The following is a 135,974-nucleotide window of genomic DNA, read 5'->3' on the forward strand; positions in this document are numbered from 1 at the left end:
ACACACACACACACACACACACACACACACACACACACACACACACACACTATGATCTAACCACCAGATACCTCCCGAGCCACAGAGTCCGCACACCCCTCACAGAAATAAAGTCAATATTCACATCTCCACTTTAAAAAAACTGCACACTAAGAGAAACAGCTGTGACCATGATATCACCGTGATTCAAGGTTATTAGCGGTTATTAAGTCACATTTCATTTCCAGAAGTGTGTGAATTTTTGAGGATGTGAGTTTATACAAAATGTTGCACACATTACACCACATCCCCCACCCCCAAAAAAACCCCCAGAGACTTTCATTGTTCTGGTTGGAAAGAAAGAATTGTTCCTCTTTTCACGTCGCTTTCCTTCTGTTTTCATGCGAAGAACAAGGATGATGAGAAGAGTGCGCTGAAAATAAATGCAGGAATACATGAGGGGGGCGAGGGGCGTGTGGGGGGGGATGGATCTTAGCGCTTCTGTGTGAAAAACAGGACGGGGAGGAGAGATGGACAAACATGAACTTCTTGTTTCACTTCTGTAAACCTGCCTCCCTATCTGGAAATGAGCTAATACCTAGTGACCGTAACCAAGAGCCCTGGGACAAATAAACCTGTTCCTAAAATACTGCGAGGTGTCCGCAGGCTCCGGCTGAAATTCGCGGTTAATGAACAACTGACTTCGGGTCCCTGAGCAAATAAACTCTCTTCAAGTATTTTCAGAGCGAGCATGAGGGCTCGGCCAACTCCCTGGTACGACCTCCTGAGAGGGAGCTCCCTGTGAAGAGGAGTTAATTTCCCACCGGACAAAAAAACACAAATTCGTCAAGATGCCTTATGAAGAAGATGAGTGAAAAGGGAAAATTCTTTCGGTGACATCCGAACCCTCTCACTGTGGCAAGTGAAATTAAAAAATGTTTCTGTGAGGTTGACGGATAAACGCAGGAGAAAAGCATCTTTCTCTCTCCCACACACTTACAGACCAGTAATTATGACGTCAGCTCCCTGTCAGATAATAACAGGAAATTGAATGATGTGACTACAAAGCTGTTGCGAGGTACTGAAGTATTTCGTATGTTTGAGTTATTAAGACTGAACGTGAGACTAGAGATTAGAACGGTCATCATTTCTAAGACAATTAGATATTTGTGTACTTCGGCCTACCTCACTTACTTGTGACCTCTAAACCTGGAACTGGATTAATTATTCATCCACTTTTGACCGGTAATTAGTTTCCCCCCCAGGATGAGCTACTTCCTTGTTGTCTCAGATGCACCATAAGGAGGTAGAGGACGTGAACTCTCGTAGCCGAGGCTGTTACCGGTTGTTTTCATTCTGGAACGAGGTCACGTGATACGAGCCTGACGACTTAAACGAAGGCTACATCAGGACTGAAAAGATCCAATCAGCAAGCGGTTGTGCGAGTCTCCGTCATCGTTTTTAAAAACATCTCAGCTTCTCCCGGTCCAGACTGAAACGTAGTTTTCAAAGTAAAACGGCACCAGCAGAGTTTCTACACTTCCCTATTGTAGCGGCTCTAAAACTCGTAGCAGTGTGGACGCCAGGCGTATCTTCAGCAAAGTTGACTAAGGCAAACGTAGAAGTGTGGATGTAGCGTTGGACTTCAGACTTTTTATCATAAAATGAATGACTTGAGTCTTAAATTGAACTTGACCTCAGTGAGAACCCCAGACTCACACAAAAGAGAACATGGGTCCAGGGTTCGATGGCCGTTCATCTCATTTCTAGGCCTTTGCATTGTGAGGAATTGGCCTCAGCGACGTGTTAAACCGCTGCCATGTTGATTTAGAATAACATGGCAGCGGAACAACACAACATTTCGGAGAACTGAAAGATTTGCAGCGGACTTTCAGTTTGCTTACAAATACGTGTGACTTTACTTGCACTCAGCAACTTAGAACTTGGCTTCAGACCTTCTTTCACAAGATCTGGAGCCGGACTTTCACTTCTCCCCGAAAGACGAAACAACAGCTCGAGTTTAAGTGTTGAAGTTAGTTGTCATAGGTGCAGTTAGGGGATTGTTAACATATGATATCAGGAGACTCCCTGTTGTCCAGTCCTCTGAAGTAAAGCCAGAATGTGGCGTCTTGTTGTTTCGGTGTTTGTGAGTAGGATTTGCAAATGAGTGTTCGGCGTGATGTGCACATGGGCCGTGCATGTGTGTGTCCTGAGACAGAGGGTGGACTGAGGACAAAGTGTGGGAGGACGAGACAAGGCTGCACATGGAGCCACAACACCCCCACAGCAAACAAGAGGGAGACCAAACCAGCAGCCCAGCCCATACAAACACACTCTCAGCACATGACAACACTATTGTGGTGGAGGGAGACTGCGTGTGTGTGTGTGTGTGTGTGTGTGTGTGTGTGTGTGTGTGTGTGTGTGTGTGTGTGTGTGTGTGTGTGTGTGTGTGTGTGTGTGTGTGTGTGTGTGTGTTGGCGGTGGGGTGGGGTGGTCCGCTGGGTTTCCTCCAGAGAGTCAAACAAATGGACGAAGGGAGATTCACTTCCCCAATGAGACAGACAGATAATATTGACATAGTCTGTCACAATAAGAGTCAGACTGAGCCTCACCCCCCACGATAAAGAGTTTACTGAGAGTTTGTCTGTCGATTGAATTAAAATCTCACTTTTCAATCACAAAAAGAAAGTTATTGATGTTTTTAATCTCTTTTTTTTTTATTTGCATCAAACATTTCAAGTGAGGTTCACAGTCAAATTAAAGAACCAGGCTTGTGATGTGATCTCACTCTTACACAGATTCATATCAGCAGTGTTACTGTTGTATGCAGATGATTCTCAGTTATTCTTCCACAAAGAAACCTGGAGACTGTGAGGCTGTTTCTATAAGTCTAAAAAACTTCAACACAAATAACACAAATTCTTCTGTCGGTGCCTCAGAGTCGTCTGTCGTGCAAAATCACAAAATCTCAGTTCGACAGTGAGCAGAGGCGAAAGTTTGTTTTATTATCAATTTTACACTCTGAGCTTTAACTTCTAAAGAATGTTTTGGCCCTTCGCTAAATTGCGTTGCATATTTTTTAAGTTACCAAAAATTATTAAGAATTAAGTAGGTTCAAAAGGGGCTCACAGCTATCATTCTAGATAAGCACTTGTGTTGTGTTAGTATTCGAAAATATGTGGGAAACCTTTTTGATGTAATGTCCCAAGGGGGATTTATTCATGGTTTTGATGAATCAAGCATATTTAGCAGACTGATATCTGTGAGTGTGTAATTTGGTGCAGTTTGGTTGAATGTAAGAGCTCCACTGAGAACCAGTCTGGTCTTGTTTTATCTTAAATTTTTTATTCAGCTTGTTGTTCTACTGATTTTGAGATATTTAAATAAATGGAGCAATTAATATGAGACTTGCGTGTGTGTTTGTGTGTGTGTGTGTTTGTGTGTGTGTGTGTTTGTGCAGTGAGTCCATGATCACCTCCAGTCGGCTCCCCGTGAGTCATTTTCTGGGGAATCGTGTCATGTCTCCCCTCAGGTGAAAGGGATAAGATCCCACACATACCTCAGCACAAACACACACACACAGCGGTGAGTCAGGAAGGTGTGTCTGTGTGTGCGTGTGTGTGTGTGTGTGTGTGTCTGTGTGTGCGTGTGTGCGTAACTCGTCTGCATATATGCATGTAAACATCTGTGCGAGTGTTTATCTGCAAAAACTGTGCCCCAACCGCCGTGACCCCACCTCAAGTGTGTGTGTGCATCTTGTCAGGTGTGCGTCAAACGTGGGCGGGCCGACCGCACTGTTGTCACACGGCGCCTCGGTGTGACCTCGGAGGTTGCCGGTGGCCGTGATTGGCCGCCAGCTAGCAGCTCATTAAGCCACTCACACGGGGACACGGTGCCAGGAGACACACTCTCCATTTGTTTCACGACACACGGGCAAAGTCACGCACACTCGTCAGCGGGACACTGCAGGTATGGCAGGAGGCCACGGGTACACGCCGCCTCATGCATGTGCACGGAGTCTGTCTGGCCCCTGTGACCCGGCTGAACTTTGGCTCACCCTCATTGGTTCACTGCACCACACAACCTCACACCTAGATGCCTGCTGGCTGCTGGACCAGACCGTGGGTTCATGACCGAGAGGAGGAGGAGAGGACAGGAGGGGAGGGGAGGAGGAGAGGAGAGAGAGGGAGAGAGAGGAGAGGAGAGGAGGGGAGAGGAGAGGGAGAGAGAGAGAGGAGAGGAGGGGAGGAGGGAGAGGAGAGGAGGGGAGGGGGAGAGGAGAGGAGAGGAGAGAGGGAGGGAGGAGGAGGAGAGGAGAGGAGGGAGGAGGAGGGAGGGGAGGAGGGGAGAGGAGGGGAGGAGGAGAGGAGGAGGAGAGGAGAGGAGAGGAGGAGGAGGAGGGGGAGAGGAGAGGAGGAGAGGAGAGGAGAGGAGAGGAGGAGAGGAGGGAGGGAGGGGAGGAGAGGAGGGGAGGGAGGGAGGGAGGGGAGAGGAGAGGAGAGGAGAGGAGGGGGAGGGAGGGAAGGGAGGGAGGGGGAGAGGAGAGAGAGGAGAGGAGAGAGAGAGAGAGGAGAGGAGAGGAGGGGAGAGAGAGGAGAGAGAGGGAGAGGAGGAGGAGAGGAGAGGAGAGGAGGAGGAGGAGGGGAGAGAGAGGAGAGGAGGAGAGGAGGAGGAGGGGAGAGGGAGAGGAGAGGAGAGGAGGAGAGGAGAGGAGAGGAGAGGAGGAGAGGAGACGAGACGAGAGGAGAGGGAGAGGAGAGTTTTTACTTTTGTTTGGTGGAAACCTTTAAAACAACGTCATCTTTACAGAAACTCAGAAAACTCCCAGATTCGATCTTGACGACGTTGTGTTTTTCACAGAATCCACCGGCTGTTGAAAAAGTTTGCTCAGCAAAACTGGCAAGACAATTTGTCTCTGAGCGTCTCAGGACGGGAGGAGGAACAGACAGTTACTTGTTTTATCCCAAATCCTCATCTGTTGATCCAAATCACTAAGGTCTGAATCCAGGTTCCTTGTTTTATCCAATTATTTCTGTACCATTTATCCTTTGAAGGTTGCATAACCAACCGAAGAAGTGGGGAACCTGCCTCACACAGAAAGTGCCGCAGGTTCGAACCCAGAACCTTCTCACTGGTAAGCGACAGGGATAACCACTGCACCACCGTGCCACCACTTCCTCAAGTAGTTTGAGGAACAAACACACACCATATCGCTTTTTGTGAATCTTTGCTGCTTTTAAAAAACAGCATCGGATATAAATCATCGTTTTTCTATTATTTCTTCCTCCTTCTTATTAATAGCTGCCACTTTCGAGCAGCTTGTGGCTTCTTGGTGTTTTCATTTCACAATCAAGATTTGTCTGGTGCCATATTTCATCGTGACTCACAATGACATCCTCTGCTGTGATTGGCCTGCTTGGTGTTTAATTTATTTATTTCAGAAAGCTTAAAGGGTCTTCGGCATCACTGTCACCTCGCGTTTTAAAGTCTTGGAAACATTGTTATCATTGCTGTGAAATGGTTAAAGTACTATAACAGAATTTAAAACTGTCCCCTTCAGACGACATATCCTGAATATATCCTGCAAAAAAATCATAGTTTTGAGTTTTTCACGTGACTTGAATTTACAGTCATGTTCTGCCATATTCCCACAGTCTTATTAGAGTGTGTGTGTGTGTGTGTGTGTGTTTGTGTGTTAATTTGTGTTTATGTACCTCGAGGCCTGGTAACGCTGACTCATCGTTCTGGAAGAAGAGAATGTGCTGACCACGTTAGGTCTGCAGGGGAAACCCCGTCGCTCAACAGAATGACATTTACACTGACTCTCTCTCTCTCTCTTTTTGACAAGTGTTCGTCTTTCTCTCGCTGCTTCTACGTTTTCTCCCTCATATATTTTTTTCTGCCACATTTCTTTTATTCTGTCCCTGTTGCCTTTTTCTCCTTTTCACTTTCCCCTGATGTTTCAACTCACTTGAACCCCTGACTGGGCCTTCTCCCTCTCTCCCTCTTTCTCCCTCTCTCCCTCACCCACTCTGTCGTTCATCTTCCGACCATTCCTGAGACTGACACCCCTCTCCCCCGTCCCCCCCCGCTCCCTCATCTCTCTTTCACCATACGATACTTGTCTGTTGACGTGTCCGTCGGCAAGTTGCTATACCAACTGGATGTTTCTGCTGACCCCTCGCTTGCTTCGTGTGACAGAGCTGCAGGACGTGCAGCTATAGGGCAGAGATTAGCAGATGGGTCTACTGTACAAGTGCACGTATACACACACACACACACACACACACACTCTTAATGCATGCACTTGTACTCATATGCATACATTCATTTAACATGAATCACATGCAAATACTAGAATGGCCCTCAGGAGAGTACATATCTCTGCAAAGGTGTAAATCAAGCTGCACCAAATTTCACACATTAATAGATATCAGCCCCCTAATAAATATAATTTAATCATCAAGAGCCATGATTTTATTCCATGGGATATCTCCATTGGTTTTCTTTCATCTCAACACTCTGGTATTTACACTCACTGGGTTTTAAAGGTCCCAGCAGAGCCCTAATGTTTCCTGACAGTTGACTCCAGTGAGATAGAAGTGAACTGGGGACCTCTCGATCTGCAGTCAAATGCTCTCCCACTGAGCCACACCCCCTGATACTGAGGAGGGTACATCCAGTCAAAACCAGGTTCCCCCTTATGAAATCACATTTAAATTTAATATACCTGAATTGCACAAACTCATAAATATCAGTCCCCTAAACATGCTTCATTCTTTCATTAAGATCTTTGAATTATTCTCTGGTATATCGATGAAAAACATCAACAAATGGAATGTTAAAAAGATTCCTCGTCTGTCCCCTTGAACCAGTTCTGCACCAAAATGTGAAACCAGAGAACATCCCCGATTAGTTCAGCTAATCGTCCATCGTCTGACAATGAATTAGCTTCTTGGGGCAACGACCAATATTTTAGCACTTCTGTTCGCCGTACACGATTTATAGTCCGACTAATTTCTTTTATCACAAAAAGTCAAACGTTTCTCCAAACGAAACACCAAAAGTAATTCTATCTTTATATGGATACAGATGAATTTAAAAGACGATAGCCGATGCGTTTCTGTCTCACAGACGCAGCCTGCTCGAATGTGAAATTAAAATTAAAAGGCTTCCGAACCCCCCAAATCTTGCCCCTCCCCCTTCAGGTCCTGCAGATTCACATGAGGAACTACAGCAAACCAACAGGAACAAGGGTGAAAACATAACCTCCTGGGCAGAGATATAAAAAAAACATGTGAAACAAAAGCAGAGCCGACGTTAAATTAACTGTATATTTGTTGAACATTTTTATTTTATATTAAAAATAACATTCATAACAGTAACAGTTGTACAACCAATAATTATAATCTGAAACATGTCTGCAACAATAATTACACTTTTTTTTTAAATAAGTTAAGAAATAAAGTTTGTCTCTCTTCCCCCTGGATATCGTTTTCTAAAAGCATTTATACAGTGTTGGCTATAACAGCGATCTCTAACAGCCAGGTCTTTAAGACTTGCTTTAACGTGGATATTCATAACATGTTATCTAGGCAGGCATTTGTTTGTTATTCTGGTTGGATCCGGCAGTAGTACAAAAAGAGCAGGTTATTGATATTTTCCAGTACATGAAGCTACAGTACACGGCGGAGTACTTCTCTAAGGTCAGTGTAATGATCAGTGTACGGCTACTCCAGTGTTAGATACAGTTAGACATTGTAAGATAACAGTAATGTTTGGCATCGAGGCCTCAGCTGCATTTCCAGTTATTGTCCCAGTGTAGAAATCCAGTTCTCCACGTCTCCACTCTCAGCCCGTGCTGCACATTTAGCCCCAGATAGTGACGTCTTAGTCCGAGTCACTAATCGGAAGTCGAGCTGGATGTCAAAGGAGCCAATCAATGGCTGCCGACTGCAAGGGCGCACCAGCTTAGCTTTGGGCATCTGACAAGCTTCCATCCATCCCACGTTAACGGGATGTTATTTAGATCCAGTGTTCAGGGTGACCAATAACTTCCAGTCCAACGAGTTCATAAGATTGCACTTTTTTAAAAATTTTCTTCTCAAATCCACGAAGCCGGACGCTCTGCGGCAGCTCTGGAGCAGGAAAGGTAACTTTGTCTGGAGCCGTCCAATCGAAAAGCAGCAGCAGTGTCCGTCCCCTCCGTCCAGAGAGTCGACCGGCGGCACATTCAAGAATCCCACATTCTTCATCTCTCCGCTTGGAGCAACGTGTCGGGTCAAAAGCTTTTGGATTAGCTTCAGCGTTTCCTGTTAGGAAATAATAATGTTTTTCGTCATTTTCTAATTTTATTTCCCACTTTTATACTTTTGCTAAACTTCTTTAAAGTTTCTTGGTATCACAGAGTTTGACAACAAGAGGAAACATCTAAATCTCATTATTCGAATTATTCAGTTTATTCATCATTGTATTGCTTTGGTAAATATCAACTGTATCATGATTCAGAGGTAATTGGAGATTTTTACCATGTTTCTCTCACTCATTAATTGGATATAGTCAAATATCAAGATCAGGTTTCAAGCCCGGCTACAGAACAACATCCCTGCAGCCGAGTCACTGCATCAAAAATACCCTTTAAAGATTTTAAAGTACATAACGTCGCCCTACAGCGTCACGTAAAACCAAAAAAGACCATCCTCTCACCTGCAGCTCTACATGATCATGGCTCTGAGGGCGGCTTTGCTGATGCGTTTGCGGTGTTTCCTCCTGCGGCGAGGGGAAGCCGGACGGAACGGGGCCTGACGCGCAGCGGGGGACATGGGGGCCACAGTAGACACGACTGGGAGAGATAAAAAAAACAAAGACAATAAGGTAAATACGAGAGTAAACAACAAACAAAGCAGTAAACAATTATTCCATAACCAAGTAGTTTGATTGGCTGAACCTGTATTTGAAAACAGGTAAATGTTGATGTGAGTGTCCTTCGACCAAATTAACAAAATACAGACTTAATACTGAGAGAAAAACACAAAACAAAATGTAATATCATATGAATATTTGTTTATTGTGATGTTTCGGTTTTTTGTGTATTTGTGGTATTTTTATAGATTTTATTTTTGATAGCATAGTGTTGTTCTTTTGTTGATTTGTTTTATTGCGTCGCTGGAAACGATCAGGCTTTTCTACAATTTACTGCCTTTGCACTTATATTTATACGGTTTATTTTTTCAAATTTAGTGTATTATTATTATTATTATTATTATTATTATGTATTCGGTTGACCAATCACAGCAGACTTGGCTTTATCAGGAGCGGGAGGGGCGGCCTTAAAGAGACAGGAGCTGAATCCAAGTGTTTGAGACAGAGGCTGAACAGAGGAGCTGCAGCAGTGGAGCGTTTGAGTTTGTGTTTTCTGAACATTAGAGCATGTAAATCTTTTTCGAGTAATAACACAAATTTAAATCAGGAGCAGGAGCAGGATATGTCTCCTTAAACAGTCTCATGTCGGTGTGAACAGCATCACAGAGCAGCAGTGGAGAACAGCCAGCGGGCGTGGAGCTCCCGTCGTGGCTCTGGCTGCACTCTGAAGGGCACCTGATAACCTTGACGCCTGCATAACAAAGCCTGCAGGTTTCAGTGGAACGCGGAGCGGTGGGAAGTGCAGCTGTCTGAGCGCGCAGCTCTCAGGGGGTTGAGGAAGAATAGCAGGACACACGTGGTCGTGGTGTTTACGGTCATACGTGTACGGGGGCTGCTTCCGGCTCTGGGAAACTCTCACACCGATTCTCTCACACGTGAACCGCTCGTATTACAACACACGCAGAGGCAACACACGCATGACCACTGGAATACGACAGTCATAACAGTTGTCAGCCCCCCATAAATCTGTCCTCGACGACAACTAACAAGGGCAGCGGTTGTACAAACAAGTTCTCCGGCGTGTATCGTTGTGTCCTGCGTCTTCCAGATTGTTCCAAACTATTGTTTTTGGCCTGGAGCAACACTGGGGAACCGCGCCAAGAGGTGTGTCGGGTAATATTTGTACTGAATACACAAAGGCCCGGTTTTTATTGTTGACATTTGAATTACAACTATACTTATAAATCAGAAGTATGCGTAATAAGAGGTTGATTTAAAGAGGAAAAGAAAGCGTTACATCGGCCAAGAAGGTAATAATTTCCTTCCTGGTCGTTAATTTGTTGGTTTGCAAAATTTTTATTTTGGTGCTAAACCAAACCAGTGTCAAGAATGTTTTATATTTGATGTTTTCACTGTTCTCCCAGAGAACAATTAAGATTAAAAAAAACTAATTATGTGTGTGACCTGTGCTCATTCGGTATTTTGGTATTAATTTACTTTTTGCATTTACCACATGTCCCACATATAAAAATGTGCGACGTGTATCATATGTAAGACTTCAGTTCAGTTTCGAGCTTTTTAAAGGAAGTAGTTCTTGTCTGTGAAGATTCTCAGTAATTGTTGTGTGAGGCCTCTTCCTAGATTTATTTATTTATGTTCCTTTTCAGTTATGACTGAGAAACTAGGAGTTCTATGTTAATCACATTTGTTTTTCACAGGGTTTGATCTGAGCCAGACAACAATAGTATCTATCATCACTTCCATACGGGGTGAGTAGCTGTTAAAATGCATTGAATACAGTGAGTTGTTGAATTTGTTTAAATGCACTGGTATCAGACCAGTACTCCAGGTGTTAGAATCAGTATCGGGAAGGGGAGTTGGTATTGGAACATCTCTATTTATAATGTTTTCAACCACACCATCACTTGTACTTCTACGTTATGAACCATCCAGACCCTCCAGGTCGTCTGGGACACGTCTGTGTTTCTGTGTCGAGACTAAACATCGAGAAGCAGAGTTTACTTTCTTTTGTGGAAGCAGCTCCCGGAGAATCTTTTCACATCGATGCTGAAGACTTTGCCACCGGCTTTCATTAAATCAGATAATATCTCCTTTCTTACACTGCACTGTCACAGTCTTATTTCTTACTTTATTTAAATCTTTTAAATTCTTATTAAATGCCTTTTTTTTGCATCGTCTTCTTTTGTTTTTACATCTTATACCTTTTATATTTCATGTAAAGGACTTTAAATCGCCTGGTTGTTGAAATGTGCAACTCAATCAGGATGTAATCAGGATGTAATCAGGATGTAATCAGGATTCTATGAGCATCCACACTGACACACACACTCTCACACAGCTGAGCAGCACCTGTTATAAACGTGGTCGGCTTTGGTCTTTGCTGAGGAGGATGAGGATGAAGATGAGTCTGTTTATCCGGTTCGCTCTGTACCATCTCTAGAAGTTTGTGCCTCCTCTCCTCCTCCTCTGTTAAATGACCGTCTTCTGTGGTCAGCTTAGAGTCTCTCTCCCTCGCCTGATTGGCCGGCTCAGCACCGGCCGAGTCCCCGCTATTGGCCGAGCCACTCTCCTCCCTCTCGCTCCCTTGACTGACTGTTTCAGTCTCAGTCTGTTTTGTGACCTGTGTAATTATTTGGCTGGTCACTGAGTCTCTCTGATTGGTGGTTAGAGGAAGGGTGGGGTTTTGCTCCGATGCGGGTGGGAGTGTCGGGCTGACGGGGGGCGAGGCGCTGTCGGACTGAGGAGCGTTGAGTCGATGCTGCGTCCTCAGCTCGGGGTCCTCGGCCCCTCCGTGGTTGTACGGCTGTGGATAATGTGGCTGACGATGATGCAGATATGGCTGCTGATGCTGTTGTCTCTGCTGATGCTGTAACACCTGCTGCTGCCTCTGGGCGTGATCGGGATGATGCCCTTCAGTGTTCGATGCCACGCTGCCCTCCTCCCTGCTCCCCTCAAACCCACTCCCGTGCCCGACCTGCTGCGTACTTCCCATGACGCTATGCTCCGCCCTCGCCTCCGACGGCCAGCTGCTGACGGATCCCAGCACCCCGGCGATCGGCTGGTGCGCGGGCCCCTGGTGCACCCTGGGCTGTGTCCAGTGCACCAGCTGGGTGTAGCTGCCCTGCTGCCACTGCCTGGCCACCGGCTCGCGCTCCTCGGAATGGTAGCGCTGCTGGTTGTGCTTCAGGACGTCGTGGCGATGGAGGTCAGCCTTGGAGGCGTGACTCTTGGGCGGAGCAGGGTGGACAGATCGCGGAAGGGGCAGGGGAAGGTGGGAGGAGGAGGCAGGCTGCTGTGGTGGAGGCGGAGGGGGGTTGGGGCTGCTCTGAACGGGGGAGTTAGCGACGGGAAGGGACGAGGAGGACGAAGAGGACGAAGAGGATGAAGAGGATGAAGAGGACGAAGAGGACGAAGAGGATGAAGAGGACGAGGAAGATGTGGCAGGTTGGCATCTGCAGCTGACGTGGTCCTCCACTGATATCATGGCGTAGGTGTAGTGAGGTTGACCCTTGATGACCTGGATCTTTAGCACCTGGAGAAGAGAAAGGAAACATTAGAGAAATAAAAATTCAACAGAATAAACCATTAGTGTGAGTCCAGACACGAGAGGGAAATCTAACTTAGAAACAAAGCTCTAGAAAACCAGTCTGACTTTTTTGTTTTACATAACAGAACAAAATGTAGCTGCATGTGCGATATAACATATTATGAAAACATGCAGCAACGACATCTGATTGGTCGTTTCCCAACAAGCTAATAATTCAATTCAATCAACTGTGGCAGTGGCGAGTGAAAGAGAAATGTCAATTTACCTTTTCTCAAAGTTATATCACGAGTGTAATCTGATTCTGCATTTGAACTTGTAATGTTTACACATACCTTCAGGTATCTGCTGGAGGTGACGGTGGGGATGCACTGCAGGTGCCTCGCGTTGCAGCAGCCCGAACATCTCTGCACCTCCACGCACGGCGGCCACAGGATGAAGTCGGCGTTGCGGCGGTCGAGCATGGACCTGGTCACCTCCATCACCTCTGTCCGAACTTTACAGTTCGCCAGCTGCGCCTGCTGCGCCTCCACTGTGGGTCAGAGAGGGAGAAACATTAGAGTATAAAACCGGCAGGACGGGCATAAGACTGATGAGAGACGGACGGAAGAAAGAGAAGGATTCAAAAAGACATATAAACAGGAAGGGACACAAATAGATGTGGAAACCTACCAAGACTTCTAGAGTATCTGCCGTGGGTGTGGTTTGTGAGAAAGTCGTGCTCATCCTCTTCCTCTTCTGCAGAAAAAGACGAGGGAGGGCGGGAGAGGAGAATGAGACAAAAACACAATTAGCGAGTTGATAAAATCAACTTAGGATTTTCCAACGTCTGCGTAAAGCACTTTCACGAGTGACGTTAGAAGTCTTTCAGCCATGTGAGGTCTTTCCAGCAGCTTCCAGCCGAGCTCATTGTTCACTGCGCACAGGAAGACATTTTTTTTCTGCCCCTGCTAAAACAATTAGGCTATTTTCTGCCACAATTTGTCTCGCTGCCGTCAAGAATACTGTTGAGGAGAGATAGGAGTTGTTAAATATAACTCATGTGTGGTTCTGTAAATGTGTGTGTGTGTGTGTTTGAACATGCCGTCATTTCATACTGTTGCCCCCCGGTGCTAATTATAACCCCGGTGTGGATTGCCTTTGGTCACTGTGCGTGCATGTGCGTTCTGGAGTGTGTCTGTGTGTGTGTGTGTGTGTGTGTGTGTGTGTGTGTGTGTGTGTGTGTGTGTGTGTTGTGTGCGTGTGTAGGTGGTATTTGGTTGCCTGTTAGCCCTAATTAACTGCCCGCTGCAGAAAGAGAACAGTTTGTTATTGTTCTCAGGAACAGCTTCTTTTTCAGATCCGTGCTCGCAGATTATAAGGTCGTGTTTTTATTTGCACTGCTAACGTCTGCAGGCTAATATACCAATGCTGAGCAGGTTTAACTGTATTCTTAGTGTTCAGCAGCTTGATTTAGCGCGTTGTCATGCTCACTGTTGCTAATTACAACAAAACACAGCAGAGTCGGATGTTAACGTCATTAGCTCGAGTTTTTTTTCCCCTCTGGGCTCCATGAATATGTTTAACAAATATCAATCAATCCCATATTAGTGTTTTGAAAAAGTGTTGGACTGAATGAAGCTACTACGGCTAAACCAACCGTGACGTCTCCCATTGATTTGAGAACTGATGGTTTGAAATCCAGTTTGGCATTTTGTCCAGCGCCATCGCGTTGTTCTGAAACCAGAAGTAACCATATTCGGGAGCGGGGGGGTGGGCTTTACACGCCCACTTACACCTGCGACCTGCGCCCATTGGACACTACTAGCTGTGACCTCTGCTGGTCATTGGAGAGAATGCAGGTTTCAGGCATTTATCCGCATCGGCTTCACTTTCTACGTCCAGTTTTTATATACAGTCAATGCTAAAAAACACACAATTCAACATGACGAGCGACACATCTGGAACCGCAACAGAAGGGGAAGGAAAGAACGAGAACTTTGAAAGTGAAACGTTCTAGTTTTGCCGAAACTTCAGGCTTCGGTTTCAAAATGATCCCAGATACAAACAGTTGGAGTCATTTCCCCGTGCCTCCCTCCCTCTGTTGGTTCCTCTCCACGGTGGCTGTTATGTCACCGTGTTATTTATGCATTAAAGGAATGATCAAACGACAATCCATTAATATATGTATGTGTGACTTGGTTTCTCAGAGGGATAAGTTTATAATGAATCTTTTAATCAGCTGCGTGGGCATGTGTCTGACTGTGTGCACAAGTTTGTTTGGACTCTGTTTGGGGTCGGAGATGTAGGGCGGGTGTGTGTGTGTGTGTGTGTGTGTGTGTGTGTGTGTGTGTGTGTGTGTGTGTGTGTGTGTGTGTGTGTGTGTGTGTGTGTGTGTGTCTGTCACACAGACACATCTATATTTCAGGACTGAGAGAGGAATCCAGAGCAGGAGAACAATGCAGTGACCTTGTGCTGTGAAGTTTCTCTCCGTCTCTCTGTCTCAGTTTGTCTGACGCTCACCAAGGTCACAGCCTCTCTCTCTCTCTCTCTCTAACACACACAAACACACACAGACACACAAACACACACACATCGAGCTGGTTCATCAGTCTTGCTGCTGTCTCGGGTAAATATTGCTTTAACATGGTGCTTGGCATGATACTCTCTTACTGCATTCCTATGTCTTCAGGCCTCACACAGATTCACCTCCTCCACGTCTGTGTAATTAGTGTGTCTGTGTGTGTGTGTATGTATGTGTGTGTGTGTGTGTGTGTAGTACCTATTGCATTGGCCTCCTGCAGCAGCAGCACTTTCAGCTCGTCTACAGAGGAGATGGGAGAATTCCTCACCAGGTCGACCAGCGACGGAGGGAGAGGATCGCCCTGTGGAGACAGACACTGTTTTAATATGACGTTACTTTTACAAACACCAACGACACATTGAACCTGGTGAATATGCAGCTACGTCCCAAAAGCTGAATAAAAACATGCATTTCACCAAATAATTCATAATGAGGCAACAAGACCTGTCCAGCGTCAACTTTCCCCCGACACTAGATAAGATAACCAGTGAGGTTGAAGCCCTCGATATCTCATAGTTCTCGTGCACAGTCATCAGTTGCAGAATGAAGCAATCAAGTGATTCCAGTCGACTTGTAACGCCCAAAAAATACAACCTATTGAATGATATGTTGCAGGTTTATGAATTCAGATGAAGCCGCTGAGAAAAAGGAAGATGCACAATCATAAAATACACAAAATAAAAAAAACTACATGGTGGCGACGACTACGTCCTTCAGAGGGTCCCGCCCCTGAACTCTGACATTAATATCTGTTATTATTTCCCACAGAGGCTGGGAGGGGGATTCTTCCTCTGAGGATTTTTCAAAGTGTGTTTTTTTGTTATTTATTTTGATCCTGGGTCCGAAACATTAAGAGGATTGAAATGAACTGAGAGAGAGAGAGAGAGAGGGAGAGGGGGAGGGGCCATCTCAGACCTCCATCTCAACTCCTGCTCCACTTTTGTTTCCTCCTGCAGAGGAAATGATGCTTGTGACAGTGTGTTGCTGCTGTTGTCACTCTCTCCTCGTCTGTTTACCCTCAAACGTAAGACAGGAAACTCGCCTCTCTCACCCCGTCTCTCTCTCTCTCTCTCACACACTTTCTCCATGTATCTCGTCCATTTCTGTTCCGTCACTAAGCGTCAAGATGAACTTTCTGTGTTAGATTCCACTTTTGTCAACTTTATTCTTGAAGTAGAAAACATCTGCACGTTATACAACACACGACTTGTGTAAAAAAAAAAAGTGCTCTTATTCAACCGAGTTATGCAAGTTGTGTATTTTCAAACGGGGCAAAGATAAGGGGCCGTGATACTTAATGAACTTTTAATGAATGCCACTGCAGGAATTCATTACGGATTCAGTCCGGCTGTTTCTTAAGGAGGCTCCTGCGGTTTCTGCGTGGAGATCAAAAGCAGTATACTCAGTGTTCTGTGTCACATTCTGCTTTGGTTGGCCGTAAGTCGATCTTATCTCGGAGCAGTTGCAACAGGACTCGATACAGTCACATGCCAAAAAGATGCCAAAACAAATTAAGGAGTGTGAAGAGTATGAGGAGCAAAGAGAAGAGAAGAGAAAAGTAAAAAGACTCTCGTCCTCCCGCATGATACAAAATGTATGACTCAAGATATTAAGTGTTTATAGCTAATAAGTAAACATGTTTAATGATGAAGGCAGAACTCAGACATGAGGATTAAAAGGTCTGAACCTCAGTAAGTCGGAGGGTTTATCCATGAAAGTGCAGGATCATTTTAATGCTGTTTAATCAAAGTTAAAACATAAATGAGTTATTATATTATTTGATGTTTTATTTATGAATGAAAATGTCCTTATACTGTGTTTGCTCCTGTTAATTTTAATGGGAGACATTTTACAGATAAAGTCAAATGTGTGGACTTAAAATTAAAATGTTGGCGACGTGATTTTCCACTAAAATGATCCGGATCATGATGAGTCTTTCACTTCCTGCCTTCGTTAAAGCTTTGGTTAAACAAATCAAAACTTTATGTTTGTGTTCAACCTCCTTCAACAGAATGAACTTTAGAATGAACCCAAACAAAACTATAACTTTAATCCAACTCTGGGGTTAGATTCTGGGTTTTTATTTCATTTATATTGTGAGACAGGACATTTTCAAACCTTCTCCTTGATTTCCCAGCGAATTATTACTTGATTTGAAAAAAATCTGACATGTTTAAGGGACTGATATTTATGATTGTGTGCAATTTGATGCAGATCCAAATGTAAATCTGGTTCTAGTTGATCTAAATGTGGTTTCACAAGGTTTAATCACAGTTTTGTTTGGGTATTTCATCTCAGTATCAGGGGGCGGAGCTCAGCGGTGGAGCATTTGACTGCAGATCAAGAGGTCCTCAGTTCAAATCTGGGCGCCCCCTGCGGTTACCTTTCACTTTGAGCACAAAAAATGAATGTGAACCATTTTTGGGGAATTTATAATTCATGAATGTGGATGAAAAGAATTCCTCTCTCTCTCTCTCTCTCTCTCTCACATCTCTCTCTCTCTCTCTTGGGGCGGCGGCTCAGGACACCTGGACGACTTTCACGAGCCACTGGCTGACCTAGTTAAGAAAACACACACACACACACACACACAATCACTCACCCCATCTTTTCCACTTCTCATACGGATGCTTAACCACTTAACTGTCCACCCAGTTTGTCCAGACACACACACACACACACACACACACACACACACACACACACACAGAAACACAGACACACACACACACACACCCAGACACACAGGCACACACACACACACACATGCAGGGGCAGTTTTCACTCTGCATCAAACCATCATCACAGCCCCAGTGTTGATTGCAAACACACAACACACACATACAAATTGGAGAGTGGTACACACAGTTCCTCACAAGGACAAACAACAAACTGCTGGTTAAAAAAAGAGCAGCGTTTGGATAACATGCTAATAATAGTGGTTTGAGCAGAAGAGCTAAATTAGCCACAATGACTCTGACACTTGGTTCCTTGTTTTCCATGTAACACACACATGTACACACACATGTACACACACAGGGAAACAGGCCTGCGGATGTTTGTGGTGAGTGAGAAGCCTGTGGACTCGACGTTTCTCATATCGCGCACTGCGTGAGTGTGTGTCGCCGAACTGTCGGGTGGAGAAGGCTGTCTGCTAACATGACATGATCTACAAGCAGGTCGCACACACACACACCCACACACACACAGACACACTCATGAAAACACACACTGCATGGGGCCTCGGAGGAAGCCTGGAAGGCAAAGAGATTGTATGGAATGTTTGAGGAGAAAGGTGAAGTGTAATGGAATGTAATTATGGGGCCAGCTGACTGCTCTCACACACACACACACACACACACACACACACACACACACACACACACACACACACACACACACACACACACACACACACACACACACACACACACACAGTGGTATAGTCAGAGGCAACGTGATAAAAAGTAAACACACAAAAACACAGAATCCAAGTGTGTGATGAGTGACTCAGAATCACACCACGCTGTCACAACACTGGTGTTTTTTTATCAGAGGCGTGGCAGATGGCCAACGAACTGTCGCATAAACTTGATACTCACACACACACACACACACACACACACACACACACACACACACACACACACACACACACACACACACACACACACACACACACACACACACACACACACACACACACACACACACACACACACACACACACACACACACACACACGTGGGTGCACACAAACCAGCAGAACAGATAAACGAGATAAACATCTCCCCTTCAACAGCAGAAGAGATGATGGATGGAAGGATGAGCGAGGAAGAGGAGGATGGAGTAAATGAAACTAGGGAAAGAGGAGAGGGAGGAGGAACGCTTGTCTTTGAGTGAAGGCAGTGAACTCCTCTAGCTGCTCAGGCCTGTGCCTCAGAATCATCGACTGTTTATAAAGATGGACGACTTGAGAGCCGCCCGAGAGTGACGCCAAATCGTCCATTACACAAACAGCCAAAACAGGTAAATGAACACCAGCCATTTTGAGTTAATAGTTAGCTTTACACACTAGCTGACAACTTTGGCTTCAAGGTAAAGGCCCTCAGGTGCAGGAAGTCAGACTGGAAGCAATGAGGCGTCACTGGGGGGCTTTTATTGTGGAGCAGCCACAGGCACATAACACTGAGGTGTCAGAGTTTGCTTCGAGTGCTGTCACAGAACCTTCATTAAACTTTATAGACTAAATTTAGTTCTTTAAGTCGTATAGAACAGAATCTGCTGTTAGGGAAAGTTGACAGTAAGTTGGAAGTTATATTGAATCCAAACTAATAATCTCCGTCTGTGTGTGTGTGTGTCACATTTCTCAGGAACCGTTAATCTTATCGGCGTCGCACTTGTCATGTGTATCGTCAAGGGCCCGAGGGAAGTGCGGTTTGGAATTTGCTGCAATCAAAATAAAGTCGCAGCGGCAACTTTTCAACGTGAGTGACGTTCACGACAACGGGAACGACAACAGATTCCCCAGTTGAGGGAGTCGAGCTTCACTCGTCTTCCATCATTAAAGATCCTAATAAAAATGTCGCAACTGTTCCCGCAAATCTACACTTTAAACTTTTTTATTCACTACTTTTATTCCTCTTTGTAAAGAAAGTATAGAAAAGACTCTCCTCTAATGCTGCACCACACGGGGCTTACAAACAAATACTCTTATGTGCCACTGCGCTTTTCTATCTGACACACATGCACGCACACGGAGGCATAACCCCCGTTCGCACACACACACACACACACACACACACACAAAAACACAAGCACATATGTCCACTAACACATGACACAGCTACACTCGGCCAGGCACCCAGATGTGCACACACACACAAATACACACACAGCTACACAGCACACAAAGTCCGTGAAATCCCCGGCAGATTAGTTGCTGTTCTTATGTAAAATGGATCAAGCCAGGCAGCAGCAAATCATCCCGGCTCGCTCGCAGAGACAACCGTCTGACAGCAACCTGTTCAAAACCCACCAATCAGTGTGTGGGTGTGTGTGTGGTGTGTGTGTCCTTGTGAGTGTGTGTCGAAGCAGCAGTTGTGATTCGAACGACAGATGATGAACATTTTGAGGTCTGAGCGGGTGAGTGAGGGCTGTTGTGTGTTTGACTCCACTTCTGTTTAATGGATTTAAAATGAACCGTAACAGCTCTCAATGTGTGTGTGTGTGTGTGTCTGTGTCTGTGTGTGTCTGTGTGTTAAAGAGCATATTGTATAAGCAACACACTTTGACTGGATTACTCACTGACACAGCAGCTGCACAGTGAATAGAAAATGATCTTTCAGTTGTAAATTCTGATGATTTCTGTGTGTGTCTGTGTGTGTGTGTTTGTGTGTTTGTGTCCTGGCTTGCGTGCATGTGTATTTCTTTTCCACAGTATTTTCCAAAGACATCTCCATTTGTTCCATCACAGGACTAAACATTGTGACCAGATGAGGATTAAAGAGTCACACACACACCCACACACACACACCCACACACACACACAGAGAGTTCAGAATCTGTGACTCACACATTGACCTCTCTCAGGTCACATGTCAGGTCAGTGTTGGTTTGAATATAAAAAGTTGTCAGATCTTCGCGGTGTTACCTTAAGCTGCAGCTGATCTCCTCACGCACACAAGTCATCGGAGGTGCTAATAGTTTCCGTGATTATCCTGCAGACCACAGGACGACCGGTCAAGTCCAATAACAGCCATTTTCACACCCGGCCGCCTAATGCCCCTTGTGCAAGGCACTGAGCCTCTCTGGCAGCAGCTCAGAGGGAAATGTGAACTGTGGACTGTGTGAATTGTAATTTTCTGAAAGTCAAGAATTGCTGCTGTTGTACAAAAATGTAACTGAAATATCTTGGATGAACTTGCAGCCATCTTGCACTTCTGACGTTATTTGAAGTCAGATTCTGCGCAAGTCAGTCTCAGCTGTCAATCAAGATGTATAATCAATTAATTAACTAAAACCAAACTTATCAGAAACATGAACACTTTTAACATCTGTGCGATACGAACTATCTAAGAAGACAAGAAACCGTCTGAGAAAAATGCATTAAAGTTTATTTAGTTTGTTCCATGTCCCACCTGCTAACTTGGAGGAGGCGGGGTTCGTGGCCTATACTGCAGCCAGCCACCAGGGGGCGAGAATCCTACATAAGTGATAAGAAACACACGTATGACAACTTTCTCCACATCTACACGACCTGAAAGAAGCAACAGAGCTAAGAACATACACGTCTCTGGCTCGTACTAACCAGGGTGGATGCTGCAGACTGTCTGTACCTGCAGATGTTCAAACGTGCGGTGAAACTCCAGAGACCAGGCTTCATGTCCTGTCCCCTCACAACAGCGGATATTTGTTTCTTTTCAACAAACAATAAGACGTTTTCCAAATCATAACAAAGTAGCTTTAGTAGCCGAAACTTTACGAGACCGAAGAGGTGACACATCAAAAATTGCTCACGTGGGCAGTTGATTGCAAGTCATCACTGGCTTCACAGAGGTCACCTGACAGGGCACATGACCTATTAGTGTTCTTCTACGTCCTGTCCTGAGAAATAACTTGAGGGGCACTCGGAGAGAGCATATCTCCGCCAAGGCTAAAAAAGATCCCAGTCGTCAAGATCGATGAATAATTCTCTGAGAAAAAAACGCAATCTCACAATATTGAAGTAAGTAATAGAAACATTCCTGGATCTGCACCAGATTTGAACGGGTTCCTCTCTGACTTACACCGCAGCCAGCCTCCAAGTTTCGCAGTAATACATCCAGTAGTTTTTGCGTAATCTTGCAAAACAACAGACAAACGAACGTAGATGAAAACCTCCCCGGTGAGTTAATAATGAAGATGAGTAATAATCACTGGCACAGAGAAAAACTAATGGATGAACACTTTCAATCCATTCATGTACTTTGTTAAATGTTTGAGGAGCAATATCTCCCGTCGACATATAAAAATCCAGCTGGTGTGAATGTGCAGAGAAACGTGTGTCTGCTGAACACATGAGGCTTAATAAGACACAGTCACTGCACTAAAATAACTGAGAGAGAAATGATTTCATCCACAGAGTGACAGCAAGGACCTTGATGCTCTGGTGCGACAGTGAAAACAGCAGCTGGGCTGATGGGTAGATTTTAGCCCCTGCTGCTGTCGGCCCAAAGCCAAGGCCCTGCCCCCCCCCTCTCTCTCTCTCTCTCTCTCTCTCTCTCTCTCTCTCTCTGACACTGACTCTTCCTTGCAACACTCAGGGAGAATCACGACCACGCAACATAAAAAAGGAACCATGGAGAGAAACGGGCGCAGCACACGATGGAAAAGGTTCAGAGGCTCAGAAAGGTGCAGATCAACTGTAGAAAACATCCCCTGCACAGGTGGTAGCATCAGCTCAGGGGATTGTGGATGTCAGATTATCTTTGTGCATCAGAGGAGATATCACGACCTCTCCTGACTGACACTGTCTGTGTGACACACGGTAACTGAGTCACAACCTTTCCCCCCCCCTGTTCTCTTCATCTTTACCGAGATTCCTCAGGACGACTGAGTATTTACAGGCTGGTTAGAGATCAGAGAGAGAAACTGGTCACAGGGAAGGAAACGTCTTTCAACAGCATTCAGCCCATCCAGGGGATTTAGTTGGTAAAGGGCCCAAAATAAAGTCTAAGGGACACAGGTGGAGCAGTGGAGGTAAACCCAACCTGTCCAATCAAATCAAATAGACGTGTGTTACCTTTGAGGATAAAGTTTTTCTGATATCTAACTATTCCTGGTGGTGGTTGGTTCCCTAATAGCAGTGGCTCTCAAATGGGGGAAGTTGTGAAAAGTTTCCAGGTTCGTGAGTTAAAATCATCATGATATTATTCTGACATGTTGAAAATATGTTTAACTCATGTCCAATATCTTTATCTATCAGACATTTCTCTTAGTGTTCTTTCATATGAGTAAGTAGAACAACTACACCATTGACGGCTCCACCTTTAAATCCATTGTTCATTGACAGGTCAACACATTTGAATCCACGGTTCTTCCCACCGGTCACGCATCTACCGGCAGCTCGCGGTCTTACCTCAGCGCTGCCGAGCCTCAGACGCGCCGCTGACAGCGCACTCAGCAGCAGCAGCAGGACCCAGGACCTCATGTCGCCGGCATTTAGCACGTCGGCGTCCAATCCCCCGGCTGCACCGAGCCTCGTCCCGGTGCCGTGCGCTGGCCGCTCGTGCCTGTGCGAGACGCGCACCGTTTAAATATCCCCAGCGCAATGTGCCACTGCCTTTAAGCGCAAAACCAAATGTTTGCTCACGGTGAGTCACACGCAGGCGAGACGTCTGACTGTGTCCATACCCAAAAAACTCACAAGCGGAGACGTCGCGGGAGCTGCGGGACAGGTGCGTGAATGCGAGCCGTTGTGATTGAGGGAATCTACAGCGACGCAGCTCCAGTTATATCAGTGCAGTGTGATGAGGAGTCCGCGTTATGATCCCCAAAGAAAAAATGTCTCCAAATGTGGGATTTCTAGAAACCCGTGCGCTAGAACGCGTAAAGGTGCCAGATGCGTCCACGTCAAAGTCAAAACTCCACATAAACGTGTCAGGCTCCCGTTTCAAAATCGCACTTCAGTGTAAAAATAAAAATAAATAATGTAGCATGAGTAAAAAAAAACACAACTCCAGAGGTCCGTGCGTAAAAGTTGGAGCAGCGCGTCGTGCGTAATTCTCTGGACGCTCCGCGGCAAAAAAAGAGTCAGATTCTTCTCATCCCGGGATTCACTTGGCTGCTCGCTGCATCTGCTCTGATCTAAATGTCTCTCTCGTCGTTATCAGCCTCCTGCATTTCTCACACTTCGCCTCCGCCCCCCCCGTGGCTGTGCTGCCTCTCCCGCTGCGGCTGCGCTCTGCGGCTCCGCTGGATCAGGTTGTTCTCGCCTCTTGCGCGTCTCCTCTCTGGTCGCTGTTCAGGCGGCGGAGCAGCTTTTCCAGATAGAAGCAAGTTTTCACCATCAAGTCACACAGAGAAACTCAGCAGCACACCGGAAACCCAGACGATTTGGCTTTCAAAATAAGAGGATCGTTTGGGATTGCGTGGGAATTTAATGATTTCAAACCAAACATCCAGCAAAAATAATGAATACGGAAAATAAAGGATAAATAATCATGAAAATAACAAATATTTACATACCATGGAGTATTGCAAAGTAAATTGCAAATTCATATAAAACAGATCGCACATAAAATGTACATATTACAATTAGAAGCATTTACAAGAAGTAAAAATTATAGGTGTTAAAAGTAACTCCAATATTTAAATGTATTCCTCCTCGGATCTATTTATAATTAATGGTGTTCGTGTAGTATTTGTCTTTCTGTTATAGTACTGACTGACAGGCGATAGAAGGTTTTATTTTGAAAGTATCTCACTGGAAGTAGGAGTCCTCAGGTGCCAAACTTGACCGTGGTCCTCAACTCTGCACCAGGGGCCTCGCTCCTCTCCTCTGGAGGGCAGGACTTACCACCTCCTTATTAGGAGCAGGGAGACCTGGGGCCCATGGGTGCTCTTAAAGGGGAAGTTAGGAAACAGGATATCAGGGCATTGATTCCTATCCTATCCTATTCCTGCAATATGATAACTTTGATGTTGTGATGCATATTTTGTTTCTACTAAATTAATTAAAGTGAATATAATAAAAATAAAAGACAGAAAGTGATGAAATAAACAACCGCTTTAAATGATCAGGAAATGTGAATTATTTCAGTTTTATTATGTTTTATAATTTATGAATCATTTATTTAACCAGGAAGTTCCCACTGAGCGTCTCTTCTGCCAGGGAGTCCAGGTCAAGTTGGGTGGCAGTGAAATAAAAAATGTTGAAACACAACAAACAACAAAACAGACTCAAACACAGCTACCTTTGACCTTTGACCTTTGACCCCCAAATTATAATCAGTTCATCTTTGAGAGCAAATTTGAAAAAATTATCTCCAGGCGTTCTTGAGATATTGTGACTGACAACCCGAAAACATAATCTGATGGTATTGTTCCATGAAAACTGATTTAAACTTTTCCAAACATGCCAAGAGAGAGTTTACGTTTGTCTGCATGTGTAAAGGGATTCACACCAATAGCAGAAGCCTCATTTTTGTTTACATTTTAATCCAGATTGCATCATAAAATTCACAGGAACATTTTGAACTTCTGTAATATATCTGGTCTGTTTCTCTTCCTCTGATGTAAAACACCAACTCTGCATTACGTCATCTGCAGATTCTGCTTGGTTCATGACGTCGTGAGTGAGATCCGGGGCAAATGTTTGTTATTGTTCTTTTTTTTATCAGAAAAACTCTCCTTGCATTTGTTGTAATCCTCTGGGATTATTGTGTGGATTGAAGGCACGTGGATGTCAAACAAAACAAAGAGGAACAGAAAGTTTGGACTGCTTGGGGGGGATAATTCTTTAGTACAACATTTTATTCATAATATCTGGTAGACATGTTTAGCATTTCTCATAAATTAGCAAAGAAAAGTGAAAACAGCTCTCTGATAAACATGGGATCTCTGGAGAAACGTTTTTTACATCTTTTTGTATCTCTTCTGCTCTGTACGGGTTCGTCCTGAGTGTGTTTTGTCCGTGTCGCGCTGAGAAGATCGTTGACCAGGGGACAGATCTGAGGGGAGACGGGCTCTGTTTTCCAGGAAGCTGTGAGTTTCATTTTGGGGTCACGGCTGGATGGATCGCTGTGGAAGTCAGGGGTCCCGCTGGATTCTTCCTCCCTGCAGGGGGAAGACAGAGGAAACAGGCGTCCCAGGACAGCTATTCCTGGACCACACACACACACACACACACACACACACACACACACACACACACACGTATATATATGTAATGATAAATACTGACCTTTTACCTTTGTGCACTGTGCACAGGGTGATTGACAGACTGTGGGGACACGCTGCTCCTGCACACTGACGACTCATCTCAATTATGACCGCAGTGACCGCAGTGTAAATGTACAGTGTGTGTGTGTGTGTGTGTGTGTGTGTGTGTGTGACGATTTGGATGTGTATCAGGTTTACAGTGGTGCATGCTCTCAGTTCACAGTGTTGATGGAATTCCCAGTATGTCAGAGAGGAAGGAGATGTAGTCCTATACTGTGTGTGTGTGTGTGTGTGTGTGTGTGTGTGTAGGTGTGTGTGTGTGTGTGTGTGCGTGTGTGTGTGTGTGTGTGTGTGTGTCTGTGTGTCTGTGTGTGTGTGTTTGAGCAGGTGAAATAATGCAGAACATGTCCGCAGCTTGCACAGGTGTCACTGGGAGCCAATTCAAAAGTGGAAATGTGAAAATTATCAGCTGTTCTGATATAATAATATGATAATTTTCCTTAAAAGGTTTAAAGGGGACATAGCATGCCCATTTTACCACAAGTTGATATGGTTCCTTGGGGTCTTAATGAAATGTCTGTAACATACTTTGGTCAAAATACCACAAGGATCATTTAAAACAGCACCCTTTTTACCCTGTATAAAACAGCCCTCCACAGAGTGACCTGTTTTGAGTGCCTGTTCCTTTAAATGCTAATGAGCCAGCTCCCCCTCCCCTCTCCCCCATGATTTTAAACGATATAAATTACATATTTTATATGATATAAATTATCAAATATGCATCCCATACTTTGTATTCCCTTGTTGTCCTGGAGTTTTAATTTTCCCAATCACATAATTAAATGTCCCCCTCTGCCCCCCACTACAAGCACACAAGCAGACAGACAGAGAGAAAGAGAGGTGGGGGCTATGAAGACCATCATTTACCCCCGAACCCCGACATTCAACGGGTACAACAACAAGCGGAGAAAGCAGAATCGCGGGCTGACCTTATATGTACAGTCTATGGGGCTGACCAGCGGAGAAATGCTCGTCCCGTGTGAACAGCCAGGCGGCTGCGCGCTTGAGAACGGCGCTGCGCTGCCTCGCAGCGGCGCTTCCGCGTCCGGTGTACCCCGGCGTAACTACTGTAACCCGGCGGAACTACTGTAACCCGGCGTACAGTAGAGCTGAACACTGCGGAAGTCTTCCACACAGCTGGCAGTGTGGAAGACCGCTGCGAGGCAGCGCAGCGCCGTTCTCAGCGCGCAGCCGCTGCGTGCTTGGGAACGGCACTGCGCTGCTCGCAGCTCGCTGCCTCCGGTGTAAACCCGAAGTAACGAGTGGAGGGGACGGGGGTGGGCCAAGACCATGTAGGAGACTTCCAGTTCCTTGTTACGACACAATACCCAGGAAGCGCAATCGAGTCGCTCAAGCATGACGTTTCTGACTTAGAGGAACTATAACAAACGCGCGAGTGTTTTTTCCCCAGAGTTTTTGGGTTGGTAGACATGCCAGATACCCACATTAACCTGTAGAAGCACTAACAAAGTGGAATTTGCATGCTATGTCCCCTTTAAATGTTATGCAGACTTTATTTTTTAGCTTTTAATTTTTTTCTCATGAGAAAATGTTATTTACTTGTCTACTGAAGTTTCGCTCAAGTGGCCACACAATGACAAATCTTAAGCTTTTGTAATTCAAGTCAAGGTAATTTATAAAACCTTACTACTTGACATTGATTGATTTGTCGACATCGGTTTGCCTCTTGAAAACTTCTGCTCTGACGCACGATCAAAGGAAGGATTCATGAAACGTGACGGAACTCTGAAGTCTCGCTGGTGGGAAGAGAAAACTCTTCATTCATCTGTGACCGAAACGTTTCCCCTGAATGAAAAAGGGTGGATGAATAAACGAGCAGGTCTGTTGGACGTGTTTGTGTGACTGTGTCTAACGTGTGTGTGTGTGTGTGTGTGTGTGTGTGTGTGTGTGTGTGTGTGTGTGTGTGTGTGTGTGTGTGTGTGTGTGTGTGTGTGTGTGTGTGTGTGTGTGTGTGTGTGTGTGTGTGTCCAGACACATTTAATGACTCGTTAAGATGGAGCAAAGATAAAGATTCTACTGGGATCCAGACTCTGAGTTCAGACAAACTGTTTCCCTCTGACTAGACTGAAGCAATTCAATCATCAGACGGTGAGAGTTGGTCAAAAGACGAGTTGAGTGAGTTAAAGTCGGACCATCTGTCTGTCAGATCCTCTGAAGGCCGCGTCTTTCCACTCGTATTAATTCCACGTGTTTGATATCTGATGTCTGCTCTGCTCCCACATCCCTGCTTCCCTTTTAACAACCTCACAGAGCGTGTGCTTCCGTGTGAGAGTGTTAATTAACTTCCTGTCAAATATCCCGACCTAATTAATGACTTTTCTCCCCCCCCTCTCCTGTCCTGTTGCCAACTTCCTGTGTCACCGCAGCCTGTTGCAGGATGAGGCGAGCAGCCGCCGCTCTGCCAGCAGAGTTCAAACACGGGTCACACACCCAGCGACGCACAACCTCCACACAACTGTTTGTCTGAATCCTAGCTGCATCTTCTCTGTGAGATAAATCCCAGATAAATCCCTCAGGATCAATGAGGTTATCTCTTCATTGCTGTTTGTCTGTTTGTCAAAGACTACTCAACCGATTTCCATGAAGTGTTTGTGGAGGTGTGGGATGTAGCAATGTCTAAATATAATAAATAAACAGGAATATGGGGAACCTGTGTCATACTGCATGTGATGTATGACACAAGCAATCTTTAAAAATGCAAAAAGTTGTTTTTCCAATTGATTTAAACAAAGCAAAACATCAGGAACACTTCATTTTAGAATTGCTCATAATCTCTACGATCAAATTGAATCTTAAACCCATCTATTATTTCTATAAAAGAAATTCCACAGTTCATGAACGTTTACAAAAAATTTCAGTAAACAATGCAGGATGAAAAATATTCAAAAATCACCTCAATGATAAACGTACAACATTCTGAAGAGATAAAACTTTTCTTTTTTTACATGCACGTTTTATTGTGGTTTGTAGGGACATTTTTATTCTGTCTCTTTGTTTTAAATTACACGTGACCATACAAATCCATTCACATTTTAAATTTGCATTGTTTAAGTTTAAAACGTTTCATGTGATGTAGTTTCTTTCGACCAATAAGACGTTTGAAGTCTGTCTCTGCTGCCGTCACAGAGACAGTCACAAGTAATGGATTGAACCTTTTTTGTATTTGTCTCATTCGTGTCTGGAATCTGAAACAGAATTCAGACGAGCACAGACGCAACTTTTTTTTTTTTTACTGAAACCCAGACTAATGACATTCTTTGACGATTACAGATGCAACATGCAGACACACACTGAACAGTGTCTGGGAGACAGTTGACCTTTACAGTGGAAGGGTAATAAATTCACCAAGAAGAATTGTATGGTCGCTGGAAGAGGAAATTTCATTCTGCAGCTGATTCAAGGAAGAATAATGTCATCATCATCAACAATTACATATAAATCTATTCATAATGTCCTCCACAAATTAATGGAAGAAAGTTGTGAAAGTGAAGTTTTCCCTCAACTACGTCACTGTAAGATTCAAAGTTACAGATGTTTATTGTCAAACCAGTTATATGTTAGTATACATGAAAAAACAGGGTGAAAACTTAACATAGTCATAGTTTACACTCATTTCAATGGATTGACAACTCTATTGTTTTTACACTCACTGGAAGTTAAGGGTCACGTCTACGACTTTAAATAATGCAAAGTGTTGGCCCACATGAATCATAGCCACAGGGGGCACCCAGATTTGAACTGAGGACCTCTTGATCTGCAGTCAAATGCTCTACCACTGAGCTATACCCCCTGTTTGTGAAACACATCTCTGTAACACATCAGCATAGCTCAGTTTTTCTTACATCTTGGTAACAACAGACAACAATTTCACATAATTGTTGAGTTTGAACTGAGGTGGATAACCACAGTAACATTGTTTCTGGTCCCCATGACACTTTCTTCTGTTGTGTGCCTCTGACACGTTGGTTTCCGGCACAGTCCCAACAGTAACACAACATGAGTGGCAACGGGAAAACAGTGAATTCCCTCATTTTTGCAGGTTTACCAGTATTTGAAATTATCATGTATTTCTGCAAATGTTGATGTAATAGAGATGTAAAGCAAATAATATAGAGGGGGCACCCAGAGTTGAACTGAGGACCTCTTGATCTGCAGTCAAATGCTCTACCACTGAGCTATACCCCCTTGTGTGGAAACTACTTCAGAATAATTCCTTGGCATTTGTGACCACTTCTCACATAGGTCTAATAAATATTGTGAATCTTATTGTTTGAGTGTCGGACGCTGTGTGTAGAGTCAAGCTAGAAAACTTGGGGTTCATCCTACCTGGTTCGATGGATAAAAAGCTGAGTGTGTTGATGAACCAGATTCTTCTCTGTTTCATTGTCTGAATTTTTCATAACTTTAAACTGAATCTGTACACATTTATTCAGCAACTATAGAGTCCTTGATAATTTGTAGGAGGCACCCAGATTTGAGCTGAGGACCTCTTGATCTGCAGTCAAATGCTCTACCACTGAGCTATACCCCCTCGTGTTGGAGAAGCTGGTCTGTGCTGACATCTGAGTCAAAGATTATCATTGTTTTCATGGCTGTTATTTCATTTTATTTGTTTGTCTGTGTCTTTGCAGGATTACACAAAATCTACTCAGCCAATCTTCTTTAAACATGGTGGAAGGATGGAATAAAAACAAGGAAAATCTCTACCGGAGCATAATATACTCTGATTATTATTTCACATAAAGTACTTCAGAATTATTCCTTGGCATTTGTGACCACTTCTCACATAGATCTAATAAATACTCTAAATCTTAATGTTTAAGTGTCGGACGCTGTGTGTAGAGTCAAGCTAGCAAACTTGGGGTTCATCCTACCTGGTTCGATGGATAAAACAAACTGAGTGTGTCAATGATGAACCAGAATCTTTTTTGTCGGTGTTTTTGAGAAAGTTACACAGATGCTGTTCACATTCAATGAGCATCTTTGTAGGGGGCACCCAGAATTGAACTGAGGACCTCTTGATCTGCAGTCAAATGCTCTACCACTGAGCTATACCCCCTTACAGCTATCAATTCTATCATTCACTTTTCTACAGGAACGCTGTAGTAGCAAAAGTAAATCAATTAAATAAGTAATAAAAGACAGAAGAATAAAAACAATAATGTATATACAGAATAGAATGAAATGTGTATTTATAGAGTAATTTAACTAGAATGATACTCTGAACAGCCCATATCTCCACCAAGCTCCAACAGTCTCAATCAAGCTGCACCGAATTTCAATGTTATGAAAAGTTTAAAGAAAATGTCCTTTCTCACAATACACAAAAGGTAATCGTAAAAAAAAACATATCTTACAACATTACAGAAACTGAGTTTGATGGAAATCCATTCAGTAGTTTATGGCTCTCAGATGAGCTCTAAGTTGTAGGGGGCACCCAGATTTGAACTGAGAACCTCTTGATCTGCAGTCAAATGCTCTACCACTGAGCTATACCCCCTGTTTGTGAAACACATCTCTGTAACACATCAGCATAGCTCAGTATTTCTTACATCTTGGTAACAACAGGCAACAATTATGTTTTTTCTTTGTAATGAGCACATCATTGTTAAATTTGAAGGGAGGTAGATAACCACAGCGACATTGTTTCTGGTCCCCATGACACTTTCTTCTGTTGTGTGTTTGTAATTCCTGCTTCTGACACGTTGGTTTCCGGCACAGTCCCAACAGTAACACAACATGAGTGGCAACGGGAAAAGAGTGAATTACCCAATTTTTGCAGGTTTACCAGTATTTGAAATTATCACGTATTTCTGCAAATGTTGATGTAATAGAGATGTAAAGCAAATAATATAGAGGGGGCACCCAGAGTTGAACTGAGGACCTCTTGATCTGCAGTCAAATGCTCTACCACTGAGCTATACCCCCTTGTGTGGAAACTACTTCAGAATAATTCCTTGGCATTTGTGACCACTTCTCACATAAGGTCTAATAAATACTGTGAATCTTATTGTTTGAGTGTCGGACGCTGTGTGTAGAGTCAAGCTAGAAAACTTGGGGGTCATCCTACCTGGTTCGATGGATAAAAAGCTGAGTGTATTGATGATGAACCAGATTCTTCTCTGTTTCATTGCTTTTGTTGTCTGAGTTTTTCATAACTTTAAACTGAATCTGTTCATTTTATTCAGCATCTTCAGAGTCCTTGATAATTTTTAGGGGGCACCCAGATTTGAACTGAGGACCTCTTGATCTGCAGTCAAATGCTCTACCACTGAGCTATACCCCCTATGTCTGTAGCTCTCTCACTAATAGATCATGATAAAGTACTCTCTTTTCATGAGTCATAAAAACATCATATTATTCTCAATAGCCTCAATAACCCTCATCATAAAGACAAACTGAGCTCTGTACCTGCAAATAAAGTAAACATACATGTACATACTGCACAGTCTTTGTGTGTCTGTATGTTGTACAGACTGTGAGATCCAACAGTTAATGTGATCCTTGGGAAAATTAGTTTAACAGCTCCCTGAAGTACACAATGGAATAATCACAGTGGAACCATGAATACTTAAGTACAAGTAAAAAATATGCTGCCAACTTATGAGTATGACTAATATCTGCTGGTGTTTCCCTCCCAGGTCTCGATTTAGACGCTACAGGCTCAGATTCCATTTTCAGCCTCATATTGTATTTGAACTGGGGTCAATCAAAAATGTAATAGTGACCCGGAAAACAACGGCCGCCCATTGGCATTGTTTGTGGCTCTGTGAATCACCTCCGAGTTTCTTTCTCAACGAACGCTTTGAAGAGACGGCGAGCAAACGAGCGGGGAGCACCGAGTCGAGGGGAGGCGTGAGGGAGGAAAAGGGGGGGAGGATGCTGAGAGGGCGGAATGGCGGTGATGCTGTTTTGTGCTTTCCCAGCGTCAACAGCGGAGGAAGTGGAAGAGAGCAGCTAAATATACAAACAGCACAATGAGGCGGCGAGCGCGGAGCAGCTGTGGAACCCGGCTGTCACCAGGCTCCGTCAGCGTGAAGCACTGAGCACCACCGCTCATTTAAACAGGAAGAGATGAGTGAGAGCACACGCTGGTTTTCTGATACACCTCCACATCCAGCCTGTAAGCACACGACGCAAAGTCACACCTCAGCCACAGTCAGGAAGACGTCAATTTAAACAAGAAATACAGCACAGCTCATTTACAACTACAGGGAGCACCCAGGTTTGAACTGAGGACCTCTTGATCTGCAGTCAAATGCTCTACCACTGAGCTACACCCCCTGACGCTGAAGCCAGTAAACCCAATGAAAACCTCCCATCAGGCCCAACAATCCCTTCAAATTAAAACAGGCCTTACATCTAAGGCCACATTACATTTATAAGCTACATATCAGTGGTATAGTTACACATTTCAGGTATTTGCTAACATACAGTCCAATAAAACCACATTTGAAATCCACTATAACCAGAGTTTTGCTTTGGATCCACACAAAATTCCGCACACTCATTGATACCATCTCCCTAAATACGTCTGATTTGTTTTAATTCTCTGTGAAATCAATGAAAATGTCGAAATATCCCGTATCTGACATTGTTAAAGGAAAAGCAAAAGAATTCCTGGATTGAAAACAAAAATAAACAAGTTATTTCCTGACGCATGTAGCATCGCACCACCAAGTTTTGTGGGAATCCACTCAGTTGTTTTTGTGTAATCATGCTCACAATCAAACCACAGAGTTACTTTAAATGAGGCAAAGTGTTGGCCCAGATGAATCATAGCCAGAGGGGGCACCCAGATTTGAACTGAGGACCTCTTGATCTGCAGTCAAATGCTCTACCACTGAGCTATACCCCCTCATGGGGGAAGTTATATCAATAATAGATAATCAAAATTTGATCAGGGTTCCGAAGACTGAATGAAACATGGGTATGTGCTGGCATCTGATTCAAGGGAGCATGGGGAAGGAGTCAACTGCCTATTTTTGCAGGTATATCCACATTTAAAAACATACGTACGTAATTGTTGAGTTCGAACTGAGGTGGATAACCATAGTAACATAGTTTCTGGTCCCATGACACTTTCTTCAGTTGTGTGCCTGAAGTTGGTTTCAGCACGGTCATAACACACCAGGGTGGCACGGAAACCAGTCAATTACCTAATTTATGCAGATTTACCAGTATTTTAAATGCTCATGTCTATCTACAAATGTTGATGTAATAGAGATGTAAAGCAAAGGGGCACCCAGATTTGAACTGAGGACCTCTTGATCTGCAGTCAAATGCTCTACCACTGAGCTATACCCCTATTCTGTAGCTCTGTCTCTAATAGATCACATCATGCATGATAAGATAAGTATTTAGTAGCTGTACTCTTTTCACAAAAACTATAATAATCCTCTTTATATCATTGGTATTGAGGACTTAGTTGTAGGGGCACCCAGATTTGAACTGAGGACCCTTGATCTGCAGTCAAATGCTCTACCACTGAGCTATACCCTCATGGCTGAAGATATATCAATAATAGATCATCAAATTTGATCAGGGTTCAAGACTGATTGAAATGTTACGTGCTGGCATCTGATTCAGGGAGCATGGGGAAGGAGTCAGCTGCCTATTTTGCAGGTATATTCACATTTAAAAACATGTATACGCCTACGGGTGATATACAAATGAAATGGCAAGCAGGGGACCCAGATTTGAACTGGGACCTCTTGATCTGCAGTCAAATTCCCATAACCTTCTGTGTGTACTCGATATGAGGACCTCTTGATCTGCAGTCAAATGCTCTACCACTGAGCTATACCCCCTCATGGGGAAAGTTATATCAATAATAGATAATCAAAATTTGATCAGGGTTCCGAAGACTGAATGAAACATGGGTATGTGCTGGCATCTGATTCAAGGGAGCATGGGGAAGGAGTCAACTGCCTATTTTTGCAGGTATATCCACATTTAAAAACATGTATACGCCTACGGGTGACATACAAATGAAATGGCAAGCAGGGGGCACCCAGATTTGAACTGAGGACCTCTTGATCTGCAGTCAAATGCTCTACCACTGAGCTATACCCCCTGTTCATGCACAAGCTTTCTGTAACACATCAGCATAGCTCAGTATTTCTTACATCTTGGTAACAAATATAATTTTCTTTGTAATGAGTACGTAATTGTTGAGTTCGAACTGAGGTGGATAACCACAGTAACATAGTTTCTGGTCCCCATGACACTTTCTTCAGTTGTGTGCCTCTGATACGTTGGTTTCCAGCACGGTAATAACACACCAGGAGTGGCAACGGGAAACCAGTCAATTACCTAATTTATGCAGATTTACCAGTATTTTAAATTCTTATGTCTATCTGCAAATGTTGATGTAATAGAGATGTAAAGCAAAGGGGGCACCCAGATTTGAACTGGGGACCTCTTGATCTGCAGTCAAATGCTCTACCACTGAGCTATACCCCCTATGGCTGTAGGTCAATCTCTAATAGATCACATCTTATGGCATGATAAAGTGATAAGTCAATTTTAGTAGCTGTACTCTTTTCACAAAAACATCATAATAATCCTCTTTATAAAAACAAACTCAACTCTGTGCCTGCAGACAAACAAACCAACCCTCCGGATTGAAAACAAAATGTCCTTTAGAAGGTAAAGGCCCACGTGGGGGTGAACATTACTATCATTGCTATTGAGGACCTCTTAGTTGTAGGGGGCACCCAGATTTGAACTGAGGACCTCTTGATCTGCAGTCAAATGCTCTACCACTGAGCTATACCCCCTCATGGCTGAAGTTATATCAATAATAGATAATCAAAATTTGATCAGGGTTCTACATCTGACATCTGATTCAAGGAGCATGGGGAAGGAGTCAGCTGCCTATTTTTGCAGGTATATCCACATTTAAAAACATGTATACGCCTACGGGTGATATACAAATGAAATGGCAAGCAGGGGGCACCCAGATTTGAACTGAGGACCTCTTGATCTGCAGTCAAATGCTCTACCACTGAGCTATACCCCCTATGTCTGTAGCTCTGTCACTAATAGATCACATCTTATGGCATGATAAGTGATCAGTCAATTTTAGTAGCTGTGCTTTTTCATAAAAGCATCATATTAATCCTCTTTATAAAGAGAAACTCAACTCTGTACCTGCAGACAAACAAACCAACCCTCCGATTGAAAACAAAATGTCCTTTAGTGTAAAGGCCCAGGGGGTGAACATTACTATCATTTGTATTGAGGCCTCTTAGTTGTAGGGGCACCCAGATTTGAACTGAGGACCTCTTGATCTGCAGTCAAATGCTCTACCACTGAGCTATACCCTCATGGGGAAGATATATCAAATAGATAATCAAAATTTGATTGAGTGCCAAAGACTGATTGAAATCTTGGTACGTGCTGATAATTGAGTCAAGGGAGCATGCAGAAGGAGTCAACTGCCAATTTTTCCAGGTATATAAAAAAACACGTATACGCCTACGGGCATATAAATGGCAAGAAGGGGCACCCAGATTTGAACTGAGGACCTCTAGATCTGCAGTCAAATGCTCTACCACTGAGCTATACCCCTATAGATAACATTCTCACTAATAGATCACATCTAATTGCTTTTACACCTGGGAACATTGTAACAGCCTTTTCTTTTCTGTACAATGCAACATGAAGCACAGGCAAGAAAGGAAAACCTCCGTTGCCGTTAGTTGAAAAAGAAAACAAAAAAAGCTCCTCTAATGGCATAGTCAATTGACTTTCATAGTGGGATTACCACTGTGGACTACACCACTCATATGGAGTGAACTTACCTTACAAGTTGTAGGGGGCACCCAGATTTGAACTGAGGACCTCTTGATCTGCAGTCAAATGCTCTACCACTGAGCTATACCCCCTCATGGCTGAAGATATATCAATAATAGATAATCAAAATTTGATCAGGGTTCCGAAGACTGATTGAAATATGGGTACGTGCTGGCATCTGATTCCAGGGAGCATGGGGAAGGAGTCAACTGCCTATTTTTGAAGGTATATTCACATTTAAAAACATGTATACGCCTACGGGTGATATACAAATGAAATGGCAAGCAGGGGGCACCCAGATTTGAACTGAGGACCTCTTGATCTGCAGTCAAATGCTCTACCACTGAGCTATACCCCTTTCATGCACAAGCTTTCTGTAACACATCAGCATAGCTCAGATTCTTACATCTTGGTAACAAATATAATTTTCTTTGTAATGAGCACGTAATTGTTGAGTTCGAACTGAGGTGGATAACCACAGTAACACAGTTTCTGGTCCCATGACACTTTCTTCAGTTGTGTGCCTCTGATCGTTGGTTTCCAGCACGGTCACACACATCAGGAGTGGCAACGGGAAACCAGTCAACTTTAATTTATGCAGATTTACCAGTATTTTAAATTCTTATGTCTATCTGCAAATGTTGATGTAATAGAGATGTAAAGCAGGGGCACCCAGATTTGAACTGAGGACCTCTTGATCTGCAGTCAAATGCTCTACCACTGAGCTATACCCCTCTGTGGTCATCTAATAGATAATCTTATGGCATGATAAAGTGCTCAATGAATTTAGTAGCTGTACTCTTTTCATAAAAACATCATATTATCCTCTTTATAAAGACAACTCAACTCTCTGGCAGACAAACAAACCAACCTCTGGATTGAAAACAAAATGTCCTTTAGAAGGTAAAGGCCCACGTGGGGGTGAACATTACTATCATTTGTATTGAGGACCTCTTAGTTGTAGGGGGCACCCAGATTTGAACTGAGGACCTCTTGATCTGCAGTCAAATGCTCTACCACTGAGCTATAACCCCCCTGTAGCTCTGTCACTAATAGATCACATCTTATGGCATGATAAAGTGATGAGTCAATTTTAGTAGCTGTGCTCTTTTCATAAAAACATCATAATTATCCTCTTTATGAAGACAAACTCAACTCTGTACCTGCAGACAAACAAACCAACCATCCGGATTGAAAACAAAATGTCCTTTGAAGTAAAGGCCCACGTGGGGGTGAACATTACTGTCATTTGTATTGAGGACCTCTTAGTTGTAGGGGCACCCAGATTTGAACTGAGGACCTCTTGATCTGCAGTCAAATGCTCTACCACTGAGCTATACCCCTCATGGGGAAGATATATCAATAATAGATAATCAAAATTTGATTGAGTGCCAAAGACTGATTGAAATCTTGGTACGTGCTGATAATTGAGTCAAGGGAGCATAGGAAGGAGTCAACTGCCAATTTGTCCAGGTATATAAAAAAACACGTATACGCCTACGGGCATATAAATGGCAAGAAGGGGGCACCCAGATTTGAACTGAGGACCTCTAGATCTGCAGTCAAATGCTCTACCACTGAGCTATACCCCCTATACGTCTAACATTCTCACTAATAGATCACATCTAATTGCTTCTTACACCTGGGGAACATTGTGCAACAGCCTTTTCTTTCTCTGTACAATGCAACATGCAGCACAGGCAAGAAAGTGAAAACCTTCCGGTTGCCGTTGAGTTTGAAAAAAGGAAAAACAAAAAGGAAAGCTCCTCTAATGGCATAGGGTCAATTGACTTTCATAGTGGGATTACCCACTGTGGACATACACTACTTGTGTAACATATGGAGTGTAACTGTACAATCGTTAAAGTTTGATCTCTAAGTTGTAGGGGCACCCAGATTTGAACTGAGGACCTCTTGATCTGCAGTCAAATGCTCTACCACTGAGCTATACCCCTCATGAGGAAGATATATCAATAATAGATAATCAAAATTTGATTCAGTGCCAGATTGATTGAAATCTTAGTATGTTCTGATAATTGAGTCGTGGGAGCAAATGAAGGAGCCACCTGCCAATTTTTCCAGTATATAAAAACATATATAAGCCTACGGGTGACATTCAAATGAAATGGCAAGCAAAGTCACCCAGATTTGAACTGAGGACCTCTTGATCTGCAGTCAAATGCTCTACCACTGAGCTATACCCCCTATGTCTGTAGGTCTATCTCTAATAGATCACATCTTATGGCATGATAAAGTGCTCAGTGAATTTTAGTAGCTGTACTCTTTTCATAAAAACATAATTATCCTCTTTATGAAGACAAACTCAACTCTGACCTGCAGACAAACAAACCAACCCTCCGGATTGAAAACAAAATATCCTTTAGAAGGTAAAGGCCCACGTGGGGGTGAACATTACTATCATTTGTATTGAGGACCTCTTAGTTGTAGGGGGCACCCAGATTTGAACTGAGGACCTCTTGATCTGCAGTCAAATGCTCTACCACTGAGCTATACCCCCTCCTGACAGAAGTTATATCAATAATAGATCATCAAAATTTGATCGGGATCCAAAGACTGATTGAAATATGGGTACGTGCTGACAACTGAGTCAAGAGAGCATAGTGAAGGAGTCAGCTGCCTATTTTTGCAGGTATATCCACATTAAAAAACATGTATACGCCTACGGGTGATATACAAATGAAATGGCAAGCAGGGGCACCCAGATTTGAACTGAGGACCTCTTGATCTGCAGTCAAATGCTCTACCACTGAGCTATACCCCTATAGATCTAACATTCTCACTAATAGATCACATCTATTGCTTTACCCTGGGAACATTGTGCAACAGCCTTTTCTTCTCTGTACAATGCAACATAACACAGCAAGAAGTGAAAACCTTGCTGAGTTTGAAAAAGGAAAAAAAAAAATCTCTAATGCATAGGTCATTGACTTCATAGTTGATTACTGGACAAAACTTGTGTAACATATGATAACTGTACAATCGTTAAGTTTGGAACTTGTTGTGGGCACCCAGTTTGAACTGAGGACCTCTTGATCTGCAGTCAAATGCTCTACCACTGAGCTATACCCTCTGTCGGCAATCGCTAATAGATCACATCTTATGGCATGATAAAGTGATCAGTGAATTTTAGTAGCTGTACTCTTTTCATAAAAACATAATTATCCTCTTTATAAAGACAAACTCAACTCTGTACCTGCAGACAAACAAACCAACCCTCCGGATTGAAAACAAAATGTCCTTTAGAAGGTAAAGGCCCACGTGGGGGTGAACATTACTATCATTTGTATTGTGGACCTCTTAGTTGTAGGGGGCACCCAGATTTGAACTGAGGACCTCTTGATCTGCAGTCAAATGCTCTACCACTGAGTTATACCCCCTGTTCATGCACAAGCTTTCTGTAACACATCAGCATAGCTCAGTATTTCTTACATCTTGGTAACAAATATAATTTTCTTTGCATGAGTACGTAATTGTTGAGTTCGAACTGAGGTGGATAACCACAGTAACATAGTTTCTGGTCCCCATGACACTTTCTTCAGTTGTGTGCCTCTGATACGTTGGTTTCCAGCACGGTCATAACACATCAGGAGTGGCGAAGGAAACCAGTCAATTACCTAATTTATGCAGATTTACCAGTATTTTAAATTCTTATGTCTATCTGCAAATGTTGATGTAATAGAGATGTAAAGCAAAGGGGCACCCAGATTTGAACTGAGGACCTCTTGATCTGCAGTCAAATGCTCCACCACTGAGTTATACCCCCTATGTCTGTAACTCTGTCTCTAATAGATCACATCTTATGGCATGATAAAGTGCTGAGTGAATTTTAGTAGCTGTACTCTTTTCATAAAAACATCATATTAATCCTCTTTATAAAGACAAACTCAACTCTGTACCTGCAGACAAACAAACCAACCATCTGGATTGAAAACAAAACGTCCTTTAGAAGGTAAAGGCCGTTGGGCCTCCATATTACTATGATTTGCATTGTAAGTTCTAGGGGCACCCAGATTTGAACTGAGGACCTCTTGATCTGCAGTCAAATGCTCTACCACTGAGCTATACCCCCTATGTCTGTAGGTCAATCGCTAATAGATCACATCTTATGGCATGATAACGTGCTCAGTGAATTTTAGTAGCTGTACTCTTTTCATAAAAACATCTTAATATCCTCTTTATAAAGACAAACTCAACTCTGTACCTGCAGACAAACAAACCAACCATCCGGATTGAAAACAAAATCCTTTAGAAGGTAAAGGCCCACGTGGGGGTGAACATTACTATCATTTGAAATCAGGACCTCTTAGTTGTAGGGGGCACCCAGATTTGAACTGAGGACCTCTTGATCTGCAGTCAAATGCTCTACCACTGAGCTATACCCCCTCATGGGGAAGATATATCAATAATAGATAATCAAAATTTGATTGAGTGCCAAAGATTGATTGAAATCTTGGTATGTGCTGATAATTGAGTCAAGGGAGCATGGGGAAGGAGTCAACTGCCAATTTTTCCAGGTATATATAAAAACATGTATACGCCCAGGGCATAATAAAAGTAGGCACCCAGTTGAGTTAACCAATACCATACATCTAAATTCCAAATGATCCCTCTAATTGCCGACCGACCTCAATAGGGGCACCCAGATTTGAACTGAGGACCTCTTGATCTGCAGTCAAATGCTCTACCACTGAGTTATACCCCCTATGTCTGTAGGTCAATCGCTAATAGATCACATCTTATGGCATGATAAAGTGCTCAGTGAATTTTAGTAGCTGTACACTTTTCATAAAAACATAATTATCCTCTTTATAAAGACAAACTCAACTCTGTACCTGCAGACAAACAAACCAACCCTCCTGATTGAAAACAAAATGTCCTTTAGAAGGTAAAGGCCCACGTGGGGGTGAACATTACTATCATTTGTATTCAGGACCTCTTAGTTGTAGGGGGCACCCAGATTTGAACTGAGGACCTCTTGATCTGCAGTCAAATGCTCTACCACTGAGCTATACCCCCTCCTGACAGAAGTTATATCAATAATAGATCATCAAAATTTGATCGGGATCCAAAGACTGATTGAAATATGGGTACGTGCTGACAACTGAGTCAAGAGAGCATAGGGAAGGAGTCAGCTGCCTATTTTTGCAGGTATATCCACATTAAAAAACATGTATACGCCTACGGGTGATATACAAATGAAATGGCAAGCAGGGGGCACCCAGATTTGAACTGAGGACCTCTTGATCTGCAGTCAAATGCTCTACCACTGAGCTATACCCCCTATACATCTAACATTCTCACTAATAGATCACATCTAATTGCTTCTTACACCTGGGGAACATTGTGCAACAGCCTTTTCTTTCTCTGTACAATGCAACATGCAGCACAGGCAAGAAAGTGAAAACCTTCCGGTTGCCGTTGAGTTTGAAAAAAGGAAAAACAAAAAGGAAAGCTCCTCTAATGGCATAGGGTCAATTGACTTTCATAGTGGGATTACCCACTGTGGACAAACACTACGTGTGGAACATATGGAGTGTAACTGTACAATCGTTAAAAGTTTGGAACTCTAAGTTGTAGGGGGCACCCAGATTTGAACTGAGGACCTCTTGATCTGCAGTCAAATGCTCTACCACTGAGCTATACCCCCTATGTCTGTAGCTCTGTCACTAATAGATCACATCTTATGGCATGATAAAGTGATGAGTGAATTTTAGTAGCTGTACTCTTTTCATAAAAGCATCATTTTAATCGTCTTTATAAAGAGAAACTCAACTCTGTGCCTGCAGACAAACAAACCAACCATCTGGATTGAAAACAAAATGTCCTTTAGAAGGTAAAGGCCCACGTGGGGGTGAACATTACTATCATTTGAAATCAGGACCTCTTAGTTGTAGGGGGCACCCAGATTTGAACTGAGGACCTCTTGATCTCACAAATGGGGCACAGATTTGAACTGAGGACCTCTTGATCTGCAGTCAAATGCTCTACCACTGAGCTATACCCCCTGTTCATGCACAAGCTTTCTGTAACACATCAGCATAGCTCAGTATTTCTTACATCTTGGTAACAAATATAATTTTCTTTGTAATGAGTACGTAATTGTTGAGTTCGAACTGAGGTGGATAACCACAGTAACATAGTTTCTGGTCCCCATGACACTTTCTTCAGTTGTGTGCCTCTGATACGTTGGTTTCCAGCACGGTCATAACACACCAGGAGTGGCAACGGGAAACCAGTCAATTACCTAATTTATGCAGATTTACCAGTATTTTAAATTCTTATGTCTATCTGCAAATGTTGATGTAATAGAGATGTAAGGAGCACCCAGATTTGAAGTGAGGACCTCTTGATCTGCAGTCAAATGCTCTACCACTGAGCTATACCCCCTATGTCTGTAGCTCTGTCACTAATAGATCACATCTTATGGCATGATAAAGTGATGAGTGAATTTTAGCAGCTGTACTCTTTTCATAAAAACATCATAATAATCCTCTTTATAAAGACAAACTCAACTCTGTACCTGCAGACAAACAAACCAACCATCTGGATTGAAAACAAAATATCCTTTAGAAGGTAAAGGCCCACGTGGGGGTGAACATTACTATCATTTGTATTGAGGACCTCTTAGTTGTAGGGGGCACCCAGATTTGAACTGAGGACCTCTTGATCTGCAGTCAAATGCTCTACCACTGAGCTATACCCCCTCATTGCAGAAGATATATCAATAATAGATAATCAAAATTTGATCAGGGTTCCGAAGACTGATTGAAATATGGGTACGTGCTGGCATCTGATTCCAGGGAGCATGGGGAAGGAGTCAACTGCCTATTTTTGCAGGTATATTCACATTTAAAAACATGTATACGCCTACGGGTGATATACAAATGAAATGGCAAGCAGGGGGCACCCAGATTTGAACTGAGGACCTCTTGATCTGCAGTCAAATGCTCTACCACTGAGCTATACCCCCTATACGTCTAACATTCTCACTAATAGATCACATCTAATTGCTTCTTACACCTGGGGAACATTGTGCAACAGCCTTTTCTTTCTCTGTACAATGCAACATGCAGCACAGGCAAGAAAGTGAAAAACTTCCGGTTGCCGTTGAGTTTGAAAAAAGGAAAAACAAAAAGGAAAGCTCCTCTAATGGCATAGGGTCAATTGACTTTCATAGTGGGATTACCCACTGTGGACATACACTACTTGTGTAACATATGGAGTGTAACTGTACAATCGTTAAAAGTTTGGATCTCTAAGTTGTAGGGGGCACCCAGATTTGAACTGAGGACCTCTTGATCTGCAGTCAAATGCTCTACCACTGAGCTATACCCCCTGTTCATGCACAAGCTTTCTGTAACACATCAGCATAGCTCAGTATTTCTTACATCTTGGTACCAAATATAATTTTCTTTGTAATGAGCACGTAATTGTTGAGTTCGAACTGAGGTGGATAACTACAGTAACATAGTTTCTGGTCCCCATGACACTTTCTTCAGTTGTGTGCCTCTGATACGTTGGTTTCCAGCACGGTCATAACACACCAGGAGTGGCAACGGGAAACCAGTCAATTACCTAATTTATGCAGATTTACCAGTATTTTAAATTCTTATGTCTATCTGCAAATGTTGATGTAATAGAGATGTAAAGCAAATAATAGAGAGGGGGCACCCAGATTTGAACTGAGGACCTCTTGATCTGCAGTCAAATGCTCTACCACTGAACTATACCCCCTATGTCTGTAGGTCAATCGCTAATAGATCACATCTTATGGCATGATAAAGTGCTCAGTGAATTTTAGTAGCTGTACTCTTTTCATAAAAGCATCATATTAATCCTCTTTATAAAGAGAAACTCAACTCTGTACCTGCAGACAAACAAACCAACCATCTGGATTGAAAACAAAATGTCCTTTAGAAGGTAAAGGCCCACGTGGGGGTGAACATTACTATCATTTGCATTAAGGACCTCTTAGTTGTAGGGGGCACCCAGATTTGAACTGAGGACCTCTTGATCTGCAGTCAAATGCTCTACCACTGAGCTATACCCCCTATACATCTAACATTCTCACTAATAGATCACATCTAATTGCTCCTTACACCTGGGGAGCATTGTGCAACAGCCTTTTCTTTCTCTGTACAATGCAACATGCAGCACAGGCAAGAAAGTGAAAACCTTCCGGTTGCCGTTGAGTTTGAAAAAAAAAGGAAAGCTCCTCTAATGGCATAGGGTCAATTGACTTTCATAGTGGGATTACCCACTGTGGACAATACACTACTTGTGGAACATATGGAGTGTAACTGTACAATCGTTAAAAGTTTTGAACTCTAAGTTGTAGGGGGCACCCAGATTTGAACTGAGGACCTCTTGATCTGCAGTCAAATGCTCTACCACTGAGCTATACCCCCTATGTCTGGGCTCTGTCACTAATAGATGACATCTTATGGCATGATAAGTGATGAGTGAATTTTAGTAGCTGTACTCTTTTCATAAAAGCATCATATTAATCCTCTTTATAAAGAGAAACTCAACTCTGTACCTGCAGACAAACAAACCAACCATCTGGATTGAAAACAAAATATCCTTTAGAAGGTAAAGGCCCACGTGGGGGTGAACATTACTATCATTTGAAATCAGGACCATTTAGTTGTAGGGGGCACCCAGATTTGAACTGAGGACCTCTTGATCTGCAGTCAAATGCTCTACCACTGAGCTATACCCCCTCATGGGGGAAGTTATATCAATAATAGATAATCAAAATTTGATTGAGTGCCAAAGACTGATTGAAATCTTTGTATGTGCTGATAATTGAGTCAAGGGAGCATGGGGAAGGAGTCAACTGCCAATTTTTGCAGGTATATCCACATTTAAAAAAACATGTATACGCCTACGGGTGACATTCAAATGAAATGGCAAGCAGGGGGCAACCAGATTTGAACTGAGGACCTCTTGATCTGCAGTCAAATGCTCTACCACTGAGCTATACCCCCTGTTCATATAAAACCTTTCTGCAACAGATCAGACAGGCTCAGTATTTCTTACATCTTGGTAACAACAGGCAACAATGACTCTTTACTTTGTAATGAGCACGTAATTGTTGAGTTCGAACTGAGGTGGATAACCACAGTAACATTTCTGGTCCTCATGACACTTTCTTCTGCTGTGTGCTTCTGATACGTTGATTTCCGGGACGGTCATAACACATCAGGAGTGGCAACGGGAAACCAGTCAATTACCTCATTTTTGCAGGTTTACCAGCTTTTGAAATGCTCATGTCTATCTGCAAATGTTGATGTAATAGAGATGTAAAGCAAACAATATAGAGGGGGCACCCAGATTTGAACTGGGGACCTCTTGATCTGCAGTCAAATGCTCTACCACTGAGCTATACCCCCTCTTGGCTGAAGATATATCAATAATAGATCATCAAAATTTGATTGGGTTCCAAAGACTGATTGAAATCTGGGTCCGTGCTGACTACTGAGTCAAGGGAGCATGGGGAAGGAGTTAACTGCAAATTTTGGCAGGTAAACTCACATAAAAAAAAAACATGTGTACGCCTACAGGTGACATACAAAAGAAATATCAAGCAGGGGGCACCCAGATTTGAACTGAGGACCTCTTGATCTGCAGTCAAATGCTCTACCACTGAGCTATACCCCCTTACAACAAGCAGTTTCATCATTCCCTTTAAATATTTCTGCTCATTTTTATGAGCTATAACAACTCTGTAAGTATTGGGAATGAAAGAGAACAATTAAAATTTACGATGTAAAAAAAACATTAAAAACTAAATATGATAGTAAGAATGTAATGGTTGTTTTTTTATTTCTCAGTACCAATACTGTGTGTGTGTGTGTGGGTGTGTCTGTGTGCATATGTGTGTGTGTTTGACTTTTCACCGCATTAAGTTTCTCGTAAAATGTGTTGTGAAAGAGTTAAAGGAGCTGACACACATCGGTGGCTGAGTAACTACGACTCACAAACCAGAACACCACTATCATCACTCTGTTGTTGTTGTTGGTGTTCGTGTGCCACGAATCAATAACGACTGAGTTTACCGAAACTGATCCGGTGCCAGTCATCATGTCACAACTCTACACACACTGAGATAAACAGAGCGGCAGGAGGAGCTGCAGGGGAAACGTGCAGCTCCTCCTGCTGCTCTGTTTCCATGTGGGAGTCACAGTGTGGTGTTAATGACCCTGAGTCTGGTTAATGAGGGGAAGCTTCACTGGTGGCTGGCTCGCTTCCTCCGTGTTAGCAGATGGGACATGGAACGAACTAAAAAGTCAAAATACAAGTCAGATGGTTTCTGTCAGTGTAAATGTTTCTGACTTTGGGGTTTTGTTTCAATTACCTTCACCAAAGAAGTAATGTTTTTACTTTCCGTTTACTTGTTGGTTGGTTTGTTGGATTGTGAACAAGATTACACAAAAACAACTAAACAGAATTCTGTGAAACTTGGTGGAAGGAGTTTGAGTCAGTGAGGACGCCATTAAATATGGTGTGGATCCGGATAAGGGAGCAGATCCAGGAATTTATTTTCAACATTGTGACTGACAGCTGAGACTGACTTGTGATTGGTGCATGAGCCCAAATCTGAGACGTTATGGGAGGAAGACGTGTCATCCATCTTTATTTTATATGACACAAAGTGATATAATGTCATATGTGATGCAATTACTTGAATATAAATACATTGTAATTCAGGGTTGATGCAATGTGGTCCAAAAACAACAACAAAAACATGCAATAACACAACTGTACATTTTTTTGTGCGTAACATCACAGTCAAGAGAAGTGTAAAATGTGTTAAAACTAAATAACAAATGTGTTTTTCCCGACTATTTCAATTTGACAAAAACGTCATCAAGGCTTAGAGAGATATTAGTGGATCAATATTATTTATGCCAATAATCGTGATTTCAGATTTTGTCAAGTTTTCCTCATGGTAACTCCAGCCAAGATTAAAAATATATACAAACAAAGAAAATAACAATAAAAGTGTAGGCAAGAGCATACAATTAAAAGTCAGTACAATAATATGTTCATTATAATACAATATATAAAAATAAGCCAAATATAAATCTGTAAACCAAAGAGAATATAATATGATACAAATAGCTAGAATATTTAGTGTGGTACAATATGTCATGATATAGTACAACACACATTCAATAAGATGTTTAATATAAACATAAAAACATGATGAAACATACCATGAATTTACAGTAAAGCTCAATTTAAAACACAAAACTATCAAACTGTTCGACTCTGAATTCAGAACTAGAGCCGGTTGCAACATGTTTAATATTAACATGAACATAAACAGTGTTTGAGTTCACAGTGTCATATTTTCAAATCCTCCCGATGCATATTGAGGTGTTCACAGGTGTAGCACTGTCCTCACACACACACACACACACACACACACACACACACACACACACACACACACACACACACACACACACACACACACACACACACACACACAAACACCCACACACGCTTTGATCTGAGCGGTGGTTTGTCAAATTAGTGGGAATTTCCACTTGTATCGCTGTTGGAGGTTTGCCTTCCTCCACCTTCCAAAAAAGAAAAAGTCCTCTGAAGCTTCGTGAGGTTTGCCCTCTGGGGTTGGAAGCCTCGCACACTCCTCCTCTTCCTCACTCCCTTTTTTCTTCCTCTTCCTCCCCCTCTCTCTCCCAGCCACGCTCAATCCTCACATTGTTCATCGCCCTGTGATCCTTTCACATCCAGGCCACCGAGTCTTTTCCATAGGTCTTCTATAAGGTCTCGGTGTCACACATCAAAAAGCCCCTTCATGCACTTTCCTAACACGTTCACTGTGTTGCTGACATGAGCCTACAGCAGGGGGCGGAGCACGGCACCGTTTGATTCATAAATACAAAAAGCAACTCAGAAATACTAAAAAACAGACTAACAAAGCTTCCTGTATTCCTGTCAGTTCAGTGAACGCAACATAAACATATTAGGAGTGTTGGGTACAGAGTGTTGAGGATTGAGGATTAAAAAAATTCTGCGATTTGAAAATAATGTTTAAATATTACAAGAATAAAGTCGTAATATTCTAAATAGATTTGCTTATTTGTTATGTAGTTAATACTGAGTAGTTTGTCAATAAATACATTAGTTACTAAGTAGAAAATAGTTTTCTGTGGCTACTTGGGGAAGGTGGGGAGCTCATGTTGTGTCTCAGCCCTGCATGACACCGCTGAAGGACGGATTTGTCTTGTTTGACCAAGTTGTTTTGGCTAAAAAACAGATTCTGATTAGCATCATCATCACCACCATCTGACGTCAGCCACCTCACCCCCTCGTGTTCAATGCACAGAAATGTGAGAAAGACTCATTTTGTTGGTTTTTCACCACAAGGTTTGGTGGAATATCAGGTTAAAATCGCTGCTTTAAGTTTGGTGGTTAACGAATGTTGTTTATGTCGATAACTATCAATATATCTTTTCATATATATACAAACGAATGATTGTAATAATGAACTCTCACACATTTATTTAACTTTGATTGATTTGACTTTTTACCAAAATAACATTATTGAAATTCACAATGTGCTAAATTGATTGAACAAGTTTATACTTGATTATGCAATTCCATGTCAAGTGACTGAATTGAATGAAATAGAGATTACGGAGAATTAATTAACCTCGGTTTGACTTGATAAAAGTGGAAACAAGGCATAAGAGTATAAATGTATAATAATTGAACGTGGCCTGCAAAGGATGTTCAAGCAACCAATTAAGAGTTAAAAAGACGAGAAACAAACAGAAATGAATGAGACTTTCTTTTCAGTGCGGAGCAGCGTTGATCTAAGTTGTTTGAAAATTCGAGCTGTGAAACTTTGACAGGATTTTCCGTTGTAAAAACAAATGACGGCCTTGAGACGGGGAAGCACCTCCTTCACCGTGTCCCTCCACCGCTCTGCCGCCCTCGGGGGCAAATTCCCTGCTCTGGTTTGAAACTTTCCTTGAATCAGAATATGGCAAGGATGATGCACGAAGATATTATCTTTAATAAATTGACAGACTTCAGCTGCGACAGTTCCTCCTTTTCAAGTGTAGTAGTGACGCTAAGTAGAGAGCAAACCTCGGCCAAGGCCCAACAGTTCCCCTTAAATTCAACCAGTCATAGAAATCAGTTCCCTAAATATGACTTTTCTTCTCGATCTATGAATCATTGGATCTTCCATCTCGAAAAAAATTCTTCCTGATCTTGATCCGCATTAAATTTGTATGGCTTCTTCCCTGACCCACGATGCATCTTTCCACCAAGTTTCATACTAATCCATCCTGTAGTTATTACACCATCCTGCAAACAAACCAACAAAAACTGATGCAAATATGTGGAGGTCATAATTATACAATTAGAAAACCAGTTTTAAAACCACACATTTGATGTATAACCTCACATTAAATTTGGTGCTAAACTCATGGAACAAAGACGGCACTTGTGCTAAGGTGCATTGCAGTAATTCATATTTAGATTATATCTGTGCCCCGTAGAACATCTCAACCAAAAAGCAAGAGTCAATGTTATTTTAAGGATGTGGTGAAAGAGAGTGTGGTGTAAGTAAAATCTCTGCAGCAGCAGTGAAGAGACGACAGTCCAGAGGAATCCTGCAGCAATCAGCTTTCTGCCTCCGTCTTATTCTCCTGCAGCTTCAAGGCTGCAGAGTGAAAAATCTGAATTTACTGAGAAACCTCCCTGCACCTGTGTTTCCCATCTCCTATTCCGAGATGAACGACTTCCAGTGAAGCTTCCAGTGACCGCAGCTCTTTCCAGTCGAGGTTATTTCCCCAGCATGGGGGCAAACAGACTAAAAACCCACGAGGACCCGAGCTCTTAATTTTGGAACAAAGCTTCATCAATGTCACAGAAAAAGCACAAGCTGGTGTGAGCGTGCGTGTGCACACAGCCGAGGCTCAGACGGCACGTACGCCAGACGCAAATGCACATATCACACACGCTCGATGGAGAGCCACTTCCCTAAATGTACCATGTGGGGAAGTTCTGGTGGTTTTTCTGTGTAAATTTGCCCAGTTGTGGTTTTTACCGAGCAGCTAAGAAAAGTCCGTACGGATATGTGGAGAAGAGGAAATGCGTCAGCGCAGGAGGAATATGAACTTCAGGACACATTCATCCATTCACACACAGTCGGCTCCACACTGGGTGTGTATGGCCCCACATAGTCAGGGTCCTTGTCCTGGATGCAGCTCAGACTGGGTAAACACTAGAATTTTGCAAAGCGGCTGAAGTAGGTTGTCTATGCTTTTACACTGGAAATCATTTCTGTGTGTGAACAGACGCAGGAGTTGAGAGAAGAGCTGTTTGCTGCCCGGACTTTGTTTTCATTATCCAGAACAAATAGGGTTTGGAGATTTGCTTCAAGTAAAAAAAAAATGTGAATCCTATTTGTTTGTCTTTATTTTTACTGCATATGAACCGAGGAAGAAACCATTACATTTTTCATTTTCTTTATCATTGTGAGATCGGACGTTCTTCAATATTTCTCTTGATTTCTCAGAGAATCATTTATGGATCTTGATGAAATAAATCTCGAGGACTGATATCGTTGGACATTAAATCAAAACCATGTAGCCTGCAGAATTTGTTTTGCTCTGGTAGCCCATTGTAAAACTGCAGATGAATAAAACATAATAAAACAGCAAAAAACTAAACGTTTTAAATAATTTGGGAGCTGAGGGGAGAAAATCGTTTTGTTCTCAAGTGAATTCAATACGCTTCCGTGAACCTGCACATTGGTTTGTTGATGAAGAGCTGTAACCTGATCTGGATTCAACCTACAGGACTTGACTCATAGACTCTGGGTGTGTCTGGAATGATTTAACGTTCGACCCCAGACTGAGGTGAGTCACTTCGGTCTCATGCAACACAACAGTGGATCACAGCTTCAAACACCTTTTTCATTTCGGGATTATTATGAGATTACTGTCTATTAATATCAAGAAACCTTCCTCTTATATCATAAAGAGGAATCCCATGAGTTTCTAAAGAGTTTTACAAACTAAATGCATGAAATTGGAAATGTTCTGACGCTCTGGGCAGCGTGACAGTATCAGACGTCTCACTATTCCCAGAAAAAGAGGGGAGGATAAAAAAATGGGTCAGAACTAGAAGGCAGGTGAGGGGGTTAATGAAAGATGTAAGAGGAAAGAGAGAGAGAGAGAGAGAGAGAGAGAGAGAGAGAGAGAGAGAGAGAGTGCAGGAGAAAATGACTGTGAGCTCAAACTATTTCTGGAATGCACCTTCTCTTAAAGTCTAACCAGGCAACACGCACACACAGCGACAAGCCAACCTGTTCCTACAGCTTGTGATAAGGTAATAAGGGCATCGGGTTTCCACTCTGCCTCCACAAACACTATCTGATTTACGGGACTTCCTGCGCACTCATTACATTCTTTGATATTAATACTCCCGTGTGCCTGCTGCTTCTCGTGTGTGTGTGTGTGTGTGTGTGTGTGTGTTTGTGTGTACTCCTGCCAAAAACTATATACAAACTTATAAATGTCAATCCTGAAGAAGAGGATGGGCGTGTCAGTGTGTGTGTGTTTGCATTTCTACATAATTAGTTTATGCACATGTTTGTTACCGAGGAGGTTGTTTGTTTGTTAGTTTGCAGAATTACGCAAAAACGAGTCAAACGATTTCCCATAATTTGATTTATTTGAATATCTCTGTTTCACCACACATATATACAGTACATTGTAAAGGTATCTGTCTCTCTCCCTCCCTGCAGGAGGATTTCTTGTTGTAATTTTGGTGTTTGATATATTTTGCAGACGTGTGTATATACTGTGCCTACATGGTGTGGGACAAATGACTGGAAGGACCATCGACTGTAAATAAAGATGAATGAAGCGTCTCTACTTCCTCGTACTGTCCAGAAATGAAGCTAAACTAAGGAACTAAGTAACTATGGCAGCTTGGTGCTGATGTGATCGTCATAACGACAACAACCAACCACAGTTTCCTGGTAACACAGGTTATGAAAATGAAACATTACCTCCTGTGTTTTGATCTTACATTAAATTTCTTTACAGTAAAAGATAAGATATCTATTAATGTGACTGTGTTTTCTGTCTGTGCTCAACGTTGGATTCTCTCTCATTGTCCACGTTTCTGTCACATCCACTGTTTCCTGTTTACATTCGTCTGTACGTTGGAGAGACTTCACACCAACAGATGAACCCAAGAACCATATGAGGGAATAAAGTATCAGTTTCCTCTGCTGCTTTGTCCTTCATGAAGGAAGTGATCAGTGGGAGCAGAGTAATAACAGGAAGCTGGAAGTTAAAGAGGTTCAAATGGCCAAAGTTCCTTTCATCTCGCTGCCTTTCAAGATGGTTTAGTGTGTGATGCACATTAATACACACATTTAAACACACACATACACACACACACACACACACACACACACACACACACACACACACACACACACACCAATCTGAGAGCTCTCTAATGTGTTGCCATGCAGGTGTGTGCTAATCTTCTGAATCCGATAATAATGGCAATTCTGATCTTCATACGAGCCCACGTAGATCAAGAAGCTGTATAGGATGTGTGTGTGTGTGTGTGTGTGTGTGTGTGTGTGTGTGTGTGTTGTGTCATTATCAGATTGGTACACACAAACATACACAAACACACATAAAATAATACATTTACTGTTTTTAAATCCAGTAGAAATTTTGGGCTGTTTATGCCTCTTCATTATATTTTCAAGAACGCCTGAAGGGAATTTCTTCAAATGTGGTTAAAATGTTCAGTTGGACTCAAAGATGAACTGATTCGATTTTGGTGGTGAAAGGTCAAAGTTCAAGGTCACGGTGACCTCATATGAGTCTGTAAAATCAATTTGTTGGCTAAAACTGATGATGATGTTGATGCTCCACTTGAACTTTGTGTGTGTGTGTGTGTGTGTGTGTGTGTGTGTGTGTGTGTGTGTGTGTGTGTGTGTGTGTGAGAGAGAGAGAGAGAGAGAGAGAGAGAGAGAGATGCTCCGACCTGCAGAGAAATAGAAACTCTGACTTTCGGACTTTTTGCTTCTTCGTTCTGTATCTTGTTAAGATGCTAAAATTTAGCATTTTTACATTAATCTGCTTTTATTTATTTAGAGCCTGACCAACAGTCGACCTCAAAAATGTCCCTTGTTGACTCACTGGTCCCTTTTTGTTGAGTGTTTAATGACTACTGTTGAACATACACACACCCACACACACACACACACACACACACACACACACACACACACACACACACACACACACACACACACTTCTATTGTAGTTCACATTATGGGAAAGACAATTCCAACATCACACATACAGATCGAGGGGATTTACAGCACTGAGACAATGGAAGAAACAGAGAGAATCAAGTGCACTGACATCACCACCTAATCCCCGGAGAAGTTAATGAACGAGTAGAAAAGAGAGGGATAGAGGAACGCTGGAAAAACAGATGGAGAAAAAGAATGACATCATGGGTCTAGCTGCTTAAATTAGATTATAGAGGTTAGGAAACATGGCTGGTTTGGGGATTGTCGATGGAGGGAGGAGGGAGATGGAAGAACGGAGGAGAAGATCAGAGAAGGTGAGAGGAAGGATTGAGTGAAAAAGACAGAAGGAGATAAGGGAAGGAAAAGAGGAAGGAGGGAAGATCCAGGAATGAGGGAGGTGTAGATACAGAGATTGAGGGCTGGAAAAGAACCCAAAGTTTATATTGGAGGATGAAAGGAGGACAAAAGAAAGAGGGAGCGGGGAAAAGAACGAAGAAAGGGAAAAGAGAAAGGTGAGGGAAGGGAAGGAAACAGGGCACAAAGAAGGGAATGAGAGACAAGAAAAGGGGACAAGGAGAGAGGGAGGGAGAGAAAAAGGGAAAATCCAAGAAACCCATTAAACCACAGTTGAAAAAGTGACACCGCGGCTCTTTCATCACCGGTCGTGTTCCTCGGTGTAACGTTGTGCAGCTGCACGCCTGATGTGACGTGTGTGTGTGTCTGCTCGCAGCCCGAGGGCTCGACTCAGTGAGTGACTAATTGTGCTGTCTGCTAAAAACACACACACACTCAACCACACACACGCACACACACACACCGAGATTACGCAACTATCAGGATAATCGCCTTCTCTTTTTTTTTGTTCCTCCAGGGGATGAATATCGACACGTCTGGAAATCCTTCACTTTGCCTAATCCCTGACTTCTGCCGACATCAGTCCGTCCACGCAGCTCATGATCCTTCATCACAGTAATAAATAATCCGTTTTAAATTAGAGCGAAAACTGTATTTAGAAAAGGATGTCGTCATCTTTTCACCAAACACTCATTCTGCTGTAAATGAGCTTGATCTATTACTCTATGAAGTGGTTTACTTTGACTTTTTATTTTGGTCATTTCCTCCATCTTATTGCAAGTATTTATATCATGTATTATTATTGATATTGTGACCATTGTTATTGTATACAGTATTTACATTTTCATTTTGTTATATTGTTTATTTTATTTATTCTGGATACTGTTCCTATTCTAGTTTTAATTTTAACTACATTTACTCTTGCACTACTTCTTCTATCTAATATTATCATAAATAATTTCATAATTTAAACCACTATTTCCCAGTTTTATCATGTTTTTTTAAGCCATAATAATGAACGACCATAAGACTCGAAGGAGGTGCATAGTTATAGACAGGGAGGCATAAGAAAGAAAGAATCAAAGAAAGATTATTTTATGTAAATATGTGAATGTACTTTGATGTCGCTTGTTTCTGTTGCTGCAGCCTAATGTTCAGAGTAATTTTCATTATGTCATTAAAGTGTCATCTTACCTCTCATGTTGTGAATAAAGGCTTTAATAGAAGTTGATGTCATTTACTGTGGTGGACAAAGTCGCTGCTGTTTGATGCAGAGTGAGACTCTTTTATCGTGTGTGTGTGTGTGTGTGTGTGCGTGTGTGTGTGTGCGTGTGTGCGTGCGTGTGTGCGCGTGTGTGTGTGTGCATCGCCGGATGAACACCGAGTGTGAGCCACAGTTCAGGTAGCGCTGAAAACACAGAGCAACAAGTGAAAATCAAAACACAGACAGCTGCTCCAACACCAGCTCACTGTGGAAGACTGAGCGCAGACAAACACAGAATGAAGGGGAAACCAGATGAGGCAGATATGAGGAGGTGACGGACGGGCCAGGAGAGCAGGAGAGGAGGAGAGGAGGAGAGGGGGAGAGGAGGAGAGGAGGAGAGGAGGAGAAGAGGAGGAAAACCATTCAGAGCCACTGTTATCCTCAAGTATTTCCACCGATCACAGTGGCTGAGGTAGAGAAAGAGTAAATGAACAGGTTGTAATGAGCATTAGTGAGATAAACAACGACATGTTTAATTTCTATTCACAGAAAATATCCACAACTAGATCTGTGTTCTTTGGGTCAATTTGATCTGACTCCTACGACTTCAAAATTAGATTTGTAGTATCCAGAGTAGTAGATCTGTCTTGTCGTGCATGTTTCTGTCAGTAAGTAAAGGATCAGTAGTTGGTGGAACAACCTTTTTAATCAAGTTGTGTGTTAATGTTCACTTACTATTGTCATATTTACTTTAAAATATGACTTTTGAAATGTAAGGAAATTGAGGGTCACAGGAGGACTGGAGTTGATCCCAGGTGACTCTGGGCGGAGTACAACCAGGACACAGTAATTCGGTCACCGATTAACCTAAACCACATATCTTTGGACTGTGGGAGAGGAATTCAATATGTCGTAAATAAGTTATCATTTCCTTATTTCCGTATCATTACATATTGATGAAATCGTTAAGGGAAGTGACATTTACTTGCCCTCAACCAAAATGTATTTGTTTCCTGAACCCGCCCACAGACTGGACCAGCTGTAATTAATGGATCACTTCTTTCATTCAGTAAATACATGTTCCAGACATTTTTTACATTTCCTACAAAATAAACGTGTTGTTGCAGCTTTGTTGTACAGAAACTTTACTTATAGGAGACAGAGTTTTGTTTGGTTCATCAGTTCTTGAAATTGCACATAAATTGGTGTAATTTGAGACTTTTCTTCACTGATTGCAGATTTGACTCTTGTGCATTTTCAATTTATGAATAACAATTAAAGCTCTATCAACAGTTTTTGGAACTTCTTCTCATCCTGTCTGCATCTGCACACAGCGAGTTTTCTGTTTGTTTCAGTGGGTCAATGCAAACCAATACATGGAGAACATGAACATTTACAGTTGCATTGAGCGACTTGAATGAATGAATGACACGGACAGGCTGAAAGGCAAAAGACAGGTTGTGCAGAGGGGAAGTCGAATGTCTGCAGGTCGTGATCTGGGCAAACATGGATGTCTGAAGTTGGCTTCACACTCTACATCTGGCGGATTTGCTCTCGTAAATCTCTGCCCCCTCGAACGCTCAGACACACACTCACTCCAACACACTCAGACACTCGTGCTCTCTCACACACTCGCTCCACCCGTCCTGGCCTTTCATGTATCAATGGCTCCATTGATAAGACCTGCGTGAGGCTCTCTGGGTGGATCCTGGTTTTAGGCTTCAGCCCGACATCAGACATTCTGACCCAAAGTTTCCACACACTCACACAAGCATATGTTCAATCAATGAACCAACAACAAATTGCATTAGCCCAATATAGCTGTTTCACAAGTTGTAGTAAAGTCACCTTATCGGGACGTAGCGAACGATGCAGAGATTCTATTAAGTGAAGAGATTTTTGATTTAATGGAATATTTAAACCTGGAGTCAGTCCGACCAGCTGCGAGGTGAATTGTGACCATAAAACATTTGATTCAGAGCAAAAAAAAACTAGACATCCCATAAACCATTGCAAGTGAGCATTGAGCAAGTTGTCTCATCATCCATCTTTACATACAAACTCTTCGCCAGTTATTCTTAAATAAACGCGGAGCCAGGGTTAAAGGAAAATTCTCCCTCCGGGCTAAATGCTCACAAGCTAAAAGCTAATGAATATTAAATAGTGGTTTTATCGAGGAGATGCTGCTGCCGTGTAGAGTCGAGCAAGAAACAACAAAGAGTGTTGCCGGGCTGATCGGGTTCAGACAGGCTGCGGGCAGAGCTCCAGACGTTCGCTCAGAGGGAGACTCCCCGAGGAGGTGAGGAGGAGAAGGTGTGTGGTGTCTGCAGCTCCCACCAGGTGAGGATGCTTGGTTTTGTAAATCTGTGAACGCTCCGATGCTCAGACTCACACCCACGGTTTTACATGCACACACTTGAGAAACCCACACATGCAAAGGAAAGGTGTTGGAAAGTTTGAGGGAGGAACACGTCACCGGGAAGGTTGACGGTTTGCATCTCATGTAAGGCTTAGAAGAGGAAGCCGGAGTCTTTCCTGAGAGAAGCTGCCGTTAAGCAAGGCACCAAATCCTGCTGCAGCTCCAGTGGTGCCCGTTGGCCGGCGGCAGAAACTGCGGTTTTATCAGACAAGGCTGAGGTGTGAGGAATCGTTCATTACTGTGAAAAGATCGTTTGTCTCTTAGTCAGATTGTCTGATTGAATGAAATACACAGAAGATAACATGTCATGTTTTCCCTTCGTGTTGTCGAAACATTTACGACCCACTGTTCTCCGTCATGTGTCTGTGTGTACGTCTCTTGATGTGGTCGTATCCATCACTACACACTGTACAGCCCTCGCACTATTTATAGACTCAAACAGTCTTGTTGTGGTGCGTCTGCGGTGATTCACGGTTTTTACACTCAGAGAAATTATAAGATTTTTTTACGACTTTCAGAGGAACTGTCTAAAAGCACAGAGACAGTTCTCACTCATACCGTTTGTTGTATAAATGTGTATTTGAACTAAATTATACACAACAACCACTAAAGACACACATTGTGTGACAGTTTTCTTAAAACAAAGCCAAACTTGCGCAACAAACATGAAAGCCAAAGTGCACGTTAACTTTCTTTTTCCAAATTACGTCAAGAGCACAAATTGTGTTGGATAATTTGCTAGGACACCAGGAAGTGGAGACTTGTCATCCATCTTTATTTACAGCCTTTGGGGTTCACACCTCAATTTAAGACAAGAAAAATAAAAAGATTGTCTCTCAGAAATTGAAAAAGGTTCATCCTGTCAAACCAAACTGACTCATAAAACCTCTTCTCCACCGAAGTGATGTACAGAGGTTTGTCCCATGTTTGCCCTTCTGGTTTTTTTCCCCCTGTTGAGTCATGTTCGATGTCACAAATGCATCAGAAACACAACACGCAGCAGAAGACAGCACGACAGAGACCAGTGACAAGGTTGCATCTTTCTACTTCAGTCGCTCTTTCAAGCGCAACGCTGAAGAAGAAGTTCAAAGCACGTCATAGCATCGCACCGGAAAAGGTGCGGCGTCAGCGTCTAGACGGTCAAAATGAAGAAGAAGACATTAGCACATACGCCCGGGTGTCATGATTCCATCGCCGCTGATCAGAGCTGGAGTCGATAAAACCCAGTGTCTACTGCAGCATCGTTTGACCCGAGTTGCCCAGACAACAGCCAGTTACTATTTGTATGTTTGACTTTATCAGCTGCAAAGAGATTTCCTGTGACAATGCTGCTGTGTTTATTTAGGATTCAAGCTTTATCCGAACTTTCAGTGGATTGTGAAAGAAAGTTGAAAAACAGCCTTTTCTCCCACTCACTCAGTAAAAATATAACTCTGAGGAGGTTCATTCTTCTCCCTGAGGTGACTCCGGTGCCGGTCGACTCATCCACAGGACAATCTGAGGAAGTGATGAGATGATGTTTAACGACTGAAACCAACAAAACAACACGGTTTGTCCTTTTAAGGAACCTTTACTCCGTCCCTCTCTCTCTCTCTGTCCACTACCTGTGATGTCACTGATAAAGAATTCCCCGCCGGCGAGACTGCAGGAAGGCTTCGGGTTAATAAGTGACAATATGTGACAGCGACTTACCCTCTGCCATACACACACACACACACACACACACACAACACACACACACACACACACACACACACACATACACATACACACATTTCACGCTTGTCTTTTCCTTCTGTCCGTCTCACACAAAAACAAATTTTTATACTGACACATTTTCCCCTCAACCAAAAACTAACCACTGACCACTAACTTTAAAACTTAGTTTAAGATCTTTGAAGGTGTGGGAGAAAGGTCAAACACTCAAGACACACACACACACACACACACACAAAGCACACACACAAAGCACGAGAGGAAACTTTAAACATAAGACAACACATCACTTCCCCAAAGGAGCGTGTGTATTTCTATCTATATTCTATATTTTTAGCACAAACAAGTATCATCCAGCCGTGTGGCCGTTGTGATCACATCCATTCAGAAGCGCTCGACTGTTTTTCGCACGTGACCTTTTGAAAATGAAAAGAGGCCCACGTCCTTATCTCAGACTCCATCTGCAAAGTGGTGCACGGACCAGTTAAGTCAAGAGAGTGAAAACTTGCACTCGCAAAGACATTCAAATCCAGGGAAACAATCGGAAACAGACTCAAGGATAAGTGTATTTTGTCCCTGTCCAATCAGGCGTCTTCAAAGACGACCTCTGACCCCGTGTGCTGCGACCCTGATGATTATCGCACAGAGCCGGTGGGGTTTCCCTGATTGGCCAAATAAACAGAGTGGCTGATAAGTTCCATAGTAGCAGCTGCTTTCTTCTTTTTTTAGTATTTTTCCAAGGAACGCCCCTGAATGACTTTCATGGGAAAGCCGAGGGGCATTTCCACCTTCAGATCTGTTTTCCTGCAGGAAAGATGACAGAGTGCGACCTGTGTCGTTTTTGGAATGTGCTGGATGGAATAAACAGGATGGATATTCCGTCCATAACAAGCATTTTCCGCATCATGTTGTTCTCGAAGGGAAGAACTCAACGTTTTATTTAATCACCTTCATTATTCTTCTGAAGAACAGTCATTAAAAGTGTTGACTCATGGGGAAAAAATTTCTGGAAAGTTTGTGCTATTATTTCTTTTTCTTAAACTTCCTTGTGCACAACAAACTCACTCAGGCAAATCAAATCAATTCTATTAAGTTCCACAAGGGGGCTTAACATTGTGTACTCGTGTATCAGCTGGAGTCTATAGTTGTGTGTGTTGTGTTATTATGAAACAGACTGGACCAAATGTATATAAAAGTTGAGGCCCCCATGAAAATTAAACAACAGAAATATGTGAGCATACGACACAAAGTCAGAAAGTAAACTTAAACATAATATCGGAGCGGCTAAAATACGGAAATTTGATCAACCACCAGGCGAAGCGAGAGACGCACCTTAATAAGGAGAGATCTCCAAAAGTGACACAAGGGTATAAACTTTATCGAACGTCACATATTGTCTATGGAGGCTCAGATTTTATGTAACTATAACATTAAATATCACAGATGTATATTAGACTCTGTTATATTATTGCTGTATAATTGGCATTGTTACTAGGGTCGGGTATCGTTTGGGTTTTTCAGATACCAGAGGAGTTAAATTAATACTTTTTTCTAAATGGCACCGGTGCCTAAACAATGCCGGAGGCGATAAAAAAAAAGAAGAAAAAAGAACAGCTTTTTTATTGCTAAGGCAAATTGGAAGTTGAAATTCAACTGTTTACCGTTACTGAACTTAAATATACAAATGTAAATGAGCGTAAAAGTCTGTCCATAACCCCACTGCAACAGTTTAAGGGATTAAAACAGTAAAATACTCCAAACTCCAAACAGAGGACGACTGTGGAGCGAAGCAAGACTGATGATACCTCATATAGGTCATGTGCAGGGCTAAACTTCATGACATCACCAGCGGCGTGGCACACATTCTAATCTGCTGAGCCACACGGAGCGGACCCGCGTGGTCAAGCTTAAGCCGCCCTGAGACCGGTGTGACAGCAGCGCACCGCAGCTTTAATCCACTCTGCCCTGTCCGCCGTGCAGGACGCTGACCTCACTGCAGCGATGTCATCAAGGTGAGTCACAGACTGATGTGAGAGGTGTCACGGTTAAGAGACGTGCACCTGTGGCATGTCGCAACGCCACAGAGTGAGTACTACCATAAACTGTGTCTCCTCGGATATTAGCGAAGGGGACATTGGCAGAGTAAAAAGTCAAAATACACATAAATATTGGCATTTTACGTAGCTCTTATCACACTGATGTATATCTTGTTTTTTTATTTTTGGTACGTTTTGGTTTTAAATGGATGTTTGATGCTATAAAAACTTAATATGTGAGAATACAGCGAGAACATTCACAGCGAGCGAGTGGACGTGTGGATGACCTTTCTAATACACTAACTAATACTAACAAACATCTGAGGATGACAAAGAGGAGCCGTACACGTACATGATGTCAACTTGAAAAGACGCTGAGATTCGAGCCCTTGTGTTGGTGGGAACTCGCTTCCTCTGCCCTGCGATCGCCATCAGTGCTCGGCTTCATCTCTGGATAGTGGGAGGAAGTGGAAACTTTTTAAACAACAGATGTTGTTTGTTTTTAATATTTTCTTTTGTTATCTTTCTTATTTTTGTTTCTTTCTGTGTTTCTTTTGTTCCCATGTATGTTGTAAAGCACTTTGCAACCTTGTTCAGATAAGCTTTATGATGATTGTTATCAGACGGGAAAAGAAGGTGGTGCCTTTCTGAGCTAATGATTAAAGCAACAGTACATGTCTTTTGATTTTAGTGTCTTTTAGCTGATGGATTTAAAACCTAATTTAGCTATTTAAAAGATCAAAATAAGATGCTCCTTATTCAGCACCCTGGGGAACACAGAGTTCGAAAACAAGCTGGTGAACATAGTGGAGCATTTATTAGATATTTCCCTCAGGAGTTGGTGGAGACTGTTGCTGAATATCGAACTTGAATTCATCACGTGACCGTAAACAGATGAATGGAAACGCTGTTCTGTGTCCGGTGGACTCGTGAACAGGCGACTGTGGAACTCCTCACAAACAACTTCATGTGTTTTGCATCTTGTTGGATCTTTGTGTCTTCACTTTAAAAAAACGCTGCACTCTGAATAATACTTGGTTAAAATAAGGAATAAATAAATAAGCCAATAAAACAATTCAATAAAGGGAAGGTTTGGCATTTAGCTGTGATGGATAATCACAGCTTTGTAAACAATAAAAGTATTGATAACACTGATGAAACTCTGAGGTTTAAACCAATCAGAAATCTCCTTAATCGTCTTCACATGTTGGTCTTGGGATACGTCAGCCGGGGTTGGCTGCAGCTCGCCCTGCGACCCTAGCGCTAAAGCTAATGGTTGGAAATGGATGGAATCCCCAGGATGACTCAGTTTCATGTACCGATTTCCCTCAAGGTGGCACAGGTCGGCTGATAGATGCCTGGATCCCGTCCCAGATTTAACCGTCTAAATTTGAGCTCTTCACCAGACTTGGGCCATGAAATATTTAGTGAATGTGACCTAGAATAAATGGAGCGGAGGGAAACAGTGCAGCACACGACACGCTCACACTGTGGCTGCCACATATACATCCATGATCAGGCTTTTTATGTAACCTGTCAATGAGCCGTCAACTTTTCCACTGGATGGATATTTACTGGTATACAGCCGCTGCTCAAACCACCGATGGGCTGTGTCATTAAAACATGTGTTTGTTCCAATTCCTCTGTCCAGCCTGAATGCATCACTGCCCATCTGTGAGGTCAGGGTTCCCCTGTCTCTGCACAGGGGAGGGGCTTTATAACATCTGGCCACAACACATTTGTTAGAGACCAAGAATATGTGTGTTTTAATTCAATGCGCAATTCTTTTGTCAGTTGCTCCCGACATTTTTTCCGAAACCTCTCCTGCCCATGTGAGAATAGAGCAGGAGAATGTTCGGAAAATCCACAGCGACGTTTCTAATATGTGACGGTTGCTTAACTGGAAGAATAAAAATATCTCAGAGGGAACCAGACACGAAGATGACGTCAACTTGGAAAAACAAAGAGATTCAAGAGCTTCAAAGTTGTGTCGATGTGTCGTAAAACAAAAACTTTGTGCTTTCAGCAGCAGAGCTTATACGTGATGTCCGGCCTCCTACAAACTTCCCCCCCTCACCTGATTGTACACTGGTGGCGTGGGGCCTCCCTCCTTTGATTAGGGGTGTTACCTTCTTCAAATATACAGTATATCAAAGTCATGATGTAGAGACGTCTCAAACGGTGGACTCTATGTAAACATTGACCCTGCAAGGTCTGAGACCAGTTGAAACACTGGAATGAGCCGTATCAAACCCATTAATGTGGATTGTTGATACATTTGGTAATAAATGGGATTTTACTCATATAATTCACTTATATAATTTGTCTTCCAGCTCAAACTACATATTGCAGTATATACAGTTTCTCTATAAACGCACTGTATTCACGCAGCCTATGAGGCGGCTCAGTGACCCGTCATGTTCATCCAGGAACAAAACAAACAGGTCTGGCTCTGTTCAGATTTGCAGAGCAAATAAAAGTGTATCATGTGTAAATACAATGTACACAGCTGCAGTACAGTGTGTACATTCAGTGTGTGACTGGTGGATTTACTATGTGCTGCCTCCTACCCCTCGATAACAGATCGCTGGTGATGACTCATACAGTCAATGTGTGTGTCTATGTGTCTTCTGTAAGTGAGTGTGTGTGTACGTGTGATTAGATATTTTACTATCTCTTACCCTCCACATCGCTCACTGTGTGTGTCCCCCTGCATGTCACACTCTCTGTCACATACAAACACTCTAACTGTTTTGATCACATTCCAACCCAGTGACTTCAGACCAGAAACGGGAAAGCTTAGAGTAGGTGAGTGTGTGTGTGTGTGTGTGTGTGTGTGTGTGTGTGTGTGTGTGTGTGTGTGTGTGTGTGTGTGTGTGTGTGTGTGTGTGTGTGTGTGTGTGTGTGTGTGTGTGTGTGTGTGTGTGTGTGTGTGTCATACTGTGTGTCATTAAATTTTTAGGGAAGACATGTTTTAAGGTGAGGTCAAGGTTTAGGTTATCGTTAGGGTTAGGTTTAATAGTTAGTGTTGGGCAAGTAGGAACTGTGGTTAATGTTAGAGTAAGTCTCCATGAAATTCATGTAAGTCACTGTATTGTCCTATTGTCCTATAGTATAGTCATGGAGACACGACTGTGTGTGTGTACGTGTGTGTGTGTGTGTGTGTGTGTGTGTGTGTGTGTGTGTGTGTGTGCGCCCATGATGTCAGCTGTTTGTTTATGTAATGTGGTTGTGTCTGGGGCACCAGCTTGGTAGATAAGCAGGGTGGGAGTCTGCCTGTGTGTGTGTGTGTGTGTGTGTGTGTGTGTGTGTGTGTGTGTGTGTGTGTGTGTGTGTGTGTGTGTGTGTGTGTGTGTGTGTGTTGAGGAGTGGAGGGACATGCCCGACATGAAAGCTCATAAAAAGTGTTGTGATGAAAGTCGTCCTCGGGGGTGATGAGCTTGTCGACACTTTAACTCTTCATTGTTGAGCAACTGATAATTGAGTGTATTCCCGTCTCTCTCTCTCTCTCCCCCCTCTCTGTCTCTGTCCCTCACCCCAGCCGGAGGAAACTGCTGCATAATGATAACAGACCCTGAGACAATGGGTTCAACAGGCGTAAATACACACGCACAAAACCACATGTTCATGCACAATGCACACACACACACACACACACACATATTGTGTTGGTGCAGCTCGGGGGTCAGGGGCCCTGCCTGTGCTGCCGACAGTCTTCTTCTGAAATTATTTATCAAATACAGAACAATCCGGACATACCAGCCGCATTTCTGAGCGGCTCACCCCCTAAAAATGACCTGTGGAGTAAGTAACTCTCCCTCCTCCTCCACCCTCCCTCTGTTTGGACCTCGTCTGCCCAGTGATAAGGTCAGATTGGGTTTATTTTGAGCTACTTGAAACACTGCAAAGAGAACCCAAGCCCCCAGGGTTTCCCTTAAAAGCATTTTGTTCTGCTTTTCGGGCGGTTTCAGTCTCTGGTGTGTGACGAACACACCGAAAGGAACAATTTCACAAAACCTGCCCCGAGGTTTTCACCTTGACCGGTTGCATCACCTGCCACTGGTGTTGTCGCATTTTTAAACTCAAGAGAATCAAAATACATTAAAAGGTTTTATAAACAGGGGATTTTTTTTGGAGAAACAGTTAATCAGCACATTGCTTAACTGTCTCTGTAAAACTGATGAAGAGTAATACAGCTGCAATAAATCCTGTTAGTTCAACTGTAGTTGCTGCAGTTTGTGGCGCTTTTAAACTGCTTTATATCCCAGAATACACACAGAGGTCGTCCTACTGTTAAGCCTCGATGGTGCAAAGGCAAACAGATAATAAAACACATATCAGGTAGAATTCAGGGTAAAATAAAAACATATATAATGATATAAAGCTATGAGAGAAGCCACAGGCGTTATCTTATAGCAGGTGAATAATATTACATTGATGCAGGGAGGAACATGAACAGTTATTTGGCTCCACTGTGTGTCAGAAGCTCTAAATGCAGCCAAACAGAGGCCACACACTGCATACCACCACCAGGGGGCGCGCTTATGTTTCATTCCTGTCAGATCCTGTGTCTGTGGCACCTTTAGGACGAGACCGGAAACAGTTTCAGTGTGAGTGTACAACATCATTTCTATGGACGTGGACCAAAAACAATATACAGAAATAAAAAATAAAGGAAATGAAGATATAAAAGTATTTTTCTAGTCTTGATAAATAATCTTTATAAACTGGCTCCATGCAAATGTGATTTAAAAATTAAGAATAATTAGAAATATATTTATGTAGTTTAAAAAAAATTCTAAAATGTCTTACGACAAATAAATGTTATCAATATTTTACAGTTTGACCATAAACTTTGTTATTAATAACCATGGATAAAAAATTAACACAAATACAACCTATTTATATAGAACATGGACATTTACATATTTACCTTAAAGTCTCCAGATGTACTTTCAATTGAGAAAGATTAGACATAATTTGACAGAAATGTGAATATATATAAAACAATCATTATACTTACAATAATATCAATAATATACATTTATGGAACAACAGTAGGAAATAAAAAAATGTAGTACACTCAATGATGACATTGTATTTTTCAGATTAAAATACAACATGACATAGATTAAAATACACACAAAAGCCCAAAAGAGGAACATATATGAATAAATATGAATCCCTAACTTAGATATAAGGTTTATAATAACTTATTGAACAACTATACCCGGAAATCCACTTTAAATGACACCGTTGTGTTTTTTTACCTCGAGAACTAGGACGTGAGAAGCCTTTTATTTTGTAAACCAGAACCGGAAACTGTCTCTCTTCCTGCTGCCAGCATCAGTAGCGGTTGAACCGTCGGCGCTGTCACAACAACTGTCCGTGCGTTCGAGTCCCCTGGACCCGCTGTCACGCGACCCGGCTCCCCGCTGTGACCGGTTCGGACCCCTAACCCAGCTGTTTCCGTCGGGACGTGGTCGGACATGTTTGTGTGAAGGACTCCCGCTGGATTTCTTTACAGTTTCTGAACTCGTGTTGTTTTCTGAGCAGCGACAGGACGAGGTGAGTTTCACACTCTGAGACCAGGTCCCGGTTCAAAATGGACTCTGGGCTGGTTTTCATCTTCTTTAAACTTCTGGAAACATCTGAAAACATCTGGAAACATCTGAAAAGCAGAGTTTTGGTCCAGTTGCTGTTTCTTCTCGGTCACTTCAGGAGGATGCTCCTGCTGCTGCGGCTGCGTTCACGGACCAATCAGCATCGTTCAATGTTGTATTGCGTCGAATCATCTCAAAGACCCTTTATATTTTACATTAAACATAAACTTTATTATGAATAATATATATAGTAACCAAACACAAGTATAACCAAACTTATATCATTTGAAAAACAAAGTGTTATCTGTGGCTGAGGAGCTGCTGCAATCAACTCAAATTTAAAAGTTATTCTAGTTACTTTGATGTGCAATTTTGTTGTGTCTTGTAAAGATTTGAAATTACATATTACATAAATTACTAAATATCATAGTTGATGTTAAGTATAAGAATTTATGTGAACCGAAATTAGTTTAGAGATTAGCTACTCCATAACACTAAGACTAGAATATTACAGTAATGTCTGGTTTAAAATAAATACATATAATAAGTGGAATAAATAAACTGAGATGCAGATTTAAAACAGCTACAAGCAATTAGGGGAAGGTTGTAAAATGAGTTTTGAGGAACTTTACTGAACTCAGGCTCACAGCGGCACACTACTGTAAATGGTAGTGAAGGAATAAAGAGGACTAGAAAGACAAAATGCAAACATCTGGTTCACGTGGACACAAACAAGACGTTAGTAAGTAGCTGCTCAGTTTAGATAACTGGAGCCAGACTTGTTCTCTTCCCTTCTACTTGCAAGGCGATGGGGTAATTTGTGTGAAGCCAGATGACTCATCTGCTCCGTATGTCTGCGTCACGTATCACTGGCTCTGGCCTAAAGTTAGCCACAGAATCCAAGCGTTTGCCAGTGCGCTGTGGTTTGATGAACACCAATTCTCTGCATTCCTTCCTTTACCCTCTCTCCTTCCTTCTTATTTTCACCCCAGCTTCTCATTGCTGCACTTTTTCCACTCATTTACAAAAAAATAAAAAAACACAAACTCCATCGCTGGCTCTTAAACCCACAACAACGTTTTACACATTTTTCCCTCCTGCGATTTCACACACACGTTCATCTCCTCTTTGTCATTTCATCCCTTTGTGTGCACCAGTCAGGTTTTCATCTTTGTTGTGTGATTTCTCCACCTTTCTCTCCACCTTCCCTTTGTCTTCGTCCGAATCTGTCGGCTCCAGCCTTTTCTCTCATTACTTCTCTTATCCTCCCGTGTCATGCTCTCTCTTTGTCTGTGCCCTGCCAGTGTCTGTGGTCATGCCACTGAACCAGTAAGAGCGCCCCGCCCTGCCCAGCCCTGAGCAAACATCACCACTACACCCAGACCTCTGCTAACCTCAGATTCTGATCCAGTTAAGATCACTGCTAGTTCACTGTTGGGCTCAATATTCATTAGCTGATTGATTGATTGATCGACAGAAAGTTGCTCAGCTACTGTTTTGATATGATGAATTGTTTGAGTCATTTTACGAAGCCAAAATACCTAAAATGTGATGGACTCATCTTCTCCAACGTAAGGATTTTTCTTCTTCTCCCTGTTGTTTCATAATAGCAAACAAGTGGCTTTTGGATTGTTTGTGGGATAAAAATCAACTCGGACTTAAACTGTTTTGCATTTTGAACAAATATCAATCTAACATAACTGAAAGATTAAGTCGGAATGGAAATAATCATCATTTATAGCTAGTTCACATATGCTTGCACACTGTGTGTGTGTGTGTGTGTGTGTGTGTGTGTGTGTGTGTGTGTGTGTGTGTGTGTGTGTGTGTGTGTGTGTGTGTGTGTGTGTGTGTGTGTGTGTGTGTGTGTGTGTGTGTGTGTGTGTGTGTGTGTGTTGTTTTGAATTGATTTTAAGTCACCAGAGTGACTCCATCCTGCATCACTATCTTATGCCCAAAAGCATTTCACTTGTATTTGTTAACTTTACAGAGGAGGTTATGTTTTCACCCCTGTCCATTGGTTTCTTTGTTGGTTTGTTGGTCTGTTTGTTTGTCAGCAGGATTACACAAAAAAACCACTAAGTGGATTTCCCCAAAACTTGGTTGAATGATGGAACAAGGGCCAAGAACGAAACCCATGACATTTTGGGGCAAATCTCGATTTAAAAAGCTTTTGAGTTGTTGCAGATCTAATTTAAAATCTGGATTCTTTAAGGGGACTGTTGGGCCTTGGTATGAGTGACTCTACTTTGTGCCAGTGCAGTTGATAAGGATTACAGGGGCAGCATACTGGTGTTCAGGAGGCACTTCCCCCCTCAAGTGTTACTCTCAAGTTTGGTGAGTTTGGCTCATTGTTCCACTGGAATCATTGGAAGTGAAGCCGTAACGTCACATGGCTCAGATGAGTTTTCATCGGCTCCGAGCTTCCTGCGCTGAATAAACAGCTGTTGTCTCTTCCTGCACATGATTCCCACAGGTTTCTCTTTATCTGTTTGGCAGTATTCCCTTCTTGTTGAGATTTGCCTATTCATGGCTCGGCCTCACCCCCCCGGGACAGGAGGAGTCCTGCAGTGGCACATTAACTAAAGCAAAACATGCTTTTCTGAGCCTTCAGCGGAAATACAAGGCTCCTAAAACTGAAATTTCAAGAATTTAAATTCTATCATGTCATTTGAATCGTAGATTAAGTGGATCGGAGGATTAAAACAAACAGGGCATGGTTATAGAAGAACGTGGGGTGTATTTCATGTACGAAAGCAAAGCAGGAGAAACAGCTCTGTGCACGGGGGTCCTCTGCTTGCCTAAGGTGGGGGGGGGGTTGGTATGTTCAGGAGGGTAAAAGTGCTGAGCCAGGCTGCTCTCAGATGCCATTTAGAGTGGACGGGAGGATTTGAGGGAATTAAAGTACAAACTGCTCCGTTCTCTAGACTCTAAGCTAAAGCCTCTCGACGTGCTGCGAAGAAAGAACTGTGACTGTAGCTGTGTGAGAGGAGGAAAGTCTGTGACCCTTGTTGCTGTTTGTTTTGTGTTAGACATGTGCTACAGATTTACCAAAATGATAAAGATAAACACGTTTTTTGGGAAAAATACATGAATCTTGATGCCAAGAATTTGTGATATTTAGGGAGTGAGTGAAAAATCTTTTTTGGGGGATCTAGTGGATGTAAATTTGGTTTCAAAGGAAGCGCGTTGGCCCTAGCAGGAGGTTAAATATCTCTCAGTTTCAGTAGTCACATCATATTTTCTAATCCCTGCTATTTAAATTTGCTGATGAAACTCAAGCAGCTGAATCTATGGTCAACGAGCATCTTATTATCGGCTCCCTATAATATCACTCAAGTGATTTAAGCAAATTCTACCACGACCAGGATGCAATTGAGAATATGCAAATGGCATAGTGCAAAAATGTAATTTTACGTAATCAGCCTAGTGATTGGTTGGATAAAAAAGAGAGATTAACCTGCAGCATGAGAGAGATAGCAGCAAATATAACTCTGTTATCACTGTTCCGCTGAAGCATAGGGAAAGTTTGAAACAGTAATATATAAAAGAAAATTTGGTTAGAAGATAAAAATAAAGAATAAGATGCTGACGTTTAACATAGCGACGTTGAGCATGATGAAAACTGAGCCGAGCTGCCTCTACTGCCTTTTCAGAGCATGTGTATGCATCTGATGTCACGGTGACTTCCTGTCTCTATCTGCCGAGGCCACACAACCACAGCTTCCCCTTTCTGTCTTCTGCTGCCGCTCTTTTCAGCAGCATGAGTTAGTTACTGCACTCCTGTTAGTCCTGTTCTCGGCTGATATATCGTAAGACTAACTCAAACTTCACCAGGTTAGTTCCTCTAAGACTTAACTTGTTCATCCGGCACAGGAGGGCACGGGATTTACTGTAAAGTTACGAGACGGGATCCCAGAGAGGAATCTTTTACAGAGGTTTCTTATAGAATAGATATCTTCATCTTGGTGTTAATTAAATAGCCGATTTGTCCCGTAACTCTTTGTTATGTTGTAAAAACAACTTCCTGATGATGACAGTATATCTGCTCCCTGATGTCAAAGTGTCATGTCGGCCAACACATGTGGCTGTTCTTCAGTTTGCTGCGTATTCATCTTCACCTCCTCTGCGGTTGAGCCTCGTTGTCGACACTCAAACAGCTTTTTTTATAAGCACCTTCCAAACTGTAGATTTTCAAAAACTCCAAATGCACGAGAAACAACAACAACGGCGATGTATCGGTTTACAAATCTTGATTACAAATTTGCAGCTAAAATGTTTGCGTCACCGCACATTATTGGTTGGACCACTATACGTTGGTATTTGACGGATCAACAGTGTTGACTGGCCCGGCGTTCTTGTTTGAGCGTTTGTAGTCATTTTTAGTTTTCTTGCCTGAATGGAGATCATTAGTAAAACGAAGGTTGTGTGTGTTGTGGAGACAAGAGCTTGGAATCAAATGAGTCGATACTTGTACAACTTGCTCACAGCAGTGAAGTAGTTATATGAACATGGATTAGATACAAGCACCTGTTTACTGTAATTTTAGGTAAAGCAGATCTTGGAGGGTTTATGAACATTTATTTTGGAAACGCTGACACTGTGATAAATCTCCCTGTTACTTATTACAAAAGTAAATGATGCCTTCATAGATTTTCCTCTAATTAAAACATAAAACAAACAGAGATAAACATGAAACTTCAACACAAGTAGTTAAACTCCTGAGCTGTGGTTTATGCTAATGACCTGCGCCCATAAGAACACACCCGTGACCAATCAGATCGCTCAGATTAAGACGCCCCGTTACATAACCGTTGTGATGGCAGCGTGTCTGAAACGTTAAACTGGTCACTTTCTAACAGACGCCATCAGGAAGTAAAGAATGAGGTCGTCACTGCTCTCGTCATCTACGTCACCGTCTGTTTAACGGTGATATCACCTCCAGATTCGTCTTCTAATGCATTAATCTGTGTGTTTTCAATCTGCTGTAGTGTTTTGCGTACGTCTGTTCTCTGAATGTGTCTCAGCATGTTAACAGTGTCTCTCTTCGGTCTGTAAGCTTCAGATGCTTCTAGTTGTTTTTTAATTTCTGCTCTGTGGGTGTCAGTGAGTGTTGGAGCGGCAGGACGGCTCCCGTAGATTAGTCTGGATTACAGATTAACCCAAGAGAGCATCTGTCAGAAACTTAAACTGTTAGTATCACTAATACCACTGCATCATCTGCTACTACTCCTTTTAACTGGTACCACTTTGAACTGCTGCTAATACTGCCACTGCCTTATAGCATTAGATATTTAATTCAAACCAAACCTAGGAGACACGTGTTGTACATACATCAGTGTGGTAACAACAACCTAAAATGACAGAAACCATCTTTGGAAAAATGTATTGAACGTGCATTTATTATCTGCTTGTTTTTCTCTCTGTGTCTCTCAGTCATGTCTCGTAGGAGTTCTCGCCTGTTGTCCGGTGGCTACTACAACTCAGATGAAGACTCTGACTCAAGCAGCGTGACAAACATCTCCTACCGTGAAAACCCTGTCAAGTATGTAACTCTCTCTGTGTGTGTGTGTGTGTGTGTGTGTGTGTGTGTGTGTGTGTGTGTGTGTGTGTGTGTGTGTGTGTGTGTGTGTGTGTGTGTGTGTGTGTGTGTGTGTGTGTGTGTGTGTGTGTGTGTGTGTGTGTGTGTGTGTGTGTGTCAAGCTTGGATTCAGAAGGTCTTGTTTACCAACTGTGATGTTAAGGTTCATCTGAATCACCATTTTTCTCTTTTGTCTTTTCTTGTCCAAGGGTTTTCAAGAAGAAGGCAGGGACCCGCAAGGCCAGCCCTCGTACCTCCAGCAGAGCCAATAGCAATACTAGTTCACCCAGCCACGAGTCGCCCGCCACTGCAGACCAGTGTGATGGTAAATACTAAATTACAACTTCCCCTTTGCTTCAGAGTAATGCTGAGATAATTTCCTGTCAAAACAAAAGAAACGATAGTAATAATAGCATGAATGAAACTTGGTTGGGGTCTTTCAGGGACAGTTCAGAAAAAGCCTGTCCACAAAACTCATGTGTCTACTTGTCCCATTAATCTCTGTCTGTATGAAGTACATTTACTGGTTGTGACCAGTTCAACATGAATGAGAATCATTTTTAAAATGAGACTAATGTTTAGAGGCTTGAAGACGTAAAGATAAAGTGAACATAAGTTTTAAAACATATATTTTATATTTCTTTCTGTCGATCCAGTTAAATATCTGGCATCGCAATTAACTTACGACCCCCTGGTGTTGCTAGCACCCAGCTTTGGAAACAACTGGATCAAGTGATTAATAATTGAATTAAAAAATTAATTGAGAAATTATTATAATAGTCTTTTGTCCCAGCCCTATTTCAAAGTCTGTAAGAAACCTGTCATTGTGATATTGAATGAATTGCTTTTCTAAATAGCACAAGATTTGACCCTGCACTTCTTTGGGCCCTTAACATTACACGTAAAAATTATGAAGCTGATAATAGTTCTCGAGATGCTTTGAGAGCCTCAGAATTACTAGAAAGTTGCACAATCGAATAAAAACACATTATTCAAAGCTTTTCTTTCTCCTCGTCCTCGTCTCTCAGGCCCGAGTCCTTCTCCCTCGAGCAGCCAGCCCCAGGCAATCATGAGGACGGAGCCCTACGTCTTCCCCGCAGCCACCCCTCGGCCGGCCCTGACCCCGTCATCATCCCGGAGTCAGACCCCCACATGCTGCCCCTCAGTGCCTCCAGAGAAGAGCCTGTACGCTGGACTTTACAGCTCCACCAGGCCTGGATTACACCTGAGGCCGAACCACAAGGAGCTTATTCAGAGCGCAGTGGACAGCTCAGGCTACTCGTCCTCCGAGGGTATTTACAAGAGGCCCCTCGTTGCCCCCAGCAGCTCTGTTAGAATGAGTGGGGCTCCCACCCCCGGATACAGGACCAGAATCACCAGTGCCTTCTTTAGTCTGATGGGTGAGTACGAACATGTAATGATGTGTTTTTAATGTGTCTGACCTGATGACATAATAATCTCATTGATTCGTTTCTTCCTTTGCAGACTCGGCCTCATTGACGGCTGTCGCAGCTCAGTCCAAAGTGAAGGCTCTGACAGCTGGAGGTACGTTGTGGGTGGATGTGTTAAAGTTTGTCTTTGTGTTTCCTCCATGTGTACATTAATGCTGGTGCTTGTTCCACTGGTTTCCTTAAGTCGACTGGTGCTGCATGTGTTCACGCTGCCACGTGTCTGCATACGTACAGCTGTCTCATTGTGTGTTTCACAGTCGTTGCACAAGTCTCAGCTCCAGATTATTAAAATCCCTGTAATTCAACATTTCTTCTCGTCCCCACAGCAAACACTTGGTTCACCCGTCGCGTGAAGAAGGCTTGTGTTCTGTTCCTCCTCCTCCTCCTCCTCCTCCTCCTCATGCTTCTATGTAAGTGACATATGCATTTTACAAGATTCAAGTTTTCTGGCAAGTTTTACATTTAGGAGACGACTCGTCATCCCCTCGGACGTGTAGAGTTTTAAAAATAATTTTTGTGGGGAGATGAATGAAATTCCAAACAATAATTTTAACTGAAGACATCTTAGATTAGTAGTAGTTCACCAGGAAGTTGTTTTGCATAGGTGGCATTATGTGTTTTGAACCACACTGTGCACCCCCACCCCGGTGTGATGGTTGATGTTCCTCAGGACTGTTCCTAAGGCCCCGTGCCTCCTGTTCTCTCCAGGTTTTTGGTTCCTCTTCCCCTTGTTGACCTCTTTCATCTCCCACATGAGTGTCGCAAAGACCCCGTCACAGACTAAACCAGAGAGTCGACCAGTTATCACTGCCACTCCTCCTCCTCCTCCTCCTGCTCCTCCTGCTCCTCCTGCTCCTCAACCCAGCACCATGCCTCATGCACCTGTGGTGGTAGGACTCACCTGCATCTCACTCATTTTGTGTGTCTGTCTGTAAAACCATAATGCAGCACAAAATTCTGGAGAACAACTGTAAAGAACATCGAGTTCCTTATGACAAACTGTTAAGTTGGGATGAAAGTTCAGGGTCTTTTTGTTCCTCCAGGATCCAGCTGTTGTTTCCGCTGCTGTAGAAGCCAAGATGCAGAATCTTTTGGTAAGAAGCAGATCTTCAGTTAAAGTGTTTTCACTTTTCCAACTTTACCAAAACTGACTTTTTTAGCAGCATGTAAACCAGTTTAAAAATACAAATCAACACATAGATAGACAGAGACTCAATCGACATCTATTTCTTGGAAAAGAAAAAGGGTCAATTCTGATACTTAACTTCATTTTGTGTCTGTTTGCAGGCCGAGCTGCTGCTGAAGCAGGAGCAGCTTTTCTCCCAGGTGAGACAATCTGTCTGTGTTTTTATTTGTTTCTCTCTCCGTCGTTCCTGTGTCTTCTCTCGTTCATTTGTTCTTTGCTCTGTGGGCGATGGGACGTCTTCACCTGGTGAGGTCACAGTGGACAAGATTAGAATTAAGATGTACCACAGTGACATCCAGTGGTGATGAGGGAGAACACGCAGATTTTTGTGTGATGTTTTTACGTCTGCCAAGCAGGTTGTGTCTTTATCTGTGTTTGTTACACAAAAACTACTGGACCATGAACCATGAAACTTACTGGAAGGACGTTGTATCAGTCAGAGAAGAACCAATTCAAGTTTGGTGCGACATCTTCCTCCCTCAGATGAAGGAGCGGATGAATCTGGACATGCAGGGTATCAAAGCCAGTCTCGACACTGTGGACTCGGACACTCGGCTGCGTCTGAAGCAGGAAGTCGCCGGCCTGGGCAGGAAGATGGTGGAGTATCAGACGGACAGTCGGTCTGCTGCTGCCGGCCTCAGCCTCAGGATCCAAGCTGTGGAGGCTGAGAATTCCAAGGTAACAGTGCTGCCAGAGAGGTCCGCAGAAACCCAACCTGCTGTTTCCTTGAGGTTGTGACACTAAGATGTGACGGCCTCTTTCTTGTAGCTCTCCCAGGAGTTGTCCTCCATCCAGCTGACGCCTCCCCCAGCCCCTTGTCCTGAAACCACCGTTGCCCCCGTCCAGGACCATCTGACCCCAGAGCTGCAACAGGCCATGGAGAAGTGGCTCACCGACCGCATCAAGGTGGGTGGAGAGAGACTCCGGATCTAGATCTAAGGCCCTGAGACTGCTAATCTAGATGTTTATGATGTTCTGTGTGTGACTGTGTCTCAGGAGCAGGACGTCCTCAGACTTGGTGACAAAGGGAGCGACGCTGACTTAGGACGTCCCATGGCTGACAAAATGGCCGACTTTGCCCTGGAAACTCAAGGTCGGGAACATCTCCATGTCACTGTCACTATACTGCTTCACAGATTCCTCAGCATTCACACTAACGACCTGTTTCCACTTTGTGTGTCTGTGTGTAGGTGCCAGCGTGATCAGCACCAGGTGCTCGGAGACGTATCGAATCCGTTCAGCGTGTGTGTCCCTGTTTGGTTTCCCCCTGTGGTATCCGTCAGAAAGCCCACGCACTGTCATTCAGGTCAAATCAAACCTCACCTCTCTGTTTGCTTTAAATCTTCTGTGGGGTTGTTCACATTTCAACTTATATTCCACAGATGCTGTCACCTGGAACTTACTTTTACTTTCTTTTTAGGTGTAACACTCGCATTTTCTTTGAAGTGACGAGATATTAACCTCCCTCCCTCCCTCCCTCTACAGGGTAACCCAGTGCTGCTCCCGGGGAAATGTTGGGCGTTTCACGGTGTCCAGGGGGTTCTTGTCATCTCTCTGTCTCACCCTGTGAGGATCACCCATGTGACACTGGACCACCTCCCGCGCTGCAACTCCCCCACCGGCCGCATCGACTCCGCGCCCAAAGACTTTGAAGTCTACGTGAGTAGCTTGCTGTCATTCGTTGTTCGAGGCCCTGCAGATGTTCTGTGATTTAACCTTGAGTGGAAAACTGAGGGAGTCACCTAAAGTGAGGCTGTAACTTGTCTCCCAGGGAGCGACAGACGACACCGAGGAAGGAACTCTGTTGGGGACTTTCACCTACGATGAGGAAGGAGAGTCGACGCAGACGTTTCAGCTGCTTGTGAGTTCACACTATCACATCTAAAGAAGCTTGAGCCAAGGTTTATGTCTTTAAAAATCTGGTTAGTTTGTGGTCTTGTTCCATTCGTTAATTTTGCTGCCACTGTAAAAATCATGATATTATTACTACCAGCTAAATTAACGTCCTTCAAACATTAAATCATCGGAGGTGCAGACGACAAACAATCCTGCGAGCCACTTCTTTTTCTTCTTCTTTGGTTTAATGTTTTGTCAACTTCCCCCAAATTGGTCCGAATGTCTGAACTATCCAAACAAAGATTTCAAACTGCAAATGGTTTTGTTTGTTCCGGACCCAGACCTCCTCTTCTGGTCGGACCACATCTGGCTCCGTTGGTCTGAGGAACGTTTCACACCTGAAAATTAGGTTAAAGCTTAAGTGAAAAGTTCGGACCAAACAAGGAAGATGTGAAAGAACCGTAAATAGACAAAGACACCATATTTAAAAAAAGGTCAAAACATGACCTAACTACTTCCTGTTCTATGTAACGAGATTAGACCAGAATCTGATGACATAGATGAAAACTGTTTGAATGTCAGAATGATGTCTCTTTTACCCTTTAATCTAACATCTTTCCTCTCTCTCTCTCTCTCTCTCTCTCTCTCTCTCTCTCTCTCCACTCTCCCTCCCTCCTCCATTCTCCTCTTCTCTCCTGTGCTCCCGCACCAGAAGCCCAGTGAGGAGGTTTACAGATTTGTGGAGCTGCGTGTCCTCAGTAACTGGGGTCATGTGGAATACACGTGTCTGTACCGCTTCCGCGTGCACGGGAAGATGGCGTCCACGTGAGGCCGGCTGGCTGCAGCACCGGGTCTCGTTAAAACATATCAGGAAGGACTTTTGAAATGTCGCTTTTAGAACAGAAAGTCAAATCCATGCTTATGCTACTGAAACGTGTTTGATGTTGATGAATGGAACTTGTGTGTGTCGGCAAGTTCGCTGTGGTTTGAAACTGCTTAATGTTGAAGTGACAGATCACAGGAGGGGTTTTTTTATGCAAAAGTTGAAGTGCACACTTGTCTTTGAGTAAATTGTACATAATGACGTGTTGATTATATTTCTAAAAACCAAATATCTACCTAGTAAAAACCCTTCGGGAGCTTTATGCTGTCGGACTTATGAGCGTGCCACAAAATAATGTTTTTAACTCTTGCTGTTATTAATTATTATTTACTATTGATCAGATATTTCCTGCTTCACAATCCCACCGGAGAAAAACGCAGTGAAAACACGTTTCTTTACCAAGTGCAGTGGAGCAGCTGGATGTTAAACAGTCCTCAGTGGTACATGAGTTGTTCAGTCACTGACTTTTACTCGTTGTGAACTAATGTTTGCAATCATGCACCTCAGAGCTTCTCCCACATTCGTGAGGAAGTGACTTGAATAACAAAATAATAACAATTATTTTCTGTGCTGTTTAATAAATAAGTCTTCAGTTTAAAATGCAATTCAAATTCCCCCACATCCCTTGGTGACGTCTTCAGATTTATTTATTATGTTGGACCAACAGTCTGAAATGCAAAGTTATTCAGTTTACTGTCGTGTACGTAAAGAAAAGTATTAAATCTCACATTTTGAGTTGATTAATGTGCTTTTGTTTATCAACTAAATAATGAATCCGTGCAGGTCAAAGGTCAATACTTCATATTTTATTGTGAAGTTCTCAGTCAGGCGTGTAAATCCCCTGTTGTCTGATTCTTTTTGACCTTACGTTCTTCTGAGTGTCGCTGATGTTGTGACTAAACGTCCTGTAAACACAAGGCAGCGCCGGATGTCTGCTCCTCAGCATCGCTTGTTACTTGTAAGTTCAATTGAATCTAATATTCCTACGAAAGGTTAAATATGCAGCTTAAAACATTTACTTTCTCTGTTTTCTGTGTGAGTTTCAGCTCAGTGATTTACTGCTGGTACTTGAATACTTGAAAACCTCTTTTTCGAAACGTCCTCGAGCGGAGTCGCGTTGACTCTGTGACGTCAGCGTTCCCGCTTCCTTGTACGTGAAACTTTTAGTTTTGAATGAGCGACGCAAACCAGGAGAGAAAGGTGTTATTTATTTGTATAATGAAAATATTCATGTCTGAATTCATGTGTTCGGCTCAATGATTCAGTTTAATTATTATTTGAGTGTATAATCGTTAAAGTTTACACATTGAAAATCTCCTCCGCTCATACAATGACAAAACTGCACTTAGCAGCGCGCACGTCAGGATCACAACCATTTCATGTTCATGTATGTTTCGTTTGGTGTTGAAAATATTTGACACTTGTTCTTATTCCAGGTAAAATCCAGGATCTCTCTCTCTCTCTGATTTCCATAATTCAAATTTAGATTAGTCGTAAAATGAGATGTAGAAAAACAGAAACAGTTGAGAGAGAGAGTTATGATTTGGATCAAGACAAAGGAGAATTACACCCCAGTATCAGGAGTTGTGTGTTAGTTACAGTATTAACTGGCAGTTTATCAGGTACACTTATTTGAATGCAGTGTAATAACACTCTGCTCTCTGTTCCACACCTCAGAAACTGTCTCAACACAGACATGACAACCCTCAGTAGAGTACAAGGTGTACCTAATAAACTGCCAACTGAGAATACCTCGGCGAGGATGAAACTTTACTGGACAAAACATTGATGTAATCTGTGCTGGTAACATGAATTAATAATTGTCACACATTGCATTTCGTGTCTAAACTGGTGTTTGTATTTCCAAACAGTTTCTAGATGTTTGGATTATGTGTAACCATGAATTATGATTCGGAGGCACTTTTATTTGACACTGAATTGAGTTGATTGGCTGTTGAGATGAAAATCATATTGAATGTGTTTTGTTCAACACATCGTTTCATGTATTTTCATGTGTTTTCAGCGTGACCTTTGTGTTTAAAGCCATATGAACAACATAGAGAACAAAGTGTTTATCAGAGTCAATTAACTTCATCTTTTTTTTATATTTACACATCTGATGTTCATAGAAATCTTCAAGGTAACTGGAATAATTCATTTACTTTTCTAACAATAGTTTTCTCTTTAAATTGAACTATATCGTTTCTCAGATACTGCCTGACGTGTTCTCTATTTGACTACAAATCCTATTTGTAAGACAAACTGGGATGTTTGTATGATTTATTAAATAAAAACATTGAAACATATGTAGTTTGTTATTGCATTTATTGTTTTAAAAGTTATGTTTTCCAATCCTGCACATGCTCATTACAGAAACAGATTCACAAACAAAGACAACATAATGAATGTTGTTGTGGACGTACAATCACTGTTGAGTAGCTTCCTTTTTTTATATCGAGTCCTTATCACAGATATTACCAGTTTCACAAATTTAAGAATCAAATTTCAGGTTTGCAAACAAGCATTTACACACATGCAGAAGCTAACTACTTATTTCAACTTTTGAATATTCTCAGAAGTAACAAGAAGATCTCATACCTCCACCAAGGCCGAACAATCAGAAACATGTCAAGTTCTTTTAGTAGAAATTATAAATGAAAAAGAGAAAGTGGTCCAATAACCTAAATTATGTATTTATCTTAAAACACAGTTAAAGAAAGTGGGAAGAAAACTTAATCTGCCCGATAATCTGCACCTGCTCCAAACAAGGTTCTCTCTTGATTTAAGCCCCATCCATCTACAAAAGTTCAGGAAAATCGGTTACATGATATTACGTAATCTTGCTAACTAACAAACAAACACTGATGAAAATGCTACAAACCTCTGCCAAGGCTAACGCCCCACTGCTCCATGACAAAGCCGCGTCGCCCATTAATTATCTCCAATGTGGCGGCAAACAGTTTTTTAAATTTGTCCTGCGACAGTTCAATAAAGAACAAAAAAAATATTTTTACACCTCTCAAGATAACGTAAGACATCTCTAACTTGATGAGCGATAGTCAGACCTCATCGTCTGCAGGTGGCATACGACCCTTTGTGCGCCCGTGTGTGCACCGCAGCTAAGATCACTGCAAAGATCCGCCCAGTGAATCAGATCTGCTTCCAAAATCTAACGGGATCTTCCTCGTGTCATGTTGAACTAACAAACGCAGTTGAAAACACAGCCTGATTGGCAGAGGGAAGTGTGTGATTACTCTGAATCCAAAATAAAGCAGCTGTATGCACTATGCACTATTTCCGAGCTCTTGAATTTATCTCTGTGGTTCACGAACGTCTCTAAACCGTGGCGACAGTCTTGGTCTCGGCAGCAGAGCCGCGGCGACACGGCAGCTTCTTGGTGCGCGTGAGATAACACAGCGGCTGAGTGACGCTGCTCAAAGACAGAACTATGTAGGTCACACTGGTGAAGGCCGAGTAGGGACCAAAAAGAGTGGGATCACACAACCTCAGCAGGTATTCCAAGGACGAAGGGGAGTAGTGGACGATGACCAGCACAAAGGAAGTGAGCATTATTTTGAATGCGCGCTTCTTCATAGGGTGGAGCTCCTTCCTGCCGGGCCCTGTCTGGCTGAGGGACCTGAGAATCAGTACGCTGCAGGTGGAGATGATCGCGATGGCACAACACAGGAGCACCGATATCACCTTCCACCTGAGGGGTCTGGAGAACTTCATCAGCAGGCAACAGGAAGCTGTGACGACGTTCACCACGAAGCACATGGACAGCCTCAGTCTGGGATCCTTGAGCCGGAGGAAGACCAGCGGATGGCAGACTGCGACGTAGCTGTCCAAACTCAAGAGGCAGAGCAGGAGTGGCCCTCCCGCTTGATTCAAACTCCAAGCTACGAAGTTGGCCGACTCCATGGATGGATACCACACGAACTGGATGTACTCAGTGATGATTATTAAGCAGAAGAACATGTCAAATATCGCCAGCTGGAGGGTGAAGATCTCGGAGGTGCAGCAGATGCCAGGTTTGAACAGCAGGAGGAATATGACCAGAGCGTTGGCCGGCATTGCAAATGGAGGCACTATGATTACCGTGGGAAGGTAGCAGTTTAAGATCTCGTTGTACAGTCTCAGCCGGAAGTCCAAGGTTACGTTACCGGTGACGTTTGTCATAATTGAGGTTGAGTGGAATTTCTCAGTTGAATATCTGTAAAATAAAACAAAGCGGAGCGTTTACAACACCCAGAACTTCATCACGTAATGAAGGTGATCGCCGCGTGTTTCGTTCTAAATGCTCCACGTTCAGGTAACACACAGCATCTGCTCGTGTTTTGAGGTCGAGTTTGGAAAAATTAAGCCAAAATATCTTGGAGACAGGAGCTGCCATCTTGTGTTGACTGCAGACGTGATCGTGGAGCCAATTACACGCACTGTGCCAATCTCAGCTGTCGATCATTTCCCCGGTTTTACAGCATCAAATAGCTCATTTCAACCAAACGTATCTAAAAATGCATTCGAACATGTGATGAAAACTAGAAGCTAAAACGACGAAGCCATCTTTGAGAAACTTTGCTTCAATGTGTACTTTAGTGTGGTCCCACATGCTAACATGGAGGAGGCAGGGTTGAGTGCCGAGATGTTTTGGCTTCACCTTTAAGGAGCTGACATGTTGTCCATCTTTATAAACAGGCTGTGGTTCAACACTGAGAAGAAAAAAACTTTCACATACGTTGAGAAATTTGATTGTTTATAACGAAAGATGCAAATTCCATCACTTGCACTGACAAACCCACAGATCCACAACTTTTCAGCCTCTTTTCACTCTTTGTTTTGGTTTTTTGTTGGAACCTAATTGTCGGATTTAGCTTCAGAGTCTAAAGAATGAATGTTGTCGGAACAGAAAAACTAAATTAAAACCACACAACCTTGTCTGCTTGATGCATCGACAAGGAAATGCTTAGACTTTAGCCAGAAGAGGGAAATGTTGAAAACTGCTCACAAAGTTCAAGAAAGTGAAGAAATCTTGGAATTACGGGATGTTACCTGATCCACTCGGCCTCCATCCGCCCAGGCTTCGTGGTTATTATCTAAACAAACAAACAGACGGGTGAAAACATAACCTCCTAAGGCTGAGGTGAGGAGAAACTGACAGAAAGTATTTTTTAGAATCTATTCCGACCTCTTGGCTTTGTTGTGTAGTAGATTTTGTTGTAATGTTGTTTGAATACTTGTTTCCTCCTGAAGTTCCCTCACGTTGTACTATTCTATTTTTTCTCCCAAAGATTCAAACATCGTGACGAGTCCCTGCAAACATCAGATTATTGTTCTTGTACCAGGTGTTTAACTCGATGCAAATTCACTTTGATGCCTCACATTCAAATCATTATTGTTATTTTAGCTCAGAGTTTATTCTGTGTGGTTGAGTTTTACAGTGTTTTTCTTGTCTCTTTGAGTATGCATGATGTTTCGGAGAAGCTCGGCCGCTCGAATGACACGGTGGCGTGTGAGCTGTCCGGTCGAACCACAGTCTGTGTTGACTGACTCTGCATCGGAGGATTCTGGGAATTCAGTCCAGCGTCATGGCAACAAACCCACTTCTCTAACACCAACCTTTCCAGCTGTTTCCTTTGACGCGTCTTTAAGAAGCAGGTAAAATCAGGTAAGTTTACATCGTAATGTCAGAAACACATTTATTCTGGATCAGGAGTTTTTCCAGATCTTCAGTTTTAAGACTCAACATTTTCAAACCCACGACTCTGCAGCAGGTGGAGATAATTAAATATCTGGTGCATCATCACGACATTTAGTCATATTCTAAGAAACTGGGATCTTCAATGTCAAATAAAAACTACTGTGAGTCTATAGTATATCAGATTATTACTAACAATCATTTTGGGCGTATAAACATTTGTGGAGGAACCACTTCCTTTGAACAGAAAGTTTTGAGCCCTTTTCTTGTAGCTCCAGATGATCCGAGCTTCTTTCCTCTAAAACACATGTTCACATCTTTTATCTTTTAGTCTGAATCATTGCAACGAATGTATTTTTTGCATTTATTTAGAAAATAAAACAACTGAAAGGCAAAAGCCAGACGACAAATAACCCAATATGATTTTTTATTATTTTTGATAAAGCATGATGCAACAAAGGGAAATAAGAAGAGGCCATTTTTGAAAATTCATAAATTATTTTCTTCTATAATTAAAGTGACACAATTTCTTTTGCAGAAGTCACTTGTGTATAATTAAAATTAAGCAGAAGCATCGATGTTCTGTCCTTTTTATTATAGTTATTTGTAGGTTATCATCCAGATGTGATCAAAGATATCTGGTTAATGTTTTTTAAGATACAGTCATGTACTTTTTTGTATACTTTTTGTATTACCTTGCATTTATATTGCATGTTTGCTTATTTATTACTTTTACTGACGTCTATTTCTTTTTGATTGTCCTCTTTGCAGCTGCAACACAGCAAATTTCCCTTTTGAAGGATTTTCTTATCTTTCTCTTATCTTAAGTGTAAGTTTCATGAACCCGTGCATTTAACTGAAAAGAAACATTTAACGTTCAAGTAAATAAAAACACCTTCCGCCATAGCAACATTTACAATCACCGTACCTTTTACAAACCGTGGCGTTGTTCACCGGGCAGAGATGAGATCAGTTCAGACGCAGACAAGCACCTGACAGAAACCTTTTCTCAATGACTCGCCTATTTGTGGATTGATCTATGTAAATTCAAAGTTGTGTGTGTTTTTAGACCCGGTGCACGAGGACAGCATCGTCTGCATATTGTGACACCACCGAATTTAACTAATCCCTGGACATGAGCTGCATCCTCACATCCTGTATAACCAACAATGTCAACTTGACACAAACAGAAGAGCTTCTGACTGTCGCTCTGGTTTTAATTGAACAAACACCAAAGAGCCGGGAGATAAAAATCACAAACCACAGATTTAACCACAATAATCTATTGAATGTCGTCATTGATCCGTTTTAATTCATTTGCCTGCTACATTCTGCTTGAAGCTGGATATTCACTTCTTACCTTGTTTATATTTTTTATTACAGACTTACAACATGACCTGACCTGACATCTCTTTATATCATTATCTTCTATTTATTTATAAGTGTCAACTAGACCACATGCCATAGTTGTGTGGTGTTTTGTACGTAATAGTCCAAGTGGGATCATATGACCAGGAACATGCTGGTGGGTAAAATGTGTTGGCTGAAAAGTGCCAAACAGACGACACCTTGTGTGAACCCGGGTGTTTGTCTTGACTTTGCGAGCTCGTGCCCCCCCCCCCGTCAGGGTTTTTCTCTCTCAACCCTGAACACAGTCGGGGCACGTTAGTAACACCTTGCATTAGATTTCTCATGTACACTCGGCTTACCTTGCATCAGCTGTTTACTGAACAGTTGCATCAGTGCTCGGCTGCAGGGCTGCTGTAGATAAAGCACCCATAGGATCAGACCTGGGATCAGCTTACTCTTTTACACGTAAATAAGAAAAAAAAAGTAAATTCAGCAGGTGTCCTGGGGAAAATATACAATAAATGTCTTTGTAACGCACCAACTCAGAAAACGACTTTGTGCACGAGACACGTCGTAGTCTTTGCACAAAAGCAATTACTGTAAATGTTGTGCGGCAGGTTGTTTAGCAATTACTGACGTCCTGCAGGCAAAGACATTCTTTTATTTACTCAGAGACTGAGGCAATTAAGTCACTAACATTTACCCATGTGGCATCTTTAACTTCTACTTCTACACGGGAGCGATGCCAACCGAACCGTCCAATCACTGAAGACGTCTGAGCGGCTCTATTTAACACAACTGTCCAATCGTAGTTCAGGTCAGACACAATATTGATACCTGTTATCTCTCAGACTGGTCCGATCCGAAAGAGGCCTTGGTCCCAGTGGGTGGACCTTTAAAAGCCACTGGTCCTGATGGTCTGGTGCCACATGCAGAAGGTCTCCACATGGTGCAGCTCAGTCGGACTGCAGGACACCGTGAACCCTGTTGAGGTAAGAAGAGGAAATTAGGTTTTTTGTAAGGGTCAGAAATATTATTCCATCTTCTGTCTTTTCATTCCAGCCTCTTCTCCCTGCCTCAGCCGACAATGTTCAACTCCACGTTGAGTCCCACCAGCAACGTCTACGTCAACTCCACCACCCCTGGCGCCCCCCTTGGACCTCCGCCATGGTACCAGTACCACATGTGTTCAGTGGCCCCTTACGGCTACGTGTTCTACTTCGTGGTCAAGATTTTGAACCTGTTCGTGGGGGCGCCCTGTAACATCCTGGTCATCTGGCAGATCCTCTCGAAGAAGAGCGACGCCACCACCTCGGACATCTTCATCTTTAACCTGGCCGTCCTGGACGCCTTCTTCTGCCTGATGACCCCCATAGATATGGTCAACCGCCTGCTGCTGGGGGACAGTAATATCTGGTTCTTTCAGAGATTCACTTACGGGGTCAAAGATATAGCGCCGCTCTTTTTGGTGAGTAATTGTTCCCAAAACTTCAGAGTTTAAAAAGAAGGCATAAGTGTATATATTGTATTTATGTACGACATCCATTTCTATTGCTATTTTAGATTTAATAAAGCTCTTAAAACTAAGTAAATAAATAATAATAATATTCATAATTTAATGAGTAATTAAGTAATTCGTCCGTTTATCTCCCTGTGAGATTGAAAGACAGTCACTGACACCGTTATTGTTCGGGGGTTCACTTCCATTCAATATTTTAATAAAAGAAAAAGTAAAGAATTTCATGTATGGATATTTAAAAATAAATTAAAGTAGAATTCCAGTATTTTCTGCCTGGGCCCTTTGTTTTTTAATGTGTGTGTGTAAATGAATGGTACAAAATAAACTGGTGGAATTGGTCCAGATCGGCTCCGTCGGCAGCTGTGACACAGCAATGGAATCTTATGGGGCAACTGCGACAGTCCATGGATTGTCTGGGTCTCAGCTTAGAGTCTGGTAACCTCACACGTGTCTCGGCTGGACTGTTGAAGTTGCCCTACAATTGCCTCTGAATGAGTAACGTCTCACTCCTTCACTGTTCTGCTTCCCCAGGTGTGCATTTGCCTCGACCGCTACATCGCTGTGGTCCACCCAGTGCTGTTCACTGGTATCCGGGACAACAAGATCCGCATCGGCATCTCTGTGTTGGTCTGGGGTTTCACGCTGGCTTACGGCGTCGCCAAAAGCCTCCTGGATGTGGTGAAGGCCAGCGGCATCTTCAGCGGGGTCATCCTCTTCGCCTTCGCAGTCATGGTCTTCTGCAACATCTCGATCATCTGGGTGCTGCGCCGCTCCGTGGCGGGGAAGGAGGTGATGCACCCAGTGAAGAAGAGGGCCTTTAAGACCGTGCTGATCATCCTGGTCATCATCGTGGTCAACTACCTGCCTCCTGTGGCGCTCATGCCCTTTGTGGCGTACTACACGTTGGTGGCGTACCGCTGCCAGATCAGCACCAGCGTGTTCGCCCTCATGGACCTGAGCAGCAGCCTGGAGCCTCTTCTCTACATCACCAAGATGGAGCTCAAGGACATCAAGTGCTGCGGGCGGAGTCTGTCCGAGAAGCCCGAGGACGTCAAGGTGTAGGAATCAATTCACCAATCACGAATAAATTAATAATCTGCAGGACAAAACCAAAACGCAGTTACTACAACATCTGGTTCAAACTGAATCTTTCTTGTCAGTTTCTTGAACATTACACCGTTAATTTATCATTTGCAGTGGCAGTAAATGGTCGTGGACTATATTTAAACACATAAGTTGTAAATGTATTAAATATGTTAATGTAAACATTGTAAAACTAGGAAAAGATGGATTCAAAAAAAGCTGAAACAACAAATATGTTTGCTGCATTTCCTCCTCATTTTTGCAGATTTTCCAGAATCCAAATGTTTTTACTACAAAGTAGAAACTGTGAGAATAATGTTTGCAGTAAAATAACCATTTGAAAATAAATCATTTTATGGTTTTGTAATCTTTTTGTCTGTGAAATTGTTTCCCTGCCTTAAAGCTTTAAATGCACTTTTTTAAACTTCCGTGGTTATTAATGTATAAATCTATACATGTATATCAGTAAAAGATTCTTTCTTAACTAGTGTTTAACTCTAACAACCATATGAAACATTTCCAAAAGCAAAACATTCATAAACGTTTCTTTTTTACCTTGTTCTGGAAGGTTTCTCATTGTGGTCTCCACCTGAAACCAGCAGCTGGTTCACAGAACATTCTTGGAGAAGTTTGAGAAAATGGTTTTCACAGATCATTGAGAATAATGAAAGTAGATGAGGACTCTATGTGGATATTCCAAGAGAGCAAATAAAAATGATTTGAACCAAGCTAAGTTTGGTTTCCTCACATCTCAGTAATAAAGACTCGTTAACTCGATCACATCTTGAGTCCACGTTAATGACGGCCTGGAGCAGCGGCTGGTGCACAGAGCACTGATTAAGCAATTAGTCCTTTATTAAGCCTCATCATGGGAAACACACTGTGGGACCAATTAGCAGGAATGTAATGAGCGGGCACATTGTGTCATTGGTCCACATCATGAATACACAACACACTATAATAAGTAAAGAACACAGCATATTTATTCTGATTAGAAACTCGCTGCACACGTTGTTTGAAAAGATTTGAAGTTCAGAATTATCTTTGTGATCATTATTTAGAAACTTATTTTTGCCTCCACCAAGAAGGTTAAGTTTTCACCCTTTGTTTGTTTCTTTTTAAGAAAAATTACACAAAAACAACTGAACAGTTTTTAATGAGACGTTGTTTTATGGGTCAGTGGGTGGATTTACATTTTTACTGGTTTCCCAGAGAATAATTCATAAATCTTGCTGAAAATAAATTAAGGCATATCTAGGGACCTGATATCTGTGTGTGCCGTTTGGTGCAGATTGAATTTAAAGCGACCTCCTTGGGGTTGGTGTTAGATGACGTCGGAGCACATGAATGGGAATCGTTTTTAAACCCGAGTCATTTTGCTGTGTATCTCCTTCAGACCTTCCAGGCTGGCTTCAGGTCCATCTTCTGAGCTCACGTATCCAGGGTAGGTGGGGTAGAACCGGGGCGTGCTAGGTTCAGTGATGTCACTTCCTGCCCTTGATGATGGAGGGGAAAACAGCGGTATCAACTTGGCATGTGCATAGTCAATCTCAAAACCCTCGAAAATGAGCCCCACCCCAGAGGCACCCAACCCCTCCTCCAGAAGTCGGGACACTTTCTTAGTCGCCAGCACCAATCCTTCATAATCCCTTTTTTCTAATCTGAATATATCAGAGGTCAAAGGTCGGCGTGGGACCAGCACAGTGAATCCAGGGGAGTTGGGGAAAGGCGTGAGAAAGGCCACATGACCCTCGTCCTCCCACACGCGCCACTGCTGCTCCTCCCCACGCACAATGCGTGAGAATAGCCCGGGGTGAGCCGGGTCGGCCCCGAGGAAAGTCAGATTGGGGGATGCGTCCGGAGACGGGAGTTTGGCTCGAATCTTGGTTTGGATTTCAGTCAGGCTTGAGTCGCTCCATCTGGGGGCTGTCTTAGACGTGCAGTACCCCGGGTCCTGGGCGTTGTGCTCCTCCTCTCCCGCCAGGTGAGGGCGCCACTCGGCATCCAGACCATGTAAGGGGAGGACACACATCTGTGGAAATGAAAATAACATGAAAAATGAAAACAGGAACAAACTGTCACATCCACAGCTGCACAATTTGAAAATCTTCATGTCTACTGTTGTTGAAGTGCTGGAGGATGTTGTCATGTGTTGTATAGTGTTCAGCAATATCACCACCTGGTGGACTGGAGTGGAACAGCTTGTTGTAGCCATGTAGAGGCTAAATTTCCTTATTTCCACTCGTCTGCAAGAACCTTTTAGTTCCCTTGTAGAACGTTTCAGGGACTAAAAGATCCAGGGTTTTGTTCCTCATCATGGCAGAAGTATAACTTTTCAACACATTGGTGCTGGCAAAATAATATTGGCAATAAAGTAGCTTTAAAATATGATCATCAACCTTCTAAAGGTCTCACTGGCTGCACTGTACAGCTCTCACCTGGGCAGGCCTGTCTCTGTGGGGTCTGCTGACCAGCGCACACCTCCGAACCCCCAACCTCTCACACAGCAGCTGGGACACGGCTCTCGCTCCCAGCAGCCAGGACAGGTACTCCGGCTCCTGCAGGTGGAAGATGCTTCCTCCCGGGCTGCCGGGGGTCCGGCTCTCCAGGATAACGGAGCCCGGGGTCCAGGGCCGTGGGTGGAGGTAGGCCACCAGCCCCTCAGACTCCCAGAGGACATGACGGGAAAGAGCGGAGGACATTCTGTGGAGCGAGAGGAGAAGATCATAGTGGAAGATTGAAGTGAGACACATAGCTTTTTCTTTTCAAAATAATAAAAACCATTGTGTCACAGTCTCTTATTCATATATGAAAATGACATGACAATAAAATAAAACATAATGAAAAGGAAAGCAAGAAAAATTGTTTAAATTTGATGGGAACATGTATTTTATTTGCATTAAGATATGTAGTGATATAGCTGTATTTTCTAAAATGTTCTGATATTGTCTGATTTAATTAAAGCTGCAGTTTATCAAATATTTGTATTAATTTAATTCAATGCAGACCAGATTTACATAAATATAACATTTTATGAATATTTTCTGTATTCCAGTTCTATATGTTTTGTTGTATTTGTAGTTTTTAAATCACTTATGAGCCTGTTTGTGTTTATTCTGTAGTATTTTTTTTCAAGTTTCCTCCTCAATATTGCAGATATTAGACACTGGTTTAAAATAACTTTAACTCTTGATCTCACTGACACTGATCAAAGCTGGAAACGGAAATCGTCCTTTGTAGATACAAAGGAGGATTTGCGTTTGCAGCTTTGATAACGTTATCAATAACGTGACACCAACTTCAAGCTTTGCGTTAAAATACGAGCAACTAAATAAATGACATGTGAGCCGTATTTCAGAATGGACTGACAGGACTCAGTCAAAGTCAGAATCAAAGTGAAACTCAATTGTTTTAAACGTGAAGATGACGCTTGTGTGTTAAAATAGCTGTTACTTCAAAGGAGTCTGGCACGTGAGCTCGTGAGATACAGTGGAGTTCCGGGTTGTTTTATTCTTAAATTAACGTTTTAAATTTAAAAATGAACTGAACTGACCTTCTGAGAGTGAAGCTTGAAAACAGCATCAAGTTACCAAGTGACAATAAACAGATTTCTTCTTCTCTACACAAGTGAAAACTTCATGTTTCCTCTTTATAGAAAACAGAAACATTAAAACTCACACTTCCTCTTTACAGATTCTTCTTCTAGCGTTTGGTAAAACTGCTTCAAGAAGCTCTACCCCCACCTACTGGACTGGAGGTGTAGTACAGTGGCCCAGAGGGTGAAACTACATAGAAACAGAAATACATACATTTATAAATAAATATTGTATAAATAAATAAATATGTAATAGTAGAAATGTATAATTCAATAATAAAATGTAGAAACAAATGTGGAAATAAGTTTAAAAACTTGCATTAAATTGTTTAATTCTGCATTTATTGATCTATTTACACTTGTTTTTTCTCTTTCATACATCTAACCTACTTATCCCAGTTCTGTCTTTATTGTATATACTGTACTTTATATATACTTATTTAGCCTCATTTTATAAATTGTAGTATTTTTTTAACAAACTTTTTATTTTATAGTCTTACCTATATCTTGTATTTCTGTTAGATGTTATTGTCTTGGTCCGTACATATTTATATTCTTGGCTGGAGCAACTGTAGCAAAACCTGAATGAAAATCAATTCTCCCCCTGGGATCGATGAAACGTGTTTGATTCTTACTCTGATATGCTGATTCTTCGTTTGGGGGTTTGAGTGCTGAACATTTCTTTGTGCACTTATCCCTCTATCGATCTATCTACCGTCTGTCTGTCTGTCTTTACATCTAAACCAGGTCCCTCCATCACGACTGTAAAGGTCACTAACACCTCTTTATATCCGTCTCTGCTCAACACGCTCACTGAAACTCTCTGGCTGCAGTTTGAAGAAGTGACACCAGAGGAAGCCCCTGAGCTGCGGATTAAAGGACAGTGACTCACTATAGGAGACCAAATGTTCAGGAGCAACTTGAACACAAAGGTGCAGTAAAACCTTATCACTCAAATTCCATCTGCACCAACTTATCAGGTTTTCAGCAGAGGGTGAATTTGATACGTTTGGTTCGCGTTGTCACTTCCTCTTTCTGCAGCAGATCACATTTTTGAACAGGCTAGTCCTCTTTCTCCCGCCCTTGTTTCCAGTTACTATGCCATGAAATGACTTCACACACACACACACACACTCACACACACTCACACACACACACACAAAAGATCTTGGTCCTCGCAATAAAAGAAAGAGAGAAGGAATATTACCCTCTTATGTAACACAGTCAATGACAAATTTCATGTTGACTGGAATTCTGTGTCCTTCTTAAGTTAAATAATCTACGATACATGACAAAATAAGGAAATAGTAAAGACATTCTGTGGTTTGCATGAGGTCTCACGTGAAGAGACAGTGAGGTGCGGAGGGAAAATGTGTCGCTCCACTTTGTGGCAGTAAATCTGTCGTGCTAATCTGCAGCCTGTGACCTGGGTAATGAGCTCAGCTGCTCGGAGATCCTCTGATCTGAGAGCAGCGACATCAGCTGAGCTCCAGGGAGATGATTCACTCAGACACGAGGGGCAGAGACGTGGAGAAACTCAGGAGAGGACACTAAATATACAGACATATCCTTCTTCAGATGTCATAGGTGGCATCCAACACAGTTTTCCATTATATAATTAACTTTTTATTTGTTTTTTAAATGATACCAACCACAGCAGGAAACAGTAAAAACACAGAGAGGAACTTAAGCAAGATAATAAGAAAAGAAACAAGAAATATATGTATTTACACACATCATGGAATTATTTAGCAAAGGGGTTTATATCGAGAATATTTGATGGATTACAAATGTCGATCAGACAGATTTTATAAGAAATACTCATGTACCCGTAAAGTTTATCTGTTAGTTCTGCTGCTGTGCATTCAATCTGATGTTAGAAGCAGGAAAAGTACATTTCCAAACACAGCATTTGCATAAAAACTAGTCATTTACTGGCAGAGAACGAGAAGAAGTGAGGTGATCATTTACTGAAACAGGATGTGATGAAACAAACGTCTGAGGGCAAAACTCACACCGGATGTGTGTTTATTTAATTATTATTAACCCAGAGGTAAAAAACGGAACTAGGCTCTTCCTTTCTCTGAAGTTGACTCATAAATGGCTAAACCACATGTAGTTTATGGGTGGATCCAGCTTTACTGTTCACAAATGGCAGGAACTGTGTCATAAAGGTTTCCTGTTTTCAGGTCTTCACACAATTAAACACAGCAACACACTTTTTCTCCACCCTTTCATTTTTCTTTTGTTCTCACCTATGTTTCCCAAAGAGGAAACAGAAATCAGATCATCTTGAAACAGTTTGAGGGACCACTGATGTTTCTGGTGCAGGTTGTTTGAGGTTAATGCCCAAAGTGACTCTGATATTAATATCAGAGTTTCATTCAGTATTGAGTGAGCAGCATCTTTTAAATAACCTTTGATATTTTATTGGCGAAATTAGTCTTTTAGTTGATTTTACTTAAATTATCTTTTACTGTATCTGTTTGTATTAATTATATATTATATTATTATACACATGAGAATTATCGTCAAGGATGACGTCATTTTCTGCTTCACCTTGTTTGGTCGATCATTGTTTGAAATATCTTCACCAGGAAGTCCAAATATATTTACTGTAAACTGTGAAGATGTTTCCTCAAAACAACGTGTGGATGAGCAGAAAGATAAAACCCCTGCTTGTAAAACATTCACCTACAGGTATGTTAATGTAATGTGTGATTTGTTTCTTGATGTCAATGCTATCACTCAAAGTAAACTTTAAAAATGCAAACACAGTGGAAACCAAGCTCGGAATCAGCGGAGCTACTGTTTCATCGAAAGGTTGAGTCAACAAACGCTTTAACCATTTGCTCTCAGTCCAGTTTGTTATGGCTGATCCTTCCTTTCGCAGCAACTTCAGGGATTAAACTAAAAAGTCCTTGAGGCCTGAGTTACACGGTTTGACTTTCGATTAAAGAGATTCAACGAAAATAAGTCCAAACGATGATTTTAACGTACACAAATTATGAACAAAATAATCACAGCCATCAACGAAACTAATCTAGCAACAATCAAATCACGTGACCAAACGTTACCAATCACTGTTATCACAATAATACATTTAATTTAAGAAAAAGATATTAACAAATAACAACAGACCATAACAAATCTAATAATATTACTTCAGTCATTCTGCTGTCAGGCTACTAAAGGCTTTAAGTTGTTGATTGCTTTTGTTGCTCATGACGATTCTTGAACTGGTCACTGGCACGTTGATTGTCTGATTGTGGCTATTAATTTATTTATCCTTATTTATTCACATTAATAGGTGGGACAAAGTTGTCTGAATGTGAAAAATTAAATATTCCTAGACTACATTGGCTCCTACACCATTCGTATGTAAGACATAACCTTGTACTGGTCGTAAAGTAGGAAGTAGTAGTTCAAACTGTCACATATGTGTGTTGTAGTTGATATCAGGCAGGAATAGACTTGCTAACAGCCTGAGGTCACAATATCAGAATGTGTCGGATTGCTTGGCTCTCACTGACTTACACTAGACTAACTATAGCCTCATGGCCTTACTAGGTTCCAGCACCTTTGTGACGCAGATGCCATTAAGTCTTGTGACATAATGTGAAATATAGCTGAGGACTGTCTCAGCCGCCTGCGCTCAAACACTCAGGGGCTGGGTACGAGTCGGTTTGTGCCACCGTCAGACCAGTTGAACCGGCTCCAGGAACCAGTCGTGCATTTTTTTCAAAGAGCGTAAAGAAATGAGAGGAAAGCTTGAGGCTACACACTCAGTTGTTGGTTCATTTGGGTTCCACCCATAGACGCAGCTAAAAGCTAATGCAGGCGACTACACCTTCATGAAGGTTGTTTTCGTCCACACAACAAACTGCAGCCTTGTTCTTCTCCGGGGCAACAAGGCTCCAGAAATGGGAGAAGGGGTTTTCTGTGCGGAGCTCGGGAAACAAAGTTTTGTGTATTTTTAAAGAATATAGTTTAAACTTTTGGGGAAATGCTCATTTGTGCGTTAGAGGTGTCGCAGGTAATTTTACCTTTGGACAGAGCTATGCTAGTTCCCCATGTTCCACTCTTGCTAGCTTAGCTAACTGGCTCATTTTAGCTTCATAATTAGCTTACATATAAAAATACTGAAATGATATAAATCAATGTTCAATAGACCTATATAATTGACTGTATACAAAGATGGACAGCTCCCTAAAGTGAAGCCAAAGAAGCTTGATTGCCCCCTGCTGGCTGGCTGCAGTATAGGTCAGAAACCCTGCCTTCTCCATGTTAGCGGGTGTGACATGGGCCAAATTTAAAGCTCAAAATATACATCAAATAATAGTTTCTTTGTCATTTAAGCCAGTTTCGATGTATGTCCGCCAAGTTTGGTTTTAATATTATTTTCATATTACATAAACGGGGTAAAACGATATGATTGGCAGCTGAGACTGACTCACGATTGGTCGAACAATTCAGGACTTTGATGTCGCGGCTCCACCCCCGATCGCTACTCTGCAGACTCTGGCTCCAAATTACGTCTTCACCGCATAGTTTTGCTTCATTTCTGGATAGTGGGAGAGAGTGGAAATCTGATGTCCATCTTCATAAACAAACTATGATTTATACCAATAAGAGAAAAGACAAAGAATTCATCAGTTTTATGATCTTTGTCTAAATGTAACACAACACAGAACCGTCCCAGAGAGAGCCAGGAATGTGAATTCAGTTCCTCGTGTATCCCTCTGGCTTCCCTCAGTACGGACGTTTCCCCTTTTAACTTTCCTCCCTACAAAGCATTCTGTTGTGTCCTGGTTCAGAACAACTCAGTCGTGAAATACCTCCTGACCTGAGACACATGACTGCACACAAACACACACACATTCTGTTCCTGCAACTGTCTGTGTTTAATTGTGTGAGGCGACAACAGAGTAACGCACCGTCACCGAGCCGCAGATAAACGAAGTTCCTCAAACTGCCGTGATCCTGATTGGACCGCAGAGGAATGTGACGAGACGAGAATAAACGTGGCTCTGCTCGGGGCCACCACGCCCACCGTCCGCTCACATGAGAAATCAAACAAGCACCGATCACTTTCAACACACTTTCATTTTATTAATCCTCTGCACTAACTCCAACTTCTCTCTTTTCGAGGATCTGGGTGTGGGCTGAATGTTTAAAGTGTCTCCTACAGAAACCGGATTCCACGTTCACATGAACCTCGGCCGTTCTCTGGATTCTTAAGGTCACTCGTCTCACGTGGGGATGAAACACATGAGAAGCCTGTTCTCCCTCTACCCACACACTGCTCATCACACTCACCACAGTCAGTCACTTAATCATATGTTAGACGTCATTATCCATGAAGAAGGAGCACGATACAGCAATTAAAGGTCTGACCATAGATGATATGAAGTTTGAGAGATCCACAAACAGTAGAGGAAAGTTATGAAATGGGTTTTTTATTCCACCAATAAAAGAAACTCATCTTCACAGACTGTAATTTAATGATTTTCCCTTCTTACAAAACCTGAAATTTTGCACAGCAACTTATAACAAGTGGTGTAAATCTGTTGGTCTCATCCAGGACCTGTTCACGTGCACGAAGCAGCTCCACTAAAGAGGTTGAGTTTTCCTCTGTTTGTTCGTCTGGTTATTAAGAAGGAACTCATTACATTTTGGTGCAGATCCTGATCAGGGATTTCTTCTTTAATTGATTTCTCAAAGAATAATGTGGGAATCGTGACGGGACATATTATATAGAATATAAATGTGGTTTCATAATTTCTACTGAGGGGCCATTCTAGTGCGGATTACATCACAAAGTCAGTATGAATACTGACTTCTGAGCATCACAACCCACAGCACAAGGAAAACAGACGATCTGTTCACATCTGGAGGAAATTAATGTTGGAAAAAGCCCCAGAAAGAAACTTAAAGTATTAAAGAGAAAGACAGACATGTGGTACGTTGTGTGTTTGTATACCGCACACACTATAGACTCACACAGACACACAGAGACTTGCTGAGTCATTTCAATGAAATAACAACATTGTTTCTGTGAGTTATGCAACATGGAGAAGTGTTTCTATTCTCCAGACAAGTATCTGAGAAACATGATATAAAGCAACATGGTTCACATGTATGAAATAACGAACTTTATATTCTTTATTATTTACTGGTTGCTTGCTAACTGGGAAACTGAAGCACGTCAGTCAATCTTCACTCTAAATGTCATTTCACGTGACTTCCTTCTTTGTTATGAAATATTTTTATATCAATAATAATTGAATTATACTTAATTATAATTAATCGCTTAAAAGAAATGTGTCCACGCCCTACTTTTGTTTTAACAGCCACACGCACCAGGAATTAGCAGAACTAAAGGAGTACGAAGCATGTGGACACTTTTAATCATGTGGATTAACATGTGCTGAGCTCTCAGGTAACTCAGTTGTGACCTAAATATCCAAGTCACAATAAAGCGTCCCGTGTTATCGCTTCTGCTTCAGGTCGACAGCTCAGTCAGCTCTTCTTATCTGAGTGTTCCCAGGAGGGCAAGGCCTCTCTACTGAGGAATCTGTCAGGGAGGAGTGTGTGTGCGTGGGTGGGTGTGGGTGTGGGGGTGGGGGTGTGTGTGCGTGTGTGTGTGTGTCTTCACTGCCACGACTAAATTTACACAGCTGCTCGACACAAGTCAGCACATTGAGCTCGCACACACGTTCGGGTCAGTGTCAGATACTACGTCCACTTCATTCAGGCCCAAGAGGCAAAAATTAAATCAGAACCAAAACTCATTTTAATGTTGTTGCTGTTAAAACTCGTAAACTAAGGATGTGTTGGACGTTGTGAACAGTTTTTTGAAGCAGTGACCAAACAGGCAACTGCTCTGAAGTGCAAAATGTCCCACACACATTTACAGACCTATCCCCAGGCACCACAGAGACTTCCATTCATTACTAACAGCCCAACCAAAACACGATCTCTGACCTTAAACAGGAGCAATTCATAACTTACCCGAACCTTAAGTAAACTATCACAACTTAATGTCCAACCCTGAACTAAACCTAAGTCTTAACCCTGAGACAGATCTTGGAAAGTGGGTCAGAAAGTTAAGGGGCCGGCCCACGATTCCCCAAGATGTCCTCACTCCTGAAGATAAATCCACACATAGATATCTTTACACACACACACACACTCAAACTGAGACATCTGTGCTCCACCCCCTATCGCCCTGAGAACTCCTCCCTGTGAGACCAGTGGGTTTCTGTTTTCACGATTACAGGGAATGACCTTCCCGTAAAACACTGGCCCAGCTGTTTCTCGCTCAGTTTCCTCCCTGGTCTCTCACTTCCTGACCGAAAGTTCCAGGTGGACACGAAGGATTCAGTCGACTGGTCTGAACTTGTCTTTCAGGTTAAACCTCAGGAATTTATTTGCACATGCAAACTATGAGGAACTGTATTTTTAACCCTGCTTAGTTCCGAGGAATATTACGGTCGTTCATCAGAATAAAATTAGAGGAAGAAGTTCTTGTTTTTCTTCCATTTTGCATTTTGAGAATAAAAATACAATTTTAAAGTCGTGTGTACAAGTCCACAGAGATGGGAAAATGAAAAATAAAAGTAAAACTAATCAAGAACAAGTCGAGAATAGAGAGAAGTCGATCTTATAATATATCAAATGGACAAGGAAATTATATTATCACATAAACACATGGTAACGATGTTTGTACTGTTTAAACTTATTTTATCATTATTTAGGATTTCTAGAATTAAGTTGGAAGTGTTGAGGAAAAAATTTGATATAACATTTGATATATTTTGTACAAAATGCCTTATTAACTGTATATTAACTTGAGATTGTTCTTCAGAATATGTGTGATAATGAGTTTTATGTCTGTTGAGGAGGAACCACACCAACTCTGGCAGATGGAACTCTGGCAGTTTACAGGTTTTTATTCTTAAACTGATCCTCAAGCGTTCACACCCTTCTCCTGCCACCAGCTTCTTATCAGGGGTGTTTATTTTCCATGACTCTGCAACCTATGCTTCGACATGAGAGCTCTGTGACTCACACGTAAATAATACAACTAGGAGAAGCAGAATACTAGTACATCTGTTAGCCTGCTACAAGACTTCATTGACATTTCTTTCATAAATTCGGGCCTAATTCCTCTGGTTGTGTAAATGTTATTAATGTCAAATTAACAGAAAACTCAGATGAAAAACAAGCTGTTGTTTCACCTTTATTTGAAATTAAAGGCCTGCTCACAAAGTTGTTATCGAACTTTTTGTTGATAACTGGACGCCTAAGGCTGCATATTGAACGTTGTTGGAGCTGTTGACTAAACTTAACTACAGTTGTCTTTTCCTCTGAGTCACATCAGAAAAAACACTGGACAATGCCACGTTGAATTTTCGCAAAACTGTTGTCAGACACTTAAAAGCAGCTAAATGAAATTTGAGTTACAGACATTAACAGTCGAGGAAAGAGCTTCGTCACCTCTGCAGGCACGAGAAGATTGAGTTTTCTGCTACTGTCATTAGAAAAAGCACACCACACACGTCACTTGCGTACAGAGATATTTATTAGAAAAAAAAATAAGCAAAGCATTTTACAAAACCAAACACCTGCAATAACAGACTGAGCTACTTGAGATATGATCGGGTTTTATCCAGCTTTAAATAACAAAAGCCACGATCAGAAGATAAATCTATATACACAAGGAAAAAACACGTCGATAGTTTGACATCAAGAATTTGGCTTGAGGCCCCTTTCTGGACTTGAAGCTGTTAAGAAGAAGGTCAGTAAACAGGGTGGGTGGGTTTTCAAAAGGAGTGGGTAACATGGAGTCATTTTATTGAAGCTACGAATTAGGATGTCTGGCAACTGGAGGAGTGTGAAGGAATCTCTCAAGTCTACAACACTACTGTGAGCTCGTACTCACGCCTTTGCGTCAAGTCTACAAAGACAGACACACACTCTGTCGGGTGGTGGGACAGGAGTACGTGTGGGGATCGAACAGGGGACTGAGAGACAAGCATGTACAGATGCTTCACCAGACGACCCCCCCCCCAGCCCCCTGCTCTACACTAATCTCAACTTCCACAGGCTCTATCCGTCTCTTTCAGCCGCAAGTTTCACACTTCCACTCTCACGTGCCGTTTGTCTTTAATCTCTTAAGAAAATTATACATTGCCAAGACTACAATGCTGCTAGTTACAGCATGTGGGCACTGGAGCAGAAACACGAGTCCACCGCAGAGAGACTGGACCACAGCCTCTTATTTAGCAGCAGTGCTGCTCTTGTTGCGGCGCTTGCGAACTTCCTCCATCAGATCCTTGAGATACTGAATCTCACGGCTTATGGACTCTGCCTTCTCCTCCAACTCTTGGTTCCTCTTCTCCAGCTCATCACACTCGGTGGACAACAGGTCATGCTCGACCCGCTTCTTCTGCCGGTAGCGAGTGGCTGCCGTCTTGTTCTGCTCCATCTTCTTCAGTTTCTTCTCAACCACCCTGGGAAAGCCAGACACCGACTTGACCTTGGCGGCCTTGGCCGAGGGGGAGGAAGAGGCGGTGGGCTCTGGTTTGGTGTAGGGCTTTGTCCTGGAGGAACCAGTTGTAGAAGAGGGGGTGGGAGAAGGAGAGGGGAGACGAGGTGGTGAGCCGGCAAGTGAGTCGATTCCAGAGTCGACATCACAGTCGTTGGGTGGAGACGGGGATTTAACGGATGGCTCAGGGACAGAGACGAGGGCCGGCTCTTCTTTGTTGGCAACCACCAACAAGAAGGGACCAGGGATTGGGAGGGAGACCATAACGGGGCTGGTGGCCCGAATGCTTCCACTTGGATCCTGGATGATGGCGGCGGTGACAGTTGTGGCCACTTCGTCCAGCACGTCCACTTCACTTAGCTCGAATGTGAATGCTGGAGAGGCGGGAGGCGGCGAGGGAGGCTCAGACTTCATAACAACAACCTGAGCCACCTCTGTCTTCTCAGCCTCAGCTTCCACAGGAGCAGGGAGCTCCAGAGGGAGGTCGGGGATATCGGGCAACGACAGACCAAGCTCCAGGCTCTCAGGAGAGGTAGGGACGGCTGAGTCGTAGGAGTCGAGATCCAGATCCATCTGGGAGTCAAGAGAGGCCAGGAGATCCTCAGGAGAACTGGGAGTATCATCAGGTGAGCAGGCGCCAATGAGGGAATCCAGGTCTAACTCACTCAGGTCGATTTTCTCTGTCATCCATTCCATGCCTGCAAAGGCGTCATCTGTTGACAAAGATTTATTTCCATTTAATCAAAAAGCAAGAAAATATTTAATTATCTTTATATTTATTTAATGATGACCTCAAGCTAAAATCAGTTTCTACCAATACCTGCCTCATGTTTCTAACTTTGGCGCTAGGTGACATAACAGTGTTTACCAAGACACACGCCTAACAAACAGGTTTTTAAGGAATGAAGTTAAATTGATTCCCCTGTATGAATATAATGTGGTAAAGTGATTAAGTACTTTAATCTTCCTTGCCACCTGCTGCCAATAAACCGATCAAAGAAGAAGAGAAACGCCTTTATAAAATATGTACTTATGGTCTGGAAGCAATTCAAAAGCAGAACCTCTCGTCCTTCACATATCAACAATGACAGTGACGAGAAAGATTCCAGTCACCCTCACCTTTGCCATCGTCTGCTCTGATGTGGGTGTCGAGCAGGCCGCTGGCACTCAGCCAGGGTAGGGAGTCTACTCTGGCCTTGGTTCCCAGGAACGAGGAGGGATGGGCGGGAGGAGGAGAGGGGGGAGGAGAGGATGACAATGTCTGATAGGGAGACAGGGAAGATGCGTAGGAGGAGAAAGAGAGGGGGGGCGAGGCTGGCGCCTTCCCCTCTAGAAAAGAGGAGGGAGAAAGAGCTTCTTCTTCATCTTGGTCCAGAAGGGGCCCCATGTGGTCAGCCGTCAGAAACGAGGGTTCTGTGCAGAAGGAAATCCGTCGTTAAGTATCAGACTCTCTACAAAATATGCGATTACAGTTAATAATCAAAAACCTGCTTCAGAGCATATCCATTACCCCAAAGTTAAATAAAAAAGGACGGTTGAACACGTGTGCGTAACACCAACCTAAGTACAGGGCCCCCACGTCCTCCAAGGCCAACTGCGAGAGTGTCATGGCTGCTGCTGGTCAGTGTTCGCCGTGAATGGTTGATTAAAAACAAAGGAGAGTCCGATGGCGACGTTAATAGGTCGAGGGGTTCGGTACTGCTGTCGACGGCAGCAAAGCTGAGGGTGGTTGTCGAGAGAGACCTGGGTAGAGGACACAGAGATGCAGATTACGTTAGGAGGAGAATACATAAGGACAAACACTCAGTGGGAATAACATTGATTTAAGAGGTTAAAGGTGTGTGATGACACTTTAAACTGAAAATGCTTTAGTCTTGATTTTAATCGCAGACCATTACGGCTCCTTCTGGATTTGCATTTCACATCTTTTGGCCCTAGTCGTCGTTCTGGGCTAAAAACCAAAAGGTGACGGGGTCTTTTCTGTCCAGTAAACTCTTTACCCCGTTTTTAAATCTGCTACACACATTTTATAAATGTGTGCTCCCATGACTTGGGGCCTAAATATACATTTCTTTGCTTTAAACCAAACGATAACCTTACCAGCTGTTTTATAAAACTTTATTTCATGTTGTTTGTCATGTTCAAACATTTTCTTTTCTTTTAAGTTTGTGCTCTGATGCTGTGTGATGTTAGAATATCTAACAATAGTATAGTAATGCTTCCCATCGTTATAATTCATATCAGTTGCCTTTACTTTATAAGTTTTAATGAGTACAGGTGCTGTTTAAAATTATACATTATGATTAATAACATCAGCACGAGGGGCTGTGGGTCAACCACGGCTGTACTTCCGGGTTACTACTGCAAATCTCCCCATGACGTCAACCCTCATGCAAACAATGACACGTCCTTGTACGTGTTCGCTGACGTCACGGCAGAGGGGGAGGGGTTCATTTTAGCCGTTCCGGTGACTGGAAACGCCCCGCCCTCCACCGGGGGACAACATTGCCTAATTTGGTCATGTTTCGGTCGGAAGCCCCGCCTTCGGGTGAGGACATCCGCCATTTTCACAACAGAGTGCGCGCCATTTTGGCCGCGCCACGTTGTCAAGAGTTTTCAAAAACACACTAAACACAATTAAACGTGGCAAAAAAACAACACGTTAACTGATAAAACGGCTACTGCGTGAGTTTTAAATAATCTTGCGTTAACGTGTTTGAATGTGAAGCGGAAACAGCCGCTGACGAGCCGCGATCTAACACTTAAAGAGAAGAAGAGGAGGCGGAGGAGCGGCTCGGGTCTATCCTCAGCTGACACTGAAACCAGACACCGACACAAAGATCCACGTCCCCCCGATCAGCTGTTCGTTCCCCCGCTGGACCTTCCGAGGAAACCACCCCCTCCCATGAGTCCGTGCGGGTCTCGACCCACCGGACAACTTCACCCGCGCTTCCCGGGGAGAGTAAAGACTTTAAAACAAACAAAAGTACTTACGCCATTTTGCCAGAAACAGCCATTGCAATTCGCCGCTGCACTGCCGGGTTGATGCCGCTGCACAAGTAGCCGCCGCACGCCGTCAGTGAGCCATAGCAGCGAGGGAGAGAGAGTCCGTGGAGAGGAGTGAGAGAGCGGGGGAGAACAGGAGTCAGGCACCGGGGGGAGGAGGAGACGAGGAGGAGGAGCAGGTCAGGACATAAACAACAAGCGGAGGCAACCAGGAATCTGTCAGCGCGAGGAGGAGGTCACCCGGGACTTTATAGAGCGAAGCACCGCTAACCGTGTTCCTCCGCTGTGTCGCCCCGCAAAGCTGCGATCACTCCGCGGGATTCTGGGTTGCGATTGGCTGGACTCGTGCGGTAGCGTGATAATATAGTTCCTCTACGTACACGTCGAATATAGGTCACAGACAAAATGTAAACATAAAGCTGGTGATGGGTTTTTACACCACAGACAAAATAATTAAATATCAAATTATCATGTGTGTAAAATGATACACGTGGAAACAGAAGAACTTTAATCTTTGTATTGTGTTAAACTCAATATACACGTTTGAGCAGCTGTTTTAAACAGAGTTGAAGTTTCAGACACATCATCTTTCATTCTGTGTTTTTTAATCGATTGAATTTGTAATTTGTATTTAACTAGATTTAATTTGTGTATTTTAATTGTCTCAATATACAGTGAAAACAACAGAAACCTGGGGATATAACTCTTAAACTTGCATTTTATTAAACTCTATAAACAGTATTCACATGTTAAGATGCTGTTTAATCAGTTGACGTCCAAATTAGTAAGTAGTAATTTGTATTTAATTTGTGTATTACATTACATGTTGTAAGAAAATCATCCATTCCCCCTATTGTATGAAATCACAAGTTACTTATGAACAAACTTCAGTAGGAACATATGATCATATCTGTGTATTGTACCATCACATGTGTCGACAGGCTTTTTCCTTTCTGTGGTTGGTCCCTTCACTATATGTTGTTTTTCTATATTAGTTGTTGACGTGTCATCACATCAGCAGCAGTCAGCCTCTTGCTCAGACTAAATAAAAAGGTCTCCAGTGAATTCACTGCAGCTGCTGGATAAACTGAATGAACCCTGCTGGAGTTCACAAAGCTCAGTGCTGGGTCGCCCTCTAGTGGGTAGAATCACACAGGCATCTTTTATGAATATCTGAGCATCGTGTGGTTTAACACAGCAACAGCAAATACTGAAAACAAGAGGAGCTCAGTTCAAAGGGTTTACTCTATGTAATCCAAGTTAACTGCAGTTAACTAACAATACACATGGAGAATAATCAGAATATCTGTCTCTTGAATTATGGAGAAGTTGTTGAACTAATTCTGTGAACTTCTAATGTATCAGTCTCTTTCTACATAAATCTACTTTTTCATTTTAGACATGTAAAAACAAAGGTGACGAAATGAGATGATGAATGACCCATATGAGATATTTCATTATTATGTTTATTAGGCATAAACTCTTGAAAAATAGTCACAATCGATCCTAATGACTAGACAATGACGTTAACTAGAGCCTGTCCAAAAGTATCCATTGGCCAGTATGCACTGATATGAAAACTGCATTCTATAGAATAAATAATGCAGAAAGTTTACAGTTTACATTTAAAAATGTTTATTTTCTTAATTCACATTAAATGTATTTCATTGTATTTGTGTTTTCTTTCTATTTATAGTAAAGTTTATGGTTAAACTATAAAATATCAAGCCACAACTACATTTCTTTTTCCTCATGTTTCATGAATTACAGCACATTATATTTCATGCTGGTAAATCAAATGTTCCCTGTGTCTGAAGTCCAAACACCAACAGCAAATAAAAGCATTTCTCCTCACGGTGTCCTTCTTTCTTTATGAGATGTGAAGTCGATCCAACTTCCAGATCATAGCCTGGTCCAGGAATCTACTCTGATCCACAAAATGCAGCCCAGATGTCTCCTCTCATGCTGCAGTGTCTTTGTGTTTGTTTCATTTCTTCTCCTCGACAGTCCTGCCAAAGTATTCCTTCTGGAACTGCTGGAACTCCTTCTCTGTGAACAACGACTCGGCTGCCTTGGGCTTCTTGGCCGGTCGCTGTGGGTGATTCCTAGACTGTCTACCTGTATTGTGATTCAGGATCTAAGTGGGAAGAGGAACAATTGTACAAACTCATTTGATTAGACAAGTGAAGAGAAGCAGACGCAAATATAACGTAAAGGAAACATCATCAAATAATATAAAAAAGTAACCATACATTTGTGATCGTGTTCCAAACAAGCCTCACAGATTTGTGAAGTAAACTCTTAGATGTCTCTCTTACATTTATACTTAAAAGCAAAGTATTGTAGTTGTCTATTAAGTTCTGAAAATAGTGTTTGCTAAAGGTGGAAACTGCAGGATTTCCCTCCACGGTATAGTAACATCTCAACCTTACTCTGTAAAGTGCCTAATGTATGATATCATTTTACACAACATATATAATATGAATCTAGAGTGAATGTTGATGACAGTGGAGCATGACCGAGGCCGTTCTTACCTTCAACGTGTCTTTATCTGTGGTTTTGCAGACAGTTCCCAAAAAGTACTTGAGGTTTGCCTTCATGTGGCTCTTCCCTTGCTTCTTCCTGAACTCCTCTATAACAAACCATGGAGGAGACGAGGCAAAAATTATTACAAAGATTGTGCAACAACTATTAAAGCACATTAACGATGAATAGTGTGATTTAACTGAAACTTTTCTACACATTAAAGACACTGATCTAAACAAAAAAGCAGACGGACCCACTGCAGACTTGACCCTCTTGTTCTTGACCGTGGCTTTGCTCTTGCCGTGGCCCTGGCGGCCCTGCAGCAGTTTGACCTGCTTGGTGACTCCCTGCCGCTTGGTGCTCACCAGGTCCATCACGGTGGCTGAGCTGGGCGTCTGCTGCCGCTGCTGCTGCTTCCTCTTCTTCTTCTTCCCTTTATTGACGTCTGGCAACGGGGCAGAGGACACAGAGAGAGAGACAGAGAAGTTAAACAAGGTCAAATAGTCCTGCAAAAACACTGCGTTTGACTCTAAAAAGCAATAACTACTGATGACTATGGCATTATATATCTCATCTAGAATATTTGTAACTGTGATAAACTGTGTGCAATCTGTTCTTTATTCCTTCTTCTATGCACCAAATATCGTTGTACTTTGTGCAAAACAAGGACAATCAATGCTCTCTGTTCTGTTCTCTGTCACGTGATGTAACTGGCCAATGATTCGAACCACTTGAAATGAAGTTTTGATATTAATTTCAACTTCAAAATGTGTGATTCTTTTTTTGGTTTGTCATCGTTTCGTGAGCATTAAACACTTGATTAATTGTTCCTTTGGATGAATGTCAATGATACTCAAGAGAAACGAATTAGCAGCAGCAGCATGAACGAGAGCAAACCCCCACGCGATGCTAATGTCCGTTAGCCGAGGAGCTAAGAGGCTGACCTTTGATGTCGTGGCTGAGCAGCTCCAGTCCTCTCCGCAGCAGAGACGCGGACATCCTGAGGACACGTGAGTCGGACGAGACAACGAAACAAGAGACAACGTTAAAGCAGCCGAGCAGCGACACGTGAGTCCGTCAACATCCGCAGAGACACTCCTGTGTGCACCGCTCAAAACCTACCGGGTAGGAAACAGCCGAACCGTCTGTTCCTACCTAATAACAACAACAACACTACTACTACTACTACAACTAATAATAAATAAATAAATAAGAATGATAAAATTATTTATAGAGCACATTTCAACACAAAGTACAAGGTGCTAATCCTGGTTATTATAGCTGCTTTCATTACTTTTGAATCCTTACTACTATAGCCCAACAATATAGGTACTATTACTACTACTGCTACTACTACTACTATACATAATAGTAGTAATAACAACAACAACAACAACAATAATAATAATAGTAATAACACAATCATGCGCAATTACAACTTTACTTTAGGCTGATAGTGATAGTGTAAATATACTTATGGACATTATAATCACATTATAATGTTATTTTATTATGATTACCATACTACCTCTACTACTATAGTTATAGTTATCATTGTTATTATTTTTTACTAATATTTCATTAATGTTACATTTGCACCTTTGTTTAGCCTGTAAGTTAACCGTTACAAAGTAATCACATTACTGTAACGAGTCATCACTCACTTCCAGCTGCTGCAGGGGCGTGTACTCGTTGCTCTCCCTCTCTCCCCCTCTCTCTCTCTCTCTCCCTCTCTCTCTCCCCTCTCTCTCTCCCTCTCCCTCTCTCTCTCTCTCTCTCTCTCTCTCTCTCTCTCTCTCTCTCTCTCTCTCTCTCTCTCTCTCTCTCTCTCTCTCTCTCTCCCTCCCTCCCTCCCTCTCTCTCTCTCTCTCCCTCCCTCCCCTCTCTCTCTCTCTCTCCCTCCCTCTCCCCCTCTCTCTCTCTCTCTCCCTCTCTCTCTCTCTCCCTCCCTCTCTCTCTGACCTTTGGCCCAGGGTTTTCTGTAGAAACTGTATAAACTGGGAGACCTGTCTTCCTCCTGCTCTATCAACATGGCGCGTCAGGCACTGGTCACCAGTAAGTGGCTGGCGGAGGCTGTGGGGGCTCAGGGGAAAATGCGCCTCCTGGACGCGTCCTGGTATTTGCCGAAGCTGAGACGCAGCGCCCGCAGCGAGTTCAAGAGGAGGCACATAGCGGGCGCAGCTTTCTTTGACATCGAGCAGTGCTGCGACAGAACCTCTCCTCTGGACCACATGCTGCCGTCAGAGAAGTCCTTCGCAGACTATGTGGGAAACCTGGGGATAGAGAAGGACACGCACGTCGTGGTGTACGACGCCAGCGAGTTCGGCGCGTTCTCTGCGCCCCGCGTGTGGTGGATGTTCCGGGTGTTCGGGCACCGCGCGGTGTCGCTCCTCAACGGGGGCCTCAGGAACTGGGAGCTGGACGGCGGACCCGTCAGTGGCAAGTACCAGAGACCAGCACCGAGCGAGTTCAAGGCCTCTCTGAACCGGACCTGGGTCAAGACCTACGAGGACATGCTGGACAACCTGGACACCAAGAAGTTCCAGGTGGTAGATGCCAGGCCCGCGGGCCGGTTCAGAGGACTGGACCCTGAACCCAGAGACAGTGAGTGGTCTGTCTCCAGTTAATTAAACCAATATATGATCAAACAAATCATAGTGAGAAATAAATCATAGTGAGAAATAACTAAATTTCAGTCTTATTTGATCAGGAGCTGCATCCTGCAAACATCCTTTGATCTTATAACTTAAACAATCAAAGGCTGAACAAGGTCCGAACGAGTTTCCTGACTTGTCTCTGCTCAATGAACATTTTAATAATGTATCATAACAACTTTATTTCTTCATAAAGAGGCCAAATAGAAACTGAAAGTAGGCAACTAGCACAATAACAGTGTGATATTAAGATTGTTAATTGATGGCGGTACTGCACCTTGACCATGGCTGGTTGTTAATGCTCAATCTTAAACTTCATGTCTTTGCAGATGAGGCCCTTGGCGTGGGGCCCTACATGTTCAGGGTATTAAATTGGGGATGAAGATCATTGGACAATTCAGGTCTATTTCTGGATCCTGTCATGATTTGATTCATACATTTGTGGTACTTGTCCCTCAAATCAGCTCATTGACCCTATCGTGTGATGATGGTTTATACAAACATGCTCTGCCAAAAGTTTCCTACAACAAGTTAAATGAACCAGACTTGAATGAATCCAGGCCTATTGATTGCACTGATCAAGTTACACATGTTAACTGATTAAGACACTGTTCATTCATTGGTCAGATAAGTAGAAGTGATACTGTATAGGAGCAGATAGGACATCATTGTTCAGTGAACCAGACGGAAACTACAGCACTCAAGTTTTCGTGATGAATAAATCACAATGTTTGTCCTTTTATTTGAGGGGAAACATGATTTTATAAAGTGCGTGTCAATGTAAAACAATGTTTGAATTGAAAATAAGGAGTAATCCTACACAAAATGTCCCTGAAGCTTTTACCATCCTCAGCATTATTACTCAAAAAAAAACCCAGAGACACATAACACAAAGAAAATCACATTATCTCAATTTACAGGCTAGAAGTAGAGATTGTTGGATATGTGGGCTTTAAAAATGACCTAAATGATGAATAAACAACATATTAATTATAAACTATAAATCCCACCAGAGGATCAAATCACTCATTGGACCAGTGATGCTATTCAAACAGCTGCTTTTCTGTCAGAACACTTATTAAATGGTAATCTGTTATAGTTATCTGGAGGCTGCCGCTTTAGTGTCATTCTGAAAAGGTAAAAAACGATATTTAGATTTTAACCCTGAAACATCACACTTAAAAGACAGATCTGTCACATAACAGTTAGTCCAGCAGCAGACGTCACAACAAACCGCTCAGGTACGGTGCGGTTTCTTTATATAATAGTATATTTTTTTCGCTAATGCTTTTAACGACGTTTGCCGCCACCACACAGATTCAAGCCATCAACATTTGACTTCACGACCTATGAGACGATCATTTACTTTATTCGGCACGGCAGTATACCTGAGAAATCAGTGACAGTGAATGGTTTCAGAATTGAAACACTAAAGAGTGAGGTGAAATATCTGTATCACTTCTCAATGATTTAATAAGAATTAATAAGAGCAAATTACGAGTTCCATAATGAAAAAGGAGCCAACTTTGCCTTTAAGCTTCTCAAAGATTCCACGGTGAAATCCTCTGGAAGCCTCGACTCGACTTCCTTGTAAGTGGCCTTCCTGCAGAGTTTATTCAGGGCAAACACTGAATCACTCAACAACACAAATACACAGTGAGCAAAGAGGACCCATGCAGTTTATCTACTGATCTACAGTCACTGACCCATAAACTACATGTAACACACACACACACACACACACACACACACACTGGCACACAGGGTCAGCGTGTTGATATAAAAACGGTCTCACAGGAGGACAGTAGCAGGGAGTGAGTGGATCTCTACGCAGATAGATGATGACAGTCTGTGTGCAGTGATAAGCAGTACGTGCCTTATCTACATCTTCACACACACACACACACACACTATAGACACACACACAATAATACCCAGTGCAGTGAAAAAGCTTTGATGTGTTGGTTCAGTGCTCGTCCGCAGGTGAAACTCCACAAATCAGTATCAGCGGTGAACTTTGACCTCAGACACTGAATACAGCTGTTTTCAGTGCAGTGCTTGTGAGGCTACTGCTGCCATGTTGTTTTGTCAAATTAGAGTAATAATTCCACAGCATATATCTACTGCTCATATCCCTGTGGACAATTTTGAACTGAGCGTTTTGGTTTCCAAAGGACGATCCTCACAATTACGACTTTGTATCAAACCTCAATATGTTTTGTTACCAAATACATTATTATCACTGTATAAATACCAAAAACATGGTATAAAGACACACTTCAGATTCAGAATCTCCAACTCTTCTCTCTTTCTCGTTGATTGACAGACACGGAGCCTGGCCACATCCCCGGCTCTATCTGCGTGCCTTTCAACTCCTTCCTGTCCACGTCGGGTCACTTCCTGCCCAAGGAGCAGCTCCAGACGGTGTTCGGCCGCGCGGGAATTGACCTCAGTCGCCCTCTTTGCATCTTGTGCGGCTCAGGTGTGACTGCGTGTCACGTGGCGTTTGCGGCCCACGAGTGTGGGAACCTGGAGGTGTCGGTGTACGACGGCGGGTGGTCGGAGTGGTACACCCGCGCTGTTCCCGAGCACGTCATATCTGAAGGACGAGGGAAGCACTTGTGATTGGCTGAGAAGTGCAGGTCGTGTGTTTGGTGGTTGGAGACTGGATCCGACTGGGACTGACTGACAGGAGAAGAAGGAGGATGTTCTTTGATTGCTGTCGGGGAAAGTGTTTAAAGGAATAGTTTTACATTGTGGGAAATACTTGTTGTCTAATCTTAACCAAGGTTAGATTTAAAGATTGATGCCTCTCCTAACCCGCTGAATACTGTGTGAAGCTACAACCAGCAGCTTGTTAGCTTAGCTTAGCACAAAGACAACTAGCCTGGGTCTGTCCAAAGAAGCTAAATTCCACACACCAGCACATCAGAGGGCGATTTGACACCTGCCTTGTTTGGCCCGGACCTTTGTGGTCTCGGTCCGGATCAAACAGAATCATGGTTCGGTTCATTTGCAGCGTGAAAACACTTTTTGGGGATAAACAATGGAACAAAGACATGAAGCTTGGTTCAGACTTCCCGAGTTTAAGATGATATTTTCTCGTCTGTTTACTCACACAAATGTAAAATCTTTGACATCGAGTTCACAGATGAGTGTTGATATAGTTTTGGCATCAACGTCCTCTGTTTGAGTTCCCAAAATGTGAAACTATTTCTTCAAGAAAACAATAAAGTATTGAAACATAGATCACGAATAGAACACGGAACTTTTCAGATATTTTGAAAAGATTTGTTTACAGCTTCAATGCTTGTGTCTATTAAAACACTTTGAATCACAACAAGTCGATATTAATATATTTGTGTATGTGTATATTTGTTTAGACTCAAGGTTTGTAGGTTATTGATCACATCTCAGATACAGCTTTGATTGTCAAATAACAATTATAAGACACTATTTCCAAATATTGTTTTTTCTTTTCTTTGAATTTCTTTGTCATTCTAAGGTTTTGCTTGTGGTTATAAGAGAAAATTTAAACTGGTAACTCAATATGATTATAATTCTCCTTGGTTGACTTGAAAATTGAAAAGGGGTTACATTTTAGTTTTTAAAGATTCTGAACTGTACAATTTGTCATGGAAACCTGCTAACGCCCACATGAGATGGAAAAACGAGAATCATAGCCAATAATATAAAGAAAGAAATACGCAACAACACACATTTTCCTGCCACACATCTCCCCCTGCTTTGAACAGATACACAATGTTGAATATAACTGGTAGAAAACAGGGAAGTGAGACAGCATATGCAGTTCCTCGTTTTCTGTGTAATCAAAGAACTTAGCAAAGGGCATATCGGAATAGTTTCAACCTTCCATTTCCCTTAATGGAAGCCGTACAAGCAACACGAAGAGGAGGCGACCTGATCCTTTATCTCGGCTCTTCCAGCCAGAGGGAGTAGCCGTCTTATCCCGGTCGTAACTGGTGAGTGTGTCGATCCGACAAAGACATTACTTCTCTTATCTTGCTAAGAACATGGAGTCCAAAGGCAGAGTACTGTCCCTGTAAGCAACCTCGTCAAAAAACTATTTGGGACAATTGTACCATGTACTTAATACTCCTGTTCAACACTGTGTTAATATATTTTTCTATTTTATTGTTACAATGTGAATAAATGTCAACAGAACGCTTTTCATGATGAATTCAAACAGCATCCACTTGAGGGCAGCAAAGCACTAGAACAGTTTTTCACTATAGTACATGTTACAGCTACAGCATGAACTCATCTAGTTTAACATGTGCCCTTCGTTTTATTTTTTATCTTGTGTGCATAACATCATTTACAAAGAACTCATGTGCGTCACTAATGACTTCAGATGCACGCAGCCACCATGATGGACAGAATGTTCTATCTTCACCTTGAAGCGTCACATAGTAAAATTCCTGCTGCTCTTGTATGAAGACACGTGATTGTCCTCAGCGGGAATCATTTGCTGCACAAATTTGTCTTCTCAAGGTAATTGTGTATAAAAGTTAATCGATTGTGTGGGGAACAAATTATCTTGTGCGATTAGGTTTTGCGATGAAGGTTTTGGGCTCTTCACACTATCTCACAAATGTTGAAGAAAGTGAAAAAGATTCCTGGATCCAGCCCCTTGATCCAAATCCGCACCCAAAATTGAATGGGTTCTTCCTTGGATCAGGTCCCAGCACTTCTGAAAATATGATGGAGATTAGTTAATTAACGAACGCAGACAAAATCATAACTCCAACAGGAATCCTTTAAGTTTCAGATCCAAGGGATTTTGAATTGACAGTTTTGGGCTGGTTTTTTTTACATTAAGGGGGATTTCCTTGGCACCTAAATTGGGAGAGCACACGCTTCTGTCACTTCTAAAAACATGTGATTGTCACACAACGACATCTTGGAAAGTATCACATGCCAAATGGGGTTTCCATCTCGTTGATTCATTCTTTTGAACCTTGAATAGCGTGTCACCCAGGCATCACACCACGTTCACAGAAACCACACTAACCACTCTTTTTCCTGTAAGTCATTTCAAATCATCTCAGATCCTCAGAGAAGAAACTAACTTTTTCAGAACAACCTGAGTCCACCGCCATGGAAAGGACTTCTCGATCGTGTGTTAGTCTGACAGAACCGGCAGAGTTCTCGCAGGACGGGTAGGTTTCTTCTGAACTTTAATTGAGCGAGTGTGTGGCAGGAAGTGATGCTTTAGCAGAAGTGATCATGAAGTTTTACAGGACGATAGAATCGAGTGTGGTTGGTTTATGTGATGAAGAAAGATTAGAACGGATCTAAATGCGTATATACTATGTGTGTGTGTGTGTGTGTGTGTGTGTGTGTGTGTGTGTGTGTGTGTGTGTGTGTGTGTGTGTGTGTGTGTGTGTGTGTGTGTGTGTGTGTGTGTGGTTGTGTGTCAGCGATAGTGACCTTTAAACATTGAATCTTTCTTTAATAAGATCCACAAATGAACATTTTTTTTTTAGATCTTGCAATTTCAAAGACAGCAACAACAAAAAAAAAATTCCTGGATCTGCATGGAAATGTAATGGCTTCTTTTTCTTGTCTCATAGAAATCTGTATCCACAATATTATGGCTTCATTTTTCTGAAACAGGAGGATTCCATGTTCATATCTATACATTGAAACTAGCATCTCAGCAGTCAGTGTGGCATTATACATCTTAATGCTATATGAGACATAGGCCGTGAATAAAGCTGGACTGAAATATCCCAGATATCCAAACGCTGCCATGTTGCGTATTTGAAGCCAGAGTCTGTGCAGTAGTGATTGGGGGATAAAACCAAACTTACGGGGGAAACATGAACATGAACAGACATCAGTGCGATACCTAAAATGACAGAAGCCATCTTCGAGAGATTTATTTGACGTGTACTTTGACTTTTTAGTTCGGTCCATGTCCCGACAACCAACATGGAGGAGGTGGGATTTGTGACCTGTACTGCAGCCAACCACCAGGGGGTGAACCAGATATTTGGCTTCAGTTTTGGGGGGCTGTCATGTCGTCCACCTTTATGTATACAGTCCAAACCTTTGCACCAGTACCATCGAGAGCGTGAAGCATGAGGAACTTACTATAGATGGTGGGGAGTTTTTTTCTCTTTGTAGAAACAACAGTAGCTTACTGGGAAGAGAAAAGGATGAGGAAGTGGTTTATGTGTGTGTGTGTGTGCTTTTTCTGCGTGTGTAGTTTTTGTGGTTTCATTTCTTTGCTTGTCTCTATGAAACGGAGAGAAGAGAGAGAGAAAGTGAGTAAAAAAAAATTCATTTTGCTCTTGGAGCAGGTTGGGGGAAATCCAAATGTCAGAAGAAGATAAAACGATAAACGTAACTTTGAAAGTTAGTTTTGAGAAAAGTCGTCCATCGAGCATAGCACCTGATAAATTGAGATTAGAAAGAGTTGAAAGTGGATGCTTGTGCAATTTGGTTCAGTCAAATAATCAACTGTCACTTAAAGTCGCCCTTTTGGTGCAAATCAAGTTTGTCCCACTTGTGTTTTCTATGTGATCAAATATTTTGTCAACGCCATGTTTTATTTTATTAACATAAACAAATGAAACACAAAAAACAGCCAAAGTTTATGAAGTCACAATTCTAAAAAACCAATCCTGTCTACTTGTGGGCGGGGCTTTTGATGGATCAGGCTTCTTAATCTCAGGTGGCGCTGTGAGGAGACGCAGATCAGGGGCGGGGCCACATCAGTGTAGATCCATGAAACGAGGTACGGGAGGTGTAGAGTTACATTTAAACCATTTTTACGGCCGCGAAGGAAATTTTTGCGATAAAATTGGGCTTAGAACGCAATCTGCGACTGTGCAGACTCAGCTGGCTGTGTTCATATCCAGGATATTGCAGCTTCATTTCTGGATAGTGGGAGGAAGAGGAGACACATCGTCAACCCTAACCCTATATTTTCTAGATTTCTACTTTTGTAGCTTAAAAGTTCATATAACCTTTGGTGCGAGTGGGTGTTTTACATCTTACGCGACAGAAACCATAAAGAACTACTACTTATATTTGGTTTAAACGTTTAGATTTTTAAGCTACCACAGAGTATTTATATATATATATATAAAGAGTATTATAAAACATTATATATATATTGTGATCTTCAGAGGATCTATTCAGTTGAGGACTTGAAAAGAGGACTTTTACTGGTCATCTTCCTGGTAACTGACACGTTCGCTTGTTTCCAATAAAACACACTAATGGAAATTTTGTTCACTTCAGGTTTGTGACATCACTCAGTGATAAGATAAATTAATCTGTAATCTGATTCATGTTGTTTTAAGAACAGGAAGTCTAGTAAGCAGGAAGTGCACCATGAAACATTTGGGTTCTCAGAAAAAAAACGTTGACCTTCATCCTTTGTTAAACCACAATAACAGGAGAGCTCAGTAAAAACCTGTGGCTTCCCCTGTGCATGAAAATGAAAAAAAAAAAAACTATCAAAATATGTATAAATGTTGTGTGTGCACAAAAAGTTTGCTTTTATAGAAATGTATTCTTACTAATATGTTTGTCTTTTGTATTTGGGGCAGACGCACACACACACGCACGCACGCACACTAGTATGAACACACTGTGAATATACTAACCCTAACTTACCCTAAAATACCATAATAACATCAAAGTATATCCAGTATAGTTTGTATGTAGGACTATAAAAAGTATTATAGACAAATATGCACGACGAGAAATTTAAATACACCTTTACTTACAAGTCAAAAGAAACTGCTCTGAAATGGGAACACACTTGACCACAAACAGACGCAATCATCACACCTTTGAGTTTCACTGTGGGGAGCAGAGTTAGATTCAACATCTTGATTATTAATTTCTTAGAAGTGACCTTCAGCGAGTGTGAAGATTATTTCCACATGCTCCTTGACATTTGTCTGACGTTCTCTCACAGGGAGTCAGGTGGAATGAAGCCAGCACTTTGAAGCAGCGTCATCAACAGGTGAGACAGCAAAGTCTTTTAGTATAAACGACGGACAGTAGATGTAGAGCTCAGATCAGTTTTGTACTTTTACATCTGCCAAAAGAATAAACTTCCATGTGTGAAGAATAACAATAATTTAACATCTCACCTCTCAGCGAGTGGTGCTTGATGTGGTGAGGGGTGAAACTAAGCACTGAGGCTTTTCAATACTTGCGTTTTTAAAATCTGAAATCTACTTTTAAAATATAAGTCAAAGGGGATCTAAGTGCTGCTGTACAGGACTCTGGATCCCAGCTATAGGGGGAAGCTGGAAATTAATTAAATCAAACATAAAAGATAAAAAAATCCAAAGTGTTGATCCTGAAACTTGAAGTTTGACTAAACATAGAATTATATTTATAGTTTATACTAAATTTGGCAGATTCAAACAGGTGTTTATCAGCCATGGAAACAGACTGAGGGCAGATGTGAAACATGTCTATTTCTGCTTTTTGTTCTCAACTGTGGGCGTCACAGCTGTATCTTGCGATCATTGTGGTCAAAAATATAAGTAGGTTATAGATATAAAATATGACATGTCATCCCTCTCTCACATGTCCTCGGTTGCATCTGCTTCATCTGCACAGAGTGAGAAGGAGGAACGAGGGAGTTACAGGCCGGAGCAGTCGACCGTCTCTCTGGAAACAACAATCCCCGGAGGTTTTAGATCTCCCAGAAAAAACCCCCTCAACAAATGGAGAGAAATAAGAAAACTTCTCTGCTGGTTCTTCTCGCTGTGCTTCAAGTCCTCAGCGCCAGGAAGGATGATTGTCCCGACCAGCCAGATAAAAGTTAGTGATTTAATGATTTATGTCAAGATCTTCTGAAAAAAATCTCACATGACAGACTTGGCATTTCACTATTTCCCCACAGATCTCACCTGCTACACTGACTACTTCCGGTACATCACTTGTGTGTGGAACAGTGCGTCTGAGCACAGAGAGGCTCCGTGCACACTTCACGCCAAAAGGGTGGTTGCTAATCCGAAGTAAGGACGGCAATCACAAAGATATCATATATGTACTCAAGTAATACTGAGTGCAGTGAATTGAGCTGAGCGTAATCTTTTTCTCTTTTTCATGAGTCGTGTATACAGCGCTTCCTGTGACCTGGAGCCCGCTCATGTGTCCGGACCGGCGCTGAGGAAGTGCACCTTGGACTTCGAACGTGATGGCATTGTAAGTTTGAAATACTAGATCCCGTTAAATATCTGTGCTTATCAAATATGAGACAAATGTTCCTGTATTTTCATTTGCTTCAAACCTGTCTAACGTGCAGGGACACAGCATCTATACATTTATATACCTCTAGTGTGTTCGAGAGGTAATTTTGTGAGTGTACAAGTTCAGCAAAGTTAAAAGCCGAGTCCCCCTAGTCCAGTCGATACTTCCAATGCCTCACATTTGCATAATCCACATCTATCGGCTCGTTTGTTATGACACCGAACAAAGTCAGGGAAAGTGATGTGTTTTCTAAATTGGAGCAAGTAAACCTTTTCAGGTGATAACACAAACCCTGATATGAGCGGAACATGTCTCCTTTAAAGCTCTTATTCAGGAGCGAAACTGTCCAGCAGCTCTGATTCATTTACATCTTTTTCATCTTGTATTAATATTCTTTTGTTAAATGTTTTCTCAGTTCCAGTCCTTCCACAACCTGTCCATAAACCTGGATTGTGCCCCTGCCAAGCATATTTTGAAAATTTTCTTCATGCCAGCCTGCCACAGTGAGTATGATGACTGAGTGTCTCTGACTTACCTTGTGAGCGATCCACGGTGACCAACAAATCATTTGTGTGATCCCGCAGTCAAGCTGGATCCTCCAGGTAAACCGGCTATCAACGGCACCACCGCTTCCTGGCTCTCCGAAGCGCGGAGTAATACAATAATCGAATTGTACAGCACCCAGCTGCAGTGGAAAAGATGGGATCAGTCATGGAGTGTGTGTATACATTGTGTTTGTTTTAATACAGTGTGTGTGTGTGTGTGTGTGTGTTTGTGTGTGTGTGTAGTAAAACTAAGTGTTGGGAGATCTTGAGAGCGAATCTTAGATTTATTACAGTGGCCCTGAAGGTGAAAACAAAACCACATTTAACGATGTTGTGTTGTTTCTAAAATGTTATGAAATGCTCTTTTCTAAAGTGTTGTGTTCTGTGAACTGTTGTGGTCTTTTGACCCTCAGGGCCACTCTAATACTTACACATGATCTGTAGAAAACCCAAACATCAGTGAATGGACAGACGTGACTCTCCGCCTGTTGAACGTCCTCCTGTTTGTTTTTCTTCTTCGTCTGTGCAGAAAAAGCAGCCAAAAAGCAAAAGCTGTGATCGGTACTGCAAGGCACAGCTGGACGAAGACTTGCTCACACTCGAAGAGAAGCACGAGGCACGTGTTCGAGTTCAGGCTGTTGTGGAAGGGGGCGTGTCAACGTGGAGTGAATGGAGCCCCACTGCATCATGGGTGTCCCCTGTGGGAATCACAAGACCACCATCACAACTAATATCAAGTAAATGTTTAATGCCAAGTATAACCAAAATAAATTGGTTTAGTTTAACATCAGTGGAAAGTAACAAGTTTCCAAAGTCACTCCACCTGAAGTGCAGGAGTTCAATTTTGCATTTGGAGATTTGTTTCGTGCCAAGAATTCCAGGGAAGGAAACCAGTTGGACGAACTTTAAATGAATAAAGAAAAACAGACGATTCTCTTATACATGTCAAATAAGCTTATTCTCTTTTTGTATGCACGCAACCCAGATTTGTTCTTTCCATTGGGATGAACACAGTGTGCCGACCTCTGAGCTAATGAGAATCTCTGTGTTTGTCAGGTTTAACTGGAGGCATATTGGCCATGATCATCGTGGGTGCAGCGCTGGCCTTGATTCTGGCCGTCATGCTCTTTAGGCATGAAAAAGCCTCTTGGTGAGCAGACACAACCACACAAAGAAGAAATCTGTCCTATACATGCATCGAATTCTGTGTTTTCTGACAGCTACTGCGTCATTCTGTACTTTAGGGTTTACGGGAAGATCAGAGGTCCAGACCCTGGAAAATCCTTCCTTAAAGATGTAAATTTCCAGGTGAGCATATTTAATTCTTTTCATCTTAGTGCTCATCGCTTGATTTAGTTTGTTGCAGTGTATTTTAAATAAAGATACACACTAGATTCTTGTGTGAAAAGGAATATTACAACATAAGCTTCTTCAGTTCTTATATGTGGGCATCAGAACAAGCAGCGTGACTCTAACGTGTTATTAAAATAGCTCATTTACCCATTTAGAAAAAGCAGGAAATCAGCTGTGTTCATATGGAGTTGTGTCCAACTACCATACACATGTAAGTCCAATGTTACCTCTAAGTTTTTTGGTGGCAACGTATCACACTCCAGATCTAGAGTCAGTACTAGCTCTGTCTGTCATTCGGCGTTGGGCAGTTAGCGTGCGGTGGTTTCTCCAGATAACAGCCGCCTGCTGGAAAAAATAGAGATGAAACTGAACCAAAGTTTGGCTCGATGTTAAACAGTGAAAGGTGTTAACCAGCTGCACAGCTCTCTGCAGGTTGGTTACCACCAGCAAACGCTTTTTGACAATCCACATTATCTTTTTAGAGATGGAAAAACACAACACATATTAAAGAAGGCAGAGAACCAAACCAACGGATGTACTTATGTGGGATGTGAAACCAGACAGAAAAAAATAACCACCAGGCAAAACATACGTGACATTTACAGAAACAAGAAACAGGAAGAAGATAGAAAACCTCATGAACACCGCATATTTCTCCTTTTACAGTTGATTTTTGCAGGTTTATAACCTTGTAAATTTTTATTTGTTCTGCACTTTTAATCTCTTCGATGCCTCCTCCCACCTTCTCTCTTCCAGGATTGGTTTAGCCCTCACTTCACAAAAGAGTCCTTTCTCTCCATGAAAGTGGAGGATATCTCCTCCGTGGAAGTGATCTCCTCCGTGGATACACCTCATGGCGCTCGTCACAGTCTGGGTGACGGCAAAAATGCAGAACAGGATATAGAGGAAGAAAGAGTGAAAGCACTGGAGATGCTACTGTTGCTTTCCAAAGGCAACAACAACAGTGAGCCATTGCCAGTCGTTTCTGACTATGAGAATGTCGAGAAGCTCCAGGTCGAATGCATGAGGCTCCAGAGTCTAGATTCAGGGATGTGCAGTGGTGAAGAGGTCAGTCAAGAGAGTCTGGAGGCAGATAACGTCAGTGCAAATGAGAGTTATGACAAAGCGCCGGAGGAGAAAGAGGGAGGGAGCGGAATAGTCGATTTTCACAAACTGTTTGGAGGCAGTGGAAGCGTTTTTGGCAAAGGGTCAATTCAGGTTTGTTCCGATTATGAGCAAGTGCAGAAGCTGCAGCCTGAGAGCCCAGAGCTCCCCAGCCTGGATTCAGGGGTTAGCAGTGGGGGTGAGGAGCGGGTGAGTCACGAGGAGAGCCTGGACGACGTCGACAAGACCAGCGAATTCACACACTTCCTGTTTCCTCCACCTCTCGCTTCCAGTGCTTTACCACATTCAGGGATCTCTTTCCCACAACAGCCGCTTAAGTTCTCTGGTCTGAGTCCCAGTCCAAGTCTTAGACCCTCCGGTGACGGATATATGCCAGCGAAACAGGAACCGTGTTGAAAATATACTGAAACCTTTTCATCCATCACATGAAATATGAATCACACGATGACAGCTGGAGACATTTAGCTCATGCAAGTGCTGAATAGTTCGGCCGTTTGCAGAAATGAAACGTTTGACTGTCACATATGAAGAACGTGGCAGGAAACTTTCCAGTCAGACTTTCCACTTTAGTGCTCTCCGACTAATTTCAGCTGAGATGACCCAGAGTTCAGTGCAGGTGTGAAAGCAACACGTATCATAGATTTATGAAATGAGCAATGTCTTTCAATGAAGGGATGACACTCTTGAAAAAAGAAACAAGCTTATTTCCAGTCTATTTGATATTCTTTTACTGTGTTTTTATAACCTTCTGATAAATGTCTATTTTGTTGTAGTACAAATTTACATTTATTACATGTAAATGAGTCTCAGTGATGTTTGAAACAGCCGATATCTTTCATGTATATATATAGATATATATATCAGTATCTATTTTATTTAAAATGCTCCAATTGAAGTTCTATATTTTTGGTTGTATTTATGTTTTTAATTTTAATTTATAAAAACTCATAATAAAGTTTACAATTAAAAAATAAAGCATCAAGCCTCAATTACATTTATTTACCATAAGGGTCAGATAACAACATCTTAGGAATCATTGCCAATACATTCAAAGACACACACACACACACACACACACACACACACACACACACACACACACACACACACACACACACACACACACACACACACACACACACACCCCCCAGGCTGATAAAATGAACAAAATCCATAGGTTGGGCTCTACACATGATATATAATATTTTGGGTAGCAGTAGAAAACATGCCAAATTAATTATATGGCTGGATTAAGGCTTTGAAGTCAGTGCATTCACTGCTTTTTAAGAATTTAAGACCTGCAGAGACTCTCGGCCTCAAAGGGTTTCTCTCGGTGCAGCACACTCACGCTGTGGCCCCCGTTGGGATTTCTTGTTTGCATGGAAGGTGAAATGAACTCTGGGTAATGGGTTGGGTATCTAAATGGGCGAACACGACATCATTCCCATCAGACTTACCTGTGCAGGGGAGTTGACTGTTGCCAGGTGACGGTTAGTGACATCAGTGCGCCTGCCGCCTACCTGACTCCCATCTGCTCTACAACATTCACGATGGAGCTTTATTCCTCCTCATAATCATTGAGGGAAATGGGAAATAACGACTTTTTAAAAAATACTTTCGGGCTGACTAACAGAGGTCGGCCTCGTTCTCTGTCGGAGCGAAGTCTATGCTAACGTGACTTTCCAGAGATGCTAAATAACAGCTGTTAAATCGGAGACTCGCATCAGAGACAGTGAGATGGTTTGTCATGGAACAAAGGACGCGGAGTGATGTAATGGCGTTCAAGCACGGCTCTGTGAAGTCATTTCCATTTGACCAGGAGATCACAACTGCTTCTGTGAAGGATGGGGTGAGTGATGCTAAAAAACAGAAATACATTTGCATTAGGAGTTTTATCAGTCGCTACATTTAGACTTCTGTGTGGCGAACGTATTGAGCCGTTAGAGCAAACCGGCATTCAACAGAACTCGGTGTGAGAAAGATGGATGTGCTTGATTTTGCTGTATATTAATTATATGAACAATAGACTGAATGAAAAAATGAACAAAAACCAAAAGGTGTTCTACGTAGAGTTTAAGCTAAAATGTGTTAGCTAGAGGGAAGAGAACATAACCCGTCCTTCTCACGTGTTCTTCTGTGAATGTCTTTTGTAATTCGGCAGGTGGGGACTTTAAAGGGGAATGCCAGTAGCTACAATGTAATCTTATGGGGCAACTGTGACATTCCACAAAAAGTCAATGGAAAAGGTCTTTTCCACAAATTAAAAGTCTGGATCCTCAATAAAGATAAATGTCGCCCCGGGAGATAAAACGGCAGAGCCTGTCAACCCAGTGCCTAAATATAACCCACTGGGAAACTATCCCACTCGTGAGACAAAACACGTGTGATTGGATTTTATATTGGACTTTCAGAATTTGTATCTGTTCTCCTCCACAGGTTGAAGCTGGTGCACAAGCTGTGGCTCCACCCGTCAGGAACACTCGATCATGCAAGTGTCTCCTGGCCTTTGCCATCAACCTCCTCATCATCCTCATTGTCGGAGGGGCCATGCTGGCCTGGTACCTCCTGGGTGAGTACTTCTTTCTTGTCTTCTCTATTCAGTACTTATCTATTTTGAATCCATACTTGAGACATGAGTGTATGAACAGCAGTGATTAACTCACCTTCCTCTCCAACAGAGTACAGGGTTTGGTTTCTGGAGCCTCGTGTCCAGCAGCAGTACGCAGCCTACATGTCCATCCTCAACAGGAACTTCTCTGCTGATCTGTCCTCTCACAGCAGCCCTGTCTTCCAGAAAGAGGCCGGGGGAGTAAAGACCATGGTGAGTAGGGACTGTGAATTCCTGTGATGCTGATGTAAACTGGAATAACTTGGATCACCACAGTTAGGGACTTAAGTGTTTTTCTGTCCTTCCTGATAGAAATACTCTGAAGCTAAATGCATACTGAGGTAAGACTGTAAATTAGGGAGGTTGATGGTGTTTTTCTGTTTCTTCTTTCAGGTAGCGAAGATAATGAAAGGCTCAAGTCTTTCTCGATACTTCATCCACACCACTGTCTTCGCCTTTGCGTACGTGGATCAAACTGTTTCTTTTACAAATCAATAATAACTGCAGTGAATGTGACGGAACTGGCTCCAGTCTGGTACCATGTTGGCTGAAAGTGGATGTTCCTGCCCAGAGCGAGAACAGCCTGGTTTGCCATAACTCACCGTGTTGCCACATTCATTACCTGTGCCAAAGAAGTTATGTTTTTTATCTGCTTTTGTTTGTTTGTTTGAAGGATTACGCAAAAACTACTGGACAGATTACCACGAAACTTAGAAGGATGCAATGTTGGTCAGGAAAGAACCCATTGAAATTTGGTAACGTGAATTTTCAACTCCCCAATAGCAGAATTGGCATCAGCCTCACTAGTCACAATCGTTAAGTTTCCAAATCTAATACAGATCATCTGGCTCACTCGCGGGAAATTAATTAGTGTCCGTCCACATGTGCGACACGCTTGAACTTTCCGATCAATGCTAATGGTCGTGAGGTGCTGTTCTCTGCTTTGTTTGTTGCAGAAATGGGAGTGTTGTGGCTCACGTCTGGATAGTGATGTCAGTGCCAAGCAGCCATGTTGGGTGGGTGACGCAGAAGAAGGTCACTACGAGCCTGGCGAAGGGCCTGAGGGAGGCCGGAGGGTCGGGGGAGGGACAGATGGTCAGCGTCGATGGATACCTCCTCCACCTCCCTTCGCTGTCGGTCAGCGGTGAGAGAAATGGAGGAGAGAGGGAACGTGCATGTTAGATATTAACAATCATCACTTTGGCATCAGCTTCTTCTGTCTTGAACTTAAAGATTACAGAACTTTAGAGACCTTTAAAAGGATGTTTCCTGATTTGTGAAGGACGTTATCACAATGAGATACGATTTCAGTGTCAAAACGTCAGCATGTGTTGAAGTTAACTTTCCAGAAACGAGCACGACAGAAGATAGCATGTGATGTTAGCATCTTGGCTGCGACACAATGGTCAGAGTCACACGTGGTTAGCCAATGCTCTGCTCTTGGCCTTGGAGGTAGGCTAATGCTAGATTGCTATTGTATTCGGTAAGCCAGAGACACTGACACAAGCCACAAAGTGTTAAATCCTGTGACGGCCTCATCTGCAGCCGCAGTGTGACCCACATGCTCCGACACTTTCATTTCTCTTAGTTACTCACAGACACATAACACACAGCTTATTTTGTTTGTTTGCAACACATCAGTTCTACATGTAGCGTAGATAGCTTTTGTATCATTGAGCTTTAGATTAATCTGTTTTACCAGTTCTGAGGAGGTCTCCTAACGTCCACTGCTGGGCTCACCTGGAAAAATGGTGTGACCCAGGAAACAGTGGATTTAAATGCAGGAAGTATTTAGTTGGTTAGTTAGTTAGTTCATAGCCGCTGTTTATATCAGTTCCTTTTACCTCTTTAGGGCCCATTGCTTGTTTGTGGAATATTGAGTTTCCTCTTTTTTGGGCTGAAGAAATTCCATATTTTCAGAACCATCTATGACTCAATACCATTTAGCTCAGTCTCTCACACGAGCTAATGATTGTTCCTGGCCCCCACGGAATATTAGGTTTAATAGTTGCCAGCTACGCTAAAATCCATAGTTTAAACACACAATTTACTCATTATCATCAATATGCTTTCCCTAAGACTGTTGCTACCACCAGGAGGTGCTGTCCAGAGGCCCGGTGGCTCTCAGTGGCCCCGACACACAGCGTTCCTCCTGCCTGTGGCACCTCCAGGCGGCCCCTGGCTCCCAGCTGGAGCTCCACATGGAGTTGCTGCTGCCACAGTGCCAGGGCCGGCTGGTGGTGTTCGATTCCCTCACCCCCACCGATACTCGCCTCATCGCATCGTGAGTCTCTTTCATGGATCTTTCACCGGCTGTGACACATTAGCTCAATACTGACATACAGAAATGCCAATTGTTTTATTTATCCTCTCAGTGTTGATGGCTGCAGTCGACAGGAGCGTGTGGTCAATGTCCTGTCTTCAGGTGAGTGGATGACGGTGGTTTGGAAACAGGGACTTTACAACAACAAAGAGCCCTTCTCTTTGTCCGCACAGGCCTGGGACCGCCAAGGTAAGACCACCTAAACCACCACACCTTCTTAACTAGTCCTAAAATCATCCCACTAGCATGGTGACCCAGAGGTTGACGGCCGAGATGTTGGTGAATAGGTTGGATCAAAACAGCAGGTTCTATCCTTCTGTGAAGCTCAGGCCTGGATGCCATAGAATTCAAGATGAACTTTTGCATTCATATTGTGAAATGAAATATTTCTCTCCCAGAGTGTAACTCCACCATAGAGCTGAGGGCAGTGTCAGGGGTCCAGGGGACACTGAGGACCCCCTTTTTCCCAAGCTACTACCCTCCAGACACCCACTGCACCTGGGTCTTTACTGTAAGACTCTCCCTCATCCTTTTTCTTTCTCTCCCGGTTGATTTAGTGATTGTTGCATTGAAGCATGACTTTTATTTGGTGTGTGTTTGCACTTTATTGTATTTTTGTATTTACTCTAGATGCCCAGTTCATGGATGGGTCTGTCCCTGGAGTTCGAGGGCTACAAGCTGAACAGAGCTGGCGACAATGAGGCCTGCACCCAGGGTCAGTGGATCGTCCAGGACCGCAGGTGAGCTCCTCCACGGCGAGTCCTGCTGCTGTGTGGGAAAACTTCATAAATGGAGTTTTTACACTATGTAATTAGTACTTAGGTCAGCAAATATACTGTAAATGTTGAATTATGTATTCATTCATATCATTACTTATGATTTGTGTGACTTTATGTCGCTTATGTTTCCCCAAATTACCATGTGTACCATTTTGACGTGTGTATCGAAATGAGAATAACTGAAAGGTCAGTAAACCTCAAACTACAAAACAACACGCTCAGACCTACTTTAATTTTTTTAGGCCAAACTGGAGGCAGCAATAAATAGACCACATACAAAGGCACACACATAGGTCATACACCTGTCTGTGGTGAGACATGTGACAGGAAACATGTGAAGTGTTTCCACACAGGTCCTGAGGTGCAGACCTTTCAGTTTGTTTCATCGCCAGCTGCGTGACAGACGCACGCATAAACACCCACCACACACACACACACACACACACACACACACACACACACACACACACACACACACACACACACACACACACACACACACACACAGAGAGCAGAAATGATAAATCTTTTGTGTTTTTCAAAGTTCTTGTCGACTATGTAGAGAAACATACAGTAAGTGGAGTTTGATCCCAGCGTCTCTGTCCCTTGCTCAGACTGTGCGGCACCAGGAGTCCGCAGACATACATTGAACGAGTCTTCCCGGTGTCCAGGGTGGTGACCGTCGTCATGACGTCCCAGGTGTCACTCACAGGGCCGGGCCTTCAGCTGCACTACAGCGTCTTCAACCTATCAGATCGTAAGCTGTGGATGCAGGAGAGACACAGACAAGACGTTTAGACGAGAGAGAGACGATTTGACTTTGCTTCAGTTGTGTTAATATCATTTAATTGTGTGTCTGTGTGTTGTGTAGCTTGCCCAGGCTGGTTTCTGTGCACCGTTAATGGCCTGTGTGTTCCTGCCTGTGATGGAATCAAGGACTGTCCCAATGGACTTGACGAGAGGAACTGTGGTATTTCTCCAATGCTCATTTACACATAATGTATTTTTTTCCTCAGAGACACAGAAAGAACAACAACAATAGATAAGTTCACCGAAACCCAGTAAAGTCCCACGCATTTATATGTTTGAGCCATTTACTGCCAAATGAAACTGGTATTACAACGGGACTTCCTGATTGTATGAATTCTTGACACAAGGATCCAACAACACGAGCTATTCAGGGGTGAAATAAACCACAAGCCTCCACCGTACAACTTGTGATGCCACTTGTGGCAGTTGAGCCAGTTTTATGGAACAGAACTTGCTGACGGCAGAAAATGTTTAAACATATGAGACACGAGCCTCGTCGTATGAAAGCAAGCTGGCTTAACAGTCAGAGTGATGCTAATCTGATTTGATGGGCCTGCTTTTTCCCCTTGATTTCTTTTCTTCACTGTGATGGCAGACCGTTCCTCACAGTATAAAAACATGTGGTATTTGGCAGCTCATTAAACTACAAGGCAAATATTTGTTTTGTTCTTTATGTGTTGATATAGCCGGGTCATGAAGTAGCCTCCAAATACTATTAAAAGCGCATTGATTGCTTTGTTATATAGTATTTCAATCGCATAGATTGTCATATTGTGTGTGTGTTTGTGTTTGTGTGTTTGTGTGTGTGTGTGTGTGTGTGTGTGTGTGTGTGTGTGTGTGTGTGTGCTCTCAGTACCAGTGTCCAGAGGATGACAGTCGATGTGTGGACTACACCAAGGTGTGTGACCAACAGCCGGACTGCCCTGGAGCCACAGATGAGATGAACTGCACTAATGGTAACACACACACACACACACACACACACACACACACACACACACACACACACACACGTAATAAATGCCTCTTTACATCCTGTTGTGTAGAATATTTACTGGAGGTCTTGGGTAATGTGACACTGGGACACACACAGCGTGGATACGTGCTACAGCTGCAGCAGTTTGTCTTTTTATGTGTGTGTGTGTGTGTGTGTGTGTGTGTGTGTGTGTGTGTGTGTGTGTGTGTGTGTGTGTGTCCAGGTGTACAGTGCACAGATATGACCTATGTGTGTGCTGATGGAACGTGTCTGAAGAGGCCAAACCCAGAGTGTGATTCTGTTGCCGACTGCCCAGACGCCTCAGATGAAAAACAGTGTGGTCAGATAACACACACAGACACACAAACACACAAACACACACGCACACACACTTTGCAAATAAAGACAGCAAGTACATGCTAAATACTGTGTGTGTGTGTGTGTGTGTGTGTGTTCAGAGTGCGGCCTGAGGCAGGTCTCCAGTCGTATTGTCGGGGGCACCAACGCCTTGGAGGGGGAGTGGCCATGGCAGACCAGCCTTCAGGTGCGGGGTACCCACATCTGCGGGGGGGCTCTCATCTCCAACCAGTGGGTGGTGTCCGCCGCCCACTGTTTCTATGACGACTGGTACGTGCAGGAAGAGAGAGAGAGGAGGAAGTGGTGGGATGAGCGAGGTGTTATAAAGTGCTTCTTCGACAAACAAATTAAATTAATTATTATTGTTATTTCTCTGTTTTCTTTGAATTTCCTTTATTTTCAGTGCTTTTGTTGTGTCTTTGCTGTTCAGGCTTTAAGTGTAACAGCCTGTTTGACTCAAAACCAGCATATTTCTGTATTTATATACATTTCTATCTATGACCAGAACATCCTGTGGAGGATTAAAAACTGCTCTGCTTGTTTTTTGTACTGTTTTTATAATTAATAATTAGTAATTATTCAAGTTTGCATTTACTGAATCTTAAAACTTCGATGAGGCTTTTGTTTGTGAAATAAAGTATGTTTTAAAAGACACGAAAGAAGCAACATTAAGTGTAAGATAAAGCTCCTATAACACATGACAAGTGACTTTCTCCTCTTCCTCCTCCTCCTCTTCCTCCTCCTCCTCCTCCTCCTCCTCCTCCTCCTCCTGAAGGCTCCGCTCCGCCTCCTTGTGGACAGTCTACCTGGGTAAACTCCTCCTCAGTCCCAGCAGCCCCACGGAGGAGGTGGCCCGAGTCCAGGAGATCCATCTCCACAAAGACTACGACAACAGAACCCAAGACTACGACCTGGCCCTCCTGAAGCTGGACCGCCCCCCCTCCCCTCCGCAGGCTGGACAGGCTCGACCCGTCTGCCTGCCCCCACCGACCCACCGGCTGGACCCGGGCCTGCTCTGCTGGGTCACCGGCTGGGGGGCTGTCAGCGAGGGGGGTGAGAAGGGAATGGGAGGGTGAAGTGTTGGTAGACAGTGGGATTTCGTATTAAAATAGACTATGGACATTTCCTGCATATACTGGGAGCGGTTGACCAATCAGAGCAGACTGGGCTTTATGGGAGGGGGGGGCTTTAAAGAGACAGGAGGTAAAACCAAGTGTTTCAGACAGAGGCTGAAAAGAGGAGCTGCAGCAACAGACAGTTTGAGGAAAGTGATGCGAACCTTTTATAGTAATAACACAGTTTAAAATGATCATGAATTTGTCTCCTTTGAATTAGTGACTCGTAAAGATTTTCCCTGTAGGAAGCATAAGTCTAAATCCAAGCCGCACAGTCACATTGCAATTAATTCCAACGAGTAATCAGAACTCACTTTAGCTCATGAAACAAACGTTGTTCAGCTCAGTTGAGTTTTGCTCCAAGTTGTGCTAATGCTAATAATTACATCCTGATAAATTGTATTTTCATGATCACCACAAGAAATTCAATAAATCCCCGGATGACTGAAAACCTATAATCTTTTAAAAATCCTTTCCACAGGACAAAAGGTCAAGAAAAAACAATCCAGTATTATAATAAATTGAATTAAACCTTCACTGAACCTTGTAAAAAGACACTTTTAAAATAACTATGCAGCTTTATAAACATTAACAATCTCAAAGTGGACTTTTATTTGGTGCACTTGACTTGTAGGTTTCATTTATAAGGAATTAAGTCCAAACACAGGTTTTTTTTGCTTTGCTATAAAGTTGTTTTATTCCTGTTTCTGGACGAACATAAAACTTTGTGTTCCACTGGCTTTTTGTGTTATGCAATAATATTTTCACAGGAAGTGAACTTTGGTGACTTGTGTGGTCTTTCAAAAAAAAAGGCAGTTCATCAGTCGCACTTTGAATGTGACACCTAAAGTTTTCTGAGAATTGACGGGACATTGTTCTGCTCGTTGCTGTGTTAAACATCCATGAGTTTAATGTTGGACTTTGCAAGTTGAACTCTGTTAAAGTTGAGGAGTCACTGCAGTCTCACATGTTTCACTGTGTCGCTGACGTCCACTGGTTGAATTAAAACAGAGCAGTGAAGACGCTCAGCTCAGTAACTTGAGGGAGAAGAGAAAATATAGTTTATGATTTGTCTTTACTAAAAAGAGGAAAAATCTGTTCTACTTTACTCACTGACCTTTTTGACCTTTGACCTCCTCCAGGCAAAGCCAGTAATGTGCTTCAGAAGGTGGACGTTCATCTGGTCAGTGAGGAAGCCTGCGTTCGCTCCTACGGCAACCTGGTCACTCCCAGAATGCTTTGCGCTGGTTATAGCGCTGGAGAGAAAGACGCCTGTCAGGTAGGAACACACACAACAAAAGATTGTTTCCTCTCCACGTCAGTTAAGCTTTAATTTAAAGCTGCACAATAACTAATATTGTATCTCAACAATGGATTAAATTACTATGTGAAATAAAAGATGGCACTTAGCAGCTCACAGCGAAGCTTATTCACCATCCTAAAGTTTTCTGCTTTGTTTTTACATCTTTATTTCTCTGGTTGAATCTCATCTCCTCAGCGTTGCTTTGAGCTGCAGTGAAAAAGCGTTAAAACTGTGAGCCCATAAAAGTCCGGCCATAATTTTCTGTCTGAACCCGACTGAACCGGTGAGAAAATTTGCCGAGCTCAACCCAAACCTGATGTTTTCCCAGATTACAGGCACATGTCATATAAAAATATCTGGTAAATAGCCCAGCCAGTGTGATCGGACCCAAACCCCGATATCATTTCAAGACTTTTGCCCAAACACAACCCAACTTTGGTCCTGACACACTCGGGTGGAGGAGGCAGACAGTTGAGCGGAAGCATAGAGCTGAACAGGGTGAATCTCTATTTGTCGGTTGGACAGAAACACTCCGCATGCTAATGCTGCTCTTTATCTGCTGGGAGTGTGAAACCAGCAGTTTGACACGTTCACGTCCACGGTGTGATCACACGCCATCAAAGAGCTGCTCGCAGGTCGCTGTGCTGCCCCCCGGTGGCCTACATGCTGAATGCAGGCTTACATCAAAGTAAAGCGTTAAATTGTGCACTACAAACAGCTTCCTAATATTCAGTAAGGTTCCTATACTGTTTTAAATTTGACAAAATTAAATGTCAATAGAAAGCTCCACTCTGGGTGTATTTAGTTTCCCCTTTTTATCGAGATATGCAAGACGGCAAAACAAGTTAAACTTAACTGGTGTGAGTTGGATGCATCCTGAAAGGGGGCGGCCTCTTTATGGGCTCTTTTTGTATTCCCCATAAAGAGCCCATAAATTATATTTAAAAGCCAGGCATCCATGCACCAATTGATTTAACAAGCAAGTCACCAGTATTGACCATCAGCTTTTAGTATTATGGTCTTTCTTGAATATAGAGCCGTTAAAATCTCACTTCATGCCAATTTAACGCTGCCTGTCTCTGTCAGGGGGACTCCGGTGGTCCCTTGGTTTGTCAGGGCCCGTCAGGTCGCTGGGTGCTGGCCGGGGTGGTGAGCTGGGGCAAAGGCTGCGGGCGTCCAGGCTACTATGGCGTCTACACTCGCATCACCAGGCTCACTGACTGGATCAAGAAGGTCATCAGCCCCCCCCCGAGTCCCTGAGGATCAATGTCATCATCATCAGGACAAGTGATGATGTAAATGATGTTTCAGCATTTCATCTGTACAGCAAAAAACATGCCAAAATACAAACAATATAATGAAATGTGTAATATGATAATACATATTTAAATAAAATAATTAAGCTAGAAATCTTGTTCAGAAATCATTAAGAATTTGATCTATCTGTCCGTCCGTCCATCCGTCTATCCGTCTATCCATCTGTTTATCTTTCTATCTATCTATCTGTCTGTCTGTCTGTCTGTCTGTCTGTCTGTCTGTCTGTCTGTCTGTCTATCTATCTATCCATCTATCTATCTATCTATCTATCTATCTATCTATCTATCTATCTATCTATCTATCTATCTATCTATCTATCTATCCATCTATCTATCTATCTATCTATCTATCTATCTATCTATCTATCTATCTATCTATCTATCTAATCTATCTATCTCTATCTATCCATCTATCATCTATCTATCTATCTATCTATCTATCTATCTATCTATCTATCTATCTATCTATCTATCATCTATCTATCTATCTATCTATCTATCTATCTATCTATCTATCTATCTATCCATCTATCCATCTATCCATCTATCTATCTATCTATCTATCTATCTATCTATCTATCATCTATCTATCTATCTATCTTCTATCATCATCATCTCATCTATCTATCTATCTATCACTATCTATCTATCTATCTATCTATCTATCTATCTATCTATCTATCTATCTATCTATCCATCTATCCATCTATCCATCTATCTATCTATCTATCTATCTATCTATCTATCCATCTATCCATCTATCCATCTATCTATCTATCTATCTATCTATCTATCTATCTATCTATCTATCTATCTATCTATCTATCTATCTATCTATCTATCCATCTATCCATCTATCTATCTATCTATCATCTATCTATCTATCTATCTATCTATCCATCTATCCATCTATCTATCTATCTATCTATCTATCTATCTATCTATCTATCTATCTATCTATCTATCTATCTATCTATCCATCTATCCATCTATCTATCTATCTATCTATCTATCTATCTATCTATCTATCTATCTATCTATCTATCTATCTATCTATCTATCTATCTATCTATCTATCTATCTATCTATCTATCTATCTATCTATCTATCTATCTATCTATCTATCTATCTATCTATCTATCTATCTATCTATCTATCTATCTATCTATCTATCTATCTCTCTATCTATCTATCTCCTCTCCTTCTCTCTGGAAATGAGCCACAATCCACTGGAGATGTGTCAATGTTTGGAAGTTCATATTATTTCCAATGTAATTAGTATTTTATTAGGCTGTAAACCATAACGACACTCGTGCCCTGTGAAGCGTATCAACGGTGCTCAAACTGGCCCCTGGGGGCCACAGAGACCATCCATCATCCCAGTTGTCCACACAGTAATTGTGCAATGTTTAAAAAATGTTTAAAAATTACCTTCAGTTGTCAGTTGGGGGGGAAAGTGACTATATGAACAGCAATGTTCCGACTTTTTGACCTGATTGTGAAAGAGAAATATCACAGATTATGATGATTACATGATTTGTTAGTAGAATATTCCATTTATATTCATGTTAACATGTTACAGAGCAAAGTCTGATTATAACTTGTTGCAAAATTCTGGTAAAACTCAAACCGGACGTTAAGACGTATAAATGTCTACATAATGTAACTAGGATCTTATCTTTTCGGGCGTCAATGCAAAGACTTGAAATGTCACAAAGCGGTGCTGGTTTCTCTGTCGTTTCCACAACACGAACACCAGTTGCTTCAGCCAGTGCTTCTCCTCACCTCACTTCAGCCTGTTTCCACAACATGAAAAACTGTATCGCTTCAGCCAATCTGAATTCTCCTCCGAAGAACAGGCGAATACTCCTTGCTTGTGTTTATTCGCAGGTGGGATTAACTTGAATTAACACAAATGAGATCGCAAAGGGCGTCGCAAAACTTTGCATAGTGATCGGTGGGAAGGCAGAATAATACTCCTCATATCAATTGTATAATTACTTTATTGAGGTGAAGGTCATCACAAAGTGTTGCATCGTCTTCCTCAGGTTAGAATCAGATACACAGAGGATTAAACCTCATTGAAGGATTTGGATTCTAAACAAGTACAAAACCTGCTTCACCTGAATGTCACAGTATTCGTACCTGCATAACAAGGGTTGAGTTCCCTCATTGTCAACCCAGGTGGGACTTGAACCCACAATCCCCAGCTTCGGAGGCTGATGCCTTATCCATTAGGCCACTGGGTTGATGAGCTACCAGAGTTGTTAGTGAACCCTGACCCCAACCCAGTCCACAGAGATGGACCAACATGGTTTCCATCTACGGTTCATCGTCGATTGTTCTTCTTTTAGAGAATAAACTAAAATCACACACATATCCTCAACATCCTCCGTCGCAATAAAACGTTCTCATGTTTCTTTAACCTCTGAAAATAAAATGCTTTTATTAATAAAGATGTGTCTCTATCAACTGTGTGAGATCATAAACGTTTCCCTGGGAGGTCAAAGGAAACTGGGGCGTCTCGGTTTGTTTTCCTGCATCATGAGGAGAGCAGCAGACAGACGATGTGTGCGGACGTTGATTGAATCAAAGGGAACGTCTGCAGCTCCTTCAATCAGTTATTCTTCCGACAGCCAATCAGTTATGCATTCAGACGATTTGGTCAGTTCATCCATATGTCGGACAGATCGGCCGAGACACCAATCAGTATATTCACCAGGAACACGA

The 135,974-nt window shown here is 42.5% G+C and overlaps 10 protein-coding genes and 47 non-coding genes across 63 annotated transcripts; 5 read left to right on the forward strand and 52 right to left on the reverse strand.

The window, feature by feature from the left end:
* Nucleotides 1-7,304: 7,304 nt before the first annotated feature.
* si:ch211-79m20.1 (uncharacterized protein DDB_G0271670) lies at nt 7,305-23,987 on the reverse strand. The gene is made up of 7 exons (XM_035181804.2): nt 23,089-23,987; nt 15,168-15,270; nt 13,079-13,144; nt 12,742-12,938; nt 11,212-12,394; nt 8,686-8,821; nt 7,305-8,291 (listed from the first exon to the last, which is right to left on the reverse strand). Exons 1-6 carry the CDS (start codon nt 23,158-23,160, stop codon nt 8,694-8,696), a joined length of 1,749 nt encoding a protein of 582 aa, XP_035037695.2. The 5' UTR covers nt 23,161-23,987; the 3' UTR covers nt 7,305-8,291; nt 8,686-8,693.
* Nucleotides 23,988-29,691: 5,704 nt separating this feature from the next.
* Nucleotides 29,692-29,763, reverse strand: trnac-gca. Its single transcript has one exon. It is a non-coding gene; the product is annotated as a tRNA-Cys (tRNA).
* A 323-nt stretch (nt 29,764-30,086) lies between these two features.
* On the reverse strand, nt 30,087-30,158 carry trnac-gca. Its single transcript has one exon. It is a non-coding gene; the product is annotated as a tRNA-Cys (tRNA).
* Nucleotides 30,159-30,432: 274 nt separating this feature from the next.
* trnac-gca lies at nt 30,433-30,504 on the reverse strand. The gene has a single exon. It is a non-coding gene; the product is annotated as a tRNA-Cys (tRNA).
* A 456-nt stretch (nt 30,505-30,960) lies between these two features.
* trnac-gca lies at nt 30,961-31,032 on the reverse strand. The gene has a single exon. It is a non-coding gene; the product is annotated as a tRNA-Cys (tRNA).
* A 369-nt stretch (nt 31,033-31,401) lies between these two features.
* Nucleotides 31,402-31,473, reverse strand: trnac-gca. The gene has a single exon. It is a non-coding gene; the product is annotated as a tRNA-Cys (tRNA).
* Nucleotides 31,474-31,829: 356 nt separating this feature from the next.
* On the reverse strand, nt 31,830-31,901 carry trnac-gca. The gene has a single exon. It is a non-coding gene; the product is annotated as a tRNA-Cys (tRNA).
* A 286-nt stretch (nt 31,902-32,187) lies between these two features.
* On the reverse strand, nt 32,188-32,259 carry trnac-gca. The gene has a single exon. It is a non-coding gene; the product is annotated as a tRNA-Cys (tRNA).
* Nucleotides 32,260-33,185: 926 nt separating this feature from the next.
* On the reverse strand, nt 33,186-33,257 carry trnac-gca. Its single transcript has one exon. It is a non-coding gene; the product is annotated as a tRNA-Cys (tRNA).
* Nucleotides 33,258-33,759: 502 nt separating this feature from the next.
* Nucleotides 33,760-33,831, reverse strand: trnac-gca. Its single transcript has one exon. It is a non-coding gene; the product is annotated as a tRNA-Cys (tRNA).
* Nucleotides 33,832-34,209: 378 nt separating this feature from the next.
* On the reverse strand, nt 34,210-34,281 carry trnac-gca. Its single transcript has one exon. It is a non-coding gene; the product is annotated as a tRNA-Cys (tRNA).
* A 121-nt stretch (nt 34,282-34,402) lies between these two features.
* Nucleotides 34,403-34,475, reverse strand: trnac-gca. Its single transcript has one exon. It is a non-coding gene; the product is annotated as a tRNA-Cys (tRNA).
* Nucleotides 34,476-34,977: 502 nt separating this feature from the next.
* trnac-gca lies at nt 34,978-35,049 on the reverse strand. Its single transcript has one exon. It is a non-coding gene; the product is annotated as a tRNA-Cys (tRNA).
* Nucleotides 35,050-35,366: 317 nt separating this feature from the next.
* Nucleotides 35,367-35,438, reverse strand: trnac-gca. The gene has a single exon. It is a non-coding gene; the product is annotated as a tRNA-Cys (tRNA).
* Nucleotides 35,439-35,683: 245 nt separating this feature from the next.
* trnac-gca lies at nt 35,684-35,755 on the reverse strand. The gene has a single exon. It is a non-coding gene; the product is annotated as a tRNA-Cys (tRNA).
* A 170-nt stretch (nt 35,756-35,925) lies between these two features.
* trnac-gca lies at nt 35,926-35,997 on the reverse strand. The gene has a single exon. It is a non-coding gene; the product is annotated as a tRNA-Cys (tRNA).
* Nucleotides 35,998-36,230: 233 nt separating this feature from the next.
* On the reverse strand, nt 36,231-36,304 carry trnac-gca. The gene has a single exon. It is a non-coding gene; the product is annotated as a tRNA-Cys (tRNA).
* Nucleotides 36,305-36,477: 173 nt separating this feature from the next.
* Nucleotides 36,478-36,549, reverse strand: trnac-gca. The gene has a single exon. It is a non-coding gene; the product is annotated as a tRNA-Cys (tRNA).
* Nucleotides 36,550-36,793: 244 nt separating this feature from the next.
* On the reverse strand, nt 36,794-36,865 carry trnac-gca. The gene has a single exon. It is a non-coding gene; the product is annotated as a tRNA-Cys (tRNA).
* Nucleotides 36,866-37,059: 194 nt separating this feature from the next.
* Nucleotides 37,060-37,131, reverse strand: trnac-gca. Its single transcript has one exon. It is a non-coding gene; the product is annotated as a tRNA-Cys (tRNA).
* Nucleotides 37,132-37,436: 305 nt separating this feature from the next.
* Nucleotides 37,437-37,508, reverse strand: trnac-gca. The gene has a single exon. It is a non-coding gene; the product is annotated as a tRNA-Cys (tRNA).
* A 227-nt stretch (nt 37,509-37,735) lies between these two features.
* Nucleotides 37,736-37,808, reverse strand: trnac-gca. Its single transcript has one exon. It is a non-coding gene; the product is annotated as a tRNA-Cys (tRNA).
* A 237-nt stretch (nt 37,809-38,045) lies between these two features.
* On the reverse strand, nt 38,046-38,117 carry trnac-gca. Its single transcript has one exon. It is a non-coding gene; the product is annotated as a tRNA-Cys (tRNA).
* A 176-nt stretch (nt 38,118-38,293) lies between these two features.
* trnac-gca lies at nt 38,294-38,365 on the reverse strand. The gene has a single exon. It is a non-coding gene; the product is annotated as a tRNA-Cys (tRNA).
* A 291-nt stretch (nt 38,366-38,656) lies between these two features.
* On the reverse strand, nt 38,657-38,728 carry trnac-gca. Its single transcript has one exon. It is a non-coding gene; the product is annotated as a tRNA-Cys (tRNA).
* Nucleotides 38,729-38,906: 178 nt separating this feature from the next.
* trnac-gca lies at nt 38,907-38,978 on the reverse strand. Its single transcript has one exon. It is a non-coding gene; the product is annotated as a tRNA-Cys (tRNA).
* Nucleotides 38,979-39,219: 241 nt separating this feature from the next.
* On the reverse strand, nt 39,220-39,291 carry trnac-gca. Its single transcript has one exon. It is a non-coding gene; the product is annotated as a tRNA-Cys (tRNA).
* Nucleotides 39,292-39,483: 192 nt separating this feature from the next.
* trnac-gca lies at nt 39,484-39,555 on the reverse strand. Its single transcript has one exon. It is a non-coding gene; the product is annotated as a tRNA-Cys (tRNA).
* Nucleotides 39,556-40,099: 544 nt separating this feature from the next.
* On the reverse strand, nt 40,100-40,171 carry trnac-gca. The gene has a single exon. It is a non-coding gene; the product is annotated as a tRNA-Cys (tRNA).
* A 620-nt stretch (nt 40,172-40,791) lies between these two features.
* Nucleotides 40,792-40,863, reverse strand: trnac-gca. Its single transcript has one exon. It is a non-coding gene; the product is annotated as a tRNA-Cys (tRNA).
* A 242-nt stretch (nt 40,864-41,105) lies between these two features.
* On the reverse strand, nt 41,106-41,177 carry trnac-gca. The gene has a single exon. It is a non-coding gene; the product is annotated as a tRNA-Cys (tRNA).
* Nucleotides 41,178-41,424: 247 nt separating this feature from the next.
* Nucleotides 41,425-41,496, reverse strand: trnac-gca. Its single transcript has one exon. It is a non-coding gene; the product is annotated as a tRNA-Cys (tRNA).
* Nucleotides 41,497-41,738: 242 nt separating this feature from the next.
* trnac-gca lies at nt 41,739-41,810 on the reverse strand. The gene has a single exon. It is a non-coding gene; the product is annotated as a tRNA-Cys (tRNA).
* A 193-nt stretch (nt 41,811-42,003) lies between these two features.
* Nucleotides 42,004-42,075, reverse strand: trnac-gca. The gene has a single exon. It is a non-coding gene; the product is annotated as a tRNA-Cys (tRNA).
* A 294-nt stretch (nt 42,076-42,369) lies between these two features.
* trnac-gca lies at nt 42,370-42,441 on the reverse strand. Its single transcript has one exon. It is a non-coding gene; the product is annotated as a tRNA-Cys (tRNA).
* Nucleotides 42,442-42,686: 245 nt separating this feature from the next.
* On the reverse strand, nt 42,687-42,799 carry trnac-gca. Its single transcript has 2 exons — nt 42,764-42,799; nt 42,687-42,722 (listed from the first exon to the last, which is right to left on the reverse strand). It is a non-coding gene; the product is annotated as a tRNA-Cys (tRNA).
* Nucleotides 42,800-43,109: 310 nt separating this feature from the next.
* On the reverse strand, nt 43,110-43,181 carry trnac-gca. Its single transcript has one exon. It is a non-coding gene; the product is annotated as a tRNA-Cys (tRNA).
* A 245-nt stretch (nt 43,182-43,426) lies between these two features.
* trnac-gca lies at nt 43,427-43,498 on the reverse strand. The gene has a single exon. It is a non-coding gene; the product is annotated as a tRNA-Cys (tRNA).
* A 194-nt stretch (nt 43,499-43,692) lies between these two features.
* Nucleotides 43,693-43,764, reverse strand: trnac-gca. The gene has a single exon. It is a non-coding gene; the product is annotated as a tRNA-Cys (tRNA).
* Nucleotides 43,765-44,058: 294 nt separating this feature from the next.
* Nucleotides 44,059-44,130, reverse strand: trnac-gca. Its single transcript has one exon. It is a non-coding gene; the product is annotated as a tRNA-Cys (tRNA).
* Nucleotides 44,131-44,456: 326 nt separating this feature from the next.
* Nucleotides 44,457-44,528, reverse strand: trnac-gca. The gene has a single exon. It is a non-coding gene; the product is annotated as a tRNA-Cys (tRNA).
* A 245-nt stretch (nt 44,529-44,773) lies between these two features.
* On the reverse strand, nt 44,774-44,845 carry trnac-gca. Its single transcript has one exon. It is a non-coding gene; the product is annotated as a tRNA-Cys (tRNA).
* Nucleotides 44,846-45,130: 285 nt separating this feature from the next.
* On the reverse strand, nt 45,131-45,202 carry trnac-gca. Its single transcript has one exon. It is a non-coding gene; the product is annotated as a tRNA-Cys (tRNA).
* Nucleotides 45,203-45,445: 243 nt separating this feature from the next.
* On the reverse strand, nt 45,446-45,517 carry trnac-gca. The gene has a single exon. It is a non-coding gene; the product is annotated as a tRNA-Cys (tRNA).
* Nucleotides 45,518-45,712: 195 nt separating this feature from the next.
* Nucleotides 45,713-45,784, reverse strand: trnac-gca. The gene has a single exon. It is a non-coding gene; the product is annotated as a tRNA-Cys (tRNA).
* Nucleotides 45,785-46,117: 333 nt separating this feature from the next.
* Nucleotides 46,118-46,189, reverse strand: trnac-gca. The gene has a single exon. It is a non-coding gene; the product is annotated as a tRNA-Cys (tRNA).
* Nucleotides 46,190-46,385: 196 nt separating this feature from the next.
* Nucleotides 46,386-46,457, reverse strand: trnac-gca. The gene has a single exon. It is a non-coding gene; the product is annotated as a tRNA-Cys (tRNA).
* A 20,753-nt stretch (nt 46,458-67,210) lies between these two features.
* sun2 (Sad1 and UNC84 domain containing 2) lies at nt 67,211-80,707 on the forward strand. Of its 3 annotated transcripts, none has more exons than XM_035179559.2 (16): nt 67,211-67,432; nt 72,901-73,009; nt 73,255-73,370; nt 74,074-74,445; nt 74,531-74,590; nt 74,823-74,906; nt 75,205-75,386; nt 75,540-75,590; nt 75,784-75,822; nt 76,166-76,360; nt 76,451-76,588; nt 76,679-76,775; nt 76,873-76,988; nt 77,168-77,341; nt 77,454-77,543; nt 78,231-80,707. In XM_035179559.2, exons 2-16 carry the CDS (start codon nt 72,903-72,905, stop codon nt 78,345-78,347), a joined length of 1,938 nt encoding a protein of 645 aa, XP_035035450.1. In that variant the 5' UTR covers nt 67,211-67,432; nt 72,901-72,902; the 3' UTR covers nt 78,348-80,707. The 3 variants fall into 3 exon arrangements, with proteins under 3 accessions (XP_035035450.1, XP_035035467.1, XP_035035458.1); XM_035179576.2 differs by lacking the exon at nt 67,211-67,432 and adding an exon at nt 71,062-71,301; XM_035179567.2 differs by lacking the exon at nt 67,211-67,432 and adding an exon at nt 71,333-72,393.
* A 54-nt stretch (nt 80,708-80,761) lies between these two features.
* LOC118122744 (olfactory receptor 10P1-like) lies at nt 80,762-84,513 on the reverse strand. The gene is made up of 2 exons (XM_035179598.2): nt 83,451-84,513; nt 80,762-82,614 (listed from the first exon to the last, which is right to left on the reverse strand). Exons 1-2 carry the CDS (start codon nt 83,468-83,470, stop codon nt 81,738-81,740), a joined length of 897 nt encoding a protein of 298 aa, XP_035035489.1. The 5' UTR covers nt 83,471-84,513; the 3' UTR covers nt 80,762-81,737.
* A 1,773-nt stretch (nt 84,514-86,286) lies between these two features.
* Nucleotides 86,287-88,134, forward strand: LOC118122697 (hydroxycarboxylic acid receptor 2-like). Its single transcript, XM_035179594.2, has 3 exons — nt 86,287-86,438; nt 86,509-86,914; nt 87,497-88,134. Exons 2-3 carry the CDS (start codon nt 86,534-86,536, stop codon nt 88,025-88,027), a joined length of 912 nt encoding a protein of 303 aa, XP_035035485.1. The 5' UTR covers nt 86,287-86,438; nt 86,509-86,533; the 3' UTR covers nt 88,028-88,134.
* An 875-nt stretch (nt 88,135-89,009) lies between these two features.
* LOC118122717 lies at nt 89,010-91,833 on the reverse strand. Of its 2 annotated transcripts, none has more exons than XM_035179597.2 (3): nt 91,727-91,833; nt 90,487-90,751; nt 89,010-90,080 (listed from the first exon to the last, which is right to left on the reverse strand). In XM_035179597.2, the coding sequence occupies exons 2-3, from the start codon at nt 90,748-90,750 to the stop codon at nt 89,409-89,411; spliced, it is 936 nt and encodes a 311-aa protein (XP_035035488.2). In that variant the 5' UTR covers nt 90,751; nt 91,727-91,833; the 3' UTR covers nt 89,010-89,408. The 2 variants fall into 2 exon arrangements, with proteins under 2 accessions (XP_035035488.2, XP_035035487.2); XM_035179596.2 differs by having other exon boundaries at nt 89,196-90,080; nt 91,602-91,750.
* Nucleotides 91,834-100,212: 8,379 nt separating this feature from the next.
* On the reverse strand, nt 100,213-104,437 carry atf4a (activating transcription factor 4a). The gene is made up of 4 exons (XM_035168286.2): nt 104,191-104,437; nt 102,757-102,939; nt 102,316-102,609; nt 100,213-101,909 (listed from the first exon to the last, which is right to left on the reverse strand). Exons 2-4 carry the CDS (start codon nt 102,803-102,805, stop codon nt 100,927-100,929), a joined length of 1,326 nt encoding a protein of 441 aa, XP_035024177.1. The 5' UTR covers nt 102,806-102,939; nt 104,191-104,437; the 3' UTR covers nt 100,213-100,926.
* A 1,210-nt stretch (nt 104,438-105,647) lies between these two features.
* On the reverse strand, nt 105,648-107,846 carry rps19bp1 (ribosomal protein S19 binding protein 1). The gene is made up of 4 exons (XM_035168321.2): nt 107,673-107,846; nt 106,982-107,173; nt 106,737-106,834; nt 105,648-106,339 (listed from the first exon to the last, which is right to left on the reverse strand). Exons 1-4 carry the CDS (start codon nt 107,725-107,727, stop codon nt 106,190-106,192), a joined length of 495 nt encoding a protein of 164 aa, XP_035024212.2. The 5' UTR covers nt 107,728-107,846; the 3' UTR covers nt 105,648-106,189.
* Nucleotides 107,847-108,633: 787 nt separating this feature from the next.
* LOC118116544 (3-mercaptopyruvate sulfurtransferase) lies at nt 108,634-112,722 on the forward strand. Of its 2 annotated transcripts, XM_035168309.2 has the most exons (3): nt 108,634-109,195; nt 109,301-109,332; nt 111,709-112,722. In XM_035168309.2, the coding sequence occupies exons 1-3, from the start codon at nt 108,759-108,761 to the stop codon at nt 112,005-112,007; spliced, it is 768 nt and encodes a 255-aa protein (XP_035024200.1). In that variant the 5' UTR covers nt 108,634-108,758; the 3' UTR covers nt 112,008-112,722. The 2 variants fall into 2 exon arrangements, with proteins under 2 accessions (XP_035024200.1, XP_035024190.1); XM_035168299.2 differs by having other exon boundaries at nt 108,635-109,332.
* Nucleotides 112,723-112,845: 123 nt separating this feature from the next.
* On the forward strand, nt 112,846-122,561 carry LOC118116518. Of its 3 annotated transcripts, none has more exons than XM_035168257.2 (12): nt 112,846-113,365; nt 114,484-114,565; nt 117,343-117,390; nt 117,999-118,202; nt 118,285-118,399; nt 118,496-118,589; nt 119,050-119,137; nt 119,219-119,352; nt 119,709-119,916; nt 120,236-120,329; nt 120,424-120,487; nt 121,289-122,561. In XM_035168257.2, exons 4-12 carry the CDS (start codon nt 118,106-118,108, stop codon nt 122,051-122,053), a joined length of 1,659 nt encoding a protein of 552 aa, XP_035024148.2. In that variant the 5' UTR covers nt 112,846-113,365; nt 114,484-114,565; nt 117,343-117,390; nt 117,999-118,105; the 3' UTR covers nt 122,054-122,561. The 3 variants fall into 3 exon arrangements, with proteins under 3 accessions (XP_035024148.2, XP_035024165.2, XP_035024156.2); XM_035168274.2 differs by having other exon boundaries at nt 118,508-118,589; XM_035168265.2 differs by lacking the exon at nt 114,484-114,565.
* A 624-nt stretch (nt 122,562-123,185) lies between these two features.
* On the forward strand, nt 123,186-133,278 carry LOC118115879 (transmembrane protease serine 6). Its single transcript, XM_047341869.1, has 17 exons — nt 123,186-123,506; nt 124,094-124,226; nt 124,336-124,478; nt 124,659-124,726; nt 125,222-125,409; nt 126,345-126,549; nt 126,641-126,777; nt 126,987-127,099; nt 127,219-127,328; nt 127,982-128,124; nt 128,239-128,333; nt 129,010-129,133; nt 129,377-129,493; nt 129,612-129,780; nt 130,286-130,563; nt 131,768-131,904; nt 133,015-133,278. The coding sequence occupies exons 1-17, from the start codon at nt 123,405-123,407 to the stop codon at nt 133,186-133,188; spliced, it is 2,436 nt and encodes an 811-aa protein (XP_047197825.1). The 5' UTR covers nt 123,186-123,404; the 3' UTR covers nt 133,189-133,278.
* A 2,142-nt stretch (nt 133,279-135,420) lies between these two features.
* trnar-ccg lies at nt 135,421-135,493 on the reverse strand. The gene has a single exon. It is a non-coding gene; the product is annotated as a tRNA-Arg (tRNA).
* Between the last annotated feature and the right edge of the window lie 481 nt (nt 135,494-135,974).

This window comes from Hippoglossus stenolepis, chromosome 2, assembly GCF_022539355.2.
Source record: "Hippoglossus stenolepis isolate QCI-W04-F060 chromosome 2, HSTE1.2, whole genome shotgun sequence".
Lineage (NCBI taxonomy): Eukaryota > Metazoa > Chordata > Actinopteri > Pleuronectiformes > Pleuronectidae > Hippoglossus > Hippoglossus stenolepis.

Excerpts from the sequence above, each read along its gene's own strand:
- LOC118115879 (XM_047341869.1), top strand. The coding sequence starts at position 123,405 with ATGGAACAAAGGACGCGGAGTGATGTAATGGCGTTCAAGCACGGCTCT. Across the intron at positions 123,507-124,093 it reads CTGCTTCTGTGAAGGATGGG|GTTGAAGCTGGTGCACAAGC; the intron begins GTGAGTGATGCT and ends TCTCCTCCACAG. Across the intron at positions 128,334-129,009 it reads ATGGACTTGACGAGAGGAAC|TGTGTGTGTGTGTGCTCTCA; the intron begins TGTGGTATTTCT and ends TGTGTGTGTGTG.
- atf4a (XM_035168286.2), bottom strand. The coding sequence starts at position 102,805 with ATGACACTCTCGCAGTTGGCCTTGGAGGACGTGGGGGCCCTGTACTTA. Across the intron at positions 102,610-102,756 it reads CGTGGGGGCCCTGTACTTAG|AACCCTCGTTTCTGACGGCT; the intron begins GTTGGTGTTACG and ends CCTTCTGCACAG. Across the intron at positions 101,910-102,315 it reads CAGAGCAGACGATGGCAAAG|ATGACGCCTTTGCAGGCATG; the intron begins GTGAGGGTGACT and ends CTTTGTCAACAG.
- rps19bp1 (XM_035168321.2), bottom strand. The coding sequence starts at position 107,727 with ATGTCCGCGTCTCTGCTGCGGAGAGGACTGGAGCTGCTCAGCCACGAC. Across the intron at positions 107,174-107,672 it reads GCTCAGCCACGACATCAAAG|ACGTCAATAAAGGGAAGAAG; the intron begins GTCAGCCTCTTA and ends CCCCGTTGCCAG. Across the intron at positions 106,835-106,981 it reads GAGGGTCAAGTCTGCAGTGG|AGGAGTTCAGGAAGAAGCAA; the intron begins GTCCGTCTGCTT and ends GGTTTGTTATAG.
- LOC118122717 (XM_035179596.2), bottom strand. The coding sequence starts at position 91,630 with ATGCTGTTTTCAAGCTTCACTCTCAGAAG. Across the intron at positions 90,752-91,601 it reads TCAAGCTTCACTCTCAGAAG|AATGTCCTCCGCTCTTTCCC; the intron begins GTCAGTTCAGTT and ends CTCGCTCCACAG. Across the intron at positions 90,081-90,486 it reads ACAGAGACAGGCCTGCCCAG|ATGTGTGTCCTCCCCTTACA; the intron begins GTGAGAGCTGTA and ends TCATTTCCACAG.
- LOC118116518 (XM_035168257.2), top strand. The coding sequence starts at position 118,106 with ATGGAGAGAAATAAGAAAACTTCTCTGCTGGTTCTTCTCGCTGTGCTT. Across the intron at positions 118,400-118,495 it reads AGGGTGGTTGCTAATCCGAA|TCGTGTATACAGCGCTTCCT; the intron begins GTAAGGACGGCA and ends CTTTTTCATGAG. Across the intron at positions 120,488-121,288 it reads TTAAAGATGTAAATTTCCAG|GATTGGTTTAGCCCTCACTT; the intron begins GTGAGCATATTT and ends TCTCTCTTCCAG.
- sun2 (XM_035179559.2), top strand. The coding sequence starts at position 72,903 with ATGTCTCGTAGGAGTTCTCGCCTGTTGTCCGGTGGCTACTACAACTCA. Across the intron at positions 73,010-73,254 it reads TACCGTGAAAACCCTGTCAA|GGTTTTCAAGAAGAAGGCAG; the intron begins GTATGTAACTCT and ends TTCTTGTCCAAG. Across the intron at positions 76,589-76,678 it reads GGCTCACCGACCGCATCAAG|GAGCAGGACGTCCTCAGACT; the intron begins GTGGGTGGAGAG and ends ACTGTGTCTCAG.
- LOC118116544 (XM_035168299.2), top strand. The coding sequence starts at position 108,759 with ATGGCGCGTCAGGCACTGGTCACCAGTAAGTGGCTGGCGGAGGCTGTG. Across the intron at positions 109,333-111,708 it reads GGACCCTGAACCCAGAGACA|ACACGGAGCCTGGCCACATC; the intron begins GTGAGTGGTCTG and ends GTTGATTGACAG.
- LOC118122744 (XM_035179598.2), bottom strand. The coding sequence starts at position 83,470 with ATGGAGGCCGAGTGGATCAG. Across the intron at positions 82,615-83,450 it reads ATGGAGGCCGAGTGGATCAG|ATATTCAACTGAGAAATTCC; the intron begins GTAACATCCCGT and ends TTTATTTTACAG.
- LOC118122697 (XM_035179594.2), top strand. The coding sequence starts at position 86,534 with ATGTTCAACTCCACGTTGAGTCCCACCAGCAACGTCTACGTCAACTCC. Across the intron at positions 86,915-87,496 it reads ATATAGCGCCGCTCTTTTTG|GTGTGCATTTGCCTCGACCG; the intron begins GTGAGTAATTGT and ends CTGCTTCCCCAG.
- si:ch211-79m20.1 (XM_035181804.2), bottom strand. The coding sequence starts at position 23,160 with ATGAGGTCCTGGGTCCTGCTGCTGCTGCTGAGTGCGCTGTCAGCGGCG. Across the intron at positions 13,145-15,167 it reads GCAGGAGGCCAATGCAATAG|AAGAGGAAGAGGATGAGCAC; the intron begins GTACTACACACA and ends CTTTTTCTGCAG. Across the intron at positions 12,939-13,078 it reads CAGATACTCTAGAAGTCTTG|TGGAGGCGCAGCAGGCGCAG; the intron begins GTAGGTTTCCAC and ends TCTGACCCACAG.